Source organism: Salvelinus namaycush, chromosome 1 (assembly GCF_016432855.1).
Source record: "Salvelinus namaycush isolate Seneca chromosome 1, SaNama_1.0, whole genome shotgun sequence".
Lineage (NCBI taxonomy): Eukaryota > Metazoa > Chordata > Actinopteri > Salmoniformes > Salmonidae > Salvelinus > Salvelinus namaycush.
In genome coordinates this window covers 30,958,043-31,102,221 of record NC_052307.1, presented here as the reverse complement: position 1 = coordinate 31,102,221, position 144,179 = coordinate 30,958,043, and the positions used below count along the sequence as shown (strand labels likewise).

General features: G+C 43.5%; 5 protein-coding genes across 9 annotated transcripts; 1 reads left to right on the top strand and 4 right to left on the bottom strand.

Moving 5' to 3' along the window:
• The first annotated feature begins 383 nt into the window (after nt 1-383).
• Nucleotides 384-14,900, top strand: LOC120033711 (arrestin domain-containing protein 3-like). Of its 3 annotated transcripts, XM_038980188.1 has the most exons (4): nt 954-1,237; nt 1,481-1,520; nt 1,613-1,760; nt 14,744-14,900. In XM_038980188.1, exons 1-4 carry the CDS (start codon nt 1,225-1,227, stop codon nt 14,798-14,800), a joined length of 258 nt encoding a protein of 85 aa, XP_038836116.1. In that variant the 5' UTR covers nt 954-1,224; the 3' UTR covers nt 14,801-14,900. The 3 variants fall into 3 exon arrangements, 2 of the variants coding, with proteins under 2 accessions (XP_038836116.1, XP_038836164.1); XR_005473998.1 differs by lacking the exons at nt 954-1,237; nt 1,481-1,520 and adding an exon at nt 384-490; XM_038980236.1 differs by lacking the exon at nt 1,481-1,520.
• Nucleotides 14,891-45,164, bottom strand: LOC120033535 (tricarboxylate transport protein B, mitochondrial-like). Its single transcript, XM_038979961.1, has 9 exons — nt 44,809-45,164; nt 25,886-25,993; nt 25,272-25,371; nt 20,783-20,921; nt 19,814-19,898; nt 18,292-18,396; nt 17,821-17,936; nt 17,605-17,678; nt 14,891-17,433 (listed from the first exon to the last, which is right to left on the bottom strand). Exons 1-9 carry the CDS (start codon nt 44,918-44,920, stop codon nt 17,319-17,321), a joined length of 954 nt encoding a protein of 317 aa, XP_038835889.1. The 5' UTR covers nt 44,921-45,164; the 3' UTR covers nt 14,891-17,318.
• Nucleotides 45,165-53,210: 8,046 nt separating this feature from the next.
• Nucleotides 53,211-91,334, bottom strand: LOC120033443 (clathrin heavy chain 1-like). The gene is made up of 32 exons (XM_038979842.1): nt 91,120-91,334; nt 73,604-73,811; nt 70,406-70,674; nt 69,991-70,152; nt 69,635-69,748; nt 69,109-69,282; nt 68,657-68,854; nt 68,136-68,336; nt 67,331-67,483; nt 66,872-66,994; nt 66,374-66,511; nt 66,123-66,287; nt 65,458-65,638; nt 64,520-64,683; nt 64,111-64,236; nt 63,793-63,935; nt 63,375-63,609; nt 63,161-63,283; nt 62,905-63,050; nt 62,562-62,745; nt 62,209-62,401; nt 61,758-61,915; nt 61,484-61,648; nt 61,277-61,384; nt 60,976-61,143; nt 60,730-60,879; nt 60,467-60,598; nt 60,229-60,339; nt 59,760-59,930; nt 59,051-59,272; nt 56,234-56,309; nt 53,211-56,045 (listed from the first exon to the last, which is right to left on the bottom strand). Exons 1-32 carry the CDS (start codon nt 91,159-91,161, stop codon nt 55,930-55,932), a joined length of 5,019 nt encoding a protein of 1,672 aa, XP_038835770.1. The 5' UTR covers nt 91,162-91,334; the 3' UTR covers nt 53,211-55,929.
• A 1,450-nt stretch (nt 91,335-92,784) lies between these two features.
• Nucleotides 92,785-108,577, bottom strand: LOC120033372 (B-cell linker protein-like). The gene is made up of 19 exons (XM_038979728.1): nt 108,424-108,577; nt 105,615-105,640; nt 105,493-105,527; nt 105,267-105,307; nt 105,073-105,166; nt 104,791-104,885; nt 104,624-104,687; nt 102,821-102,931; nt 102,490-102,518; nt 102,241-102,277; nt 101,963-102,041; nt 101,651-101,678; nt 101,423-101,453; nt 101,131-101,236; nt 95,927-95,964; nt 95,300-95,343; nt 95,059-95,127; nt 94,175-94,333; nt 92,785-93,710 (listed from the first exon to the last, which is right to left on the bottom strand). The coding sequence occupies exons 1-19, from the start codon at nt 108,430-108,432 to the stop codon at nt 93,594-93,596; spliced, it is 1,212 nt and encodes a 403-aa protein (XP_038835656.1). The 5' UTR covers nt 108,433-108,577; the 3' UTR covers nt 92,785-93,593.
• A 3,614-nt stretch (nt 108,578-112,191) lies between these two features.
• On the bottom strand, nt 112,192-131,928 carry LOC120033161 (tissue-type plasminogen activator-like). 3 transcript variants are annotated; one of them, XM_038979477.1, is made up of 15 exons: nt 131,841-131,928; nt 121,900-121,984; nt 121,592-121,634; nt 121,041-121,175; nt 120,205-120,315; nt 118,802-118,976; nt 118,553-118,644; nt 118,180-118,357; nt 117,431-117,516; nt 117,052-117,117; nt 115,382-115,583; nt 115,132-115,268; nt 114,366-114,506; nt 113,782-113,930; nt 112,192-113,461 (listed from the first exon to the last, which is right to left on the bottom strand). In XM_038979477.1, the coding sequence occupies exons 2-15, from the start codon at nt 121,960-121,962 to the stop codon at nt 113,294-113,296; spliced, it is 1,746 nt and encodes a 581-aa protein (XP_038835405.1). In that variant the 5' UTR covers nt 121,963-121,984; nt 131,841-131,928; the 3' UTR covers nt 112,192-113,293. The 3 variants fall into 3 exon arrangements, with proteins under 3 accessions (XP_038835405.1, XP_038835468.1, XP_038835547.1); XM_038979540.1 differs by having other exon boundaries at nt 121,900-121,981; nt 131,841-131,915; XM_038979619.1 differs by lacking the exons at nt 118,180-118,357; nt 118,553-118,644.
• Nucleotides 131,929-144,179: the final 12,251 nt, after the last annotated feature.

Here is a 144,179-nt window from a genome sequence, read left to right as displayed (position 1 = left end):
AAAAAGTACAATATTTTCTTAATAAGGAATGTAGTAAAGTAAAATGCGTCAAAAATATAAATAGTAAAGTACAGATACCCCAACAAACTACTTAAGTAGTACTTTAAAGTATTTTTACTTAAGTACTTTACACCACTGATATTAATGCCCATGATTTTGAATGAGATGTTCGACGAGCAGGTGTCCACATACTTTGTTATGAAGTGTATTTTGTGTTAGACACGCCTCTGACATGTAAAGTAAATTCCATCTGCAGTACTGAAAATATTCCTTAGTCTACATGTAAAATGCATGTCTGTCGGTTATATTTCTATCTGAATGAATGTTCTCATTGTGTCCTACTGAACAAGGCCCAGGTGTTGACATAGCCTAGGCAGCCGCCATAAAGAAGAAGCCCACTAGCGGCAGCCCAGGCTAGTGTTGACACAGCGCCAGGCCGAAGTAGCTAGCTGTTCTGGCAAAGGGCACCTGTTAGCAATCGAGTTGGAAGGTGTGTATTGGCTTTCTCCGTGCACGTTTGAGTAGTTAGTAACTTAGCTGTAACTTCTCACAAACAAAGCAAATCAAACTACCGTAGCTCGACAACATACATTGACCAGCGCGTGTGAAGTGCATAAATTTCACTCAAAATACTCACTCGGCTGCTCTCGATGGAACGAATGATGCTTTGAAGGATGGAAAAACTGAGCTAACTATGGTTAACAGTTAGAGTTAGCTAGCTAACTTACGCTGTGGCTATTCGTACTCGGCTGTAATTGTCAGTGCAGTTAGTGAATTGAACTTAATACATGTGTCTGCATCTCTAAATCATGCTACACTCAACGAAATCGCCATTACTAACTAAACCGTGGTATGGCACTTGTTACACGTTTTTGGATATAAATTGATTGAGTGAACGGGTTAAAATTCCCATTCAAGAAGAACCACAAGACACGCCCTTGTCTGATCTAAACTGTCGACACCCACCACTGTAACGTTAATTGTTGCTTTTTCTTCGTAAGACAAATCAACATTTACATTTTTGTTGCAATGAACTAAAACACAGAGCCTCTAGAAATTTATATTTTTAATTGTGCAAAATATTTGGAGAACCTTAAAAAAAAGTACTATACATTTTAACGCTTTAAATCCGAGAGTGACTTTCTCGAGCGGAGACGCTGACAGGTCAGATTTATTTTCATCTTTCGAAGAAAACAAAGCTCAGTTCCATAACAATGACATTTAATGGAAAGCAAAGGTACAGTGGACAACACAAAGACGACACGAGTTCACTCGGCAAAGCTGGAATTCTTCAACGTCTTAAGTCGTATTGCAAGAAAATAACGATAGCTACAAAGTAATCTGAATTCTGATACACCTGTGTGTGTGCACTCCCGTGTAACTGTGATCATATTGGAGTTATGATCATAACTGTGGTGTTTAAATCGTTCACTGTTTTGTTTTCCACCTTCTGTGGTCCCTAACACCACATTTCAACCAGGAACCCATGTGTACCCGTTCACATTCCAAATTCCACAAGGGTTTGTATGAAGTCAAGTACTGTAGTTGTTTGCTTTATTCATTGTTGCATGCTCAAGGTCTGACCGTTATTGTTGCACTTATTTTCATTCAGGAACTTCCCCTCTTCTTTCCATGGGGCGCATGGCAGTATAATCTACTCCATGAAGGTGGAGATACACAGGCCCTGGCATCTAACCAAGGCGTTTGAGACAGAGTTCAACTTTGCCACCTACATAGACACCAACCAACCACATCTTCTGGTAAGGGCATGTCCTCCCATTGTCTATCTGAACCTACGTGGGCACTAGGCCAACCTAATGTCATTGAGCTAAATGTCATCCTCATATAATTCCCTCCTGTGGAAATAGGTAATCCACTTGACTCACTTTTGATATGTGACTACTCATATTCAGGGCTGGTCCTGGCCATTCTACTGCCCTAGGCAACACAAAAATGGCTACCCTTGCAAAAGTAAAATGGTCCCAATAAGCAAAATAATGACACAGAAAATAAATATTTTAGACATATTTTCAATTTAGATTCTGAATGAATGGTGAAAAGACGTATTTTCCAGACATTGAATTCAGGTTAATTTTCAGTTGTGTTTATATTTGGGCCAAATCAAGGCTGGTCCAGACTGGACAAAATCTGAACCAAACATAGACGTCTATGATTGGTTCAGATTTGATATGTTTTGTTTTGTAAAACACCATAAAAAGATGGCCGGTCCGGACAGGACCAAGAAAATACGTCCAAAAGATGTCGGTGTCGGTCCGTGCTTACTGGGATGTAGCCTACAATGGAAATGTATTAATGCCCATCCATGTGGTAGGCCCACCGTTTGTAAAACAGGCTGTTGCATTGGCTCCTGATTCCTGTGACTAATCAATATAAGCTACCCAACTTTTTCAGAATGAGTTCTCCTGAGCCTATTTGCAATGTGTTTAGGGATAGATCACATTTACTGGGACGGAAGGGTGGCCCAAAATAGGGGAGGGTTGTCAAACTTTTTTTGTTTGTTGCTTTGGGGAGGGTTGTGTGTTTTTTTTATTGGGCACAGGGGGGTAATGTTTTTTTTTCTTCCTGGTTAACATTAACTCTTGCAGGTTTTACTATATAATTTCTTCCATCCTAGCCAAATTTCCTCTTCTGCTTGCATGCGCCTCCCCTATGTCAAGGGTGTTTTGGTACTTCCATTATGCACTACGCTTTTCCATGTGCTAACTTTTACTATACCACAGGTCAGTACCAGTCTAAGTCTATCCACCATGCATAGTGATAATAGTGGTAGGTGGATCGTTTGTCCAGATCGGAAATAGGCTAACTAGCAATCATACCACACATAAAAGCATTCAAAGTTGCATCAATTTTCAATATGAATTGACAAGTACAAATAGGAGTAGCTGATACTGTAGACAGCGGACAGGCCAGGTGCATCATTGCGCATGAAAGAACAGACATGAAACACACAGCTCAAAAAGCTCCTCTATTGGTCTTGTTTAGGGACAGTACATGTATCATAACTAGACTAACTGACAACATCACAATGCATTGAATAATTGCATTATTGTATTCAAGTGAGTAAAAATTCTACTTTAGACTGAGGTGAAAATGTCATTTGAATAATGGCGCAAAAGCCCTGTGATTTGAATGTTTCATTCGATTTGGATCAGATGTGGGTCTTTTTACAACAGTTTATAAGGTCTAGAAAGGCACAGCAGGCCAGTCTGGCTGTATTTTTAATTCTGATACTGAATGCGCAGTCTGTTTCAGATCATCATTCTCCCAAGTTGTCCTATAATAATGTGGCAACAAATGCTCCCGGCAGGCCCAGTTATTCAGGAAAGCTTAAAACACACTCTGCCTCCTCTCCAATCCATGCAGCTGTACCTCGCGCACCTAGAACCTAAGCTTCAATATAGCCTAAATATTTATCATTTAACTTTTGAAATGTATTACATTTTTATATGTGGCATAAACACAACCAGTCACAATGTTTTAATCTGATTAGGCTACTTTAAAAGTCTCCTGTAGGCATCCTCAAAATGGCTTGACATTTAGCAGGTTTCCATCAAACCTTTTTATGCTGTAAAGTAGCCCAAATGTTGAATAAAAAATGACACGACATCATGGGAAAGCATGCAGTTTCAGGCTACAGATTAAATCAATTTTGATGAACTTCACAGGGTGGTGAAAGTGTGCACAGTGATGAGGTTGATGCTCCTTTCAATAAATAAGAGGGTTTTATTCAAATCAAATCACAGTTTATTTGTCACGTGCGCCGAATACAACAGTGAAATGCTTACTTACAGGCTCTAACCAATAGTGCAAAAAAGGTATTAGGTAAGTAAAGAAATAAAACAACAGTTAAAAGACAGTGAAAAATAACAGTATCGAGGCTTTAAAAGTAGCAAGGCTACATACAGACACCGGTTAGTCAGGCTGATTGCGGTAGTATGTACATGTAGATATGGTTAAAGTGACTATGCATATATGATGAACAGAGAGTAGCAGCAGCGTAAAAGAGGGGTTGGGGGGGGGGGGGGGGGGGGGGGGGGCACACAATGCAAATAGTCTGGGTAGCCATTTGATTACCTGTTCTGGAGTCTTATGGCTTGGCGGTAAAAACTGTTGAGAAGCCTTTTTGTCCAAGACTTGGCACTCCGGTACCGCTTGCCATGCGGTGGTAGTAGAGAGAACAGTCTATGACTGGGGTGGGTGGGGTCTTTGACAATTTTTAGGGCCTTCCTCTGACACCGCTTGGTGTAGAGGTCCTGGATGGCAGGCAGCTTAGCACCAGTGATGTACTTGGTCGTACGCACTACCCTCTGTAGTGCCTTGCGGTCGGAGGCCGAGCAATTGCCGTACCAGGCAGTGATGCAAACAGTCAGGATGCTCTCGATGTTAGTCTTGGTTATGTTGAGGGATAGGTTGTTATTCTGGCACCACCTGGCCAGGTCTCTGACCTCCTCCCTGTAGGCTGTCTCGTCATTGTCAGTGATCAGGCCTACCACTGTTGTGTCGTCTGCGAACTTAATGATGGTGTTGGAGTCGTGCCTGGCCATGCAGTCGTGGGTGAACAGGGAGTACAGGAGGGTACTGAGCACTTACCCCTGGGGAGCTCCAGTGTTGAGGATCAGCATGGCAGATGTATTGCTACCTACACTCACCACCTGGGGGCGGCCTGTCAGGAAGTCCAGGATCCAGTTGCAGAGGGAGGTGTTTAGTCCCAGGATCCTTAACTTAGTGATGAGCTTTGATGGAACTATGATGTTGATTGCTGAGCTGTAGTCAATGAATAGCATTCTCACATAAGTGTTCCTTTTGTCCAGGTGGGAAAGGGCAGTGTGGAGTGCAATAGAGATTGCATCATCTATGGATCTGTTTGGGCGGTATGCAAATTGGAGTGGGTCTAGGGTTTCTGGGATAATGGTGTTGTGAGCCATTACTAGCCTTTCAAAGCACTTCATGGCTACGGACGTGAGTGCTGCGGGTCTGTAGTCATTTAGGCAGGTTGCCTTTGTGTTCTTGGGCACAGGAACTATGTTGGTCTGCTTGAAACATGTTGGTATTACAGACTCAATCAGGGACATGTCGAAAATGTCAGTGGAGACACCTGCCAGTTGGTCAGCACACGTCTTGGTAATCCGTCTGGCCCCGCAGCCTTGTGTATGTTGACCTGTTTAAATGTCTTACTCACGTCGGCTATGGAGAGAGTGATCACAGTCGTCCGGAACAGCTGATGCTCTCATGCATGCCTCAGTGTTTCTTGCCTCGAAGCGAGCATAGAAGTGATTTAACTCGTCTGGTAGGCTCGTGTCACTTGGCAGCTCGCGGCTATGCTCCCCTTTGTAGTCTGTAATAGTTTGCAAGCCCTGCCACATAAGACGAGCGTCGGAGCCGGTGTAGTATGATTCATTCTTAGCCCTGTATTGACGCTTTGCCTGTTTGATGGTTCGTCGCAGTGCATAGCAGGATTTCTTGTCAGCTTCCGGGTTAGAGTCCCGCATTTTGAAAGCGGCAGCTCTACCCTTTAGCTCAGTGCAAATGTTGCCTGTAATCCATGGCTTCTGGTTGGGGTATGTACTAGAGGTCGACCGATTAATCGGAATGGCCGATTTAATTAGGGCCGATTTCAAGTTTTCAGAACAATCGGAAATCAGTATTTTTGGACACCGATTTTGGTCGATTTTTTTTTCATTTTATTTAATTTATTTTAAAAAAATCATGTACACCTTTATTTAACTAGGCAAGTCAGTTAACAAAGACCGGGAAGTACATGTTTCGTCTCTCTCTCTCTCTCTCTCTGTATTGCCAACACATCATATTGAATATCACAATAAGGGCAGAATTTAAGTCAGAGAAACCATGATAGTAGTTGTTTATTTATGGAATTGTCTCTGTATACATGTTTTAACCACAATTCCTTTGAAAAATGTACTGTATATTTGGTCATGTTTTATAAACTGAGTATCAAGGGAGCATTTTAGGACACTGCTAGTTTTTTTCAGGCTGGAAATAGTGTCAGTGGCCACCTGTACAGATATTGCATCTTAATTTGATCACTATTTTGTCACCAAAAAATTCCCTGCGCATCAGGAAATTTAAACAAGCCTTAACCTGCAGTTCAATTTTTCTCCATGAGTGGGCACCAAACAATATTTTAAAATTCTAGTTCAACTGTTGCCTGGGGTGGCCTAGAGATTAGGGCTTCTGCCCACACGCTTCTGGCCCAAATAACTAAATTCCCCCAATTTACATTTAGTTACACATTTCAAATATTGACATTCCAGGGATAATAAATGACCATACCAGACACTTTTATTTTAGACGGTTGTATTTGATTGGTAACATAAATATGACACAAATAAAGTAATATCAGTAGGCTATACCAAGATTAGTTTCCATTCATAAAGTGTCGGGTAAATTGCCACAGTAGATTTGCCTTGGTAAAGAAGGAATTACTTTATAGTGTGCAAAGCTGTCATCAAGGCAAAGGGTGGCTACTTTGAAGAATCTCAAATATAAAATATTTTGATTTAACACTTTTTAGTTACTACATGATTCCATATGTGTTGTTTTATAGTTTTGATGTCTTCACTATTATTCTACAGTCCTGGCCAAAAGTTTTGAGAATGACACAAATATTAATTTCCATAAAGTCTGCTGCTTCAGTGTCTTTAGATATTTTTGGCAGATGTTACTATGGAATACTGAAGTATAATTACAAGCATACAAGTAAGGCTTTTATTGACAATTACATGAAGTTGATGCAGAGTCAATATTTGCAGTGTTGACCCTTCTTTTTCAAGACCTCTGCAATCCGCCCTGGCATGCTGTCAATTAACTTCTGGGCCACATCCTGACTGATGGCAGCCCATTCTTGCATTAACAATGCTTGGAGTTTGTCAGAATTTGTGGGTTTTTGTTTGTCCACCCGCCTCTTGAGGATTGACCACAAGTTCTCAATGGGATTAAGGTCTGGGGAGTTTCCTGGCCATGGACCCAAAATATCGATGTTTTGTTCCCCGAGCCACTTATTTATCACTTTTGCCTTATGGCAAGGTGCTCCATCTCACTGGAAAAGGCATTGTTCATCACCAAACTGTTCCTGGATGGTTGGGAGAAGTTGCTCTCGGAGGATGTTGGTACCATTCTTTATTCATGGCTGTGTTCTTAGGCAAAATTGTGAGTGAGCCCACTCCCTTGGCTGAGAAGCAAGCCCACACATGAATGGTCTCAGGATGCTTTACTGTTGGCATGACACAGGACTGATGGTAGTGCTCACCTTGTCTTCTCCGGACAAGCTTTTTTCCGGATGCTCAAAACAATCGGAAAAGGGATTCATCAGAGAAAATGACTTTACCCTCAGCAGTCCAAACCCTGTACCTTTTGCAGAATATCAGTCTGTCCCTGATGTTTTTCCTGGAGAGAAGTGGCTTTTTTGCTGCCCTTCTTGACACCAGGCCATCCTCCAAAAGTCTTTGCCTCACTGTGCGTGCAGATGCACTCACACCTGCCATTCCTGAGCAAGCTCTGTACTGGTGGTGCCCCGATCCCGCAGCTGAATCAACTTTAGGAGACGGTCCTGGCGCTTGCTGGACTTTCTTGGGCGCCCTGAAGCCTTCTTCACAACAATTGAACCGCTCTCCTTGAAGTTCTTGATGATCCGATAAATGGTTGATTTAGGTGCAATCTTAATATCCTTGCCTGTGAAGCCCTTTTTGTGCAAAGCAATGATGACTGCATGTGTTTCCTTGCAGGTAACCATGTTTGTCAGAGGAAGAACAATGATTCTAAGCACCACCCTCCTTTTGAAGCTTCCAGTCTGTTATTCAAACTCAATCAGCATGACAGAATGATCTCCAGCCTTGTCCTAGTCAACACTCACACCTGTGTTAACGAGAGAATCACTGACATGTCAGCTGGTCCTTTTGTGGCAGGGCTGAAATGCAGTGGAAATGTTTTTTGGGATTCAGTTAATTTGCATGGCAAAGAGAGACTTTGCAATAAATTGCAATTCATCTGATCACTCTTCATAACATTCTGGAGTATATGCAAATTACCATCATACAAACTGAGGCAGCAGACTTTGTGAAAATGTATATTTGTGTCATTCTCAAAACTTTTGGCCACGACTGTACAATGTATGAAATAGTACAAATAAAGAAAAACCCTTGAATTAGTAGGTGTGTCCAAACTTTTGACTGGTACTGTAAGAATTCATACCCCTGAGTAAATACTTTGTCAAAGCATCTTTGGCAGTGATTACAGTCTTTTTGGGTAAGTCTCAAAGAGCTTTCCACATCTGGATTTTGCAACATTTGTCCATTTATTCTTTCCAAATTGTCAAACTGGTTGTTCATGATTGCTAGACAACCATTTTCAGGTCTTGCCATAACTCGGCCACTCACTGTCTTCTTGATAAGCAACTGCAGTGTAGATTTGGTCTTGTGTTTTAGGTTATTGTCCTGCTGAAAGGGGAATTCATCTCCCAGTGTCTGGTGGAAAGCAGAATGATCCAGGTTTTTGTCTAGGATTTGCCTGATCACAACAAAATGTGGATTAAGTCAAGGGGTGTGAATACTTTCTGAAGGGATTGTATGTAGTGTAGGATCAGTTGTGTTATTCCTTCTCTCAAAGAGCAAGCATTACATCAAGTAGCCTATACAGTTGCATTCAGTATAAGAGAATCAGGTATACAGAAGCCTACAATTACTCATTGGCAGGACAGTCTCATTGTGCATCAATGTTATCCAGAGTGAAAGTGGGGCAGACTGGCCGTCTGGTATTTCAAGCAAATCCCTGATGGGCTTGTCCATTTTTAGTTCAGTGGACCTGTCTGACTTGTCTTTTTTGCAAACAGTATCTGGCTAATCATGGGGGGGTCTCAAGAAAACAAATTGTCAGGTGTGGGAGTCTTGTATAAAAATTGGGCTGGTGTGGGGGTCTTGAGGAAAAACATGGGCTGGTGTGGGGGCCTCAAGGAATAAAATGGGTCAGTGTGTTAGAAATGCCAGGGCTGATTTCTGGTCCCAGTCGGCAACTGGTTCTCAATGTCATATGAGTCTAATGCTTTTTTATGGAGATGTCATATCGGGAAAGGCCTGTGGAGATGTCGAAATACATTTTTTTTTATTGATTTAAATCTGAGGGTAAAGGATTTTCTTTGGAAGGAAGTAATGGTCAAACACCTATACCTTATTGCGGAAATGAAGCCATTTTTGTTATAGAGGACTTTATTTTTTGTCCTTAAAGGATGAAGAAAGTGAAACCTGTACGTTTGTTTATTTTGTAGGCTATATCATTAAGTTAAATGGCTTATGATAGTTGTATACATGTTACAGTGATTGCAGAAGAATTTGTCACTGCATAAAATGTCTTCTGAGCAGTGATGTGTGTTTTACAGGCAGAAGCATTAGTGAACCTGAACGACAGGAGTAGGCTACCCCTTTAATTTCACATTCCTACAAAATAAATTATATTCACTCCCTAGAATTCACTTTGAATTCCTTCAAAGTTAAACTCTTCTAGTAAACAAAAGTCAACATTTTCCCCATGTAGCCTACATAATATCCTAAGATGTACTATTCACCTCCATCATCAGAGACCATCATCCTATAAATGTCTTCATGGAGAGGTTGTCTAATCAGTGAAGACTGAACTGAGCAGATCTATGCTGATTACAAGCAACAGCCCAAGCTACTTTCAACTTTGTCTCAAACCAGGATGGCACCATGGAGAAGAAATTGAGTTTCCCTACATCCGGAGACGTCACTGTGTCAAACATGTTCCGTTTATTTATTAGGTTGAGTAAATTTGATAAGGGTTCATTTTAACTGGACAGACTAGAGTTGACTGGACAAGATTAGACTAGAATGCAATAGAATACAATGGAATAGATCTTCGGAAAATGTATTTTGCTTTCCCAGTTGCTAAACCAGCTGACACCATACATGGAGAGACTCAACCCCGGACCAGTGGTCCTGGAGCAGTGTAGAGATTTAGTTCTCCAAGGCACAACAAACCTGGGATTCCTCCGATCAGTTCAACAGATCGCCGCTAACCAGCTCCTCAGATGGAGCGAGAGGGCTTGAGGGGGGAAATGGAGAGAGAATTAAGGAGCTTATGGACAAGGAGATAAAGGAAGACACTGTAAAGGCCCTCTATGAACTAGTGGATAAGATCCAGAAGGTGGGAGAGAAGAGGAAGGAGGAGGGAAAGAGAAAGAGGTGGCATGGCAGAGAAATGTGGTGGAGAAGGGGAAGAAGAAGAAGCAGAGGGAGGCGGTACAGTTGAAAGACAAGTGTCTGGATTGGCAGAAAGAAAAACTGGAGAAGAAGAGCAATAAGCTGGGAAATATTGGAGAAAGTTGGTGAGTTGGAAAAGGAGAAAGAGAAGTTGGAGAGGAAGAACAACATAGTGGAAAGGTTAAAAGTGGATGAGAGATGGAAGAAAATGACAAGAACAGGAGAGACAATTTAATAGAAAAATTATCAAATTCAAATACTCAGCAAAAAAAGAAACGTCCCTTTTTCAGGCCCCTGTCTTTAAAAGATCATTTGTAAAAATCTAAACTTCACAGATCTTCATTGTAAAGGGTTTAAACACTGTTTCCCATGCTTATTCAATGAACCATAAACAATTAATGAACATACACCTATGGAACGGTCGTTAAGACGCTAACAGCTTACAGACGGTAGGAAATTAAGGTCACAGTTATGAAAACTTAGGGCACTAAAGAGGCCGTTCTACTGACTCTGAAAAACACCAAAAGAAAGATGCCCAGGGTCCCTGCTCATCTGCGTGAACGTGCCTTAGGCATGATGCAAGGAGGCATGAGGACTGCAGATGTGGCCAGGGCAATAAATTGCAATGTCTAATGTGAGACGCCTAAGACAGCGCTACATGGAGACAGGAAGGAACAGCTGATTGTACTCGCAGTGGCAGACCACGTGTAACAACGCCTGCACAGGATCAGTACATCCGACCATCACACCTACGGGACAGGTACAGGATGGCAACAACAACTGCCAGAGTTACACCAGGAACGCACAATCCCTCCATCAGTGCTCAGACTGTCCGCAATAGGCTGAGAGAGGCTGGACTGAGGGCTTGTAGGCTTGTTGTAAGGCAGGTCCTCACCAGACATGACCGGCAACAGTGTCACGTATGGGCACAAACCCACCATCGCTGGACCAGACAGGACTGGCAAAAAGTGCTCTTCACTGACGAGTCGTGGTTTTGTCTCACCAGGGGTGATGGTCGGATTCGCGTTTATCGTCGAAAGAATGAGCGTTACACCGGGGCCTGTACTCTGGAGCGGGATCGATTTGGAGGTGGAGGGTCCGTCATGGACTGGGGGCGGTGTGTCACAGCATGATCGGACTGAGCTTTTTATCATTGCAGGCAATCTCAGCGCTGTGCGTTATAGGGAAGACATCCTCCTCCCTCATGTGGTACCCTTCCTGCAGGCTCATCCTGACATGACCCTCCAGCATAACAATGCCACCAGCCATACTGCTTGTTCTGTTTGTGATTTCCTGCAGACAGGAATGTCAGTGTTCTGCCATGGCCAGCGAAGAGCCCGGATCTCAATCCCATTGAGCACGTCTGGGACCTGTTGGATCGAAGGGTGAGGGCTTGGGCCATTCCCCCCAGAAATGTCTGGGAACGTGCTGGTGGAAGAGTGGGGCAACATCTCACAGCAAGAACTGGCAAATCTGGTGCAGTCCATGAAGAGGAGATGCACTGCAGTACTTAATGCAGCTGGTGGCCACACCAGATAGTGACTGTTACTTTTGATTTTGACCCCCCCCCCCCTTTGTTCAGGGACACATTATTCCATTTATTTTAGTCACATGTCTGTGGAACTTGTTCAGTTTATGTCTCAGTTGTTGAATCTTTTCATGTTTATACAAATATTTACACGTTAAGTTTGCTGAAAATAAACGCAGTTGACAGTGAGAGGATGTTTTTTTTGTTGTTACTGAGTTTAGATGTGGAAGAGAAGGCAAAGGAAGAGACTAAGAAAGTGAAAGAAATTGGCGGGATTGAAGGAGAAGATTGAAAGGGGAAAAGAGTTGGGGAGAAAAATGGAGGGAGAGAGAGGAGTTTGGGCAGAGGAAGGAGGAGGTGAAGCGTGTGAACTGGATATGAAAGAGAAGCTGCAGGTGGAGGTAGAGAGGGTGACGCAGCAATAGAGGAGAAGGAAGAGAGGGAGGTGGAGCAGGCGAAGTTGGATATGGAGAAGAAGCTGAAGATGTAGGTAGAGAGGGTAACAGCAGAAATGGAGAAGGAGGTTGAGCAGGTGAAGGTGGGGACAGAGGAAAAGTGGAAGGTCAAAATGGAGAGATTTAGAGAATTGATTGTAAAAGATAAAATAAACGAGAGACAGGAGATCGACAGAAAGAGAGAAGCGGATGTGGATAGAAACAGACAGGAGTTGGAAGGAGTGACGGAGAAGATGAAAGAGAGAGGAAATGTTAAATAAGGTGATGCTGGAGAATAAGGAGGCGAAAGGGAGGAGGTTGAGTGAGTGAGGTGGGAAATGGGGGAGTTGAAGACGATACAGGCAGATGTGGAAGACAGAGATGGAGAAGAGGACAGAGAAAGATGGGTTTGAGAGGAAGAGGTGGAGAGATCGAGGAAGGATTTGGAAGGATTAAAGGAGAAGTTGAAGACTGAAAAATGTGGTATGAAGAGATTGATAAAGAGATGGAATTGGTGAAGAAGGAAAAGAAAGAGAATGAAAGGGAGAGAGCGTGAGTACATAGAGAAGAGGGTGAAGGAGGTGGATGATGAAAAGGAGAGAATGAAGGAGGAGTAAAAGCTTTGGAGCTGGGGAAAGATCAAAAAAAGACTGGAAAATGTCATACAGAATCTGAGGAATGTGACAGACACTGTAGTGATGGCAAACGATTCCCTCAGAAAGACTAAAGAGAGAGAGAGCGAGCAGCAGAAATATGCGAGGAAGATAAAATGCAAGATGAGAGGGAATTGATGAGAAGACTTTTCAGGAAAAAGTCCAAAAAAACAATAGAAAATACAGGTACAGACACTTCATATAACAATCTGGTGAACTCAAATTACATTCTCTAATTATCCCAACTGTATTCTAAAGGACTGATATCCACACCCTGATTTGTGTACTGCACATAGCCAGAGCCATAGGAATAGAATAAGAGTAATATACAGTTACCTTCAGTGCCTTCAGAAATTATTCACACTCCTTGTCTTGTTACTCATTTTGTTGTTACAGCCTGAATTTAAAATTGATAAAATTTCGATTTTTTTTTTGTCACTGGCCAACACACAATGTCATATGTCAAAGTGGAATTATGTTTTTCGAAATTTTTACAAATTAATAAAAAATGAAAAGCTGAAATGTTTTGAGTGAAGTATTCAACACCTTTGTTATGGCAAGCCTAAATAAGGTCAGGAGTAAAAATGTGCTTAACAAGTCACATGAACTATAATAGTGTTTAACATTAATTTTTAATGACTACCTCATCTCTGTACCCCACACATCTGTTAGGTCCTTCAGTCGAGCAGGGAATTTCAAACACAGATTCAACCACAAACACCAATGCCTCACAAAGAAGGTAAAAAAGAAGCAGACATTGAATATCCCTTTGAGCATGGTGAAGTTAACACTATAAAGATACAGGCGTACTTCCTCACTCAGCTGCCAGAGAGGAGGGAAACCGCTCAGGGATTTCACCATGAGGCCAATGATGACTTTAAAACAATTACAGAGTTTAATGGTTGTGATAGGAGAAAACTGAGGATGGATCAATAACATTGTAGTTACTCCACAATACTAACCCAATAGACAGAGTGAAAAAAGGAAGCCTGTACAGAATAAAAAATATTCCAAAACAAGCATCCTGTTTGCAACAAGGCACTAAAGTATCATGTTATGGGTATGGCATGGCTGCATCATGTTATGGGTATGCTTGTAATTGTTATGGACTGGGGAGTTTTTCAGGATAAAAAAGAAATATAATTTAGCTAGGCACCGGCAAAATTCAGTCTGCTTTCTATCAGACACTGGGAGATGAATTCAGCTTACAGAAGGACAATAACCTAAAACAAGGCCAAATCTACACTGGAGTTACTACCAAGAAGACAGTGAATGTTCCTGAGTGGCCGAGTTACAGTTTTGACTTAAATTTGCATGAAAATCTGTGGCAAGACCTGAAAATGGTTGTCTAGCAATGATCAACAACCAATTTAACCGAGCTTGAAGAATTTTGAAAATAATACTGGGCAAATGTTGCACAATCCAGGTGTGGAAAGCTCTTAGAGACTTACCCAGAAAGGCTCACAGCTGTAATTGCTGCCAAAGGTGATTCTAACATGTATTGACTCTGAGGGTTGAATACTTACACTGTATCTAATCAAGAGATATTAGTGTGTTTTTTTTTTACAAACGTTAGAATTTTTCTTCCACTTTGACATGAGTATTTTATGTAAATCGTTGACAAAAATGACATTTAACTCCATTTTAAGCCACTTTGTAACAAAATGTGGAAAAAGTCAATGGGTGTGAATACTTTGAAGGCACTGTATATGGCCACCACAGCTACTATTCACTAACATTATCTTGTAAATATAGTCAGAGCCATTATTCAGTTGAGATTGAATGGACCCCAGGTAACATTCTCTTGTTTGAATGCATAAACCACCTCAAAATAATGGCGCTGTAACTATAAAAATGAATTGTTTCTTTCACTTTCAGATTTCCAGATGGGACAGCTACAGTGATTATATCCCTGACCTCATGAAAGGGGAGTAGGAGGGAGGGAAATACGCACACACACACAGACACACACAAACAACACATTCTTCTACAATTGGAAAAACTTTCAAATTGAAAATAAAGGAATGCAAAGACAGTGGTTATTTATTGGTTCTTGGTGTAATACCACCTTAGATTTAGAGGTTATAATAACGTAAGAAACACAGTGCATTCCTCTAGGAATTTGGAATGACATCCATTTAATTCTGATGGTGAGATGATGATATTTTAGACAGTATATGGTGAGGAGACTGAGGCCTCCCATACCTTACAGTACATGTTGTATATACAACACTATGTAAAAGCAGAGTCAAAACAGTCCGTATACTGTTACCGACAACACAAAGGCTCTAAAAGCAAAGTAATGCGTTTCATTTTCTATTCCACCGATGCTAAATAAAGCCATATTTTCTTGTTATAGATTTGACCACAATCGTCAGGGCAGATATTTGTGCAGATTCAGAATGCTCTTACATAATAATATATGTTACCATGACTACAACACATAGCAATTGATGATTGTGGCAAAATACACTTTATGATCAAGACCCTGAAAACCCAGATGAGATTGATAAAGAAAAATACATTGTAATGGTTTCAAAATGGTTTTCCTCATGAAGTTAGAACTAAAACAACCCCCAAAATGGCACCAATTGTAACATAATGTCAAGGATTATGTTACATGTGGTGCCATTTTGACAACAAAGGCCTCTAGAATGATATGAATGTGGGAAAATGGAATGGGAAGGTTCCCTCAAGTTTCCATCTCAGAACAATGCTGAACTGTCTGGAATGCAACCATCTGTGGCAGGAGGCAATCTGAGCTGGGAAACTGAGTTACTGTATGGTTGAGCCCGAATGGCGACCAGTAGTGATATACCAAAGATTTTTTATAACTTAACCAAGATGGACCACAGCCTGTTGTTTCCGATGGGAACATATGAGTCATAGTGGGCAGAACAAGCAAGGAGGTGGGCAGAGCCAAGCACGAGCTAGCGAGATCCTATTGGCCCGTTCTAGCAAATATCTGCATATTTCCGTTAGGGAACACCTACTCTGTGAAATTCGCTTGTGCGATGGCTAAAGTCTACAAAACTTAGTCAACTCTATTCATAACAGATTATAGTTTTGGGAACAGAAAACTGTATTGAGATCAAATGTTTAATCGATGAGAGCATTTGCAGAATGTAGGCCAAAATCCATCTCGTTCCATTTTCTACCACTGCGCACCAGTGGGGTTTCTCTCACTACCATATTTGGTAGTGAATGGAAACACCAAGTGGATGCTTAATATTTATACATCCAGTGAAATATCTGTCTCATTGTTCTATCTGTGGATATACCATACAGGAACAGAAAAAGCTGCGACCTCTTGCACCCACCCAATCCATACAGTACTGTAATGTTAACACCATGAAGCATTCGCTTCCAAGTTAGAACTGTACATAACACTGCACAGTATAACAGCGTGTCTCAAACAGACTCATTACTACACATTCAACATTCAATAAATACATTGAAAAGACTCTGATCAATATATTATGAATCAATATATATTATTTACCCATTTTCTCTTCTCTTGGTAAGAATATATTACTCTATGTATACGTTTCACTTGAGGAAAAAGACGTTAGCCATGGCTAGCCCAAAAGGGTGAGTGGTATTACAGTAGAACTGTGACAATAATTAGTATAATTTGTCACAACTTGGCAGCTTGCTACTGGATGTACTTGGCATCTGGAACTGAGTAAAACAATATACTCAGCAATTAAACATTAATAGTCAACCATAATATGCATTATAAAAATAAAAATCATATCACACAAGTAAAATGATTGCATAAAAGGGTTGGTAATACATTCTCAAAAGGAGGGTTGGGTAGAAGTTACAATTCATGTAGTTGCTACTGTAACTGTTACTGTAGCTAGACCCTCAGGTCAAGGCAGAACCACTATGCTTTAACTCAGGATGATATGGTACCCACTACCATACAGTTAACTCATTATGATACTGTAATTAATTTACGTAGACATAAAAAAAACACATGATATATTTCAGTGTTCTTCAATCCAGGTCCTGGAGAGTGACATTACGTGCAGGATTTTGTCCCAGTTTAGCGCTACACCTCATTCAACTCATGGAGGCCTTGTTTAGAAGAATCAGGTGTGTTAGTGCAGGGATGGAACAGAAGCCTGTACACTTTGTAGCTCTCCGGGACCAGGGTTTGTGACCACTGCATCCAAATAGATATTATTCATATGATAGTTTTCACTCCGCTTACAGCTCAGCTGGTGAGTACAGTTATGGGTAGGCTGCGTCTGAAATGGCACTCCATTCCCTACACAATGCCCTACTTTTGACCAGACCCTGATAGGAGCCTGATTGGTCAAAAGTAGCGCACTACTTTATATAGGAAATAAGGTGGTGTTTGAGACGCAGACTGGTAGAAGGCTCAGTTGTCCAGTCACATCGTGTTTGGCCCAGTGAGGTCAGAAGAGGCTCCAGCCCCGCCCCCTCACTCCGTCTTCCAGACCGTGTTGAGAACCTTGACCACCTCCTCATAGATGATGAAGACGATGGCCACATCCAGACACACACGACCCAGCCGAGGAACCGTCCCCTTATAGAACCTAGAGAACACAGAACAAGGAGAGTAGAACATCATATAAGTAGAACTCAGGATCTCTATGGAGTAGAACCTCAGGAATGAGACGGAATGAGCAGTAAACAATACCATTAGGTTCCTTAAGGGAGTTATACATAACGTTTGATCGTATAGAAGTGTATAGTGGTGCACTTACGCTCGTACACCCTCGTGTCTCATGATCTTCAAGGCACAGTCCAGCGTACTCTTATACTTATGAGCCTCCAAACCCTTCGAGAGAAAGACACAGGGTTATTCACTTAGACAGGGGTGGAGTTACGCCTTACATGTATTTCAAACACATTCAATCCTTTCAGATGTACACAAGTGCCTGTAGCGGTACCCTATCCTGTAGCGGTACCCTATCCTGTACCTGCATCCTGGTCTTGATGACATCTAGGGGGGTGTTCCCAAACACGCTGGCTGCTCCTGCGACGGCTCCAAACGTTCCCGTCACCACAGGGTTAATAGCCTTATTGGGGTTATCCCCTGGGGAGAGGAGATACGGACAGAATGCTCTTTAACACTCACCCAAGTGGGATATACACAGTACGCTTATCAAAGAGAGTACCTTTTTACAGGTATAGAGATCCACTAGAGATCAGCATTGACCTCTTGAGGTCAGCATTGTCTGTGTGGTGTAGACAGCCATCAAGGGCCGGTATTCATAAACGTGTCAGAGTAGGAGTGGATCAGCTCCCTTCTGTCGATGCAATCATACTCATTGCAATCATACTCATTGTGATCTAAAGGCTAAGCTGATCCCCAATCAGCACTCCTACTATGAGACACTTGATACATATGGCCCCTGGAATCCTGATAATGATGGCTGACACTCCCGTACCTTTGTACCAGTTCCTGAGGGAGGTCATGACATAGAAGCGGATGGCCTGGTTGGAGCCCTGCTTCAGGACGGTAGCCGTCAGGCCCTGGTACGTCCCCTTAATACCTGGGGGACAGTAGCAGAGAGCAGCAGTTAGCATCACTGGATGTAGTAGCAGCATTATGCACTGCCCTCTTTAAAGAGTGACTGAACGCACCAATTCTGCAAGGGTTTTTCTGTTGCTCATTAAGAAAAATAAGATTTCAATCTTGGGGGTGTTGGTTCAATGTGGCAGTTACTGATCTTTGTCCCCCATGAGACACCATAGGTACAAAGCCAGTATCACTTACTTAAATTAAAGAAGCCAGTTTTATTGCTTCTTTTATCAGCACAACAGTTTTCAGCTGTGCTAACATAATTGCAAAAGGGTTTTCTAATGATCAATTAGCCTTTTAAAATGGTAAACTTGGATTAGCTAACACAACGTGCCATTGGAACACAGGAGTGATGGTTGCTGATAATGGACCTCTGTATGCCTATGTAGATATTCCATAAAAAATCTGCCGTTTCCAGCTACATTAGTAATTTACAACATTAACAATGTCTACACTGTAATTCTGATCAATTTGATGTTATTTTAATGGACCAAAAATTGTATTTTCTTTCAAAAACAAGGACATTTCTAAGTGACCCCAAACTTTTGAACGGTAGTGTATGTCAGTTCATACACACAATAAGTAGGTCACATGAGGAGAGGCCTTGTGCTGTGAGGTGTTGTTTGTTTTTATTTATTTGTTTTTTGAAACCAGGTTTGCTGTTCACTTGCGCTAATATAAGATGGAAGAGAGTTCCATGCACTCATGGCTAGGTATAATACTGTACGTTTCCTTGAATTTGTTCTGGGCCTGGGGACTGTGAAAAGACCCCTGGTGGCATGTCTGTTGGGGTAAGTGTGTGTGTCAGTGCTGTGTATACGTTGACTAGGTAAACAATTATGAATTTCCAACACGTTTCCAACACGTGAATGTTTCTTATAAAAACAAGAAGTCAGTCTTTCCTCAACTCTTAGCCAACAGAGACTGGCATGCATAGTAATAATATTAGCTCTCTGATTACAATGAAGCGCAAGATGTGCCGCTCTGTTCTGGGCCAGTTGCAGCTTAACTAGGTATTTCTTTGCAGCACTTGACCATATGAACAAAACGAACCTACTTGCACTTTTTAGTCAATTTTGGTACTGGAAATGTTTCTGACTAAAATCGATGTCACATAAGCCGTTTTCAATGAGAGAAGTTGATTCTCAAGTTTCGTTCATCTTTAAACAATAAATGTCAGTGTGAATCTCAAATGACACCCTATTCCCTAGTGCACTACTTTTGGCCAGAGCCCTATGGGCGCTATATAGGCAAACAGGTGTCATTTGGGACATATTCATGGCCTTTGTTGATCATTCAAGGTTAGGGTGGTAGGATCAGATTACCCTCCCTAAACCCTAGCCTTAAATCAGTGTCTAGTCTAGGGCAACTTCCCCCTCCTTCCTTACCTTGGGTTCTGATGATCTCCCTGACTCCATGGTAGAAGCCTCTGTATTTGGGGTTGGCTGAAGACTGGTCGTGGATGAATTTAACCTTGAGAGAGAACACAGGAACAGCTTGACCACCAAACATACACAGATACACGCACGTACGCGCAGACACAGACAGAGACAGACAGAGACAGACAGACAGACAGAGACAGACAGACAGACAGAGACAGACAGACAGACAGAGACAGACAGACAGACAGAGACAGACAGACAGACAGAGACAGACAGACAGACAGAGACACACAGACAGACAGAGACACACAGACAGACAGAGACACACAGACAGACAGAGACACACAGACAGACAGAGACACACAGACAGACAGAGACACACAGACAGACAGAGACAGACAGACAGAGACAGACACAGACAGACACAGACAGAGACAGACAGAGACAGACAGAGACAGACAGAGACAGACAGAGACAGACAGAGACAGACAGAGACAGACAGACCGTATTATTAAGAAACCCAACTGTGCTCCAGGAAAAAGAGCATTATCATGTTTTTTTCTTTATTGTATTATCAGTTTGACAGAGCACTGAGAGCAGACAGACAGCCTTGAGAGATGTTCTTGTCTGTCTGACCTTTAATTCAGAGAATATTAAAGAGTATGATTGAAGAGAATACATTCCTGGAAGGCTCGGGTCAACCCTCATTCAGCTGTTGGATTAGATTTGTAACAAATAGAGACTGATTTGGGATGAGGTCTTCCTATTCAGATCTAAAAAAGTATCAGCTAGACAGCTGACTCCTTACCAGTGGGTAGGGGGTATCAGTGACACCAAATCTGAGAGGAGGGGAGTGGGGGGATAAAGACAAGAGAGAGGGAGAGACAGAGAGAGGATACGAGGCTATAGAGAAGAGACTGGAAGAGGAGACGGAGCTATAAAGAAGGCTATAGAGATGCTCTGTCTCAGACATACCTTGACAGTCTCCATGGGACAGACTATGACTACAGCCTCCATGACTCCAGCACCAAGCCCACACAGCAGACCCCTGGTGCTGTTCAACTTCCCTGCCTCGTCACGGGCATGGTTACTGAGATACTCAAACACACCAAACCTGAGGAGGGGAGGAGAGAGCGAGAGAGAGGAAGATGGAGAGAGATAACATGTTAGTATACAGCCCAGTCGATTAGTTCAATCAATGTTGTTCTCATGAGTGATAGTCATTGATAACAAGCAGAGTTGTTGTTGCTCAGGTTTGAGAGTGATACAGTGATATCAGGAAGAGGAGTTAGGCTTGATTCTAGACTTGAGTTTGAATATTGTCTAAAACAGTGGTCTGATCGACCCGTTAATCTGCAAGGCATTTCTAGTTGATCGCCAAACATTTCTGTAAAAAACCCAGCGATAAAGCCTTGTGTTTCTATTTTTTTATTAGTCTCGCGCGCTGTTGTTGGTAGGTGCGGCCAATTCAACTACCGTGCGCGCCGGGTAGGCAAACTGTTGCCATTTCATGTGTCTGAAGGTACAAACTCTGCCTTCCCTGTGGGCCTGGAGAGGAAATCAAGTGCACTATGCAACCGCTGGCCAATCAAATTGCTCAGATGACCGAGTCTGCAGTAACGTAGCATGTGTAAAAGAAAGCTACGGCAAAATTGATACTGTGAGATTTAAAAACGTTTAAAACCATGACTAGAGAGACTGTCAACGAATACAGCAAAGAGCTGCTGTTTTTATGAGTGAGTTCATGTTTAAGTTCTTACTCAGCACTGTCAACACTTTGTATTCAACACTTTTATATCCCATAAAATGCGCGTTCTTCCTATTTCCACTCAGCGCTACAACAAGCAGTGCGGCAGTAATGAATGAGTAGGAAAGTGTATCTATAGGCTTGAGTTGTTGTTATTATTAGCGGCTTGGGTCTTTTTTAATATCATGGGGTATTTTACTTTCTCTGTTCACAGGAGTAACAACATGAATTTGTGGTGCGACTCGAGTTCGCCATCAGCTGGAAGACAGTGTCCCTTTTTGGTCAGTGTCAGTGGAGGAAAGGGAGAGCGGAGGGATGTTGAGAGACGGACCCGCAGTCTGCTGCTTTCTCCCTCTGCTGAGACTGACCATCAGATACAGGCACCATCAGCCCAGTAAAATAAAAATCACATTATTTAAATGTATGATCACTCAGCTGTGCCTCACAAGTAATACAACCATGGATCGATTACCTGTGTGATCAGATAGCCTACCTCCAACTTTTTTATATAATTTAAAAAAATGTCCCGAACAACAATTAATTGGCAGGTAAATTCAAGCAAAGCCAGTATGTGGTGATAATGTATTGGGCCTATAGCTTACTACACAAACATCATTGCTACAGTACTGTTTTTAATGTGGTATTGTTGCATAGGCTTACGTTTTTTAAGTCATGTTAATAAAAAATAAGAGCCGTAGATCTTGGCATGCATTTTGACTCAGAACGTGATCTTGACTCAGAAAATGTTGGTGACCACTGGTCTAAAATCTAATCCTAGAATTTCATAGAATATCAGACTAGAACCTTCAATCTAGACAGTTTTAGAATCATAATTAGAATCTCGTTAGACTCAATAGAATATCCCTCTATCCTGGCTCCTTGTTACCTAGGTGACAGTAAAACAAATAGACTGATACTGTATAACTGTGAAGATGAGAAGGGTCAGAGTTGCTGATATCTCTGGATGAGATATGGAAACAACAAAGAGTCTTCAAAGAGTTCTAACTCCACTGGACACCTTAGAGGAAGCCAGGTTGGGTTTAATCAGCTGATGAGCAGAATTTCACACCAGCTTCCTCTCTGAGCATCATACAACTGCTTAGTAATCTTAGTAGAAGTCTTTGCCCAGTCCTATCACTAGTCACTTTAAACAATGCCACTTTATATAATGTTTACATACCCTACATTACTCATCTCATATGTGTATATACTGTACTCTATACCATCTACTGCATCTTGCCTATGCCGTTCGGCCATCGCTCATCCATATATTTATATGTACATATTCTTGTTCATTCCTTTACACTTGTGTGTAAAAGGAAGTTGTTGTGAAATTGTTAGATTACTTGTTAGATTTTACTGCATGGTCGGAACTAGAAGCACAAGCATTTCGCTACACTCGCATTAACATCTGCTAACCATGTGTATGTGACCAATAAAATTTGATTTGATTTGAGGCAAGAGGCAAACGACTTTGTTCGATGCCCAGGTGAAGTGAAACAAACTGCTATTGATACAGAATGTTTTACTACCCAGCAGGTAAGGCACATCCTTGTTTAAAAATGTAGCCATAAAGTCTGATGACTCAGCAAGCAACGGATGCCCGGCAACTGCTACCATGAAAGCGAGCTGACCGTTCTGTCTCACCCCAGGAGTGTGTGTATGTGTGTGTTAAGCTTCACTGTAATCAGTTAGGAGATGCTGTGCCAGGGAGTCCTTCACTGGGAAAGTTATTTATAGCAGGAATTGGATTGTGGTGATTTCAGGACCAAACACAACATGGAGGAAGAGAGGAGGAGAGGGGAAGGAGGGGAGAGGGGGAGGAAAGACACTTTGCCACTTAGTGTTGATTAAAGGTTTGTTTTCTTGTAACCTGGTAAAAATAAATACAGATATTTTATTGTGTTAATTTATTGAGTTACTATTTTCTTGTTATCTATTTTTGAATTTTCATACTTTTTAACTGCATTTTTGGGAAAGAGCTCGTAAGTAAGCATTTCAAGGTAAAGTCTACACTTGTTGTATTCGCCGCATGTGACAAATAAACATTGCAAGATCAGGTGGGTTTCACGAGGCTAGGTTTCTTGTGCCTCTACCTTCTCACCCGAGAGTTTCTGGTCTGACCGATGTCTTCTTGTCTGTCTCGGACATTGACGATCTGTCTCCATCTCTGGGTGTGTCTCGCTGTTCTATTTCGTCATCTCTTACATTTAACATTTAAGTCATTTAGCAGACGCTCTTATCCAGAGTGACTTACAAATTGGTGCATTCACCTTATGATATCCAGTGGAACAGCCACTTTACAATAGTGCATCTAAATCTCTTCTCCCTCCACCCCTCTCTTTTTTTTTGCCTCATATTTTTTTGTTAATTAAAATGCAGCATCTGTTTCTCTGTCTCTACTCAAGAATCATGTTTGTTTGTTTGAGTGATAGTCGCTTCACAACTCGCATACGCTGTAGTGCAGGAACACACAGACACGGACTGGCAAACAAAAGGCAATGATGCCTTTATAGATTGAAAGTAGTTTCAAAACAGGTCTCTCTCTCTCATCCACCTTAATTGGACTGCAAGGAAGTGGCAGTATAGTTTTTTTCACTATTTTATACCTTACATCACCCCATTAAAATTACTTCAATGTGCTAAGGCTTAACTACCTCCTCTCTTTAGCCAATTCAAAGTGACAGAATTTTTTTAATCGTCCCAACATGATGAATAACAGTTGGTCCGGCAGCCAAAGTCCAGAATGAGTCAGAGGCACCTTGGTCGTCACAGAGACCATGGAACATCTCCTAAACCCCATTAGGGCTCTATCTGCAAAGTCAGTTGCCCCTCGCCAAGAGATGAGGGGAGGAGGGAGGTATTTGGGAAAGTAAAGGATGAGGGGAAAAGGAAAGGGGTGGATGAGAAGGCAGGTGGAGTTAAATGGGAGGATGAAAAAGGTCAGTCTCTCCACTAAAGCCCAGTGTCTCTCTGGCCTCACCCTCACCACTCTCTTATCTCCTTCACTCCCCGTCCTTCCCCCCACTGCTCCACACTGTACATAACAGGCAATCAGCTAATGGGATGGGGGGGATGGTGGGAAAGGGGGGAAAATGATGGATTGGTAGGGGGAGGGGGACAGAGGGAATGGGAGAAGAAGTGGGGAGAAGAAAAGCACTCCCTTCTTTTTTCATAACCCAATTATGTAAAGCATACGCACACACATACACACACACACACACACACACAGCTGTCAGACTAGACAGATGATGTGGCCTACTCTTGTTGCCATGTCCATCTCTATGCACTGTTTCCCTACTGAGCCCTTCCCCTAGGCTGACTGACTGGCTGACACAGACACACACGCACACAAACACACATACACACACCAACAGGTTTTCATCTCTGTATCTCTACTGATACAAGAATTGGCAGCTCTGCTCCGCATGGCTGGGTCTGTCCACTCTAAAGACAGGCTCTGCTCTGTAACACACATACACACAAACAAACACATTCAGAGAAAGAGAGATGCTAAATACCCCTGTCTGAGACTGAGGTCTCCATAGAACGGTCGTGTGTGGAATAAAGCAGGTAGGTCGAATAAATATCATCTCTGGGAAAGAATAACATAATTACACACAAGACCAGTGGGACATTTCAGCTATGTATTGTGAGTAATAGACCAAAATAATTGGTGTGTGTGTGTGTGTTTAGGGCTAGATGCCATCCACATACCTGACAGCTGATTTGGGTATGGATCCGTAGAGCAGTGAGCTGAGTCCTCTGTACAGTCCTCTCACCCCATGACCCTGTACCGTCTGCTTTACACAGTCACCTACACACACATCAATACATGAACACACAACCAGCTACGGACACACGGAGAGTATTCAAATAACTTCATATTCACACATGGAGAGAGAACTCCTTGACGAACATAGCTATTTAGTATGAGGCAGAGACAGCTGTGTGCAGGGCTCATTAAGATGGTCTCAGATCCTCAGAGCTCCAGCCAAGAGAAGCCAGACTGACTGTGTGTGTGTGTGTGTGTCATACAAACAAGTAGCGTGACAGCCTGCCAGAATCACTAATGCACCTGAGGATGATGGGTAATTTGATAATTAGATCCTAAGAGGGACAGAGAAAGAGAGAGAGGGAGCGAGATAGTGAGAATAAGAAATGGAGCGTGAGCAAGAGATAGAGATAGATGAATTGATTTGGTCGACACACTGACGACCCTGTATCTCAGAAAGGTTAGATGCATCGGGGAAGAAGAGGTAGAGAGGTATGAAGGGAGATGGATAGAGAAAGTCTTGTGTTGCCGGGTGAGAGGACAGTCAGACACTCACCAATGCCCCTGTATTTGGGAGGGTTGGCCTTCTCGTCCAGCTGTAGCTGAGTCTTCACATACTCAGTAGGGAAGGTGATACAGATCTCTATACCCCCTGCTATACCACCTGTAGAAAACACAGAGCGGAGGTCAGATAAAGCTTTACAATCTGTAGAATGAGATGGATAGAAAGGAAAGCGACATTTAGTTACTGTAAACCGCCCACATTCAGGCCAGGGTCGATCTCAAAAATGGCATCAGACTTGAACCAAACGCAAACGTTGTCGAACCGTCTGTGCTTGCTGGGGTTCTGTATGTCATCGTCATTTTGTAGCGAATGAGTCTGAACTATGCAGAAAACAGAGAGCATTGGTCAGCTAAGCTTATCAACCAGAAGATTCCTTTTGTGAATCTTTGGGTAGCTAGCCTTTGGTACCAGACTGTTGGTACCAACAAATTGCCTTCTACAATGACAGGCTGGCTAAAGCAGGCATTCACTTTGGGCAGAGCCAGTACATCATGGATCATAACAATAACCCTAAATATGGCTGCCATCTGTAAACCTTAAAAGCCCAGAGAGTGTGAGAGGAATGTAATGTACTGGATAAAGATGGATGGAGCCATTTTCTCTATGCATGAACGTGTAGCTATTAGGTCCAATGAACGAAGAACAAAAGAATGAATGAATGAATGATGTAGGATGTTGGACAGCTCTATATTGTGGATTAGTTCAGAGGATGGGGATGATAGTGTTAAGAGCAGCACTGTGTGCAGATGAGTCACTTAGAAAAGAGGGAAGGGAGGGCGAGAAGGAGAGGAGAGAGGGAGGAGTGAAGGCTGACGTTAATTAAATTATCTGCTCTGTCCAGAGGGAGGGGCTCCATTACACAGGCCAAGACCTCCATTAGCTCAATGACACACAGAATTACCCCATTTTCATTTCTTCTCTCTCGCTCTCTCTCTCTCTCGCTCTCTCTCTCACACACACTCACATTCAAATCCCAGAGGCCCATCTTTATAAAGAAATAATGGGAAGGGTTCAGATATGTCATCCAACTGTGTGACAGCTTGGCATCCATCCAACTTCTGCTGTTATTGTAGGCCAAATCTCTCTATCTCTCCCCTGCAGCACTTAGAATTACATTATTCTGGAGGTGACAGGAGATATATTTAACCCATTACATATACAGAAGATATAGAAGGATTTTAAGTGGTTGCTGGTTATATTTCAGTTAAATTACACATTGATGTATGGTTGAGTGAGAGTATTCAGAAGGGCTTAATGCATTTGCACAGTGTTTTTCTCAGCCAAGATAAGGTTGTACAACAGTCTAGAAAGCTAAGTCATGATCCCTGTACACACACATACACACACACACACACACACACACACACACACACACACACACTGCTCTAATTCCTCTAATCCCAGTGTTAAGTAAGGTTCAGCAGATCACATGAGGTCCACTACATTTCACACTAGCAAACTCACCCAGGATGTACAGGTCAGTATGTCTACAATAGGCTTCATTCATCCCAGACAGAACTACAGTTTTACATGTGAAGGCTATTGGTGAAGCAGTGTCATGTTACAAATTTGCAAAACATATGATATGTTACGAATTCCAATTTGTTGTGGTTAACGTTAGTTAGGTGGATAACGCTAACATTAGCAAGCTGGCCAATGTTAGCTAGGCTAGGGGTTAAGGGTTAGGCTTAAGGTTAGGAGTTAGGTTAAAGGGTTAAGGCTAGGGTTATGGGAAGGGTTAGCTAAAATGGTTAGGGGAAGGGGAGGGGATAGCTAACACCCTCAGTAGTTACAAAGTAGTAAGTAGTTGAAAAGTTGCTAATTAGCTGAAATTATAAAGTTGTCTGTGATGAGACTCGAACAGGCAACCTACTATCCTTATGTTTTTACCTTAAGTAACCTTCTGTCTTATGTAACCATATCAACCGTAACATATCATACTAATTTGTCTCCTGGATTTACAACGTTACGTCTAGTCTATGAGACCAGTCTGATCTGCGAGCTGTTGGCTAGAGTGCACATGCCAAGACCAGAGTAGGCACATTTGCTATTTAAGGAAAATGCTATGGAAACACATTGACATTGACATTTTTATTAGGTACATGAAAACTTAAGCGAAAAAAGACATTTTGTGTGCACTACTTGATTTTTATCTGCAACAAATTATTTTGGTAAACAACCTGGTCTCAGAGCATTTTGTATTATTCTGTAAGTAAATCCGAGACACTCATATCATACTAAATTGAGTGTCTCGTTTGCAAAATGTACAATATGTTATGAATTTCCAAAACGTATGATAGGTTAAGAATTCTAGCTAGCTTGCTAATGTTAGGTGGGCTAGGGGTTAGGGGTTAGAGGTTAGGGATAAGTTAGGTTAAAGGGTTAGGGTTGTGGTTAGGGGAAGAGTTAGCTAACATGCTAAGTAGTTGCAAAGTAGCTAAAAAGTAGTAAGTAGTTGAAAAGTTGCTCATAATGCTAAAATTGTCTGTGATATGATTCGAACTCTCAACCTAAATAGAGCCCAATCCAACCCTGTCCACCCTTACTCTATATAACCCCATCGACAAATCATTCTCATTTACAACCATCCCTCACGCACACACACATACACACATACTCCACCCTTGCAAAGCAGATTTACAGTGCTTTCAGAAAGTATTCATACCCCTTGACTTATTCCACATTTTGTTGTGTTACAGCTTGAATTCAAAATTATTTAAATACTGTATACATTTTTTTCTATTTTTTTGAAAATCTATTGAAAATTAAATACAGAAATATAGAACTTAGGGGTGTGATTACAGAACTATGAGTCAATACTTTGTAGAAACAGCGATTTCAGCAGTGAGTCTTTTGGGGTAAGTCTCAAAAGCATTCCACACCTGGATTGTGCAACATTTGCCCATTATTCTTTTCAAAATTCAAAAGGCACTCGCACATCTGAGTTATTTTTTTGCAGGTGCATAGTAACAGTTGAATAAAATGAATTATGAATTAAAGCCACCATTTCAGATTACTCTGACATTTTTCTCACGCTGTACCCAATGATTTATGAAAATTAGCTTGATGTGTCGATGTCCTCATTGTGGTTTTACAGACGTGTTTAATATGTTTTATATACACACTTTATTCGAATACTTATGAAATACACATTGTTATATTTGGTGAAACGTACTTATTTTCCCTCAACTCCAACCCCATTTGATGCATTGAATGGATGTGGGTGGAACTATGTCTACATAAGGATGCTAATTGAAAAAAACTCACAAAAGCTCTGACGAAGGCCTTGAGGTCGATACGTAAAGCTTATTAAAGAGCAGTGTTGCTATCAAGGGCAGTGTGCAGGTTTCTTCTTTTTTCCCATTATTCTTTTCAAAATTCTTCAAGCTCTGTCAAATTGATTGTTGATCATTGCTAGACAACCATTTTCAGGTCTTGCCATAGATTTTCAAGTAGATTTAAGTCAAAACTGTAACTTGGCCACTCAGGAACATTCACTGTCTTCTTGGTAAGCAATTCAGGTGTAGATTTAGCCGTGTTTTAGGTTATTGTCATGCTGAAAGGTGAATTAATCTCCCAATGTCTGGTGGAAAGCAGACTGAACCAGGTTTTCCTCTAGGATTTTGCCTGTACTTAGCTCCATTCCATGTATTTTTTTCCCTTCTGAAAACGTCCCAGTCCTTAACGATTACAAGCATACCCATAACATGATGCAGCCACCACTATGCTTGAAAATATGGAGAGTGGTACTCAGTAATGTGTTTTATTGAATTTGCCTGAAACATAACACTTTGTATTCAGGACAAAAAGTTTATTGCTTTGCCACATTTTTTTGCAGTATTACTTTAGTGCCTTGTTGCAAAGAGAATGCAAGGTTTGGAATGTTTTTATTCTGTACAGGCTTCCTTCTTTTCACTCTGTCAATTAGTTTAGCATTATGGAGTAACTACAACTTTGTTGATCCATACTCAGTTTTCTCCTATCAAGGCCATTAAACTCTGTAACTGTTTTAAAGTCACCATTGGCCTCATGGTGAAATCCCTGAGATGTTTCCTTCCTCTCCAGCGACTGAGTTATGAGGGACGCCTCTATCTTTGTAGTGACTGGGTGTATTGATACACCATCCAAAGTGTAATTAATAACATCACCATGCTCAAAGGGATATTCAATGTCTGCTTTTTGATTTTTACCGATCTACCAATAGGTGCCCTTCTTTGCGAGGCATTGGAAATCCTCCCTGGTCTTTGTGGTTGAATCTGTGTTTGAATTTCACTGCTCGACTGAGGGCCCTTACAGATAATTGTATGTGTGGGGTACAGAGATGAGGTAGTCATTCAAAAATCATGTTAAACACTATTATTGCACACCAAGTGAGTCCATGCATCTTATTATGTGACTTGTTAAAAAAAAAAATCTCCTGACCTTATTTAGGCTTGTCATTACAAAGTGGTCGTATACTTAACTCAAAACATTTCAGCTTTTCGGTTTTCATTAATTTGTCAAATGTTTGTAAAAACAAAAAACATTATTCAATTTTGAAATTATAGGCTATTATGTGTGTAGACCAGTGACAAACAAATCTGAATTGAATACATTTTTAATTCAGGCTGTAACACAACAAAATGTGGAAAAAGTCAAGGGGTTTGAATACTTTCTGTAGGCTCTGTATAGTTTAATCAACACCCTTCTGACTTCACAGCTGGGTTCCTGCTTGTATCACAGCCACTCAGCGCGCACACACGTACACACACACACACACACACACACACACACACCACTGGGGCTGATCGTCAGAGTACAGAACATGTATTGTCTTGGGCCTGGTTGAGTGGACAGGCTGCAGCCCAGCAGTAGAGACACACATCCCAGCCAAACAACCCATAGGAACCCTCCACACCATTACACACTATTAGATCAACCATGGAGGAGAGAGATAGAGAGACAGAGGGACAGACTGAGAGAGGGAGGGAGACAGAGAGAGACAGAGAGACAGACAGAGACAGAGGGACAGACAGAGAGGGAGGGAGACAGAGGGAGACAGAGAGAGAGAGAGAGAGAGAGGGAAAGAGAGATAGGGAGAGGAAAATAGAGATTAAGAGGGTTGAGAAAGAGAGAGTTAGACGGAGAATTGTAAAGAAAGTGGATAGCAACAAATGGAGAGCGAGCAAGGGAGAAAATATGTGCAAGAGCAGAGAGGGCGATAGAGAAGACCTCTGAAGTGCTATCTATTGGCCTGCTGTTGAGGTAACTCTAATGAGTGTTGGCCACATCATCTGCTCCTGATGAGAACTTCACTGAGAAAAACTAACGTTCAAAATCACCAGACCTGGCAAACAATAAACATAACCCAATCTTGCAACACCACAGTTTCTGGACCAGGACACCATAATGTGTAAGAACACAAAAAATACTAAACACGGGAAAATGATGTATTCTTTAAATATATTCTTACTTATCCAAGCTAGTCATATTAAAATGAAATATGTTCTTTAACAACAGAGACTAGAGAGAGAGAGAGAGAGAGCGAGTGGGAGAAAGAGAGAAGTGGAAGAGAAAATGAAAGACAGAGAGAGAGTGTGTGTCTGACAGGAAGGGCAACAGGGGTTTCGGGATTTGACGTTTTGCCCCCGAGGGCGCTGGTGGGTCGTGAGTCAGATTCAGGGAGAGTGTGTAGAGTCTATTACCTAGTGTATTGGGTGCAGTGGAGTGTGAATGAGCAGGGAGTGAGTACACACTTTGACAAGCCCTCTGAGTCTGAGAGGAGACAGCCACTCAAAGAACTTAACTGGAGCACGAGAGAAAGTAAAAAAGAGGGCGAGAGAGAAATGGAGAGAGAGAGGGAGAAAAGTTGCTCCAGACAACCATGCAAGCACAGAGCAATACAAAAGTACTCTCTCAAACCTCACACACACTTACACAAACGCACGCACGCACGAAGCATGAACACACGCACGCGCACACACACACACACACACACACACACAAACACACAAACACACAAACACACAGAAAACCCATCAGAACCAGAAACCCATTTAAAGCTCTCATCCCCCAGGCCAATCTTGCCTCATATCAACAGCCTCCACCTCTCAACATCACCCATTGCCATTAGCTGCTAGGAGTGCAGGGGAGGGAGTAGAAGGAGCTCAAACACCCAGCATGTGCCTCAAAGCCATTGTCTGGGTTTGTAAGAGATGTAGGATTTTTCTTCCATTAAGCTACGACTTTCTCTGTTCTGTCCATGTCACGTCCCCCCTCCAGGCCTATACAAGACCTATACAACCACACATGCACACGTACACATACTAACTCACTCCACCCTTTCACCCCTTCCTGCATTACACCAGTGCCAAAAAGGGAATATTTCTCAAAGGCTAAGCTACATCAGTTATGACACCACACACGTGGAGTCAAACTACTGTAGAGTCATACTGAGTCAAACTGGCTGTAGTCTTTATCTACGGCCCTGAGTTAACCTTTTACTGCAGTGGATTAAATCAGGGTCACACGGAGTGTTTCTTGGTAGTCAAGAGTATACACCTCACACACATGGTTTTGGGCTTTAAAGAAAGACACCTGTTTCATTTCAGATATAGATTTGAAATGTATTACATTTTGAGTGTGCATCCCTATATTACACTTTATATGCATCACAGAAGACTGGAATATAACAAAGCCGTTGGACATAGAAACACAAAAGTTTATTCATTCTGAAATTAATCAAGGATATGTACTCCAGTTACTAAACAAAGACTGCCACCAAACAAGCAGTACACACTCACAATCTCTCGCATACACACATACTCCTCCAAGTGTAGAGAAGAATAACCAGATATAGCCAGTGGTGTACTACTTATGTCGTTTTTTGGGGGTATCTGTACTTTACTATTTATATTTTTTACTGTGCTACATTCCAAAACAAATAGATACTTTTTACTCCCATACATTTTCCCTGACACCCAAAAGTAGTTGTTACATTTCGAATGCTCAGGCAGGACAGCGATATGGTTCAATTCAAGCACCTATAAATATAACACGCTGTCATCCCTACTGTCTCTGATCTGGCGGACTCAATAAATAGAAATACGCCATTTGTAGTAATGTCTGAGGGTTGAAGTGTGCTCCCGATTGTCGTTCATTTTTAAAACGAGAACATTGTGCCATCTGGTTTGCTTAATATAAGGAATTTGATGTATAGCATTTACTTTTACTTTTACTCAAGCATGGCGATGTCGTACTTTTTCCACCACTGTGCTTAAGTACATTTAAAACCAGATACTTTTAGCCATTTACTCAAATAGTAGTTTACTGGGTGAATTTTACTTGAGTCACTTTCTATTAAGGTGTCCTTACTTTTACTAAATTGTGACATTTGAGTTATTTTTCCATCACTGGAAATATCTGTGGTTCAATGTCTAGGCACTGAGAGAAGTGCTAGTCCGATTTATTAACTGTCAAACTGGGTGTCAGGAGGATTGTGTATCTTCTTGGTGTAGTTAAACATTAGCTTGGCTGTTGATTGAGTAATATCTCAGGTCAGAATTAGACACGAGCACTTTACCTGATTACTTTTATCTCGCTGAGTAGATCAGGTCCTTGGGTATGACACACTCATATACTATACATTTTTATTTATTTTTATTTAACCTTTTTTTAACTAGACATACACACACAAGCTATTAATCTACATAACAAAATATCCTTGTTCTCCCCATAAATTTGCACCCAAAGATTCAGACTGTAATAAAAACAGGGACGAGAGAGAGAGAAAGATTCTACAGATAAGCAGTAATCAACTGGCTAAGATGAGTGGAGGGTACAACTAGAACAAACAGGTTAAATAAGAGTTTGGCTGACAGAGAGAGTAGCCTGTTCCTTTGGCTGTTAGCGTTCCCGGCCAGCTTGTCTGATTAGTCTGGGTGAAAGGATAGGAAGGGAGGGAGGAGGCCAGTTGGGTTTCTCAAATCTAAAATCTTGATTGATGGCCTCATTTTATATTTACCAATGGCTGAGAGGAGGAGAGTCAGGAGAGACTGTTTATGAAATGGCACCATAGACTGTTAGGGTTGTGAAAGGTATTTGGACAGAAGCATTTTATTTGCACAAACCTGCGGTACCAAAGTCATGAGTTCAAATGTAACTTAGTTCAGCCAGAGGTTACAGTGAAAAACCACTATGGGCAATTTCACGGAAACGGAATTGCGCGGAGATTATTCACTTAAAATGTGTGCCAAACAAAAAACATTCATCAAAGTTTAACAAACCATACAACTCTATGCACAAGGACCGCTTTTAACAAATTACACAGACAATTTTACAAAAACACATTTACTGGAAGAACTGTGCAGATGCCAACTTTGGTAACAGATTTGAGGTAAAATGTGACTACATTTTCCAAAAACTCTGTTAAATATCTGCTCCAAATTAAGATTCAGAGATGTCTGCAGAAAGAATGGGGTGTCAGCTAGGACATGACACCTTGAGGTTAAAAAAATCTGTTTTGGTTATTGAACTACAGTAAGTGAAGTGGATTACAATATCCTCCTTTGCATATTTGGGTATTATTCTACACACGGGCTTTTATTTTAATGAGCTCTGCCACTAAACAAGAATACATTTGAACCAATCATAGATGTCTATTCACAAGTTTGGACATCAAAGTACAGCACATTAGGACTCAGTAAAGTAGAGTACAGTCAAGTAGAGTACGTTACAGTACAGTAAAGTATAGTACAGTTCAGTACATTATAGTGTACTCAACTCTAGTGTGCTCTACTGTGTACTGTACTGAACTGTACTCCACTCTATTCTACTCTACTGTACAATACATGACTGTACTGTACTGTACTGAACTGAAGCATACTCTATGTTTATTTACTGTACTGTACTGTACTGTACTGTACTGTACTGTACTGTGCTCTACTGGATTATAATGTACTGTACAGTACTGTACTGAACTATACTCTACTTTTCTTTACTGTACTGTGCTCTACTGGACCGGACCAAATCTGAACAAATCATGGACGTCTATGTTTGGGCCAAATGAAGGCCAGACGTCTGTGGATGTTGAAATCAAGGCTGGTCCAGACCAGACCAAAAAACTGCGACCAAAAGTATGCCAGTGGAAGGGAGGACAGTAGCAGGTGATCCAACTGTGGTTTGTAACTACTATGATATCTTATTGAAGACAAATTCCGTTACCGATTAGTTTTTTTGAGTTTCGAGTTTTAATCACTTAATAATTCATAAACAAAATGTATATTAGTAAAAATACTATAACTAATTGATCGGTCTCCCTGTGTTGATATTACATGCAACATGCAACAATTTCAAAGATTTTACTGAGTTACAGTTCATATTAGGAAATCAGTCAATTGAAATAAATAAATTAGGCCCTAATCTATGGATTTCACATGACTGGGAATACAGATATGCATCTGTTGGTCACAGATACCTAAAAAAAGGTAGGAGCGTGGCTCAGAAAACCAGTCAGTATCTGATGTGACCACCATTTGCCGCATGCAGCACGACACACCGCTTTCACATAGAGTTGATCAGGTTGATGATTGTGGCCTGTGGAATGTGGCCTGTGTGGCCCGCTCTCCCACACAACGCTATACACGCTGTCTGCCATCTGCCCGGTACAGTTGTTAACAGGATTCATCCGTGAAGAGCACACTTCTCCAGCATGCCAGTGGCCATTGAAGGTAAAAATGTGTCCACTGAAGTCGGTTAAGACACCGAACTGCAGTCAGGTCAAGACCCTGGTGAGGACAACGAGCACGCAGATGAGCTTCACTTAGACGGTTTCTGTGGCTACTTTGTAATTTCATAGTTTTAATGTCTTCACTATTATTCTACAATGTAGAAAATAGTACAAATAAAGAAGAACCCTTGAATGAGTTGGGGTCCAAACTTTTGACTGGTACTGTACATGTTACCTCAATTACCTCAACTAACCTGTACCCCACACATTAACTCGGTACCGGTACCACCTGTATATAGCATTGTTTTTATTTTATTGTTCCTTTTTTATTTTTTACTTTAGTTAATTTAGTAAATATAGCTGCTAGCTAGCTGTCTATCAAGCTAGCAAGATTTTCTTGAGGGCTTGAACGCAGCCCGGAACGCGGTTAGCCATTGTGGTTGGGACCGCGGATTGTCTCAGGTCTGTGGCTGTCTAGATCCCTGCCGTTTGTTGTTTTCAATCTTCCTTGTGACCTGCCCTGTCTGGAACTGCGTGGAGTAACAGCATAACCTACGTTGCTAAGCTACCATGACAAAGACCAAAGCCAGCGGGAGTACCATTGAAGGCAGTGGTGTCTCTCTATCACACGCAAAGGATTTTTTAAATGAACAAAAATAGTTCTACAAGCAGTTGTTACAACAACAAGCAAATAGCTTCAAGTGTTGTGTCCAAATACTGGTGGATCCAACTAATAAAAGAATGGACGACCTGACCAGAGAGGTCCAGGACCTGAAGAACTATTTGCAGTTCTCCCAGGGTCAGCTCAATGAGTTGAAACAGGAGAATGGCGAGATGACAGACATCTGTAAGTCATTGAGAGAGGACATCAATTCTGTGTGTGAATCCATGATAACAATGACGGATTGTCGAGGGACAATCAAGGCGGAACAACATGGTTGTGGATGGAATTGCAGAATCTCCACGAGACTGAGGACAAAGTGAGGGAAATGATCTCTGAGAAATTGAAGATGGACCACAGGAAGATTGAGGTTAAGCACGCCCACGGGACTGGTAAACCCACCACCAGCCCAGGTGACAGGCCCAGGCCAATAGTGGTCAAGTTCCTGAGGTTCAAGGACAAGGTAGCTGTTCTGGAAAGAGCCAAGAACTTGAGAGGAATGTACACAGTGTATTCGAAAGTATTCAGACCCCTTGACTTTTCCACATTTTGTTACGTTACAGCCTTATTCTAAAATGGATTAAATAAAACCTTTTCCTCATCACCCAATCTACCTACCTCATCCCCATATTGTTTTTATTTACTTTGCTGCTCTTTTGCACACCAGTATCACTACTTACACACCATCATCTGCTCATCTATCACTCCAGTGTTAATCTGCTAAATTGTAATTACTTTGCTACTATGGCCTATTTATTGCCATACCTCCTCATGCCATTTGCACACACTGTATATAGACTTTCTTTTTTTTCTATTGTGTTATTGACTGTATGCTTGTTTATTCCATGTGTAACTCTGTGTTGTTGTTTCTGTCACACTGCTTTGCTTTATCTTGTTGTCAACTAACCTACCTGGTTAAATAAAGGTAAAATAAAATTCAATCTACACACAATACCCCATAATGACAGAGAAAACAGGTTTGTAGAAATGTTTACACATTTATTAAAATGTAAAAACAGAAATACCTTATTTACATAAGTATTCAGACCCTTTGCTATTGAGCTCAGGTGCATCCTGTTTCCATTGATCACCCTTGAGATGTTTCTACAACTTGATTGGAGTCCACCTGTGGTAAATTCTATCAATTGGAACTCATTTGGAAAGACAACTATCTCTGCAGCACTCCACCAATCAGGCCTTTATGGTAGAGTGACCAGACGCAAGCCACTCCTCAGTAAAAATCACCTGACAGCCCGCTTGGAGTTTGCCAAAAGGCACCTAAAGGACTCAGACCATGAATAACAAGATTGTCTGGTCTGATGAAACCAAGATTGAACTCTTCGGCCTGAATGCCAAGCGTCATGTTTGGAGGAAACCTGGCACCATCCCTACAGTGAAAGCATGGTGGTGGCAGAATCATGCTGTGAGGATGTTTTTTGGTGGCAGGGACTGGAAGACTAGTCAGGATCGAAAGATGAACGGAGCAAAGTACAGAGAGATCTTTGATGAAAACCTGCTCCAGAGCCCTCAGGACCTCAGACTGGGGCAAAGGTTCGCCTTCCAACAGGACAACGACCCTAAACACACAGCCAAGACAACGCAGGAGTGGCTTCGGGACAAGTCTCTGAATGTCCTTGAGTGGCCCAGTCAGAGTCCGGACTTGAACCTGATCGACAATCTTTGGAGAAACCTGAAAATAGCTGTGCAGCGACGCTCCCCATCCAACCTGACAGAACTTGAGAGGATCTGCAGAGAAGAATGGGAGAAACTCCCCAAATACAGGTGTGCCAAGCTTGTAGCGTCATACCCAAGAAGACTCGAAGCTGTAATCGCTGCCAAAGGTGCTTCAACAAAGTACAGAGTAAAGGGACTGAATACTTATGTAAATGTGATATTTCCGTTGTTGTTGTTTTTTATACAAAAATCTGTTTTTGCTTTGTCATTTTGGAGTATTGTGTATAGATTGAAGAGGGGGAAAAAACAATTTTATCAATTTTAGAATAAGGCTGTAATGTAACAAAATGTGGAAAAAGTCAAGGGGTCTGAATACTTTCCGAATGCACTGTATCTTCCTCAATGAGGACTATCCTGAAGCTGTGCGCCAGAAGAGGAAATAACTTATCCCAGATAAGAAAGCTGCGTTGGGACATACATCCGCTATGACAGGCTCATTGACCACCCTCCTTCCCAGAAGCCTGGAAGGGATGAGAGAGCCAAGCCTATGGGTTCGTAACTTCAACCCCGCATGAACACACACACACACACACACACACACACACACACACACACACACACACACACACACACCAATTGATTAATACACTGCTGGATGTATATTTTCTTCTCTTGCTTTTTTAGCTCTTTTCCATATTATGTCTGTCTCTGATAAGCTACCCAGGAAAGGGCTGACAATAGCCCATATTAATATATGTAGCCTTAGAAATAAGGTTCATGAAATCAATAACTTGCTAATCAGATAACTTTCATATATTAGCCATTTCTGAGACTCACTTGATTATGCAGCAGTAGCAATACAAGGATAAAACATCTATAGAAGAGACACAAATGCTTATGGGGGAGGTGTTGCTGTATATATTCAGAGCCATATCCATGTAATGCTTAGAGAAGATCGTATGTGTTGTGGTTGCAGTTTCACTTGGCACATCTAAAGCCTTTTTTGGGGAGGTGTTGCTATAGGCCACCAAGTGCTAACAGTCAGTATCTAAATAATATGTGTTAAATGCTTGATAGTGTATGTGATGTAAACAGAGGTCTACTTTCTTGAGGACCTGAATATTGGCTGGTTTTCATCAAGCTGTCCGCTCATAAGGAAGCTCCAAAAAACTTTGGAGTACTTTAAATGAAATTATGAGCAGAAAGACAAATTCAACTCCATCTTTCATCGAATCAGATGGCTTATTCATCACAAAACCATTTGATGTTGCCAATTATTTTAATGATTACTTCATTGGCAAAGTTGACAGACTTAGGCAGGAAATGCCAACAACGAACAGTGAGCAATCGTATTCATGCATAGAAAAGCAAATAATGAAAAAAAAGCAATGCAAGTGTGAATTTTGTAAAGTTAGTGTGGGAGAGGTGGAAAAATGATTGTTAACTATCAATATTGACAAACCTCATGGCATTGACAATTTAGATGGAAAGCTACTGAGTATGTTAGCTGACCCTATAGCCTCTCCTATTTGTCGTATGTTTAATCTGACCCTTGAGGAAAGTATTTGTACTCAGGCCTGGATGGAAGCCAAAGTAATTCCGCTACCCAAGAGTGGTAAAGCAGCCTTTACACACACATGATAACATATGCACTATACACACACGTACACATGGATTTTGTGTTGTAGATATGTGGTAGCGGAGTAGGGGCCTGAGGGCACACACTTAGTGCGTTGTGAAATCTGTTATGAATGTATTGTAATGTTTTTAAAATTGTATAACTGAATGAATTTTGCCGGACCCCAGGAAGAGTAGATGCTGCTTTGGCAGCAGCTAATGGGAATCCATAATAAATACAAATACAAATACTGGTTCTAACAGCAGACCTATAAGCTTGCTGCCAGCTCTTAGCAAACTTTGGGGGAAAAAATAGTGTTTGACCAAATACAATGCTATTTCTCTGTAAACAAATGAACAACAGACTTTCAGCATGGTTATGGAGATGTTATGTACTGCACTGACACAAATGACTGATGATTGGTTGAAAGAAAGTGATAAGAAGATTGTGGGAGCTGTACTGTTAGATTTCAGTGCATCCTTTGATATTATTGACCATAACGTGTTGTTGAATAAATGTATTTGTTATGGCTTTTCAACCTCTGCCATATCATTGTTTCAGAGCTGTCTATCTAATAGGACTCAAAGGGTTTTCTTTAATGGAAGCTTCTCTAATGTCAAACATGTAAAGTGTGATGTACCGCAGGGCAGATCTGAACAAGTTGAGGGGACTAAATTACTTGGCATTACCTTAGATTGTAAACTGTCATGGTCAAAACATATAGATTCAATGGTTGACTCCAAAAAGTGTCACGATCGTCTTCTTGAGAGATATTGGACCAAGGCGCAGCGTGTGCAAAATACATCTCTTTATTGTGGAAAAGAGAAAAACACAAAAACGAACACTATACACAAACTAACAAAAAAACAACAAACGACCGTGAAGCTAAATAACGTAAGTGCACAGACAAGCAACAAACGTTCAACTTAGACAATTACCCACAAACACATGATGCCCATGGCTGCCTTAAATATGGCTCCCAATTAGAGACAATAAACCACAGCTGTCTCTAATTGAGAACCAATCTAGGCAGCCATCGACATACAAACACCTAGACAAGACATTGCCCCATTAAACCTACAAACCCCTAGACAAACCAAAACACATACTTCACCATGTCACACCCTGACCTAACTAAAATAATAATGAAAACAAAGATAACTAAGACCAGGGTGTGACAAAAAGGAAGTTCTGCAGATTTTAGTTTTGTCTTATCTTGATTATTGTCGAGTCGCGTGGTCAAGTGTTGCAAGGAAAGACCTAGTTAAACTGCAGCAGGCCCAGAACAGATCAGCACGTCTTGCTCGTCATTGTAATCAGAGGGCTGATATACACTACCGGTCTAAAGTTTTAGAACACCTACTCATTCAAGGGTTTTTCTTTATTTTTACTATTTTCTACATTGTAGAAGACACATAACGAAGACATCAAAACTATGAAATAACACATATGGAATCATGTAGTAAACAAAAAAGTGTTAAACAAATCAAAATAAATGTTATATTTGAGATTCTTCAAATAGCCACCCTTTGCCTTGATGACAGCTTTGCACACTCTTGGCATTCTCTCAACCAGCTTCATCTGGAATGCTTTTCCAACAGTCTTGAATGAGTTCCCACATATGCTAAGCATTTGTTGGCTGCTTTTCCTTCACTCTGCGGTCCGACTCATCCCAACCCATCTCAGTTTGGTTGAGGTCGGGGGATTGTGGAGGCCAGGTCATCTGATGCAGCACTCCATCACTCTCCTTCTTGGTTAAATAGCCCTTACACAGCCTGGTGGTGTGTTGGGTCATTGTCCTGTTGAAAAACAAATGATAGTGGGACAAAGCCCAAACCAGATGGGATGGTGTATCGCTGAGGAATGCTGTGGTAGCCATGCTGGTTAAGTGTGCCTTGAATTCTAAATAGACAGTGTCACCAGAAAAGCACCCCCACACCATAACATCTCCTCCTCCATGCGTTACAGTAGGAAATACACATGCGGAGATCATCCGTTCACCCACACCGCATCTCACAAAGACATGGCGGTTGGAATCAAAAATCTCCAATTTGGACTGCAGATCAAAGGACACATTTTCACCGGTCTAATGTCCATTGCTCTTGTTTCTTGGCCCAAGCAAGTCTCTTCTTATTGGTGTCCTTTAGTAGTGGATTCTTTGTAGCAATTTGACCATGAAGGCCTGATTCACACAGTCTCCTCTCAATAGTTGATGTTGAGATGTGTCTGTTACTTGAACTCCGTGAAGCATTTATTTGGGCTGCAATTTCTAAGGCTCGTTACTCTGAAGAACTTATCCTCTGCAGCAGAGGTAACTCTGGGTCTTCCATTCCTGTGGCGGTCCTCATGAGAGCCAGTTTCATCATAGCGCTTGATGGTTTTTTCGACTGCACTTGAAGAAACTTTCAAAGTTCTTGAAATGTTCCGCATTGACTGACCTTCATGTCTTAAAGTAATGATCTACTGTCGTTTCTCTTTGCTTACTTGAGCTGTTCTTGGCATAAAATGGACTTGGTCTTTTACCAAATAGGGCTATCTTCTGTATACTACCCCTAAAAGAAATTCCACAAATAAACTTTTAAGAAGGCAGACCTATTAATTGAAATGCATTCCAGGTGACTACCACATGAAGCTGGTTGAGAGAATGCCAAGAGGGTGCAAAGCTGTCATCAAGGCAAAGGGTGGCTATTTGAAGAATCTCAAATCTCAAATATATTTAGATTTGTTTAACACTTTTTTGTTTACTACATGATTCCATGTGTGTTATTTCATAGTTTTGATGTCTTCACTATTATTCTACAATGTAGAAAATAGTACAAATAAAGAAAAACCGTTGAATGAGTAAGTGTTCTAAAACTTTTGACTGGTAGTGTAAATACTATGCATGCCAGTCTCTTTTGGCTAAGAGTTGAGGAGAAACTGACTGCATCATTTCTTATTTTTATAAGTTTTTTTTTTTTCATTGTGTTAAATTGTTTGCCTAGTCAACTTACACACAGCTCTGACACACACATTTACCCCACCAGAAATGCCATCAGGGGTCTTTTCACAGTCCCCAAATCCAGAACAAATTCAAAAAAGCATACAGGAACTCCGTTCCATCTCTTATTGCTCAAATAAACAGCAAACCTGCTTTCAAAAAACAGATAAAGCCTATTTAACCTAGATAGTTTGTGTGTATGTATTGATATGTATGCTACGTGTGCCTTTAAAAAAATATTATGTCGTTCTGTCCTTGAGCTGTTCTTGTCTATTCATTTTCTGTATTATGTCATGTTTCATGTTTTGTGTGGACCCCAGGAAGAGCAGCTGCTGCTTTTGCAACAGCTAATGGGGATCCTAATAATATACCAAATACCAAATTGCATGCTTCCTCATAACTTGAGACATCTGTGGCATTGTGTTGTGTGTGAGAACTGCACATTTTAAAGTGTATTTTTATTGTCCCCAGCACAAGGTGCACCTGTGTAATGATCATGCTGTTTAATCAGCTTCTTGATATGCCACAACTGTCAGGTGAATGGATTATCTTGGCAAAGAAGAAATGCCCACTAACGGGGATGTAAACTAATTTGTGCACAACATTTGAGAAAAATAAGCTTTTTGTGCATATGGAAAATTTCTGGACCAACACTTTACATGTTGTGTTTATATTTTTGTTCGGTATACTTCACCAGTATCCATCACAGGAATGGAGGTTTCCGTGATGAAGGCTACTAGGCTACTACCAGTGATGTATGCAGTATATACACTAGATTACTTTTAGGGGGTGATTTGTTGAAGCCCCTGTGCCTCCATCTTAGCACTACTCCTCCAATGTAAAAAAACAACAACATTTTGGAAGCTATATAAATGCATTTATTAATGTCTACATTAGTTATTACATATACCTTAATGCCCACTTTTAAATTATATTATGTGAGTTAAACAAAAAAAAATAACAATTTACAACAACAAAACATGTCATTTTGTAAATACTTAAATACATGTCATTTTGTCCTTGAAACACTTAATTGAAACACTGTAGAATTCCATCCATTACTATGAAGGACTGCTCCTTCTAGGGAGTGCCAATATGGCCGACCGGTGGCTTCAAAGCCTCTCAATAGCCAATAGATAGCATCAGCAGTACAGGTTTATATACACCATTGGCTACTACTACTAATAGGTAGATGTCTGAGCTATTCAAACCTCATTTTAGAGACATTCTGCTGTTCAGTCCACAGTGTTTGGGTTTCTATATTTGATCCTCATTCAATGCTTGTTTTTGTCTTCCTTCAGAGAGCGACGTGGTGGTTTTTGGGTGGTTTACTTCAAATGCATTCCAGTTCAATTGTAGGGTTATTGGTTTGAATTGCACAGTGTGGAGTCATTTTCAGAAGACACACCCCATAATAATGACTGTGTCTGCTGCCTAAAAAGAACAGGGCTGCTAGTGGGAACTAAATGCTGTGGTTTGCTAACCGGACAGATGGAGCTGCAACAGATGCTTTTTTGTCATCTCAGTTAAACTGCACAATAACATGAATGATCTGTCTATCATAGCATAATGCAAGAGGAGGTGAACATTTTAGCATTCACCAGTCCTTATAACTAACTGAGTTGTTACTGTCTGGCACTAAAGGGGAGAACTGAGGAGTGATTGTTCTGTGGTGTTCTCTCATAACCAGGCAGTTCTGCTCTACACTATTAGAAGGCTAGAGCATGTTACCACTGTCAGTTACAGATTAGATCATTTCATAATCATCCATTTGAAATCATATTGATTAGATTCTAAATCATATTAAGTAGAACATTTAAAATAAATAAATGATAAAGCCAGTAGGCTACTAGTTTAAACAGTCTCACTATTTTGTTATGCGCTCTACAGGCAGCCCAAGCCAATCCCATCTTTAGTGAAATGCACACACTGCATGTGAAACTGATATTAATAACCAGGACTAGCATTTTTTATATTTTATTGTTAATGAACTGTTGAACACAATACAACATGACAGTTCTACTCAATGACATGGAAGCACTCGCTTCTTGCACGGCTACTAACCAATGAAAAACCATCCGCACATTATTTACAACCCCTGGCTGTCAAGTGAAAGTGACATGATCGGGAAAAACAATGTTACTTCATTCTACAGGCTGATACTCCATCCACGCCGATTCTCTATCAAGTAAAAGCATTAAACCGTGTATCACAAAAATGTAAAACCATATATATTGGCATATGTGGTGTCTGAACAAAGGATTACAAAACTTACCTGCTAGAATCGCCTTCCCTGGGTGAGTTAATTTGGCTTTTCCTCCAGGTGCCGCCGCCGCCAGGCACCGTGGTCGGTGAAAGGGACTGATTAGTTGCCTGTTTCCTTCCATTGTAAAGAAATAATTTAACAAATATCTATCTAGCTATAAAACTAAGTCTACCAAACTGTTATTTTGTCCTAAAAAACGAGTTTATGGTTAATATAACGTTCAGTGCATGCACACCAAGACTAAGGACTGATCAATTTCGCTGTGATGCTGTCTGACCAGTGAGGCTGAGTGTAGCCTTCAGACCCCCGCTGTATGTGGACAGTAGGCTACTACACAGCTGGCAGTCGTGCTGGGAGAGAAAGCGTATATATCCTGTAGCTGAGGGAGGAGAGACGGGGCAGTTCGGTTCCACACCAGAAGGGCGGGTCTGTCTCACATCTTTGCACGCGCAAACCTCGCTATGAGGTGGAGCGCTACATTAGCATAACATACTGTACATTCCCCAGTTCAGCAAACAAACACAGATATGTCAATTAAAGTATCAACCCCATTAGACAGCATAATATTATTAACCTCTTAAACTCTGCTGCCAAGCTGTTGAGAGAGAGAAGTGGTCAAGGCTGTACAAAGGTGATTCAGACCCAAAACACCATCAATCAAGTGCTGTGCCCCAGTGACATCCATCTATCCCTATATGCTACATCCACGAGAAGGATGCAACCAAAACAATACTGAGACAGATTTATTTGCCTTGCTATGAATAGAAAAATCATATAAAAATAAAGTTAACCACAACTGAAACATTGTATTTTGTTCCTAACCTCATTTACAAATTAGACCTATGCTTACATGAACAAATCATTGACCATAATCACATTTTCTTCCCTTTTTTCTATTCTGATAATGGAGATGAACAGATGCTACTTTGAATTGAAGTGATGTAGCCTGTACACAAGGCCACATGTGTACAAAACCCCCTACTATGACAGGTGGACATACAGAACGTTTGATCCGTTTCTCCATCGGATGTTGTTCCCAAGATGAGGTCAAAGTGCAGCAGTACATTTCTACCTCCACTGATCCAGGGACAGTTTTGCTCCAACTGGTGTCCCTCAGGACTGTGGCATCAGAAGTTGGAGCACAACACTCTCTCCATTATAGAAATGTATGACTTATTGCAAATTCAAAGTTAAAAACATTGCCTGATGTTTTGGTCAGAGACCGTCATCAGCCAGACCATCAGGAGAGTCATGACTGTGGCAGAGGACTGGTCCTGGAACAGTGCTAGTAGAGAGTGAACGCTTTCCTTTGAGTAGTCTGGCCTGGTCACAGACATACAGTGGGGTCTGAAATTATTGACACCATTAATAAAAATGAGCACTAATGACTGTATAAAATAAATCATTCTAATACTGAGCTATATTGTACGCACCAAAAATTGGGAAATTATATTATTTTATACTAATACAATTACTTAGGGAAAGAGATTTTGTTGAACAAGTAATATTTCTATTTGACAAAAAGGTAGGGATCAAAATGATTGACCCCCCTAAAGATTCTTATAAATAAAGTAGTCAAAAGTAAAGTATTTGGCCCCATATTCATAGCACACAATGACTACATCAATCTTGTGACTCTACAAACTTGTTGGATGCATTTGCAGTTTGTTTTGATTGGGTTTCAGATAATTTTGTGCCCAATAGAAATGAATGGTAAATAATGTATTGTCATTTTTATTGTAAACAAAAATAAAATATGTTTCTAAACACTTGTACATTAATGTGGATGCTACCATGATTACGGATAATCCAGAATGAGTCGTGAATAATGAGTGAGAAAGTTACAGAGGGTAAAATATCATATCCCCAAGACATGCTAACCTCCCGTTATTGGTAATGGTGAGAGGTTAGCATGTCTTGGGGGTATGATCTTTAACCATCTGTAACTTTCTCACTCATCATTATTCACGATTCATTCAGGATTATCTGTAATCATGGTACAGTAGCATCCACATTAATGTACAAATGTTTAGAAACATATTCGATTCGATATTCATATTCGACTTCTTGGCACTGACGGAAACATGGATTACCACTGATAACACTGCTACTCCTACTGCTCTCTCCTCGTCTGCCCACGTGTTCTCGCACACCCCGAGAGCTTCTGGTCAGCGGGGTGGTGGCACTGGGATCCTCATCTCTCCCAAGTGGACATTCTCTCTTTCTCCCCTGACCCATCTGTCTATCGCCTCCTTTGAATTCCATGCTGTCACAGTTACCAGCCCTTTCAAGCTTAACATCCTTATCATTTATCGCCCTCCAGGTTCCCTTGGAGAGTTCATCAATGAGCTTGACGCCCTGATAAGTTCCTTTCCTGAGGATGGCTCACCTCTCACAGTTCTGGGTGACTTTAACCTCCCCACGTCTACCTTTGACTCATTCCTCTCTGCCTCCTTCTTTCCACTCCTCTCCTCTTTTGACCTCACCCTCTCACCTTCCCCCCCTACTCACAAGGCAGGCAATACGCTTGACCTCATCTTTACTAGATGCTGTTCTTCCACTAATCTCATTGCAACTCCCCTCCAAGTCTCCGACCACTACCTTGTATCCTTTTCCCTCTCGCTCTCATCCAACACTTCCCACACTGCCCCTACTCGGATGGTATCGCGCCGTCCCAACCTTCGCTCTCTCTCCCCCGCTACTCTCTCCTCTTCCATCCTATCATCTCTTCCCTCTGCTCAAACCTTCTCCAACCTATCTCCTGATTCTGCCTCCTCAACCCTCCTCTCCTCCCTTTCTGCATCCTTTGACTCTCTATGTCCCCTATCCTCCAGGCCGGCTCGGTCCTCCCCTCCTGCTCCGTGGCTCGACGACTCATTGCGAGCTCACAGAACAGGGCTCCGGGCAGCCGAGCGGAAATGGAGGAAAACTCGCCTCCCTGCGGACCTGGCATCCTTTCACTCCCTCCTCTCTACATTCTCCTCTTCTGTCTCTGCTGCTAAAGCCAATTTCTACCACTCTAAATTCCAAGCATCTGCCTCTAACCCTAGGAAGCTCTTTGCCACCTTCTCCTCCCTCCTGAATCCTCCTCCCCCTCCTCCCCCCTCCTCCCTCTCTGCTGATGACTTCGTCAACCATTTTGAAAAGAAGGTCGACGACATCCGATCCTCGTTTGCTAAGTCAAACGACACCGCTGGTTCTGCTCACACTGCCCTACCCTGTGCTTTGACCTCTTTCTCCCCTCTCTCTCCAGATGAAATCTCGCGTCTTGTGACGGCCGGCCGCCCAACAACCTGCCCGCTTGACCCTATCCCCTCCTCTCTTCTCCAGACCATTTCCGGAGACCTTCTCCCTTACCTCACCTCGCTCATCAACTCATCCTTGACCGCTGGCTACGTCCCTTCCGTCTTCAAGAGAGCGAGAGTTGCACCCCTTCTGAAAAAACCTACACTCGATCCCTCCGATGTCAACAACTACAGACCAGTATCCCTTCTTTCTTTTCTCTCCAAAACTCTTGAACGTGCCGTCCTTGGCCAGCTCTCCTGCTATCTCTCTCAGAATGACCTTCTTGATCCAAATCAGTCAGGTTTCAAGACTAGTCATTCAACTGAGACTGCTCTTCTCTGTGTCACGGAGGCGCTCCGCACTGCTAAAGCTAACTCTCTCTCCTCTGCTCTCATCCTTCTAGACCTATCGGCTGCCTTTGATACTGTGAACCATCAGATCCTCCTCTCCACCCTCTCCGAGCTGGGCATCTCCGGCGCGGCCCACGCTTGGATTGCGTCCTACCTGACAGGTCGCTCCTACCAGGTGGCGTGGCGAGAATCTGTCTCCGCACCACGTGCTCTCACCACTGGTGTCCCCCAGGGCTCTGTTCTAGGCCCTCTCCTATTCTCGCTATACACCAAGTCACTTGGCTCTGTCATATCCTCACATGGTCTCTCCTATCATTGCTATGCAGACGACACACAATTAATCTTCTCCTTTCCCCCCTCTGATAACCAGGTGGTGAATCGCATCTCTGCATGTCTGGCAGACATATCAGTGTGGATGACGGATCACCACCTCAAGCTGAACCTCGGCAAGACGGAGCTGCTCTTCCTCCCGGGGAAGGACTGCCCGTTCCATGATCTCGCCATCACGGTTGACAACTCCATTGTGTCCTCCTCCCAGAGTGCTAAGAACCTTGGCGTGATCCTGGACAACACCCTGTCGTTCTCAACTAACATCAAGGCGGTGACCCGTTCCTGTAGGTTCATGCTCTACAACATTCGCAGAGTACGACCCTGCCTCACGCAGGAAGCGGCGCAGGTCCTAATCCAGGCACTTGTCATCTCCCGTCTGGATTACTGCAACTCGCTGTTGGCTGGGCTCCCTGCCTGTGCCATTAAACCCCTACAACTCATCCAGAACGCCGCAGCCCGTCTGGTGTTCAACTTTCCCAAGTTCTCTCACGTCACCCCGCTCCTCCGCTCTCTCCACTGGCTTCCAGTTGAAGCTCGCATCCGCTACAAGACCATGGTGCTTGCCTACGGAGCTGTGAGGGGAACGGCACCTCCGTACCTTCAGGCTCTGATCAGGCCCTACACCCAAACAAGGGCACTGCGTTCATCCACCTCTGGCCTGCTCGCCTCCCTACCTCTGAGGAAGTACAGTTCCCGCTCAGCCCAGTCAAAACTGTTCGCTGCTCTGGCACCCCAATGGTGGAACAAACTCCCTCACGACGCCAAGTCAGCGGAGTCAATCACCACCTTCCGGAGACACCTGAAACCCCACCTCTTTAAGGAATACCTAGGATAGGATAAAGTAATCCTTCTAACCCCCCCCCCCTTAAAAGAGTTAGATGCACTATTGTAAAGTGGTTGTTCCACTGGATATCATAAGGTGAATGCACCAATTTGTAAGTCGCTCTGGATAAGAGCGTCTGCTAAATGACTTAAATGTAAATGTAAATATTCTATTCTTATTTATAATAAAAGTGACTCCAAAATGACTCAATACATTATTTACTATTCATTTCTATTGGGCACAAAATAATCTGAAACACAGCCAAAACGAACAAATGCATCCAACAAGTTTGTAGTCAAAAGATTGATGTAGTCATTGTGTGCTAGGAATATAGGACCAAATACTAAACTTTTGACTACTTTATTTATAAGAATCTTTAGGGGGGTCAATAATTCTGACCCCTCCCTTTTTGAGAAAAATGTATTACTTGTTAAACTAAATATTTCTCTGAGCTATTGTATTAGTATAAAATAATATCATTCACATTTTGTTGAGCATACAATATAGCTCAGTATTTTAACTATTTATTTTATACAGTCATTATTGCTCATCTTAATCAAGGGTGCAAATCATTTCAGACCCCACTGTGTGTGCTTTCACCAACTCCCCTGACTATGGTTGTCATGTCATAGGAGTAGCTAGACTGACAGAGAATTTCGCCAGTGTCAGGCAAGGCAAGGACCAGTTGGACTGCAGAAAGTCTAGCACCTGCCCCACTGGTCAAATCAATGTTGTTTCCACTTCATTTCAACCCCCCCAAAACAATGTGATGACGTTGAATCAACGTGGATTTGCAGAAAGTCATCAACATAAGGGCATTTCATATTTTTTTACCCAACTTTTAACCTAAATCGAATGAAATGGTGACATGTTTTGTTGAATTCACATTAGTTGACAACTCAAATGTAAATCAAAACTATACTGAACAAAAGTAAAAACACAACATGCAAAAATGTCAACAATTTTACAGAGTTACAGTTCATATAAGGAAATCAGTCAATTGAAAGAAATTCATTAGGCCCTAATCTAGGCCTATCCACTTGGCCGCCAGGCCCACCCACTGGGGAGCCCCCGTGCTTCTAAATTTGCATTGTTTGCTGTTCAGGATTTTAGGCTGGGTTTCTGTATAGCACTTTGTGACATATGCTGATGTAAAAAGGGCTTTATAAATACATTTGATTGATTGATTGATTGATGTGGAGGTCCTGGGCTGGAGTGGTTACATTTAGTTTGCGGTTGTGAGGCCGGTTGGACGTACTGCCAAATTCTCTAAAACAACGGAGGCAGCTTATGGTAGAGAAATTCTCTGGCAACAGCTCTGGTGGACATTCCTGCAGTCAGCATGCCAATTGCACGCTCCTTCAAAACTTGAGATATTTGGGGCGTTGTTTTGTGTGACAAAACTGTACATTTTAAAGTGGCCTTTTATTGTCCCCAGCACAAGGTGCACCTGTGTAATAATCATGCTGTTTAATTAGCTTCTTGATATGCCACACATGTCAGGTGGATGGATTTATCCTGGCAAAGGAGAAATGCTCACTAATAGGGATGTAAACAAATTTGTGCACAACATTTTAGAGAAATAAGCTTTTGTGAGTATGGAACATTTCTGGGATTTTTTTTTATTTAGCTCATGAAACCAACACTTCACATGTTGCATTTAGATTTTTGTTCAGTGTAGATGTGGAACTGACGTCTGTGCCTAGTGGTGGTGGGGGGGGGGTACGTTCTGGTGATATACAGTTGAAGTCGGAAGTTTACATACACTTAGGTTGGAGTCATTAAAACTTGTTTTTCAACCACTCCACAAATTTCTTGTTAACAAACTATAGTTTTAGCAAGTCGGTTCGGACTTCTACTTTGTGCATGACAAGTAATTTTTCCAACAATTGTTTAGACAGATTATTTAATTTATAATTCACTGTATCACAATTCCAGTGGGTCAGAAGTTTACATACACTAAATTGACTGTGCCTTTAAACAGCTTGGAAAATTCCAGAAAATGTATGTCATGGCTTTAGAAGCTACTGATAGGCTAATTGACATCATTTGAGTCAATTGGAGGTGTATCTGTGGATGTTTTTCAAGGCCTACCTTCAAACTCAGTGCCTCTTTGCTTGACATCATGGGAAAATCAAAAGAAATCAGCCAAGACCTAAGACATTTTTTTGTAGACCTCCACAAGTCTGGTTCATCCTTGGGAGCAATTTCCAAACGCCTGAAGGTACCACGTTCATCTGTACAAACAATAATACGCAAGTATAAACACCATGGGACCACGCAGCCGTCATACCGCTCAGGAAGGAGATGCGTTCTGTCTCCTAGAGATGAATGTCCTTTGATGCGAAAAGTGCAAATCAATCCCAGAACAACAGCAAAGGACCTTGTGAAGATGCTGGAGGAAACAGGTACAAACGTATCTATATCCACAGTAAAACGAGTCCTATATCTACATAACCTGAAAGGCCGCTCAGCAAGGAAGAAGCCACTGCTCCAAAACTGCCATAAAAAAGCCAGACTACGGGTTGGATCATGTTGTGGGAGTGCTTTTCTGCAGGAGGGACTGGTGCGCTTCACAAAATAGATGGCATCATAAGTCACCAAATTATGTGGATATATTGAAGCAACATCTCAAGACATCAGTCAGGAAGTTAAAGCTTGGTCGCAAATGGGTCTTCCAAATGGACAATGCCCCCAAGCATACTTCCAAAGTTGTGGCAAAATGGCTTAAGGACAACAAAGTCAAGGTATTGGAGTGGCCATCACAATGCCCTGACCTCAATCCCATAAAATTGTGGGCAGAACTGAAAAAGCATGTGCGAGCAAGGAGGCCTACAAACCTGACACAGTTACACCAGCTCTGTCAGGAGGAATGGGCCAAAATTCACCCAACTTATTGTGGGAAGTTGTGGAAGGCTACCCGAAACGTTTGACCCAAGTTAAACAATTTAAAGGCAATGTTACCAAATACTAATTGAGTGTATGTAAACTTCTAACCCACTGAGAATGTGATGAAAGAAATAAAAGCTGAAATAAATCATTCTCTGCTATTATTCTGACATTTCACAATCTTAAAATAAAGTGGTGATCCTAACTGGCCTAAAACAGGGATTTTTTACTGGGATTAAAATGTCAGGAATTGTGAAAAACTGAGTTTAAATGTATTTGGCTAAGGTGTATGTAAACCTCCGACTTAAACTGTAGATTGTATAGTGTTGATTGCATTGTAAAAACTATAAGAAGCAAGAACATCATAGAAGGAAGTGGAGGGAAAAAAACACCAAACCTGATCAAGGAAGTTTGTGAATGACCTGTAAACTGACCAAGTCAGTGAGTCAGATTGAATGGAATAAGGTGAAAATGCAAACACTTGACTTAAAACCTTCATCATAAGGACGCATAACAATTAAACAAAATTTAATGAACAGCCTGGGCAGTGTCATTAGCTGAGATTAACCATTGTGACTGTCTGACAGTGTTGTCGGCTTTATGACCAAAGGTTCTTAGTAAAACCCAGGGTTGATAGTACAACAATGCAAACACCTATTACCAAATAGACATCCAAGTTCCCTCTAGTTACTACTATGAGCATCGTGAAATGATCACAGACAGATAATGTGTGTGTAAACTTTATTATCCTTCAGAGACCATGACTTGTGCAGATACGGTAGTGCTTGTACACAGTTTAGATTTAGTTTTCCTACAAAACCCCAATCCAACGTTTTTACAATGTCGCGGCACAGCTCAGGGTCCAATGGACAACAGTGGACATGGCCGTCTGTCCGGATGCACGAGGCCAGATTTACCCATAAACCCTAGCGATAGTTTTCCAGAACATTTATCAGACAGGTTCTACTTGAACAGGAAGAAAACGAACCCCAGGATGATGGCTGCTGCAAGCAATCATGCTGAATAGTTTATGTTTGTATTCTGCTCTTTTTGTATTTTGTCATTTTCTTTGAAAAAAAGTATCATAATAATGCTTAAGACTACAACAATGCACTATAGACAATACACTATTTTATTCCATAATGGACTTATTTGATTATTTAAGTATCGCAACATATCTTAAATTATACACTGTTTTTTTCAGTACATGAATTGTTAACTCTGAACCACTGGTACAGGGATTACATACGAGTTCTATTCCTCTAGTATGTTTTTCTCTGTGTAACATTTGAGTTTCTTCACCATTCTGTTAGTTGTCAATGGTGAGACAGTAAAAGGCTTCAAAATACATTTGTTTAGTTTTGAACACAACATAGGTAATACTTGGTATATGTGTAACATGGAAATTGTGCTCCTGGTTGCATTGTTACAGCATTATATGTTTGGCAGCACATGCACAGACATCAGCATATCGCAGTTATGTTTCACATCATCAACAACCAGAGCTGTGGGATCCTGTACCGTACATCACAGTGTAGTGGAGAGACCCAACGTCCATCTTGACTTGGTTATTATCAGATAATACGACTCTAGAGAAGAGAAGGAACAGCGCAAACCTTCCCAGTCTTGGTGTTGTCAACAGATCCCTACATGCTTGACAAACTACACACAGACAGTACACCATAACCCAAGTAACTAGTATTCCTAGTCCATATAGTACTGTATCTCCAACACATGGTACCTGTTAAGATCTATATTGCACAGAAACAGTCTTGAAACAAACATGAACAATGACTCAAATTTGAAACCTCCTCCTGTATAAGGCCTAGCAGTGCTTAGGAGAGGGTGGGGGCACTCGGTGCTGCTCCCCCTTCACCCGCTCCCTCTCTGGCTCCTCAGTAACAAAGTCTCTGTACCATCAGTGCTGTATTATAATCTCTAGAAAAACATTAGGATAAAAAAAAAAGAAGCTGTTCTATGGTTGACACAGTTGATACAGTCTATAGAACAGTAATATAATACCTGGACAGAGAGGTGTACTGTACATTAGCGACGTCTTATTAGTTATTTTCTCTAGGAGCTAAGCGCTGTTGTCATGCGGTGCGTGGTGAATGGCGGGTGGGCTGGTCGGTTCAGCCTAAGTAGAGGGGTCACTTAGTCTTGCTGTATTCCATTGGAGGGAGAGGGGGAGCAAGAGGAAGTGGGAGTAAGAGGTGAGGAGCGAGAGGAGGTGGGAGCAAAGTGGAGGTCTTTTCAGTTGAGAGATTTGGGTGTGGGGGATAGTAGTGTCCATAGGTGGGCTAGGTGTGTCTCAGAGTAGTGAGATTAGGAGTATCAGGGGTGTCAAGGCAGGGAATACATATAGAATCCATAAGCAAGCTGTATCTGTATCCCAGTGCAGGGTAAGTGTGGTTCAGGTCGGGGCCTGAGGTTGGCCGAGGGGGGCGTGTTAGAAGCTCCAGGTAGAATTATTGGGACCTTAAGGTCTACATGATCTGCATCCCAATCGACACCATATAGCCTATATATACTGCACTACTTTAGACCAGAGTCATATGGACCCTGGTCAAAAGTAGTTCACTATACTGGGAATAGGGTGTCATTTGGGACGCAGCCTTACTGTAGCCCAGGGGGGCTGGATGGGGTAGAGGTGGTCTACATGTTGTAGGGGGGCTGGGTGGGGTAGCGGTGGGCTGGGTGGGGTAGAGGTGGTCTACATGTTGTAGCTGTAGGGAGGCTGGGTGGGGTAGAGGTGGTCTACATGTTGTAGCTGTAGGGAGGCTGGGTGGGGTAGAGGTGGTCTACATGTTGTAGGGAGGCTGGGTGGGGTAGAGGTGGTCTACATGTTGTAGGGGGGCTGGGTGGGGTAGAGGTGGTCTACATGTTGTAGGGGGGCTGGGTGGGGTAGAGGTGGTCTACATGTTGTAGGGGGGCTGGGTGGGGTAGAGGTGGTCTACATGTTGTAGGGGGGCTGGGTGGGGTAGAGGTGGTCTACATGTTGTAGGGGGGCTGGGTGGGGTAGAGGTGGTCTACATGTTGTAGGGGGGCTGGGTGGGGTAGAGGTGGTCTACATGTTGTAGGGGGGCTGGGTGGGGTAGAGGTGGTCTACATGTTGTAGGGGGGCTGGGTGGGGTAGAGGTGGTCTACATGTTGTAGGGGGGCTGGGTGGGGTAGAGGTGGTCTACATGTTGTAGGGGGGCTGGGTGGGGTAGAGGTGGTCTACATGTTGTAGGGGGGCTGGGTGGGGTAGAGGTGGTCTACATGTTGTAGGGGGGCTGGGTGGGGTAGAGGTGGTCTACATGTTGTAGGGAGGCTGGGTGGGGTAGAGGTGGTCTACATGTTGTAGGGGGGCTGGGTGGGGTAGAGGTGGTCTACATGTTGTAGCTGTAGGGAGGCTGGGTGGGGTAGAGGTGGTCTACATGTTGTAGGGGGGCTGGGTGGGGTAGAGGTGGTCTACATGTTGTAGGGAGGCTGGGGGGAGTAGCCTGGGGCAGCGTATCCGTAGCCTCCTGGGTATCCGGGCTGGGGAGCCACTGGAGCCGAGCCTGCCGTCAACATCAGCTGCTGACCTACACACACACACACACACACACACACACACACACACAGAGTTAAACATACAGATAATAAACAGCTGTCTTTCTAGCGTTGCATTCAGATTCCCTTACTCATTTAACCAAGCCTTTTAATGGGCTAGAAGGACAAGAGGGAGTTTGGGATTTGGACTATATCATATAAATTGCATTACGGAACCTACCGAAAACTATGGGGGTGGGTTCTGTGACTTCTTCCTCAGTCTTCCTTTGGCTTTCTGACTCCTCCAGTTTGTCCACCTGAGAACAAAGGGTCAGACAGAGGTCAGAGAGAAAAGCCAGTCAGTCGCCTAATGGGTGGGCTCACTATAATAAAACTGTGGCGTTGTAAATTATTTGTCAATTAACGTTCTACAGAGATACATTCTGATAATATTTTATTGGTGATGTTAACTTGTCATGAAGACAACAATATGCATAATATTATACTTCACCTTTCAATATCAGACTTTATAGACTAGTATCTATTTCTACAGTGAGGATGCCTTAGAGAAGATGCCATGCGGGATTGGTGAGAAACTACAGTTTTCCTTATAAGTGAGGGAGCATCTTTAAACTACTCTAGAAGCACTGTATAAAGCAAGGCTTGTGGAAGTGAATTTTGTATTCTCTGTGTTGTGGAGAAGCCTGGCCCAGGCCAAGATGCTGACACTCCACTTTCATTCAAGCCTAGAAAACGCAAAACACATCCCAGTCCAGGAGAAAAACAGACAAACCTCAATCACAACATAACATGCTTCAGCTACAGGGCACTCCTCCTTGCCTAACAAAATGCAATATTTCACCAACTTATCTAGAGCAGTTTATCAAAAGTATTTTGCTTGGTTAAGAGCATGCATCTTTTTTTCAACTGTGAACTGCTATCTTATCCAAAGCTAGTTGAGGTAATTTTGCTCAAGTAAATGTTTAGCGATCTTCGTAGGCAGTGCTTCAGAAGTGTGAGCAGTAGTGTCAAATATAGGCTAAAGAAAACAAATCAAGCAAGGTTTCTGATGTATTCAAGAGTCAAACAGAAATGTGTGTATTATTGTATTAAAGTTACGTAATTAAATCATTTCGAAGTTATTCCAAAAAGTTATTATATTTAGAGTAATAATAGCTGTGAAGATGTGACTTGTCTGTATGGACAATTAACTAAAACGAACTAAAGAATTAGAATGTCATAACTACAAAATAAACTGGCAGTGTGAATGGTAAGAATTTCAGCAGCAAAAAAAACAACTACAAGGGAGTATGTGCCTCCTCTGATAAATAAGCTAATTAATGGTGTGCAACCCAAATGGTACCCTATTCCCTATACAGTGCACTACTTGTACAGCTCTGGTCAACAGTAGTGCACTATGTAGGGAATAGGGTGCCATTTGGGATGCAACCCAGCGTGTGGGAGAGGTGGTTTTGGTTCTCTGTGGCTGTATAGCTAGCTAGTGGCTGTAAAGCTAGCAAGTGGCTGTATAGCTAGCTAGTGGCTGTATAGCTAGGGGATGCTTCTCACAATGTGGTATTGTGCACTACGGTGGTACTGTACATAGCTGTTAAAGCTACATGAGAATACTCCGACAGAACTGTGTTTGCAGCAGGGGGCTTCGACTCCAGTCCTCCAGGGAGGGCCAAGTGTCTGCTGCTCTTCATCTCCATGCTGCTCTTCACTGATCAGTTTAATGGCAGACATAGGAATCCAGCAGACACTGCACTCCTGGAGCTGCTAACTACTAGCCTGGTCCCAGATCTGTTTGTGCTCATTGCGGTCATTAGTCAGGCCAAATAAGTGACAAGGCATTGACATGGTAGAACAAACAGATTGTCACTCAGGCTAGCTGACTACTGATGCGGAGGACTATAGTGCAGCACTTTCTATCATGTGTTACTGTTCTATCATACTGTTCCATCTTCTATCATGTGTTACTGTTCTATCATACTGTTCCATCTTCTATCATGTGTTACTGTTCTATCATACTGTTCCATCTTCTATCATGTGTTACTGTTCTATCATACTGTTCCATCTTCTATCATATGTTCCTGTTAACCAGGACCTCTATCATGTGTTCCTGTTAACCAGGAGTAAACAGTCTGGGATTATCAGTGAGAGGAGAGACCCGGGGGGAGGAGGGTGGAGGGTGGGGTCCCAGTAGGTCAAGGGTGGCCAGTCCTGGTTCTAGGGGGTTGAGTGTGAGCATAGCTTTTGTTGCCCCGCTCTTACATATCTGATTCAGTCTTCAATCTAGAAAGGTTGGTGCTGGACTGAAACAGAACCCTGCACACCCTGTGACGCTCTAAAGGACCAGGACTGGCCAGACCTATGTTAAGGATTCTCAGTCTACATCAGAAACCTAGGGTCTATGTTAGAACAGGAAACAGACAGAACAGACAGAACAAAAATGAGATAAATAAAGAGAGCCAGAGACCATCACCTTCTCCTCAACCTCATCAACCTGGAAGAGAACCCACAGAGATGAGCTCACATATCTTGGGGTCAAAGGTTACAGGAAGTGGTGTCATTACTAGACATTGTTCTAGAGGAATGGTTGTCTTCCCCACTCATGTTTTAACTTAATTACAAACACAAAGTGAAGAAAAACAAAATAATAAAGTTGTGTGAATGCTTTCTCCAGCAGCGTTACCGCTATATTTAAGTAAACTTTCTACTATTTTAATTTGTATTACCAAAAGTATTTCTCTAAACCCTGTCTGCTTTTACAATACCTACAGAGAAAAGGTCAAGGACAACTGTCCGTCTCTGGTTTCCAGATAATTTTATCTTCTTGTAAGTCAAATTAGCAGGAAGAAATCCATTATTTAGCTTACTACATTTTCACCGACCGAAATTAAGATTTGGTGTACGTCCCAAATGGCACCATATTCTCTATATAGTGCACTACTTTTGACCTGGGCCAATAGGGCTCTGGTCAGAAGATGTGCACTGTCGGGAATAGGGTGCCATTTGGGACACAACATGTGCTTGCCGTTTTTGGAGCAGGACTGACCTTGGTGAGGTACTCCCTCATGACTTGGATGAAGTATGGCATGGCAAAGTCCATGATGTTGTGTCTCCAGGCCAGCTCCAGCACCACGTCAGGGTGCAACAGGTCGTAGGAGGCAAACAGACAGGCAGCGAAACACTCCTTCCTGCCCTCCTCCAGGAACCACTGCAACAGGGTCTCAGCCAGCTCAGCATCCTTTGACTCAGCAGCGTACAGCATTGCATCCTGCCAAACACACGCAGTAAGAGGGGGGTTGATTGATTTGATTAAAAGATTGATTTGAGACCGAAGTCATGTCTCTGCAGCATACAGCATCCCATCTTGAGACAGACTGACAGGGGAAGAGATGTGTGGATGGATGGATGGGTGGATGATGAAACACGGGAACATTTTGATTCTCACAGATGTTGCACCAGTGGTTACATCATTCCAAAGCTGAAAAACTACAGAGGAGAAAACTGAAGGAAGACACGTATTTCAACAGGTTGCATTTGACTAAAGATTCACTATTTCCGTCCTCCAACGTGAAACAGTGCCCCCATCAGGCTCTAGTCAAAGTAGAGTGAAGTGTGAAAACGTCCCAGAAAATATTTACAGTGCAAGACAAGTTTAAAAAAATATATATAAAAATAATAAAAACTTTGCACAGCAGTGCGTCTGGATCCAGGTGCTGGTTTGGCAGGAACAACTAGTATCCCCCAAAAATGTTAACCTTGTATAATTTGTCCTTCTTGCAGAGTTCCACGCTCTGTCTCCAGCGGTTGTTGCCTTTGTAGAGGTATGCTGCGATGCGTCTGAACTCAATCAGCTCATGCTTCTCCAGTCTCTGGGCCAAACCAATGGTGTCAAAGTTATCATATGCATCGATAGACGCCCTCAGACCCTATGGACAAAACAGACATACAAGTCATGCTTCCTGGAGACCACAACACATAGTGCCATAGAACAACATAAGAGCATGTGTATGTATGTGTATGTATATATGTGTATATGTATGCATACGTGTATGGATATATATATTTACCCAAAAAAATATGGGGGATTGGAAATGATGCAGACAATTACATTGGAAGCAACATTCTTTCCGCAATATTAAGCTGATCCACCCCTAAGAAAAAAAAACAACAAAAAAAAAAAAGAAAACATAAGAGCATAACTAGAACACACACACACTCCCTCACCTGGTAGTCCTCCTCTTCTGTCAGCAGGTTATTGAGGGCCTCGTTGACTCCCTTGTTGTTATGACTCTGAACTGACCTCAGGTAAGGCTTTACCAACTTCGACTGGTTAACCTGGAGACCCACGCAAGCGTCATATTATTTGGTCTTGCGTTGCTGCTAAATTTGCAGGGTTGTAGTATTGTGGGAACATGTTTCTCAGTCTATTCCGGGTTTAATGACAGGTGTTTTGACTGATTACCTTGGTGAAGTAGCTGACCGTGCGGCTGTGGTCTAACCGTGGTGACAGTATGGTCAGAAGGTCATTCATCAGCAGAGGTTTGTTGTCCAGGTAAAAGGAAAGGGATTTGTAGTACAGCTCCACATTGGCCACCTAGAAAGAGTCATACAACACAATGAAGTTCCTTGTGGAGAGAGGTGGCTACAGTTGTGGTTAGAATCCCTTCAGCCCTTCAGTGAGGTTTTCAACTGTTTCGTGAGTGAGGACCGATGAGGTCGTGCTACCTTGGCAATGATGTCCTTGAACTGCACCTCCTTCCAAGCGTCCGTAGGGTGTGACATCATCGTGAGGACAGCGTTGTCATATTCCTCATATTTATCATACAGAAACACTAACTCCGCCCACAGATGGGACTGCTCCGCCGCTCGCAGCACCTGATTGGACAACCACAGGAAGTGAGTTCACATAGACAGATATGGGGGAAAAGATAAATATTTACAATCGTTTTATTTATTTAGAGAGAGACACACCTTAGGGATGTTGACGCGGGACCAGAAGAGTTCCAGGTGTTCTCTCATCTTCTGGGGTTTAAATTTGGAGTAGAGGATGGCCAGCTCTGTGAACATGCCCATATGAGCGCGCTCCAAACCCAACGCGGCCTCCAACAGGCCTATCAGCTCCTCGTAGTAACCCCGGTCCTGATACACACAGACACCAACATGAGTTAACCACAGACACTGTATAGACACCTAAACTATCTGAAAACATTCCCTTTACCTGGTACTAAACTATAGAGGACACCAGTAGGTTAAAGTGATTCAGGGGATTTACCTGGTAGTAGCTGATGAGCTCCTCCAGTTCATCAGCGTGGATAACAATGTGTAGACCACAGATCTGAGCCAATCGAAACTCTTCCCCATCCACACACGCACAACACACCTTGAGAGAGAGAGATCGAGCGAAGTCATGATACACAACCCGACAAATTACTTACACGTACGTACAGCATAACGTGTGTGTAAGAATGTTTAGATGTACCTCCTTCCAGGTGCGTGTGCTGTTGGCTTTCCTGGCGCTGTCCACAGCAGCTTGGTACTCTCCTAGGTGTACCAGCGTGGATGCCAGGCGGGCAAAGTTGGACACGTTATTGTACAGCAGCTTGGCAGCATCGTACATCCCTTCTTCATAACACCTATCTCCCACCTGCAGGAGGAGAAAGAGAGGGTGAGTTTAAAGTTGAAACCAAAGATCTCTGCGAACAGAACGTTCCATGTTGATAAATTTGCATTTTGTACATATTTGACACATTTACCTGTTGTATATGGGCATTGTTAGGGCCGCTGACAAATTCCTCTAGTTCGGCCAGTCTGCCAGTTTTAGCCAGAGCAAAGATGAGCTCTGTCTCTACATACGACTCTCTGGCCTTCTTCCGAGCCATCTGAAGGAACTTCACCAGGTCCTCCCAGTTATCTAAAATACACACAACCACACACACACCATAAATTCTATACATTATACACACATACAGTGCATAGGAGGCTTCAAGTGAACTCTTTTTGGACTTATCCCCGCTACTGCCTTGTTGGACTTATCCCCGCTACTGCCTTGTTGGACTTATCCCCGCTACTGCCTTGTTGGACTTATCCCCGCTACTGCCTTGTTGGACTTATCCCCGCTACTGCCTTGTTGGACTTATCCCCGCTACTGCCTCAGTTTCCTTGCTTTTCCGTGTTCCTCTGTCCCTCACACATGTGTTGTCTTACTGTTCTTGCTGGCAGCGCTGACCACCTCCATGTAGGCTGACGGGTCGTCAGCTTTGATGTAGGAATCGATGGCCTCTTTAACCAGGTCTCTCTGGAGCTGGGCTCTGGCCAGTTGACTCCATACCGCGGCCTCATTACAACGCTCTGCAAACTCATAGGCTCTGTCCAGGTTACTGATATGCTCGATCAGGACCTAGAGAGACAGTTGGTCAGTAATAAATAAAGATGTCCAATGATAAAATATTTGTAAGGTGCAGAAAGAAAAGTCAAGAAAAGTATTGCTGGTGCATTGAAACAAAACAGGGTACAATGATTAGCTAAATATTTTGCATTATCTTCAGACTCTAGTTAACCTGAATGGCGGAGGTGTTGACGTCAAACTTCTTGAATATGGCGAAAGCCTCCTCGAAGAGCTCGTTGCTGATGGCGATGTTAGCGATGTCGGGGGCGTCGTAGTTGTCCAGGCGGTTGACGTACTCCATCACACGCGTCCGGTCTGCCTTGATGGCCGTCAGGATCAACAGGTTCTGGAGGTTTCTGGGGGAGAAACAGAGAAGACACACAGAGGCTAGATAAGACTTCTAACTACAGGTATTCGTAGAACATTTGAAATATTTGAGTCTTTTCAACCTCCATATTTAAATGCGAGGCCAAGTAAAGTGTTTGAAAAGTGTTTGTGTGTGTGTGGTGACTGACCGGTGCTCGCTGAAGACTGAGTTGTCCAGTACAATCTTCTCCAGTAGTTCGATGAGCTCATTGGGCAGGTCAGCTGTCATGAAGGCCTTGACAGTCACAGACACCTCCTCTGGGTCCTGGGTCTCTGACAGCGCGGTCTGCACCACCTGGGAAACACAAGTCAGAACACAGGGAGATACAGGTCAGAACACAGGGAGATACAGGTCAGAACACAGGGAGATACCAACATAGTGTTATCAGAGGGTATTGTACTTACCTGGTCTATGAGTTGGCGTCTATAAGGGTTGTTCTCCTCAAGAACGTTGGCCCATAGTTCTGGGTCTTTCCGTCGGACCAGGTAGCGAGCCTCACTCTTGAACAGGGAGTTCTCATTGCACACCTACAGCAGAGCACAATGAAACCAAACCAATCAATGCATCATAGTCATCTCCCGTGGGTGTGTGCGGTGTGGTGTGTGTGTGTGTTCAGACCTTGATAAGGTCCAGGTCACACTGGCCCCTCTCATAGGCGACACAGGCGAGGTGGGGGTCTCTCTTCTCACAATACTTCCCCACTACAGCACTGTCGTAGAAGGTGTTCTCCTTCAAGAAGCGCTCCGGGGTGTTGTTACTGTCAATGTAGATCTTAGCCAAGGCATTGTGGGTAGCCGGCTCTTCACAGCCCTCATGGATACGAGACTCAAGCCACGGCAACAACAGCTTCAGTCTGGAACACACACAAAATCTCCTTTTGAGAAACCCTCGTGAAACATTTTGTCTGGGATCTTTGAGGCATTGCCTCACCAGGGGGAAAGGACAAGCCTGAAAGTTCTGACAAAGTGTTCTCCCTATTTGAAGAATAGGAGCCGACAATGTTGGGAGACCACATGCGTAAGTGATGTGTCTGTACCTGTTCCTCTTCTCCACCTCTGCCACCAGCTCATCAGTGGAGAACTGTCCTCTCACCACCATGATCAGGTTCTTAATGACGTCTTCAGCACAGTCTACATCCAACAGACCTCCTATCACCACAGGCAGACGGCTGGGGTTCACCTACAGTACACACACGTCAAGGCGAGGCAATAGCAGGCAATGGCAAATACAGCAACAACAACAAAAAAGTGCTATTTATTGGTAAAACCAACAATAAAGGTATCTTGACATCTCTCATCCTGCCCTGCAGTGCTGTGTTCCTCACTGGGCCTACTGCCAGGCGGATGGCTCTTACCTTCTGAACGTAGATCTCTATGTACTTCTGCAGAGTGTTGCGGTAGAGATAGAGCACCAGGTCATGGACAAAGTCAAAGCGGTCACACACTATGATCAACGGCAGCTGGTCTGTCAATTTAGCCTCCTGATGGGGGAGAGAGAGGCAACACAGAACATCAATAGTTACATTTCATTACATTTGCAAAAGGAAGCTGATATCCCATGAAACAACTGTGAAAGGTGAGAATTCAGTCTGGTTCGTGTCACTTCCGATCTTACATGTAACTGAAAGCTAGTGAACCTGGTTTGTAGTCTTCCAGGCTAAACATTTGTTTTTAAACATTTTAATTATTTAGCAGGCACTCTTATCCAGAGCGACTTACAAATAAACATTAACCTAACCAACACTCCTGGGGTAGCCCCCGTACCTTGAGGAAGTTCTTGACCCTGTCCGGGTCGTAACAGTTGCTCTCTCTACAGATGCGCTCCACTTCCTTGATCTGCCCTGTCTTGCAGGCCGCCTGGATGTATTTAAAATGGACGTCAGGGTCCTGACTGAAGTTCACTATGGAGCCCAGGAAGTAGAACAGACCTGGGAGAGGAAGAACACCGTTTCACAATTGAATAGGTTTCCTAGTTTCCCTGTGAAAACATATGGTAGCCTAGGCTCTAGCGTCCTAGGCTCTAGCGTCCTAGGCTCTAGCGTCCTAGGCTCTAGCGTCCTAGGCTCTAGCGTCCTAGGCTCTAGCGTCCTAGGCTCTAGCTGTTCTGCCTGCGGCTATGGAACCCTGACCTGTTAACCGGACGTGCTACCTGTCCCAGACCTGCTGTTTTCAACTCTCTAGAGACAGCAGGAGCGGTAGAGATACTCTTAATGATCGGCTATGAAAAGCCAACTGACATTTACTCCTGAGGTGCTGACTTGCTGCACCCTCGACAACTACTGTGATTATTATTATTTGACCATGCTGGTCATTTATGAACATTTGGGCCATGTTCTGTTATAATCTCCACCCGGCACAGCCAGAAGAGGACTGGCCACCCCTCATAACCTGGTTCCTCTCTAGGTTTCTTCCTAGGTTTTGGCCTTTCTAGGGAGTTTTTCCTAGCCACCGTACTTCTACACCTGCATTGCTTGCTGTTTGGGGTTTTAGGCTGGGTTTCTGTACAGCACTTTGAGATATCAGCTGATGTAAGGGCTATATAAATACATTTGATTTGATCTAGCAGCCTAGGCTCTAGCAATCCTAGGCTCTAGCATCCTAAGCTGTGCATGTGTGCCAGGTTCTGTGGCTCTAATAGCTGGACCACATAGACCACAAGCCGACACGTTTTTAAACATAAGAGAAGCAAGACCCAGACGTACCCTCGTAGCTCTTGAAGGACTCAAAGAGCTCCACCAGGGTGTTTGTTCCCAGCTGCTCGTGGTATTTAGATGCCACCTGGACACACAGCTGAAGGTTCTGTCTGATGTTGGCTGATAACATGGCCCGAAGACACTCTACTGAGTCCTCTACTGACAGGGCGCCAAAGAAGTTCACCAGCCACTACAAGGAGAGAGGAGAGGGTTAACACAAATCAAATTTTATTTGTCACATGTGCCAAATACAACAGGTGTAAACCTTACAGTGAAATGCTTACTTATAAGCCCTTAACTTCTTAAAGCATTGTTGGTTTAGAAAAAAATAGATAAGTAGAAAATAGAAAATAAAAGTAACAAATAATTAAATAGCAGCAGTAAAATAACAAGCGAGACTATATACAGGGGGTACCAGTACAGAGTCAATGTGCGGGGGCACCGGTTTGTTGAGGTAATATGTACATGTAGGTAGAGTTAGTGACTATGCATATATTATAAACAGAGAGTAGCAGCAGCGTAAAAGAGGCGTCTGGGTAGCCCTTTGATTAGCTGTTCAGGAGTCTTATGGCTTGGGGGTAGAAGCTGGTGGAAGCTGGGTATAACACACGAGAGAGAGAGAGAAGAGAACAAGAGAGGTTACATTTGAACCCAGCCCACATACACCTACGTACCTCAGGGTTGAGCAGGTGTGTGTGTACGACAGCCCGTTTGATGTCGAACAGGTCAGTGTAGTGCTCTAGAGCCCTCTGTTGCAGTCCAGCCTTCTCACACAGCTGGGCGATGTGGGCACGGTCATAGTGACTAAACATCTGGTTGCCAAGGATCGCGTCGGCGACCTGGATACACACAGAACCACCAATTACAACACATACTGCACCAACAGAAACACAACAAACATTATGAAAGGTGTGTGTGTTTGTACCTGGGGGGCGTGGATGAGGTTCATCTCCAGTAGGCGTGTCTGTAGGTGTCCCTCGGCTGGCTGATTGTTCTTCAGAGCGTCCAATAGGAAGGAGGTACACTGCTGGATCAGACTTCCCTCCATGAACACATCCACTATCTACACCAATCACGAGAGAGAGAGGGGGGACATTAGCAGCCAATAATAGTAGAGAAAGAGGTAATCAAGAGTCACAAGGACATAATCCTGCTGAATAAGGAAGTGCATTGCTGGATTAGATAGGATGAAGTTACCTCTAAACTGCTGATTCTAGGGGTATGTCCCAAATTCGCACCATATTCCCTATACAGTGCACTACTTTTGGCCAGGGCCCATAGGTCTATGCTTGTGGGCAACTTTTAGCCAGAGCCAGTTAAGACAAGAGGAGGGGAACGTTGATATGCCCTTAAAAAGGAAAAATAACAGACCGGGGAGGCCCCTCACTGGCCTGTGTGTCTGTGTTTCTGTGCTGTGTGTTACCTGGTTGATGTTGGCCAGGGGCTCCTCATCTGCCACCAGCATCTGAGAGAACTGTAGACCCTGGTCTGGGCTGACCCGCATCACATTCCTCAACAGAAACACCCAGTCTGGAGAGTAGCCCACCTAGGAGAGGAAAGAGGGGGAGAGAGAGAAAGAGAGAGGGAGAAAAGAGGGGGGAGAGAAAGAGGGGGAGAGAGAGAGAACAGAGGGGGGAGAGAAAAAAAAGAGGGAGGAAAGAGGGGGAGAGAAAGAGAAAAAAGGGGGAGAGTAAGGGGGGGGAAAGAGTGGAGAGAGAGAAAGAGGGGAGGGAGAGAGGGAGAGAGAGAGCGAGAGAGGAGAGTCCACATAATGCTGTCATCTGACAAGACAAATGGGCAAGCTGACATTTTAAAACTAGGTACTTCAGATCAATCAAATGTACTACTAAAACAGTCCATCCATTCTCAGAGTGAAGTGTACCTTTTTGGCGTAGAGCACTATCTTCTGGAACTGTCCGGTCTCAGCAAAGCACTGGATCACTTTGCTGGGTACGTTGGCCCTGAGGTAGACACTGAGGGCTAGCGTAGGATCTACTGCCTTAACCAGGTCACCAAGCTCCTCACAACACTCCAGCTACACACACGCAACACATCAACTTTAGCTATACTGCAATTTCAGGGTAAATATACAAGCACAAAGGGAATCGATTGACAGACTATGGAGGGGGGAACTGTTTTTATTTTTACCCCTTTTTCCTCCCCAATTTCGTGGTATCCAATTGCTAGTTACAGTCTTGTCTCATCGCTGCAACTCCCGTACGGACTTGGGAGAGGCGAAGGTTGAGAGCCGTGCGTCCTCAGAAACACAACCCAACCAAGCCGCACTGCTTCTTGACACAATGCCCTCTTAACCCGGAAGCCAGCCGCACCAATGTGTCGGAGGAAACACCATACGCATTGCGCCTGGCCCGCCACAGGAGTCGCTAGTGCGCGATGGGACAAGGACATCCCTGTCGGCCAGACTCTCCCCTAACCCGGACGACGCTGGGCAAATTGTACGCCGCCCCATGGGTCTCCCGGTCGCGGCCGGCTGCGACAGAGCCTGGACTTGAACCAGAATCTCTAGCGGCACAGCTAGCACTGTGATTCAGTGCCTCAGACCACTGATCCACTCGGGAGGCCCGTGGGGGACTTCTGTTTACATACACACAGTCTTAGTCTTGATGTGTGTGTGAGCATAGTAACAAGGCTGCCCAATCCACTGCTCCATCTCCAGTCAGTCCTACCTTGTCCTCTTTCAGCCACTTCTCCAGCAGCTGCTTGCGTCCTTGCTGTAGCACGGGCCTGCACAGCTCCAGAGACTCAAACTTGTTGAGCTGGCCCTGGTCCAGCAGGATGCCAAAGTACTGCAGCAGGGGAGAGGCCTGGCCCGGCTGGGCTGGCACGCTCTGGAACTTACGGATGGTCTCCGCTGTGCGCAGGATACCCTGGAGGAGAGGAAGAGGATAAGATGCAGTAATTAAATGTTATTGTTGCTAAGTGTATAGCAAGGCTAAGGAGGATCCAGAAAGAGACTGTATTTTCCCCTCCTAGTGTTACAAAATTCCAGTAACCTTCCCCAAATTCTCAGGTTTTCCAGAAATTCTGTTTGGGGGTTTCCGTATTTACTGCTTATTCCCTCCTGATTCTAAGAATCTTCCAACCAGGATTTGGGGAAATATTGAGAAAGTTACTGTAATTTTGCAACCCTCCTTCAGCCCAAACCAACCCAACAGATCACCTCCCCTAGTCCTGGCGTCTGACCTACCTTGGGTGTGGATGCGGCCACCTTGGCAGCCTCGGAGTAGGAGCCCTGGGCGAACAGTGTGTTGAACTTCCTGGCAAACAGCTCCTCAGCCCCGGCCAGGTTAGAACGCACGGCCATCCTCAGGCCCAGGTCTGGGTTCTGCAGCACGTTGGTGGCATAGTTCACTATGTTCTCCTCCTCCACACACACTGACAACACCTGAGGGGGATGCAGAACATTTATGAATCAAATAAATCAATGGATTAATAACTCATTTTCTGTGATGATTTTCAATAAACATAAGAAAGAACATGACACAAAAACTAATTTAAAAAAATATATAAATAAGTTTTATTTAGCTGGATAATGTATATGTGTACATGCTTTCCCTGGTATCCACCCATAACAAAATGACCATAGAGATCCTGTTGTATACATCCGTATTGTAATTCTAATGGGTCTGACATTCTTACCTGTCCCTTCTTGTTAACCCCGATGATGCCGGAGGTGAGTTCGTGGGGGGCGGTGACGAAGATGGTCTCGGCGCTGATGCGGTTCATGTAGATACACACTCCTGACTCCAGGTCGTACAGGTGGATATAGCCATACTTAGTGATCAGGTAGATCACACCGTGCTTGGTGCCAATCTGAGGACAGAGAAACCGGGGATACAGAGATTATACCCTCTGTATGGGCCTTATCATAGCATTGTACAACACCAATGTCTTATCAGCATTGTTGAATGGCAGTTAAGTGTTTTAATAGTTAAAGAATCCTGAACATATGTGTGTGCGGGTTACTGGTAAGTAAGTAAGTGTTGCCAAGTGAAGGGTGAACTCAAACAGAAAACAAACCGCTTCAGTTGTACTGGTTAAATATGCATTAAGAAAACCTCCCAGCAGATTCAGTCTGGCTCGACTGATATGCATTCATTCATTCAGTCATTGAGAGAGGCACCCTGAGTGGGTCCTTCCCTGGTGGGTCTTTAGGGGTCCTTACCTGCATGGCGACGGGGAAGTCTGTCTGAGCCTCAGGAGGGAAGAATACGTCAACCGCCTTCTTAGTAAACGGCTGGTTCCCTGTAGCCGGCTGACCCACCTCTATGATGTGCAGCTGGAACACAACATGACCACACAGGTCAACATAGTGACTGCATACTAACCACACATACTGACCGTATGCACTGACCGTATGCATTAAGTAATCATCATCATCATTCGACTGCAGAAGAGTCAGCCACAAGCTTCCTCCAGTTTCTCCAGTCACAAGTAATGCTTACAGAGGGTGTCCTGGTTTGTTATGGAGTCATTACTAGGTTCACCATGCCTGTATACCCCCCAGTGTCCGGTTCTCACCTTGCCCCCAGCCTGGCTGCGCACAGCGAAGCAGAACAGAGTGGAGGCTTTGGTGTTGCCCTCCACCTTAAACTCTCCGAAGGCTGCAGCGTGGCCTTCGATGGGCTGAGACACCTTCCTGTCCACAGAGTACAGCTGCATGGCCCCCACCACACGGTTTTGCTGCAGGATAGAAACGAGGGGATGTCATCACTATCTGAACATGCTAGAAAAGAACCGAAGTACGGTGCTTTTAGAATACAAAGCTTACACCGTATGTCTGATGTGTGCACACGCTGTGAAGTATGGGTTTGTATGTGAGACAATAGAAGACTGATCATAAGGAGTGTGTGTGTGTGTGTGTGTGTGTGTGTGTGTGTGTGTGTGTGTGTGTGTGTGTGTGTGTGTGTGTGTGTGTGTGTGTGTGTGTGTGTACCTGTGCTGAGATCCCTATAAGGAGGAGCCACTTCTGCTGTTCGTCTGTTCTGTAGTTTATGATCTGGCATCCGGCCAGACTAGCGTGCCGATCAAACACTTTGATGGGCTGCGAGTCCCCCTCCATGCTCCAATGGTAGACGGCCGCTTCAGTCACCAAGGCGACGGTGTTGACAGAGATCCACTTCCAGAACATGACTTCCTCGGTCATGGTGTGAGCCTTCATCTTACTCTTCATCTCAATGTTGAAGATCTGCAGGCATTTAGCAGCTGAGAGCCGAGGGAGGGGAGAGAGACGAAACAGTGAGACAACACATTGTTTTGCCCTGAACCTGAATGAAGCTAATGCTAAACTGTAGCTAGTGAACTCACATAATTTGAGTTGCTAGCTGACTATCCAGGATCATGGGACTTCTTTCTAGGTATTGATGAGATTTGTACTTTGCACAAATCTGTAGCGTGTGTAAACTATCCCTTTAAGTTCCCAGCAAACTGGCCAAACTGGATTTCTATAAGTCAAAAGTGCTCAATTTCCCTGTCCAGTGAGAGCGTAGAGGCAGTGGGGATAAAGAGGAGGGAGGTAGATAGATAACACGCTCAATAGACCTAATAGATAGTATCTAGAAGACAGATCCTCGAGGACAACTTTGCAACTCTTCCCTGCCCAGGTTGTTGCTGTAAAAGAGAATGTGTTCTCAATCTCGTAGGTCGTGAAAAAAAGGTTTAAAAAAATATATTTAAAAAAAGACATTTGTCACACATTCCAGGCCCAAGTATTCTTAACAGAGGCATAGCCATTTAGACTATTTCGAAGAAAAAGTGAAAAAGAGCTTCTAGAATCAGTGTCGCTGCCTACTACTGAACTGTTCTAGTCTCTGGCATGCGGAGAGTAATGAGTGTGGATATCAATCTCCATACTTTACTAACGTCCCATATCACAACCAGTTTAAAATGGAACTAAGCCTAAGGGACAGCATTTGAAGATGAAACTAGACTAGTACTGACAGCATGTCCTGTAGTTTTAGGTTTGCACAGTGAAGTGAGCGAGGAACGGAACTGGTTTCACAGAGACCATAACATGTAGGTGAAAAGGTACAACATACCTGGTACACTGTAGAGAGAGATCTAGGGCTGGAGACCAAAACCTCTTACACACACTAGGGCTGGGCGATATGGTTTTGATGGGCTTTTCCCATTCTAATTGTTTCAGCCAAAAATAATGGATAAAACTGACAGTAAGGTAGTCCTATTTGTAGAATATTGCATAAGAATCAAAATCCTCTTTATAGCCTCTAACTTTGGTACTCGACCCATTGTTTCCATTTGCATAGTTATTTGTTCAATTCCAGCATTCTCTTCCAGCATTGTAATCAATTTCTTCATTTCCTGCACTCATTTGCTATCACTTACACACCATGTCACGTTGCCATTGTCTTAGTATATCGCTATTCCCAACAACAACAAAACATCCTTGACAGAACAATCCTTCTCCTCTGACTGCATTTTCGGCTTCAATTGCAGTTCTTACTTTCGCCACTAGGGGTAGTCAGACGATTGTTGTTGACATGTTGTGCTTGCAAGTTAGCTAGCAGTTCTCTTCTCAGCTGTTTGCATGTTTCTCACTGGCAATAAAAACAGATGATTGCCATAATTTTTTTTGTCATTACTGAATTATTTAATGTAACAAATCAAATCCAAACCAGTCTGTGAATGAATACCGTTATATTGTGTTTTATGGTTTACCGCCCAGCCCTAACACACACACACACACCTTCCAGTGTGTATGATATCTGATGATGCATACCACACACAGTCTACCAGCATACAACAGGTCATGCTAACATGTGTATGGTTCTCATAAAAGTATGTGAGGGTGTGTGTGGGGGGAGGGGGGGCAGTTTTGGGGAAACTCTGACTGAAACTGAAAAGTTCTAAATCTTGAGAGGTCACCGTCAGGGGGTGTGGGGGGGTTACCATGTGGGACAGTTACAATGTGTGGATTCAAATGTACAGAATCAAATGCTCCTCTGTCCACAAAACAGTCTCATTGATCCGGTTACTTGTCAGAAGTAACCAGAATACATGAGTTCAGTGGGTTAAGAAGGTGGTGAAGCTTTTATGAGAAGGGACATGATGACCAAAGACACCACGGACAGACGGACGGACGGACAGGCAGACAGACAGACAGGAACTCACCGTCTGAGAGGTGACAAGACAGAAAGCAAGGGAAAGAAAGCCATGAGTCAGTCCGAGAAAAAGAGGAAGAGAGAGATGAAGAAGGAGAGATAGGCAGACTTCGCGGCGAGAGAGGGAGAGGGAGGAGAGGGAGAGAGAGAAACACTCACCCTCTGATAGATGACAGAAAGCAAGGGGAAGAAAGCAAAGAGTCAGTCAAGGAAAAAACGAGGGGGAGAGAGAGGTAGAGAGAGTTGTGCAAAGCCTGAAGAGAAAGCATCAGAAGTAAGGCAAACCGATACAGACATCAAGGCTAAAGCGCTTGGGGCTCTAAGGGCTAGAAGCAGTGGCGGAAAATCAACTTACATGACCAATTTAGTACACTTCAGGCAATATGTCTGAGTGCACTGACTCCTGGTATTTATAGCACGGGAGGAAATAGTGCATTATAACAGATAGACCCAACACTTCTTTTGACAACTATGTTAACGCTGGAGTTACATAAACAGCAGTCCTGTGTGAATACTACGCACGTTAAAGCCGACACGCATCTACTGTTCTTAGGGAACTTTTCAGGAACAAATGAAGAAATAGGCTGCTCATATTGCGGTGTACTGTAGTAATGCTGCAATTACCATAGCAGCAGCATTGGATTAACAAGAAACGACTTAGTGAGTGCATTGTAACAGAGCGACTTAGTGAGTGCATTGTAACAGAGCGACTTAGTGAGTGCATTGTAACAGAGCGACTTAGTGAGTGCATTGTAACAGAGCGACTTAGTGAGTGCATTGTAACAGAGCGACTTAGTGAGTGCATTGTAACAGAGCGTTTTGGTTGTTGTTATTACACTGGTCGAATAAGGAGCCCAGGGAGGGTCGGTCAGGGAGCGGGGTCATAATGTGACTCCCAAATGGCACCCTATTCCCTACATAGTGCCCTATGGGCCCTGGTCATAAGTTGTGGGCTACATGGGCGAATTGGGTGCCACTTGGGAGGCAAGCGTAAGGTCGTGGTGGTACCCTACCTTTGAGGGCGATGACCTTGCTGGCAGGGTTCATGATGGCACTGTCAGCAGAGATGGGACGTCTGCTGGGGTTATTGGGGTCGGCCATGTCTATGATCACCACCTGGTTCTGCTCGCCCACCTTCTCCCGGATGCAGATGAACTTGTCAGACTCCATGGTCAGGTAGCTGAAACCAATGTTAGCCGGGTTCACCCCCAGGTTCTGCAGCTGAAACACACCGCAACACACACAGCCGTTTCAATGGATTGGGTATATTTTGACCTCTTTTGGGATAGTTGAAATGTGTGCCATTATTGCGCACATCAAATCAAATCTCCTAGAATTAGGGCCGACACTTCAAAACCTTATTCCTTATGATGTCATTTCTGACTTTCTTTTTTGCCTTTCATCAATGCGTTACTATGGGCTATAGTAGTAAAGCACACATTCAATATTTTATCAAATACTTTAAAAATATTTTTGGGGATACCTAAAGTGGTCCTAAAATTCTAAAACAAATAGCCTAGCTAAATGATCCTTGGTAGACTTTTAGAGGTTAATGATGGCCCCCAGTAAAAACATGTGTTGGGCCAGTGGATCTTGTCAGGTCAGTAACTTTTCAGTGCATTTTTTGCATTCCAGTTCAACATTTACCTGCTCTGTCGCAGTTTACCATTGCAAACCATTGATGACTACACCCGTACATGTCATATCATTTGTATTTGAGCAAAATTCTTGGCCGTTCATTCAAGCACCTACACACTTCCCGCAAGTCACTTCTCCAGCAGTAGCCGTCATGCGTTGATGCCTTCACACAGCACATGCAAGCTGTCCCGAGCAAAAAAGAAGCGCCCAGCAATCTACTCGCTGATCTTATTTATTTTAGGGAAAGGGATTTACAAAAGTTAACCTTCAATAGTAAAATAATAGCAATGTGCCGGACACTGTTGATAGTCTGCAAAAAGAAAGCTAAAAACAAAATACACCTATCATTCCTCTTGGCTAGCCTACTGTAGCCATGTCCATACCTCTTTTGCAACATTTATTAAAGGGGCAGCGTCCATTTTCAAATCTCAAAATGACATACTTTAAGAACAAAAATGAATGCAATTAATACAATTCTAAAGAATTGAGTAATGACTTACATTGCTAAATTATACTGCACAGCTTTTTAATACGTGTAATAACTACATTTTATTATTATGTTATATTAATAGCTGAATATAGAGAAAAAGCATTCCACCCTTTAAGAAATACACCATGTCAGGGCCAGTAGAAATGCTGCTGGTATTTACTGTGCTTTGATTGACGAACAGCAAGCTTGACTAGTTCATAAAAGGTGTCGAACTGACTGAATAAAGTCGATCTCATATATCCTGGCCATTCATAAAATCATACAACGTAGTTATATGTCCATGGTATCGATCCGGACAAGAAGTTTAGGGTGCCTATCAATCTTTGTTTTTGAAACCAGTGGACAGCCAGTGAAAAGTGTGCTCTTGCAACAGCTGCACAGTGCGGATCCCAGCCTGTGGAATAAAAGTGGGGCTTTTATTTCTCAATCTAAATAAAAAATCCAAAGGCCTAATGGACACATGCTCAAAACTCACACACTTGATATACTTAAAAAGGGGCAATCTGTAGTTGCTACATCCATTTTTGGACTTATATGATTCTTGAAGAATATAACTTATAAATGCCTCATGAGTTTAGTTCAATTGTCACACTCCATGAGAACCCAAAATATAAGCTTGTTTTTCTCCAATGTTTGTAAAAATTGTCAATGTAAACAAACACTGTATAGCCTCATAACATGGTTAAAACAATAATGTTGATATCATGGATGGTTAGTCCATCCATAGCTCGGTCTATTAACCTGAGAGTGGTTACATTTCTCCAGGCCCATTCCTTTAGCTTTTTACCAAAACAGTTTTTTTACCAAAACAGAGGTCCGTTTTGTTATTGTTTCATCTGTGGATTTGCCCTTTAAACAGCTGCATATTAGCAAGATATCAAAGTGTCACCAACAAAAAGTGAAATAATAGGCCTTTAGAAAATGCAGAACATGGCATTCATTTTTTCATTTTCACTTGTGCTCAAAGCATGCCATTCCATGAGCACAGCATATATTTTTCAACTCGAATCAATGAGCCCAATCAGTCCTCCATGACAACAAAATCATAAACAACAGAGTAGGGCTGGCTAATAAATCCTTAGTTTTGGTGTTATGCTCAGGTAAACAATTTGGCTAATCTATACTTCCATATTTTCAAGTCCTATTCTTGAAGATCAAGGGGTATAACATTTATTAGAATGACTGGAATTCTGATAAACTTTGTTTTTAAATGGAAATATATAATTTAAATTGTGTTATTATATGTAGTAGAAAGCGATGGTTTAGTTAGAAGAAGCCTACATAACCAACCCATAAAGTTAAATTTAACATCTATATATGGCCAGCTATGTAAACTTTAACATTGATTTATCCTTCTTCTAATTGACTATTAAGGGAAAAGTAATCAAAAAGTAACTGAATGTAATCAGATTACATTAGTTTGGGTAATCCAAAAGTAACATCGTTACAAATTTGGACAGGTAATTAGTAACTGTAACGGATTACATTTAGAAAGTAATCTACCCAACCCTGTCAGGAGACTACCGAATTGCAACCTACCCAACCCTGTCAGTAGCCTACCGAATTGCATCAGTACGAGAGCTGTTCATTTGGCCCCCAAATTTTCATACTGGAAGGCTTTTTGGCGATTATCTGCAGATAAATTATGAAAACAGTCTATGAAGATGGTGAACCCTCTTCACTGCAGGAACAATAGTTAGACTAGTGATGAGATAGCGTCACTCTGGTAAAAAATATGATAAAAGAAAACAGATTTAATTGTTTTAAAAGCTAATGATACTTACAGTACATGGTATTTTCAAAGATATTGATATCGGTCTACTGATTTAATTCAAAGTGCTGACAATGAAGTAGTCAACTGCTGCATTCTGAGTAGCAAAGCCAATGCTTAACACCTGCTTCATTCTTCAATCATAGCTGTATGTGGATAGCTGAGAAGGAAGCTTGAAGCCTGTGGAAGTCAGCAGACTTTTTTTTTAATTTAAACTTTATTTAACCAGGTAGGCTAGTTGAGAACAAGTTCTCATTTACAACTGCGACCTGGCCAAGATAAAGCAAAGCAGTGCGACACAAACAACAACACAGAGTTACACATAAACAAACATAAAGTCAATAATACAATAGAAAAAGTCTACATACAGTGTGTGCAAATGAGGTAGGATAAGGGAGGTAAGGCAATAAATAGGCCAGTGGCCAAATAATTACAATATAGCAATTAAAACACTGGAGTGATAGATGTGCAGAAGATGGGTGTGCAAGTAAAGATACTGGGGTGCAAAGGAGAAAAATAAATAAAATAAATAACAGTATGGGGATGAGGTAGTTGGATGGGCTATTTACAGATGGGCTATGTACAGGTGCAGTGATCATTGAGCTTCTCTGACAGCTGGTGCTTAAAGTTATTGAGGGCGATATGAGTCTCCAGCTTCAGTGATTTTTGCAGTTTGTTCCAGTCATTGGCAGCAGAGAACTGGAAGGAAAGGCGGCCAAAGGAGAAATTGGCTTTGGGTGTGACCAGTGAAATATACCTGCTGGAGCGCGTGCTACGGGTGGGTGCTGCTATGGTGACCAGTGAGCTGAGATAAGGCGGGGCTTTACCCAGCAAAGACTTATAGATGACCTGGAGCCAGTGGGTTTGGCGACGAATATGAAGCGAGGGCCAGCCAACGAGAGCATACAGGTCGCAGTGGTGGGTAGTATATGGGGCTTTGGTGACAAAACGGATGGCACTGTGATAGACTGCATCCAATTTGCTGAGTAGAGGGTTGGAGGCTATTTTGTAAAAGACATCGCCGAAGTCAAGGATCGGTAGGATAGTCAGTTTTACGAGGGTATGTTTGGCAGCATGAGTGAAGGATGCTTTGTTGTGAAATAGGAAGCCGATTCTAGGTTTCATTTTGGATTGGAGATGCTTAATGTGAGTCTGGAAGGAGAGTTTACAGTCTAACCAGACACCTAGGTATTTGTAAATGTCCACATATTCTAAGTCAGAACCGTCCTGAGTAGTGATGCTGGTCAGGCGGGCAGGTGTGGGCGGCAATCGGTTGAAGAGCATGCATTTAATTTTACTTGCATTTAAGAGCAGTTGGAGGCCACGGAAGGAGAGTTGTATGGCATTGAAGCTCGTCTGGAGGTTAGTTAACACAGTGTCCAAAGAAGGGCCAGAAGTATACAGAATGGTGTAGAGTTGGATCAGAGAATCACCAGCAGCAAGAACGACATCATTGATGTATACAGAGAAAAGAGTCAGCCCGAGAATTGAACTCTGTGGCACCCTCATAGAGACTGCCAGAGGTCCGGACAACAGGCCCTCCGATTTGGCACACTGAACTCTATCAGAGAAGTAGTTGGTGAACCAGGCGAGGCAATCATTTGAGAAACCAAGGCTGTTGAGTCTGTCAATAAGAATGTGGTGATTGACAGAGTCGAAAGCCTTGGCCAGGTCGATGAATACAGCTGCACAGTATTGTCTCTTATCGATGGCGGTTATGATATCGTTTAGGACCTTGAGCGTGGCTGAGGTGCACCCATGACCAGCTTGGAAATCAGATTGCATAGCGGAGAATGTACGGTGTGATTCGAAATGGTCGGTGATTTATTAACTTGGCTTTCGAAGACCTTAGGATAGATATAGGTCTGTAGCAGTTTGGGTCTAGAGTGTCTCCCCCTTTGAAAAGGGGGATGACCGCGGCAGCTTTCCAATCTTTGGGGATCTCAGACGCCACGAAAGAGAGGTTGAACAGGCTAGTAATAGGGGTTGCAACAATTTCGGTGGATAATTTTAGAAAGAGAGGGTCCAGATTGTCTAGCCTGGCTGATTTTTAGGGGTCCAGATTTTGCAAATCCTATCTGGATTTTGGTGAAGGAGAAATGGGGAGGCTTGGGCAAGTTGCTGTGGGGAGTGCAGGGCTGTTGACCGGGGTTGGGGTAGCCAGGTGGAAAGCATGGCCAGAAGTAGAAAAATGCTTATGGAAATTCTCAATTATAGTGAATTTATCAGTGGTGACAGTGTTTCCTAGCCTCAGTGCAGTGGGCAGCTGGGAGGAGGTGCTCTTTTTGGAGTTTGTGCTACAGGATGCAAATTTCTGTTTGAAAAAGTTAGCCTTTGCTTTCCTAACTGCCTGTATATATTGGTTCCTAACTTCCCTGAAAAGTTGCATATCTCGGGGGCTATTCGATGCTAATGCAGTACGCCACAGGATGTTTTTGTGCTGGTCAAGGGCAGTCAGGTCTGGAGTGAACCAGGGGATATATCTGTTCCTGGTTCAATTTTTTTTGAATGAGGCATGCTTATTTAAGATGGTGAGGAAAGCACTTTTAAAGAATAACCAGGCATCCTCTACTGATGGAATGAGGTCAATATCCTTCCAGGATACCCGGGCCAGGTCAATTAGAAAGGCCCGCTCGCTGAAGTGTTTTAGGGAGCGTTTGACAGTGATGAGGGGTGGTCGTTTGACCGCAGACTCATTACGGACGCAGGCAATGAGGCAGTGATCGCTGAGATCCTGGTTGAAGACAGCAGAGGTGTATTTGGAGGGCAGGTTGGTTAGGATGATATCTATGAGGGTGCCCATGTTTACGGATTTGGGGTTGTACCTGGTAGGTTCATTGAGAATTTGTGTGAGATTGAGGGCATCAAGCTTAGATTGTAGGATGGCCGGGGTGTTAAGCATGTCCCAGTTTAGGTCACCTAGCAGCACGAGCTCTGAAGATAGATGGGGGGCAATCAATTCACATATGGTGTCCAGGGCACAGCTGGGGGCAGAAGGTGGTCTATAGCAAGCGGCAACGGTGAGAGACTTGTATCTGGAAAGGTGGATCTTTAAAAGTAGAAGCTCAAATTGTTACATGATTCTTTAAAGGCCCAGTGAAGTCAAAATTGTTTTTTCCTATTTTATATCATATTGTACAATAACTGATGAAACTAACACTGTAAAAGTGTGAACGTTTGATCAGTGTAATTTCCTGATAGTTGCTGGATGAAAATATAATCTAGCATTAGAATGTACCACAGGTCACCAAAATAGAGCTTTTTAGGCAAACAAAAATCCATAACACCACCACCCCCCCCCCACCCCCCAGGGGAGTCTGGCTGGCTACTACATGTGCTTGTAGAAAACACTGAAACACCCAAAGAAGCAGTGAGATTTGCTGGAGTCGTTCCTCCATGAAAATAATTATAGGAAAAAACAAAGGCACCAGTTGCTGACATTTGCCTAAAGGTGGGGAAAACAGTTGGTACCAAAATCACTCCCTCTATTAAAAGAACTCCCGTTCTTGTCCAATTTTCTGAGGAGGATATTCTTAAATGTCATTTCCAAGAAGGTTAGGCGGTGGTGGCACCCATCACAGTCAGCCCATGGAAACAGTGTGGGCATACAGTAGCATACGGCAGGCAGACAGACAACAACAGGATATTAGGCTGACTCTGGAAAGCTATATTTTCAATGACAGCTGCTATTCATTTAGCTTTTACTGAGGCATTATACCATAACATGCAACAGTAGTTTCTGCTGCTTATTTAATTCAAATAACCCAACACTACGAAATACAAAACTGTACATAGTTTGTTTCATGAATCTCAGATGCCGAACACTAATACGGTACCTATGTAATTACCATGTTACGTTATTTCTAAGTAAATACCATGTAAACAGCAGCCTGTTTACATGGTTGATTCAGCACAGACCTCTGCTAGTGGGTTCACAGGGGCTTCCCGGAGTAGGCTGAGAATGTGCCCTGATCTCTAGTGTGCCTCCCAAATGGCACCCTATTCATTAGTGTGTGTAGGGCCCAGGGCCCTGGTCAAAAGTAGTGCACTATATAGGGAATGTGGTGCCAACTGGGACACAGCCCTGATCTAGAGTGTGATGTGATCTTCTCTCCCAGCAGGTCATCATTTTCAGAGAGACAGATCTCCACTGATTCTCAGTAGTAGATTATCTCTATCATTGAGCGCATCATTGTCCTAATGAGAAGAAGCCTCTTGCTCTGAAGATAACCAACCATGTTCAGTTTACAACCACAACATACTACCTGAAGGTTTTCAAACATTTTCAGTACTAGTATTCAGTGATACTGGCTAAATTCCAGGTGAAGTTGTTCTTGACCTTAGGCACAGATCTAGGATCACCTTGCCCTCCCCATACCCTAACCATGATGGGGGAAAAACACAAACTGACTCGTGTCTCTAGGTCTCCACTGGGCCTCACCCAGCTCTGTGAGGGGGTCAGGGGTTAGGATGGAGCACCAAATCAGACGATAACATCAGGGAGGAGAGGCCAAAAGAGGAGATATCTCCACTGGCTGCCAGAAATCTCTCAGGAGGAGGGATGATAGAGGGGGATAGAGAAGTAAAGGAAGAGTAACCAGTAAGCTGGGGGAATTGGGGAGGGGGGGGAGGGGCACTGTATTCAAGAATTCCTGGAATACAGTGCTTGTTTGAAGCCTGGGTTAGGGTGGGGTGGCTGAGTCACCGGAAGCACCCCCGTTCCTATACAGAACATTCCAGACTAAATCACTCGCAACCACAACCCAGGGTGTTTCTCAATATGCACACTACAGTGCTCCACACTCTTATGCCCTGAGTGTATTCTCCGAGGACGTTCTTATTAGTACGTTCTTGTGAGGACGAGAGTGTGGAGAACGCATAAAACATTACATTTGAGAAGCACTCGCACTCCATCTACTGTATTACCTCACGCTGTATCTCCCCATTCACTGAACCTTCTTTCAGCCAGGATAATGGCAAAAGAGACTAAACTAGACGTACACAAAGCAAACCTTTTTACTTAATAATTATCAGCTAGCTATAAGTCAATAGTAATCATCTAGCTAGCCAGCTGGTTTAACGGGCAAAAACAACCTAAAGCTAATGTTATGTGAGGTAGATGACTAGCTGTCAATTCTTTGTGGGTAGCTAGATAGTAAATCCAATAGGGCTAACTGGCTATGGTCATGCGATCTACCCACACGACAGCGGGTATTGTAGGCAGGTAAACATGTCAGAATTAGCACAGTATGTATTTATTAACGTATCAAGATAAATGGATTGTAGTCAGGCAACATATGAGATATGAACGGGCAACATTTCATTCGGAAGTCGGAGTTTATTTTCTCGCTTCAGCTGCAAAACAGCCACCATTGATTTCAATAACATTTTCCATCGTTTTTACACGGTTGCGTCTAGGCGTCACATTACGTCAACAATCCTGTAAATATTTGAAGTTGAAGCTTGCGTCGATGCATGCTTCGATAGGTGAACAAAAACAAAGTATGCACCCAAGAAGTGCCCTCCGTGCTCCGTTTCAAAAACTCTGACCATTGAATGCTCCAGTTTGCGTGCTCAGAGCACGGTAGTATGCAAATTGAGAAACACCCCCGGTGTCTTGACACACACTCAGTTTCCACAGCCCAGTGAGTGCACCTGCGCGCACACACACACACACACACGTTTTGTTCTTCTATCCTTGTGGGGACCTAAAATGTATTTCCATTCAAAATCCTATTTCACTCCTAACCTTATCCCAAAACCCTTACCCTAATTGTAACCCTAACGCTAAACCCTCAACTTAAAATAGCATTTGTCCACACGGGGACGTGGGAAATGTCCTAAAGAGGGAGCATTTCCTTGTTTTACTATCCTTGTGGGAACTTTTGGGGATTTTAGGTCCATACAGGGATTGAAGAACCAACCAACATACAGTCACACACACCACTCCTCCATGGACATTTGTGTTACAATTTCACATTCGATGCAGACCATGGTTATGAGTGTAATCCATCGCTGTTTGTTTAGCCTAAATCTAATTTATTAGTCACATGCGCCAAATACAACAAGTGTAGACTTTACCTTGAAATGCTTACTTACAAGCCCTTTCACAACAATGCAGTTAAAAATAAAATTAACAAATAGATAAAAAATAAAATATCCTCTGAGGCAGCAGGCCTACCTGCATGTGTATGTACAGTAGTGGCCAAAAGTTTTGAGAATGACACAAATATTAATTTTCACAAAGTCTGCTGCCTCAGTTTGTATGATGGCAACTTGCATATACTCCAGAATGTTATGAAGAGTGATCAGAATGAATTGTAATTTATTGCAAAGTCCCTCTTTGCCCCGGAAATGAACTGAATCCCCCCCCAAAAAAATTCCACTGCATTTCAGCCCTGCCACAAAATGACCAGCTGACATCATGTCAGTGATTCTCTCGTTAACACAGGTGTGAGTGTTGACGAGGACAAGGTTGGAGATCACTCTGTCACGCTGATTGAGTTCGAATAACAGACTGGAAGCTTCAAAAGGAGGGTGGTGCTTGGAATCAATGTTCTTCCTCTGTCAACCATGGTTACCTGCAAGGAAACACGTGCCGTCATCATTGCTTTGGACAAAAAGGGCTTCACAGGCAAGGATATTGCTGCCAGTAACATTGCACCTAAATCAACCATTTATCGGATCATCAAGAACTTCAAGGAGAGTGGTTCAATTGTTGTGAAGAACGCTTCAGGGCACCCAAGAAAGTCCAGCAAACGCCAGGACCGTTTCCGAAAGTTGATTCAGCTGCGGGATCGGGGCACCACCAGTACAGTGCTTGCTCAGGAATGGCAGCAGGCAGGTGTGAGTGCATCTGCACACACAGTGAGGTGAAGACGTTGGAGGATGGCCTGGTGTCAAGAAGGGCAGCAAAAAAAACACTTCTCTCCAGGAAAAACATCAGGGACAGACTGATATTCTGCAAAAGGTACAGGGATTGGACTGCTGAGGACTGGGGTAAAGTCATTTTCTGATGAATCCCCTTTCCGATTGTTTGGGGCATCCGGAAAAAAGCTTGTCCGGAGAAGACAAGGTGAGCGCTACCATCAGTCCTGTGTCATGCCAACAGTAAAGCATCCTGAGACCATTCATGTGTGGGGTTGCTTCTCAGCCAAGGGAGTGGGCTCACTCACAATTTTGCCTAAGAACACAGCCATGAATAAAGAATGGTACCAACACATCCTCCGAGAGCAACTTCTCCCAACCATCCAGGAACAGTTTGGTGACGAACAATGCCTTTTCCAGCATGATGGAGCACCCTGCCATAAGGCAAAAGTGATAACTAAGTGGCTCGGGGAACAAAACATCAATATTTTGGGTCCATGGCCAGGAAACTCCCCAGACCTTAATCCCATTGAGAACTTGTGGTCAATCCTCAAGAGGCGGGTGGACAAACAAAAACCCACAAATTCTGACAAACTCCAAGCATTGATTATGCAAGAATGGGCTGCCATCAGTCAGGATGTGGCCCAGAAGTTAATTGACAGCATGCCAGGGCGGATTGCAGAGGTCTTGAAAAAGAAGGGTCAACACTGCAAATATTGACTCTTTGCATCAACTTCATGTAATTGTCAATAAAAGCCTGTGACACTTATGAAATGCTTGTAATTATACTTCAGTATTCCATAGTAACATCTGACAAAAATATCTAAAGACACTGAGGCAGCAGACTTTGTGAAAATTAATATTTGTGTCATTCTCAAAACTTTTGGCCACGACTGTACTCTACTATTGTGTGTATTGTGTTAACTAGGAACACAGATCAGATGTGTTCGCTATATTCCTCTAGCTTTAATTATGTTTATGTAACCCCCCCACCAGTAGCTCCTTAGGGACTCCAACCCCTTTGCTGTAAAACGGTAAGGAGCTGTACCACGAGTTAAAGAGTGACTACTGTATGACAGTAAAACCATAGCTGTCAGTTTAATGTTAGCCATCTTCACCAACACCACTGTTGCTATAGTCATAACAATATAGGCTGACAATAACAGACTACAGTTTTAGGACGGCTCATTCCAGTTAGGTGCATTGTTTCAGCTGAGACTGTGGTGTGTGTGTGGGGGGGGGGGGTAGTATGCATCAATATGCCTGACTGACGGTACTCCAGCCATTAGACAGAGCAGTTCCAGGCAACAGTTCTCCTGCCAGAGGTGCTCTGCTGGGCCTGATGATCATGATCACCTCACTTCCCCTTCCTGCCTTGATGTGGTTTGCTGGGTTAAATGGGCCTGCTTACCGCATCTGTCTATTAATGGAGACAACAGCAACTGCCAAGAGCAGGAAGCTGGTCATCTGTTAGTAGTTTCAAGTTTTATTTGTCACATGCACAAGTACAGTGAAATGTTTAACTTGCAAGCCCTTCCCAACAACGCAGTATTCAATATAGTATAACAAACAAAAACACAAAATAAAATAAAAAAGAGAATTTGCAGGCTATATACAGGGTCAGTGCCAGTACCAAATGTACAATGTGCAGGGATACTGGAGTAGTTGAGATAGATACAGTATGTACACAGAGTGAGAAATTAACACCAGCCACCAGCCAAATGCTGGTAGATTTTGCCATTGGCTGGTAGAATGTCTATTTTTACCAGCCACATTAGCAGGTTGTCATAGAACATTTGGAAGCATTATTGTTTTCCAATCCAGAGCCCACATGTAAAAAAACAAACGTGTGTGTGTGTGTGTGTGTGTGTGTGTGTGTGTGTGTGTGTGTGTGTGTGTGTGTGTGTGTGTGTGTGTGTGTGTGTGTGTGTGGCAGTCTGGAAGAGAGAATCTCAACGCTACAGTGTTTTCTGTGATGCATCTTAATTCTTTATTTTATCCTGAAAAAAATGAGTCTGGTAATAAAATGGAGTGGCTGGTAAAACTTGGCCATCCGCCAGCCACTGCGGCTGTTAATTTCCCACTCTGTATGTACATATCTAGGCAGAGATTGGGAGAAAGTGACTGGTAGCAGGATTAATAATAATAATAAACAATATGGCAGCAGCATAAGTGGTAGTCTGCGTGGTAATGAGTGTGTGTGTGTATGTGTGTGTGTGGGTGTTAAGTGTGAGTGTGCACAAGAGTGTCAATGTAGGCGTGTGTGGGTAGAGAGCAGTAAGAGTGCATAGTCAGTGCATATAGTCCTTGGTGGGGGTGGGCAGCTATTGTCTATCTGTTTAAAAAGTATCATTGCTTGGGGTAGAAGTTGTCTCGGAGCCTGCTGGTCCGAGACCTGATACTCTGGTACCGCCTGCCGGACGGAAGCAGAGAGAATCTATGGCAGTGGTGGCTGGAGTCTTTGGCAATTTCTCGGGCCTTCCACAGACATCGCTTGGTGTGTATATCCTGAATGGCTGGGACCGTGATATGCTGGGCTGTCCTCACCACCCTCTGTGTAGAGTAATATCACAAAGCAGGGTGGACAGGCAACATGGACGGACTGGGACAAGAAATCGGCCCAGGCATTTCTAATACACTGGACAATTTTTTTCTCTCAAGTCCCTCATTAGCCAAATAATGATCCATACTTCTGCAGAAAAAAAGTATAAATAGACAAGCACACTGGGCTAAAGATGGACCAGCCCATCTGGCACTTGCCCGAATTGCCCCATATCCAATCCTTTTATGATTGGCTAAACCCCTTACAGGTATCTCCCTCTTACTAGGGCAGAGTCAGGCTGAGGCTAAATGACAGGGTATTAAACGTAGGTCTTCTGTGAGACTTATGACTGCATTAGCCCGCTGAGCTAAAGCAGAGGGTGGGTGCTTTTAGCAATATCTGCCCTACATAATGGAGAGCATAATTTGTCACAGACAGAGCCCCAGAATAATCATGAATCTGCTAGTAGACTAATGCACACACTGTACTGCACTGTAAATGAACTACCAAAGGGCATAGGTCAAGAATCCATTTACTCAGACACTCTTTCTCCCTCACACTAGAGGTCTTCACGGGTCCACCCAAACACCCGAGAGTGTCTGGGTCCAAAATGCAAACTTTTCCCTCGGTACAGGTCGGATCCTGTTTGATTGTCATCGGGTCTCGGGTCTATGTAACTACAGCTGATAGACCCGAATGGACCCGACCACAGCTCTGCACAGCCTATAGCATATTTATTTTACACTAACAAGGTGAATTTATTGACTTACAGAAGGCCGAGCCATAAACCCCTACAGTGCCTTCAGGAAGTATTCAAACCCCTTGACCTTTTCCACATTTTGCTGTGTTACAAATTGGGATTAAAATAGATGTCTTTCTTCTTTTTTTTTCTTTTTTTTAATACAATCTACACAAAATACTCTAATGTCAATGTGGAAGAATTTTAAAAATAAATGTAAGTGTAATGAAAAATAAAATACTAACATATCTTGATTAGATACCTATTCAACCCCAGAGTCAATACCTTTGGCAGCGAATACACCTGTGAGTCGTTTTGGGTAAGTCTCTAAGAGCTGTGCACACCTGGATTGTACAATATTTTCCCATAATAATTTTAAAAAACTCTTTACTAGACAGCCGCTTTCAAGTCTTGCCATCGATTTTCAAGTAGATTTAAGTCAAAACTAACTAGGCCACTCAGGAACATTCAATGTTGTCTTGGTAAGAATCTCCAGTGTATATTTGGCCTTGTGTTTTAGGTTATTGTCCTGCTGAAAAGTGAATTCATCTCCCAGTGTCTGTTGGAATGCAGACTGAACCAGGTTTTCCTCTAGGATTTTCTTTTTATAAAAACTACCTAGTCCTGGCCGATGACGAGCATATCCAAAATATGATACAGCCACCACCCATGCTTGAAAATATGAAGAGTGGTACTCAGTGATGTATATTCAGGACAAAAAGTTAATTTCTTTGCCACATTTTTTGCAGTATTACTTTAGTACCTTATTTGCAAACAGGATGCATGTTTGGAATATTTTCATTCTGTACAGACTTCCTTCTTTTCACTTTGTCATTTAGGTTATTATTGTGGAGTAACTACAATGTTGATCCATCCTCAGTTCTCTCCTATCACAGCCATTAAACTGTAACTGTTTTAAGGTCACCATTGGCCTCATGATGAAATCCCTGAGCGGTTTCCTTCCTCTCCGGCAACTGAGTTAGGAAGGACGCCTGTATCTTTGTAGTGACTGGATGTATTGATACACCATCCAAAGCTAAATTAATAAGTTTACCATGCACAAAGGGATAATCAGTGTCTGCTTTTTATTTATTTATTACCCATCTACTGTACCAATAGGTGCCGTTCTTTGTCAGGCATTGGAAAATCTCCCTGATCTTTGTGGTTGAATCTGTGTTTGAAATTCACTGCTCGAATGAGGGACCTGTGTGGGGTGGAGATGGGGTAATCATTCAAAAATCATATTAACCCCTATTATTGAACACAGTGTGTGTCCATGCAACGCATTATGCGACTTGTTAAGCACATTTTTAGGATTGCCATAGGAAAGGGGTTGAATACTTGACTCAAGACATTTCAGTTTAGAATTTTTTTCTAAACAAAATTCCACTTTAATATTGTGAGGTATTGTGTATAGATCAGTGGCACAAAATCTAGATTTTATACATTTTAAATTCAGGCTGTAACACAGCAAAATGTTGAAGAAGTCAAGGGGTGTGAATACTTCCTGAAGGCACTGTATTCATTAACGAGAAGAGCAACTTGGCTGATATTATTATTTTTTTTTTAATTTAACCTTTATTTACTAGGCAAGTCAGTTAAGAACAAATTCTTATTTACAATGACGCCCTACACCGGCCAAACCCGGACGACGCTGGGCCAATTGTGTGCCGCCCTATGGGACTCCAAAACACGGCCGGTTGTGATACAACCCGGACCAGTTAGGGTATGGGTCAGGTCTAGGTCTGATTGTTGTTGGGTCCATTTGGGTTCGGGTCTGATTGTCCTCGGGTCCATCCATGTCTGATTGTCCTTTTGGACCCGAGAAGACCTCTACCTCACACACGGCCTAGATTAGGGTCAGTCAGTCAAGCCTGGGAAAAAGGAGAATTACGCTAAACACAGTTTAGTGTTTAACTACATGTACAAGCCCACACAATGAGACACTGGCAATGCTTAATTAACAGTGTGTGTGTGTGAGGTGTGTGTAGGCCAATGTTTATTGAGGGTGCTCTGTTTATTCCTAGCCTTATACAATTGTGAAAAGACCAGCAGTGTAATAGTTCTATAGTCTTTTGTAGCTCAGTTGGTAGAGCATGGCGCTTGTAACGCCAGGGTAGTGGGTTCGATTCCCAGAATCACCCATGAGTAAAATGTATGAATGTATGAACGCATGACTAAGTTGTTTTGGATAAAAGCATCTGCTGAATGGCATATACACTACATGACCAAAAATATGTGGACATCTGCTTGTCAAACATCTCATTCCAAAATAATGAGCATTAATATGGAGTTGGTTCCCCCTATGCTGCTATAACAGCCTACATTCTTCTGGGAAGGCGTTCCACTAAAAGTTGGAACACTGCTGCGGGGACTTGCTTCCATTAAGCCACAAGAGCATTAGTGAGGTCGGGCACTGATGTTGGGCGATTAGGCCTGGCTCGCAGTCAGCGTTCCAATTCATCCCAAAGGTGAACGATGGGGTTGAGGTCAGGGCTCTGTCCAAGCCAGTCAAGTTCTTCCACACCGATCTCGACAAACCATTTCTGTATGCACCTCGCTTTGTACACAGGGGCATTGTCATGCTGAAACAGGAACAGGAAAGGGCATTCCCCAAAGATGAAAGCACAGAATCGTCTAGAATGTCATTCTATGCTGTCACATTAAGATTTCCCTTCACTGGAACTAAAGGGCCAAGCCCGAACCATGAAAAATAGCCCCAGACCATTATTCCTCCTCCAACAAATTTTTACAGTTGGCACTACGCAGTCAGGTAGGCAGCGTCCTCCAAACCCAGATTTGTCCATCGGACTGCCAGATGTTGAAGCATCACTTCCACTGGAAGCGCAGCATCACTCCAGAGAACGCGCTGCCATTGGACTCCAGAGTCCAATGGCAGTGAGCTTTACACTACTCTTGACGACGCTTGGCATTGCGCATGGTGATCTTAGGCTTGTGTGGGTCTGCTCGGCCATGGAAACCCATTTTCATGAAGCTCCCGACGGTTCTAACTAGCAGGGCAGAAATTTTACGAAATGACATGTTGGAAAGGTAGCATCCTACGACAGCCCCGTTGAAAGTCACTGAGCTCTTCAGTAAGGATATTCTACTGCCAATGTTGGTCTATAGAGATTGCATGGCTGTGTGTTCGATTTTATACACCTGTCAGCAATGGGTGTGGCAGAAATAGCCGAATCCACTAATTTGAAGGTGTCTCCACATACATAGTGCATTATAGTAGTTCTACATAGAGTTAAAACAACAAAGCCGGTCTCATCTGTGTCTACATGGCAGTGCATGTAAATCCATACCTAAACCCACCCATACTCTACTGTTCAATGCATAGAGGCTATAAATACCAATTCAGGAGAAAAAAAACAAAGCAACTTGAGGCCCAAAATCCTCAGTTTATTCCGGGCATTTTTCTCTCAGCTGGAGCCACCTAGAATCACAGAGGCCTACCATGCACAGCATACATGGGATAGGACTAAATGGATACACTATCAATTAATAGACATGCCTGATCAAATCTCAAATAATGGTGTGTTGCCTTTCAATGGATGCATTTGTAGGATTGGAGGGGGAACGAGCAGAGTAGGGCATGAACCAGCGCATCACAAGATACTTGCACTTTGGTCCCAAGAAACTGGGCCTAGGCAGTTACCAAAATTGACAACATTACCGCATTGAGGTGATCCATTACGCATATGGAGAGGTTTACTGGTGGGTTCTCCAACAAGGCCTACTAATTAAAAAATATGAAGCCATATAATCTAGCCACATCCTAAACACAGATAGTTTATATAACTGCATGCATTTATCTCAATTCTAACAATAGTTAATTGTGTAGGCCTATAGCTCATTAACTAACAGCCAATACCTTAATTATGCATATAAATCTTGCAACATAGCCTAAATAACCAATCGATTCAGATTGAGAACCATGACCAAAACCGTTATCACGAGATCTTGATTCTAGTTGAGTGGACAGCGCTATGATTTACGATCCGATTAACTTTCCTCTAACTCATTCTATCGAGGTAAAACTGTATACATTTGACACGTATTCGTTAAATCGGATGTGTCATGTAGGGTTAATTAACAATCTTGGCACTTCAGTGCCGCGATCACGGCATCAAAGTGTCAAAACACTGCGGTTTCGAGCTTTGAGTTGTGACAGCGACGTTTTTCCACTTGAACAGACTGCGGCGTGAATCACTGCCTGTGTTTTCGGGTCTGCAGTAAGCAGGCTATAGCCTCCCAGTACGATTTGACTGTTCAATTTCATCAAGTCATCATCTGCCCTGCACAAGCTAGCTAGGCCTGTGGCTATATTGAGCATTCTCCCTGCAGGCTACAGCCCCATGTACGATTCCATTTAAATGCGTAGTTGTGTTTCTACGTGCGGGCCTGGAAAGCTAAAGAACTGCGCGAAAATGCATCTGTACTGCGTTTTTTTTCGGGCTGTTAGAGTCTTCTTACCTGCAGATGTTCCTGAAATCGTATCGGCAGTATCTGGGCCATTCTTGAGGCTTTCTATGTTTCAAATGTCCGGAGAAAAGGAAAGGGGAAGGGGACACGAAGAGGAATGAATGTTGTATTGTATTAAAAGTCCCCAAAACGCCCCCAAAAGTAAAATACGATGTGCAATGACAGGGGTCTCGCCGGCTTGCGTTGATATCACCTGAATTCACTGCCTGCTCTCGTTCAGTAGCACCCAAACAACACTCCAGAACCAAAACTCTACGCTTCCGCTAAGTAAAATAGTCCAAAACATAATTACACTAGCTCTGGGAGATAACTCGTTTTATGAAGCTCTAATGTTGGTTACAGTATTATACAAAATAATACACTTGCTACTTATAAGCCCTACAGCTAACCAAGAGGATTTCCTCACAAATACCCTACCAATGCAGAACATTTTTTCGGATGTCCTCAATGTACCCCTCCGCTGCCCCTTCCCCTTCATTTTCCCTATGTCGAAATAAAGGCACGTGACAGGCGCCCACTCCCCTTCCGATTTCTGCAAACTCAAGTGCTGAGACGTTGGGAATATGCCTTTACCCCACCCTATGAAAAGTGTCTACTAGTGAGAAAATATGTTGGGATTGTAAAAGAGGAACTTAAATGATGTATTAGTCAAGGTAGGAGTAGGCATTTCGATGCACCTTCAATAACATATGCGCATATGTGTATGCGACCAATACAATTTGATTTGATTTATGCTATGTATGTGCACATACAGGTAACTTCTAAAATAATAGAAACACTTGAGTAAATGAGGTATAGAAAGTATATTGAAGCAGGTGCTTCCACACAGGTGTGGTTCTTGAGTTAATTAAGCAATTAACATCCCATGCCTAGGGTCATGTATAAAACTGCTGGGCATGCCATTATTTTGGCTGCCGTGGCTATTTCCTCATAGGATGACAATGCTCCCATGTGCAGGACACGAATGGTTTGATGAGCATGAAAACAATGTAAACTATATGCCATGGCCGTCTCAGTCACCAGTTCTCAACCCAATTGAACACTTATGGAAGATTCTGAAGAAACCCCTGAGAGCGTTTTCCACCAACATCAACAATTTCTCGTGGAAGAATGGTGTCACATCCCTCCAATAGAGTTCCAGACACTTGTACAATTCATGCCAAGGTGCATTGAAGCTGTTCTGGCTTGTGGTGACCCAACGCCTTATTGACACTTTATGTTGGTGTTTCCTTTATTTTGGCAGTTACCTGTAGTTTAGAACATCTACTCATTCAAGGGTTTTTCTTAATTTTACTATTTTCAACATCGTATAATAATAGTGAAGACATCAAAAATATTAAATAACACATATGGAATCATGTATTAACCAAAAAAGTGTTAAACTAATCAAAATATATTTTATATTTGAGATTCTTCAAATAGCCACCCTTTGCCTTGATGGCAGCTTTGCACACTCTTGGCATTCTCTCAACCAGCTTTATGAGGTAGTCACCTGGAATGCATTTCAATTAACAGGTGTGCCTTCTTGAAAGTTAATTTGTGGAATTAGTGAATCCTTGCATTTATGGAGATCTAAACTAACAACTTAAACTTTGAGGGAAATAAATGCCATTCACGCTGTGGTGTTGCAAATACAACAAAATGATAAAACACAAACAGGATTTCAAAACATTTCAGACTATATTATTATATAAATAGAAACTTACAGATGGCCCATTTACACAGTATTCAGTCACAACACAGGTGTAGACACAACATTGAATTGCCCATCACTCACTGAAACAAGCACTGCATAAAGAGTCAGAGCAAGAATCAGGTATTGAATATACCTTTTCATAGACTACTCACTACTCTATTCAGGTGCAAGCATTTAAAAATTAATCTAATTTAAATCAAAAATAGGTTAATAAAGTCATACAGACGTAATTACAGCATACTTAAAACACACAAACACATACAGTACACAGATATACGGTAATATGTACACTTCTAGCCATTTTCATCACAAAACAAAAACGAGGGTTTGTAATGGATATGTTGTGGTGAGGAACATGACTATTGAAGGTAGTATTTCCAAGTTATCAAATGTATTTAGTTATTAATGGTAGCATTTAATGTACTTTATGAATGGGCTGGTGTAGGTGAGATACACATTTCTGTGGGTTATGAAAAGATTTAGTTTTATTGTCACATACAGCGAAGTGAAATGTACAGGTGCAGTGAAATGTGTTTTTTTACAGGGTCAGCAATAGTAGCACGGCGGCCCTGGAGCAAATGAGGTGCCTTGCTTAAGGGCACATTGACCGAATTTTCACCTTATCGACTCAGGTATTCAAATCAGCGACCTTTCAGTTACTGGCCCAACGCTCTAACCGCTAGGCTACCTGCCACCCTATAGTAGTGTAGTGTAGTTTGTCAGTCTGGGTGGGTGATATATATTGTGTGGGGGTTATGGATAATGTAGTTTATGGATGGGCTGGATGGGTGAGATACGTGGTGTGCTTGGCCTGACTCTTGCTATCGATCAGCAGCAGTTGGTTATTCTTGTGGTGAGAGATGATCTCCTGGAGACTACTGAAAAACTATGAGAGAGAGATGGAGGGAGGGACGTGGGAGGGAGTAGCGAGGGAAAGAGAGAGAGAGAGGAAGGGAGAGAGAGAGAGTTACTACAGTATAGTTATTGCAGAGGTTACAGTACAGTACTAAGTTGCATTCCTTCGTCTCTTTTCCACACATCCTCCTTTCCTCCCACATCCTCCCTCTATCCCACCTGACCTCTTCATTCTTTTCCCCCCACATTCTCCCTTTGCAAATAATTTTTGCAAATCCTCCTTTCCTCCTGTGGCCTCTGTCTTTTCCCCTCTCCTATCCCTCTCTTATCCTCCTCCCTACCCTCTCACATTTTCATTTCCCCCCCCCCTCTCTCTCTCTCTCTCTCTGTGTCCCCCATCTCACACTCTCGTCCTCATCCTCCCATTCTCTTTCACCGATTCATTATTTTACCCCTTGTTTAGCACTTTCCCTCTCTTCCCCCCCGCCTCTTCACCTCCTCGTTCTTCTTGCCCTCCTTTCCGAGGGCGTAGCCGCGCGTCTCCTCCAGAAAGCGGATGGGGATGTTATAGACCTTCTGTCTGTATAGGACAGCCAGTGTGTAGGGCTGACGGGCGTTCTGGGCTGAACTGTGACGTATAAGGAATGCCCCGTCCTACAAGAGGGAGAGGGAGAGAGGGGGGAGGAATAGGCAGCGGGAGGGGAGGCGAGCGGAGCGAATGAGGGAGGGAGGAGAGAATGGATATCAGTATCAAAACCCACAGGGTCTTTGAATGAGCACAGATTAATCAGACTCAGTGATGGTGTGTGTATGTGTCAGCTGTAACCCGAGGCTACACACACACGCACACACACACACACACAGTCAAATAAAGGGGAGTTACGACCGAGATTACTCTCACATCGTTACTTGTCTATTTCAGCGTGAAATGAAACAGGTCGGCTGTAAAGTAAAGACAAAGGGCCAGAGACAGATACACTCATATAATCAGCAGCATTATAACACATAATCACAAAACATCAGCAGCTACTGAGCAACATATAGAGAGGAGGGGAGAGAACCACAGAGGACCAAGTGGACAGGCTAATAGATCAATGAAGTATTGATTCACTGTTGAGGAATACTGGCTAACTAACTATAACTAATCATATTGATTCAGGAATCACATTGGCCAGGTCCTTCAGAGCTGGGGATTTTTTCAGTTTTTAGTCATTTTCAGTTTTTATATGGTACTTCAAGAACTGTGTGTGTGTGTGTGTGTGTGTGTGTGTGTGTGTGTGTGTGTGTGTGTGTGTGTGTGTGTGTGTGTGTGTGTGTGTGTGTGCATTTGCGTGCATTTGTGTGTGTGTGCTCATCTCCAGTGTGTGTGTGTATCCCACCTTGTTGATCTGCAGTAAGAGGTCCTCAGCAGTCTTTCTATTGCAGTTTCCAGCGAACCACTCTTTCTCCTGTAACACACCACAGTTCTCTATGATGCCCTCCCCTGCCTGCCACCACAGTTATATCCAAGGATACCCCATACTTCAGGTATATCACCATTTAACTAAGGTTTGCAGCAACATTTGTAGCACTTTAACATGGTTACATGAGAGGTACGGTATGAGAGGGAAAGACACATACCTCCTTACCTGCCTGCATGGTTGTCTTCATAACAGAGGGAGAAACTTTGGCATAGAGAGAAATAATGAGTTGTTGACCAACGTGTAGAGTGCTCTACAGCAGGGTTTCTCAAATTTGGTCTCAGGTCTCAAATTTGGTCGCCCCCCCCCCCCCCCCCCCCCCCCCCCCCCCTGGGTGCATGGTTTGGGTTTTGCCCGAGCACTCCACAGCGGGGGGCGGGGGAGCAGGACCGAGTTTAGGAAACCCTGCTCTACAGTCTATTCAAAATAAAGCATGTAGTTGCAATCAAGGCCACAAGTATGCTGGACAGCACTACTGATAGTAGCCACAGTGACCCTAGATGACGGGGTTAAACAAGTTATAATTATGTTATAATTCACGTTATAATGGAAATGGCTTCCAATTCACATAGGTAATGAAAAATGAACAATATGCACCTACAACATGTTCATATTATGTGGACAGAAAAACAACACAAATGTAAAGAAATGAAGGATGTCCTTCCCTCTGATTAGCAAACCACAGTTGGAACATTTCAGAGTTCCACACATCCTTTATTTCCATTTCTATGGCTGTCTATCCTTCAGCTGTGACCCAAAACTGGTCCTGTTCCCAGCATGCTCTTACCTGCTGCGGTAGTGTCTATAATGGGCGGGGGAGGGGGGCTGCAACACAGACAACAGGTCCAATGTTAGCCAACATGCTTACTATAATAGATGAGCAATATAGGCCTGTGGCTACAACAATATTGAATACGCAAGAACAGTAGGCCTTCATACTTCAAAGACTTAGCTATGTTATCACAGATCAAATCAAACTTTATTTGTCACATGCACCGAATACAACAAGTGTAGAACTTAAGGTGAAATGGTTACTTACAAGCCCTTAACCAACAGTGCAGTTCAAGAAGAGTTAAGAAAATATTTACCAAATAAACTGAAACTGAAAAATAATAAAAAGTAACACAATAACATAACAATAACGAGGCTATATACAGGGGGTACCGGTACCGAGTCAGTGTGTGGGTGTACAGGTTAGTTGAGGTAATTTTATACATGTAGGAAGGGGTGAAGTGACTATGCATAGATAATGAACAGCGAGTAGCAGCAGTGTACAAAACAAATGGGGGGGGGGGTTCAATGTAAATAGTCCGGTGGCCATTTTATTAATTGTTCAGCAGTCTTACGGCTTGGGGGTAGAAGCTGTTACGGAGCCTTTTGGTCCAAGACTTGGTGCTCCGGTACCGCTTCCCATGCGGTAGCAGAGAAAACAGTCTATGACTTGGGTGACCTGAGTCTCTGATAATTTTATATGCTTTCCTCTGACACCGCCTATTATATAGGTCCTGGATGGCAGCAAACTTGGCCCCTGTGATGTACTGGGCCGTACGCACTACCCTCTGTAGCGCCTTACCGTCAGATGCCGAGCAGTTGCCATACCAGGCGGTGATGCAACCGGTCAGGATGCTCTCGATGGTTCAGCTAAATAACTTTTTGAGGATCTGGGGATCCATGCCAAATCTTTTCAGTCTCCTGAGGGGGAAAAGGTTTTGTCGTGCCCTCTTTACGACTGTCTTGGTGTGTTTGGACCATGATAGTTCGTTGGTGATGTGAACACCAAGGAACTTGAAACTCTCGACCCGCTCCACTACAGCCCCGTTGATGTTAATGGGGGCCTGTTCGGCCCGCCTTTTCCTGTAGTCCAAAATCAGCTCCTTTGTCTTGCTCACATTGAGGGAGAGGTTGTTGGCCTGGCACCACACTGCCAGTTCTCTGACCTCCTCCCTATAGGCTGACTCATCGTTGTCTGTGATCAGGCCTACCACTGTTGTGTCGTCAGCAAACTTAATGATGGTGTTGGAGTCGTGTTTGGCAAACAGTCGTGGGTGAACAGGGAGTACAGGAGGGGACTACGTACACACCCCTGAGGGGCCCCAGTGTTGAGGATCACCGTGGCAGACGTGTTGTTGCCTACCCTTACCACCTGGGGGCGGCCCGTCAGGAAGTCCAGAATCCAGTTGCAGCGGGAGGTGTTTAGTCCCAGGGTCCTTAGCTTAGTGATGAGCTTCGTGGGCACTATGGTGTTGAATGCTGAGTTGTAGTCAATGAACAGCATTCTCACATAGGTGTTCTTTTTGTCCAGGTGAGAAAGGGCAGTGTGGAGTGCGATTAAGATTGCATCATCTGTGGATCTGTTGAGGCGGTATGCAAATTGGAGTGGGTCTAGGGTATCCGGGAGGATGTTGTTGATGTGAGCCATTACCCGCCTTTCAAAGCACTTCATGGCTACCGACGTGAGTGCTACGGGGTGGTAATCATTTAGGCAGGTTACCTTCGCTACCTTTGGCACATGGACTATGGTGGTCTGCTTGAAACATGTAAACTCAGCAAAAAAAGAAACGTCCTCTCACTGTCAACTGCGTTTCTTTTCAGCAAACTTAACATGTGTAAATATTTGTATGAACATAAGATTCAACAACTGAGACATAAACTGAACAAGTTCCACAGACATGTGACTAACATAAATTGAATAATGTGTCTCTGAACAAAGGGGGGGGGGTCAAAATCAAAAGTAACAGTCAGTATCTGGTGTGGCCACCAGCTGCATTAAGTACTGCAGTGCATCTCCTCCTCATGGACTGCACCAGCTTTGCCAGTTCTTGCTGTGAGATGTTACCCCACTCTTCCACCAAGGCACCTGCAAGTTCCCATACATTTCTGGGGGGGAATGGCCCTAGCCCTCACCCTCCGATCCAACAGGTCCCAGACATGCTCAATGGGATTGAGATCTGGGCTCTTCGCTGGCCATGGCAGAACACTGACATTCCTGTCTTGCAGGAAATCACGCACAGAATGAGCAGTATGGCTAGTGGCATTGTCATGCTGGAGGGTCATGTCAGGATGAGCCTGCAGGAAGGGTACCACATGAGGGAGGAGGATGTCTTCCCTGTAACACACAGCGTTGAGATTGCCTGCAATGACAACAAGCTCAGTCCGATGATGCTGTGACACACCGCCCCAGACCATGACGGACCCTCCACCTCCAAATCGATCCCGCTCCAGAGTACAGGCCTCGATGTAACGCTCATTCCTTCAATGATAAACGCAAATCCGACCATCACCCCTGGTGAAACAAAACCGCGACTCGTAAGTCTCTTTGCCAGTCCACTCTTTGCCAGTCCTGTCTGGTCCAGAGACGGTGGGTGTGTGCCCATAGGCAACGTTGTTGCCGGTGATGTCTGGTGAGGACCTGCTTTACAACAGGCCTACAAGCCCTCAGTCCAGCCTCTCTCAGCCTATTGCGGACAGTCTGAGCACTGATGGAGGGCTTGTGCATTCCTGGTGTAACTCGGGCAGTTGTTGTTGCCATCATGTACCTGTCCCACAGGTGTGATGTTCAGATGTACCGATCCTGTGCGTTGTTACACGTGGTCTGCCACTGCGAGGACGATCAGCTATCCATCCTGTATCCCTGTAGCGCTGTCTTAGGCGTCTCACAGTACGGACATTGCAATTAATTGCCCTGGCCACATCTGCAGTCCTCATGCCTCCTTGCAGCATGCCTAAGGCACGTTCACACAGATGAGCAGGGACCCTGGGCATCTTTCTTTTGGTGTTTTTCAGAGTCAGTAGAAAGGCTTCTTTAGTGTCCTAAATTATCATAACTGTGACCTTAATTGCTGTTAGTGTCTTAACAACCGTTCCACAGGTGCATGTTCATTAATGGTTTATGGTTCATTGAACAAGCATGGGCAACAGTGTTTAAACCCTTTACAATGAAGATCTGTGAAGTTATTTGGATTTTTACGAGTTATCTATGAAAGACAGGGTCCTGAAAAAGGGATGTTTCTTTTTTTGCTGAGTTTAGGTATTATAGACTCGGTCAGGGAGAGATTGAAAATGTCAGTGAAGACACTTGCCAGTTGGTTCGTGCAAGCTTTGAGTACACGTCCTGGTAATCCGTCTGGCCCCGCGGCTTTGTGAATGTTGACCTGTTTAAAGGTCTTGCTCACATCGGCTACCGAGAGCGTTATCACACAGTCATCCAGAACAGCTGGTGCTCTCGTGCATGCTTCAGTGTTGCTTGCATTTAGCTCGTCTGGTATGCTCGTGTCACTGGGCAGCTCGCGTCTGGGTCTCCCTTTGTAGTCCGTAATAGTTTTCAAGCCCTGCCACATCCGACGAGCGTCAGAGCCGGTGTAGTAGGATTCAATCTTAATCCTGTATTGCCTGTTTAATTGTTTGATGGTTCATCTGAGGGCATAGCGGGACTTCTTATAAGCATCCGGATTAGTGTCCCGCTCATTGAAAGCGGCAGCTCTAGCCTTTAGCTCGCTGCGGATGTTGCCTGCAATCCATGGCTTCTGGTTGGGATATGTACGTACGGTCAGAGTGGGGACGAAGTCGTCGATGCACTTATTGATGAAGCTGATGACTGAGGTGGTATACTCCTCAATGTCATTGGATGAATCCCGGAACATATTCCAGTCTGTGCTAGCAAAACAGTTCTGTACCGTATCATCTACATCATCTGACCACTTCCATACTGAGCAGGTCACTGGTACTTCCTGCTTTAGTTTTTGCTTGTAAGCAGGAATCAGGAGGATAGAATTATGGTCAGATTTGCCAAATGGAGGGCGGGGGAGAGCTTTGTATGCATCTCTGTGTGTGGAGTAAAGGTGGTCTAGAGTTTTTTTCCCCTCTGGTTGCAGATATGACATGCTGGTAAAAAAATTGTAAAATTGATTTAAGTTTGCCTGTATTAAAGTCCCCAGCTAATAGGAGTGCTGCTTTTGGATGAGCATTTTCTTGTTTGATTATGGCCTTATAGAGTTGGTTGAGTTGCTGTCTTCGTGCCAGCATCGGTCTGTGGTGGCAAATAGACGGCTTCGAATAATAAAGATGAGAACTCTCTTGGTAGATAGTCTGGTCTACAGCTTATCATAAGGTACTCGAGTACTCGAGCAATACCTCGAGACTTTTTTAATATTAATAATGAGTTAATATTAATATCCATCACGCACCAACTGTTATTGACAAAAAGACACACACCCTCACCCCTCGTCTTACATGACAAAGCTTCTTCTCTGTTCTGCCGGTGCATGGAAAATCCCGCCAGCTCTATATTATCCGTGTCGTCGTTCAGCCACGACTCACTGAAACATAAGATATTCCCGTTTTTCATGTCCCGTTGGTAGGATAGTCGTAATCGTAGGTCATCAATTTGATTTTCCAATGATTGCATGTTAGCCAGTAGAACGGATGGCAGTGGGAGTTTTACTTGCTTGCCTACGGATTCTCAGAAGGCAGCCTGACCTGCGCCCCCTTTTTCCTTCGTCTTTACTTCACGCAAATGACGGGGATTTGGGCCTGTTCCCAGGAAAGCAGTATATCCTTCTCGTCGGACTCGTTAAAGGAAAAAGCTTCTTCCAGTTCGAGGTGAATAATCGCTGTTCTGATGTCCATAAGAGACGGTAGCAGCAACATTATGTACAAAATAAGTTACAGACAATTAAAAAAAATTAACAAAATAGCACAGTTGGTTAGGAGCATGTAACATGTCAGTCATCTTCTTCAGCGCCATCTTAACACTTCAAACATAAGATCCTCTTCATAGACCTCAACAGAATGGAAATCGTTATCAGGCAATACTAAGTGGTATCCATGTGTTTGACTGTTGCTGCTTGTACAGGACTGAAAGTTCATAAAGCATGAATCTGCTTAACATGTTTAACACATATAAAACATGTATGTTCTTGCAGCGTATAGCGTGGTCTCATCCAGTGTGTACATGCATAGTGCTGTGAGAGTGGCTGTGTTCCCAAGCCTCACCTGGGTTTGGGTTCCTTTAGGGATGCGGGCAGGGGGGGTTTGATGCCTAGGGTGGGTGGGGGCAGCTTGCCAGGGAACGTGGAGCGTTTCACATCAGGCGGAGGAGCTGGGGAGGGTCACAGAAACACAGCAATGGACCAGGTTCTGCATTTTCACTTCATGGTTTTGTTCCAAATGGCACTCAGTTCCCTCTGGACAAAAGTAGTGCATGTAGGGAATAGGCCATTTGGGATGCAGACATTATCCTCATGATCCATCTATTTTTAGTCAGACAGAATGTAGTTTCACTTACCTGTCTTTGCCTCACTGACCAGTAGAGAACTCTGGAATGCAGGAAAGTGTGAAACTCATTCAAATGTGGACACAGATAAGGCCTACACTCCTGCACTAAAAAACATGTTCAGTGGAGAATCTCTGAAATAGGCAAATTTTGTGTTAGAAACCGGCCAGTGGTGCAATGTGTTAAATCATGTGCCCGTGGTGTGTTAAATAATGTGCGAGAATGGATGGAGAAACTCACCGACTTGGCTCTGGGCACTGGAGGTTTTCTACAGAGACAGACAGACAGACAGACACAATGGGATTGAGCTGATATCGCATGTCAAACAATAAAACTCAAAAACAATAACATGGCTTCTCTCATGACATAGAATGGCACTGGTTTCAGGGATGGTGTCAAGGCCAGTTTAACGTAGTCAATTCAGGAGGTGAATTGAAATTCAGTTATTGCATTTGCATAACTATGAAAAGAATGGAAGTGGTGATATACACCTAAATTACACCAAGATGAGTTTGTGCATTTTTCATCTCATGTCTTGACAGGTGTACTCACATGGGCATGGGGGGAGGGGCAATTGCTGTCTTGGGTAGGAGGGGAATCCTTATGGGCCCGCGAGGAGCAGGGGGGCAAGCTGGAGAAACAGGAGTACTTATTTTTGACAGTGCCAAGGATTTTTTTCTCTCAAAATAAGCTAAATACGTTTTTTCTTTAATCATTTGGAATTCATGTCCTGTCTCTTTATCTCATGTAAAATATATTCTCTAGTCAAAACCTCAGTATAAATGCATTGACACTGAGGCTGTATTAGTGGGTCTACAGGAGTAACTGACCTGCTGTGGGCTCCAGATACAGGTCATCACTGTCTGCCTGAAACAGAGACACAACACGCATATTAATCACCTCTCTCTGGCCGAATTAGAAATTGTCCAGAAACCAGACATCTCATGGCCCTATGAAACTATGAATATACTGATTGTCCATCAAGAATGTGTTAAAAGGGTACAGCGGATAAAAAGGCTAAGGTTTGGGGGTTGGAGGTAGGGGTGAGGCTCTGTCTGTTAACGATGTGTTGGGCTCACCTGTCCTTCATTAGGATCCAGGTAGACATCTGCAATGCACAACAGAGAAAACAGAGGCTGATGCTGTTGCAGTATCACACATCCCTCTAGTGGTGACTTGATGTAATAGCACACCAATGTCCTATCAGGGTTCCAGGGTATGATTATTGGTCGAGATCCTGCACGACTACATTGCAGATGCATGCCAGATCTTACAACAACTGGATATGTATTTAACATATCAGCTATGCACAGTCGATGACTTGGAATGCAACCATTGGTTGATGTAATGCACTGCTTGCACCTAAATTACTAGTCGGGCAGGAACTAGACCTGTAACTGTAGCATTTACCTTCCTCTGCAGGGGGAGGGGTGGGAGCAGGGGCAGGGCGGGAAGGAGGAGGGGCAGACTTCTTAGGAGTAGACCTTTTCCCTGGCTTCTCCTTCCTGTCTACCTCAGGAGCTAGAGAGAGAGAGAGGGAAGCTTGACCATTCAAACTTAACTTACTGGTTTGTTAATTCTCCTGTACAATACATGCCTCAAGAATTACATGACCTTTTACACCTTTTCATCAATCAACATTCACATCTATGTATAGGGCACAATTCATATCCAGATTTAAAATACAGAATCATCATTTAGGAGAAACTCCCGCCCATCCAGGATATTTATTCGAAACGGTGCCTGAGGAAGGCCCGCAGCATCATCAAGGACCCCACACACCCCAGCCACGGGCTGTTCACTCCCTTACCGTCGAGCAGACGTTATCGGACCATGAGGTCGGATACCAACAGGCTCAGAGACAGTTTCTATCTGCAAGCCATCAGCCTGCTGAACACTTGAACTGGACTGACCACCTGCTCTGATTCTCCGCACATTAGCACACATGCACTCACTCACACACCCACACAGACATCCACACATCCACACACATATTCATGCTACACACACATCACAACTGCTGCTACCAGACTCACGTCTGTTCAACGCTGGTCCGAACAATCGGTCTGGACAATCGGATTCCACGCTTCAAGATTGCTTTGATCACGTGGACTGGGATATGTTCTGCATAGCGTCGGACAATAACATTGATGAATACGCTGATTCAGTGAGCGAGTTTATTAGCAAGTGCATACATTGCTTTTAATCAGGACAAGGTGACCGGAAACATGACTGAATACAAACAGTGTAGCTATTCCCTCCTCAAGGCAATCAAACAAGCTAAGCGTCAGTATAGAGACAAAGTAGAGTTGCAATTCAACGGCTCAGACACGAGAGGTATGTGGCAGGGTCTACAGTCAATCATGGACTACAAAAGTAAAACCAGCCCCGCCGCGGACCACGATGTCTTGCTCCCAGACAAACTAAACAACGCTCGCTTTGAGGACAACACAGTGCCACTGACACGGCCCGCTACCAAAACCTGCGGGCTCTCCTTCACTGCAGCCAACGTGAGTAAAACATTTAAACGTGTTAACCCTCGCAAGGCTGCCGGCACAGACGGCATCCCCAGCCGCGTCCTCAGAGCAAGAAGAGTACAGAGAGGAGGATAGAGCGAGGAGGATAGAGATAGAGAGAGGGGAGGATAGAGAGAAAAGGACAGAGAGGAGGATAGAGAGAGGAGGATAGAGATAGAGAGGGATGTTAGACAGGGGAGGATAGAGAGAGGGGAGGATAGAGAGGGGAGGATAGAGAGAAGAGGATAGAGAGAGGAGGACAGAGAGAGGAGGGTAGAGAGAAGAGGACAGAGAAAGGAGGATAGAGAGAAGATGATAGAGAAAGAAGGATAGAGAGAAGATGATAGAGAGAGGAGGATAGAGAAATGAGGATAGATAGAAGAGGACAGAGAGAGGAGGGTAGAGAGAGGAGAACAGAGGACAGAGAGAGGAGAACAGAGAGGGGAGGATAGAGAGGAGGATAGAGAGAAGAAGATAGAGAGGAGGATAGAGAGAGGAGAATAGAGAGAGGAGGATAGAGAGAAGAAGATAGAGAGGAGGATAGAGAGAAGGATAGAGAGAAGATGATAGAGAGAAGAAGATAGAGAGAAGAGGATAGAGAGAAGAGGATAGAGAGAAGAAGATAGAGAGAAGATGATAGAGAGAGGAGGATAGAGAGGGGAGGATGGAGAGACGGGGATAGAGAGAGGTGTCTCACGTTTCTTGGTGTTGGGGTCAATGTAGAACTCCTCAGGGTCAGGCTGATGGTGAGGCTGCTGTTTCTATAGAGGGAAAAGACAACATTAAATAACACTAAAGGTATGCAGACACACAGAGACAGGCTAGTCAGAGGTAGGCATGGGCATTGATACTCTGATAGTTTACCGATGCTTTGCCCATGGGCGCCATCTTGGCTGGCCTTGGGGGCGGAGCTGCCTGCCTTTTGGGAAGAACACGATTGGACCTCTCTGAAGAGCTATCTGTAGAACACAAAAACAGCAACAAAAAAATGTGTGTTTTCATGAAAACATACCTCAAAACAATACATACAAATTATAACTTGAGATCCACGCACCAAACTCCCATTGGCATCAATGCATACTTTCCATGAAAGTCAGATTTGAGCAAATCTCAAATGAGAATGATAGTCTACAGTGGTGGTGTTACCCAAATAAACGTTCTCCTCCACATGTCTGGGAGGAACCTTCATGGCCGGTCGCTCACAGGGGGGAGCCTCATATGTGTTCCCATCCTCATCGTCCTGTGATACACACAAGAAGACCACACAGGACCTCTCACAACAAAGTATCCATTGGCGTGTCAGTCTGGGTCCGTGTGTATGTGTGTGTCTTTCTACTTACAAACTCGTCTTCTGGCCAGCCACCATACCCTGCACTGTTCTCTGAAATAAATAAATAGAGACAGAGAGAAAGTAGAGAAGGGGGATGGAGAAAGAGAGAGAGAAGTTGGGGAGAAGAGAGGTAGAGCGATGAGGGAGAGAGCAGAAGAAGCACATTACATTACAACTTCCACAAAGAGGAACCCTATTACAACGAGCATAATAAGGGGGATTTCCTGAAGGCTCACCTATTCTTTTGGGTGGAGCTGGAGGCCCACTGTGTCTGTAATGAAAAAGAGAAATGTTACTTGCGTGCGGTGTCATATAAGACTGACGAACAAAACGTTTATCTACACTGTAGGCTACTTACAGGTTCTTGAATTTTCCAAAGAAACTCTGAAAAAGAAAACAGAATTGACTGTGAAGTCTGTAGCACACACACGAACGCAGTCACGATGCAATCTCAACACTATCGTTTTCATACCGGTTGTGTGACATCATACGATAAACGGTGCCGTTATACTGTATGTCTGGCCCATCCCAGATATTTACATGTAATTAACTCTCCCATCAGACTCGCTATCAGAGCTATTACACAGGCTGTGTCAATGACTGCTTTATCTACCGAAGGTCACTAAGCTAGACAAAAGAGCTTTAATCCAAAGCCAAGACCTCAGGTCAGAATAAATTAGAATGAAACAACTTTGAAGATGACAAACTATCACAAACTACCACAGGGGAATATTGGGAATTTAAATGTCCAACAATCTGAAAGACGTCTTTTATACTAGGTGAAAGAAACTATTTACACAAATGATTACACAAATGACAAATGATCTCGTGAAGCCACATCAATGTGTGTATCTGGGAGAGGAGGATAATTGAGGCTGTAATGTGTGGCACACTGTCCCCGTGATGAAACAGATGACTTAAACCAGGAAGTGTACTTGGCTGTGTTTTCACAGCATGGCAGGTCAGAGAGGAGAGGAAGGACTGATGTAAATTATCCCAGAAGTAGAGAGGGGGAGGGAAAGGGGAAAGTGAGACGGGGAGAGTGGATATGGGAGAGGGGGGGGGGGGGGGAATGAGACGGGGAGAGTGGATATGGGAGAGAGGAGGGGGGTGGGGGGGAATGAGACAGGGAGAGTGAATATGGGAGAGAGGAGGGGGGGGGAGAAGGCAAGAGAAGAACAGTTTGAGTTGATTCATCTGGTTAATGTTTAAATATCCTGTGCGTCAACATTGGTAAAGAACAAAGCCAGCCCACATGGTCTTTGCTAAAGTCTCTCTTTAGCAAACAAATCAATTTTCTGTTCTACTGCATCCCATTACTTAAACAGTGTCATTATCAATCAATGAATCTATCAGTCAATCTATCAACTAATCATTCAATGAACATTTTATAGACTGCAGGGATCCTCTGGCATTATGGTTAGCAAGCTGTAGGTCTGTTTAATTAGTGGAAAGGAAGATGTCATGAGTCATAACTGATATCTATGCCTCAGGTCGACACTACTTTGAATATAATTTCCCCCATTGTTACAGTCCTAGGCGCCGTCTTTAACATATTCATGTCCTGACACGTCTTAAATCATTGGCATGTCCTGTTTAGTGTTGTTAATTGAATAACTCATGTCTTTCCTACCTTTGAAGTAGTTTGTATATAGACCAAGAAAGACCGCAACATGTTGATTACGAAATATATAAAAGTACAGCAAATACAGCAAGTAAGCTGAGGATTCCTTACTTTGTTATTGTTTGTGTCCCAGGCAGCAGAGTTTAAATCTGTCACGCATGTTCATTATCCAATTAACAGTATCTGCGTAAACTATTTCAAATAGCAATCTCTTGTTTTTCACCCAGTCTGAAAATCCCAGTCTAATTTTAGAGAAGGGAGCAGGCAATGTGTTCAATAATGAGCTCGGCTTGACAACATCTATGATATGAAAACGATACATTTATGATTGTGTTCTGAGCTAGCCCTTTAAGCAAGGGAGAGTGATAGTGACCACAGAAAATGACATTGTTATGGACCGTGGGAGACCATAAACCACCAGTAGAAAAGGGAAATGGCCGTGTGACTATGAATCGTATCTGATGCAAACAGGGACAGAGCACAGTGCAGTTGCACTGTCTAATGCTAAGCTGCTCACAGGTGTGCTGGCTTCTGGTTCTGCCTAGTAAAGTGCAATGGTACAGCCATACATGTATTGGGTAACTATTTTCTAGAGGTTTATCTTACAGTGTATTTCACATCATGGCACCTTACTATTGTACAAGCAAAACTCTTAGCTACCATGGACTTCAATACTACTAGGCCAGATAGCCTCCCAGTATGTGATCGTCGCTACTACGACCTCTTCCAAGAGGTCAGCACCTTTCTGGCACAGATCAGGTGGTTGTGGCTCCCTCTGGCCACATTCCAATATCTCATCATCTTCCCGAAGTGTGCACTTCTTCACTTACCTTCACTGATTTAAAAGATAATGACTGATATAAGAAATATGGTGGAAACTCTCTCTCTAGCCCAATCCTATACTTTTACATTTGTGTGAAGTAGTGAACGAGTGTACACTTCAGGAGAAAGGAGATATTATTGGCGCATACCCCTGAAAACACCAATGGATCTCAAGCCCTGCATCAGCTGTTCCCTTTCAATCACTACAGGTATCATTATTTAATAACAAATAAATAATTGATGCGCACTATTGATGCGCATGGACATGTTGCAGTGAAAACCTTTCATTTAGGGAATGATTTTAATGACTGGTAAACATTCTAATCTTCGGCATTACACAGCTGTGAGTGTTGATGTTGGGAGTTTGTGTAGCAGAGCAATTGAACGCAATAACTGGGAGCAGGTGACACCGTTTACTTGATCAACAACAAAGCCACTGTACGAAAAGTGAAAGTCCACACTGTATAACACTGTAAAAGTGTATGACTCATCATTATAACAATCCTCACAGTTCTCCATTCCGTAATGAAGGTAGCCTACTACTGTATTTCTACGTTTCTGAACAATTTGTTGCAATGTTATATGCAAATTGGGCTATGTGTAATTTCCTTTTATCGCCGCAAAGTGAGAGGTCTGTACAAAGTTTAAATGTTCTAAAGTTTATATGTTCTATTCTTGTCTGATTATATTCAGAAGGTAACAAATTGAAACTGTACGTTACCATTGTCATAATTTTGGAGTCTCTCTTCTCAACTCATGAGGAAATTCCTTTGTTGCTGGCCTCAGATGCAAATACACATTAGAGTAAGAGCGAGACAAGGAACACTGAACTATGAACAGTTAGGCTAGCAGCTACAACAGTCCTGATGCGCCTCTCTCTCTCTCTCTCTCTCTCTGATCATTTGCATTCCACTCCGTCACTCTGACTGCTAAGTGCCACCTGGTTTACAGCCTAGCCTACTTGTTGCCTGGCTGTCGCTAAAAAAACTAAATAAATGTTAAAGTTACATTTTTCCCCAGCATAATGTTGAATCAGTAAAGTTTTATGGTCCTATATGCAGTATAAGGAAGAGCGCACTTTAACTTCTGAGACCAGGCTAAGTCCAGTGGAGACCCGTCATTCAGGGCAGGTGGGGTAGAGCACCACCTGTTTTGAACCCCGCATTTTTAGCCATTTTTATTTTTAATAGATGTTATTTTGGCATTAATACGTGTCACATATTAGTTTGCAAACAATGTATAAAAAAATATATATAATTTAGTTAATAAAGCCGTATACAAACATGGTCTCTTTTTTGTTTTCTTTAGTAAGATAACTCCAAAATGCAGGTGATTCAGTGGTGGTGGGGCAAGCCAGCAGAAAATATGGAGCATTGCGCCATAATTTGCTCAGCGTTCTGTCACTCATGTGGACACTACGTCAAGGCCAAGTCTAAGGGTAGAGCTACAAAATTCTAGCCACTTGGGTACTGCCATAGAGATACATTAGAAGTGCCCATCCAAGAAGACTCAAGGTCATTGGCCACAGATAAAATTATGTCAAATCATGTTATATGTACAGTAGCTTTGATTGGACTGATCATGTCAACATCTTACTTTCAAAATCTTAGCTAGCAGTCATCATCATGAATTAAGTCAACAATCTACTGGCAAATCCCTTTTAATCCTTGTGATATGAAATCAAATCAAATCAAATGTTATTTGTCACATGCGCCGAATACAACAGGTGTAGACCTTACAGTGAAATGCTTACTTACAAGCCCTTAATAACCAACAATGCAGTTTTAAGACAATACACCCCAAAAAACGAAGAGATAAGAATAACAAATAATTAAAGAGCAGCAGTAAACAACAATAGCGGGGCTATATACAGGGTGTACCGGTACAGAGTCAATGTGCGGGGGCAGCGGTGTCGAGGTAATTGAAGTAATATGTACATGTAGGTAGAGTTATTAAAAATAATAACAGAGAGTAGCAGCAGCGTGGAAGAGCGTGGGGCGGGGGGGGGGGCGGGGGGCAATGCAAATAGTCTGGGTAGACATCTGATTAGCTGTTCAGTAGTCTTATGGCTTGGGGTAGAAGCTGTTTAGAAGCCTCTTGGACCTAGACTATGCGCTCCGGTACCGCTTGCCATGCGGTAGCAGAGAGAACAGTCTATGACTAGGGTGGCTGGAGTCTTTGACAATTTTTAGGGCCTTCCTCTGACACCTCCTGGTATAGAGGTCCTGGTGATGTGCTGGGCCGTACGCACTACCCTCTGTAGTGCCTTGCGATCGGGGGCCAAGCAGTTGCCATACCAGGTAGTGATGCAACCCATCAGGATGCTCTCGATGGTGCAGCTGTGAAGCCTTTTGAGGATCTGAGGACCCATGCCAAATCTTTTCAGTCTCCTTAGGGGAATAGGTTTTGTCATGACTTTCTTGGTGTGCTTGGACCTTGTTAGTTTGTTGGTGATGTGGATTTCATGGCAACAGACGTGAGTGCTACAGGTCGGTAGTCATTTAGGCAGGTTACCTTAGTGTTCTTGGGCACAGGGACTATGGTGGTCTGCTTGTAACATGTTGGTATTACAGACTCAGACAGGGAGAGGTTGAAAATGTCAGTGAAGACACTTGCCAGTTGGTCAGAGCATGCTCTGTGTTCACGTCCTGGTAATCCATCTGGCACTGCGGCCTTATGAAAGTCTTACTCACATCGGCTCCGGAGAGAGTGATCACACAGTCATCCAGAACAGCTGATACTCTCATGCATGTTTCAGTGTTACTTGCCTCGAAGCGAGCATAAAAGTTATTTAGCTCGTCTGGTAGGCTTGTGTCACTGGGCAGCTCTCGGCTGTGCTTCCCTTTGTAGTCTGTAATAGTTTGCAAGCCCTGCCACATTTGACAAGCATCGGAGCCGGTGTAGTACGATTTGATCTTAGTCCTGTATTGACGCTTTGCCTGTTTGATGGTTCATCGGAGGGCATAGCGGGATTTCTTTTAAGCTTCCAGGTTAGAGTCCCGCCCCTTGAAAGCGGCAGCTCTACCCTTTAGCTCAGTGCGAATGTTGCCTGTAATCCATGGCTTCTGGTTGGGGTATGTACGTACAGTCACCGTGGGGACGTCATCCTCAATGCACTTATTGAGAAAGCCAGTGACTGATGTGGTGTATTCCTCAATGCCATCGGAAGAATCCCGGAACATGCTCCAGTCTGTGATAGCAAAACAGTCCTGTAGTTTAGCATCTGCTTCATCTGACCACTTTTTTATAGACCAAGTCACAAGCAAAAATAAAAGCAGGAAGCACCAGTAAGCAGGAATCAGGAGGATAGAATTATGGTCAGATTTGCCAAATGGAGGGCGAGGGAGACGGAGAGCTTTGTACGCATCTCTGTGTGTGGAGTAAAGGTGGTCTTGAATTTTTTTCCCCCTCTGGTTGCACATTTAACATGCTGATAGAAATGAGGTAAAACTGATTTAAGTTTCCCTGCATTAAAGTCCCCGGCCTCTAGGAGTGCCGTCCCTGGATGAGCGTTTTCCTGTTTGCTTTTGCGGTATACAGCTATTTGAGTGCGGTTTTAGTGCCAGCATCGGTCTGTGGTGGTATGTAGACAGCTATGAAGAATTCAGATGAAAACTCTCTAGGTAGATAGTGTGGTCTACAGTTTATCATGAGATACTCTATATCAGGTGGGTAAAACCTTGAGACTTCCTTAGATATTGTGCACCAGCTGTTGTTTACATATATGCATAGGCCCCCGCCCCGTGTCTTACCAGAGGCTGCTGTTCTATCCTGCCGATAGAGTGTACCATCCCCAGCTGTATGTTCTTAATGTTGTCGTTCAGCCACAACTCGGTGAAACATAAGACATTACAGTTTTTAATGTCCCGTTGGTAGGATATACGTGCTTTCAGTTCAGGCAAAGGCAGATTAGCCACTCGACGCCTGATTCTCACAAGGCACCCTAATCTTTTTCCGCAAAATCTCAGTTTCCTTCTCCAGCGAATGACGGGGATGAGGGTCTGTTCGGGTGATTGAAGTATATCCTTCCCGTCCGACTCATTAAAGAAAAAGTATTTGTCCAATTCGAGGTGAGTAATCGCTGTTCTGATATCCAGAAGCTCTTTTCGGTCATAAGAGACGGTAGCAGCAACATTATGCACAAAACAAGTTAGGAACAACGTGAAAAAACTAACAAAATAGCATGGTTGGTTAAGAGCTGATAAGACGGTAGCCATCCCCCCCCGGCGCCATCATGAAGAGAAATAATGAAGAGAAATTATAGATAAAACGTATCGGTGCTCATCGGGCATTGGACATAAACATTACACAACAAGTTGGAAATCGTAAATTCAACGAGTGGTTTGGAAGGAATCAGTGTGTGCTGGCACGATGATACATTCACTAAAATGACTTCTGTGTGTATGTGCTGTAATGTGCCTAGGCCTCTAGGCTTCCTCTAGTCTATGGCACAGCTCACCCCTGTAACAACAAGAGATCAACCATCAACTTCACTTAAATGTTTTTTTATTTAAAGAGATGGGTGTATGTCTTTCTTATGATACCCCCAGAAATAAATGATAAACATAAACAGCAATTCCAAAACACTACACATTGAACTACTAAAAAAACATAAACTATTACAGTTGAAAAAAAGTGTAATATTAATAGACATAAATATTAACTTAATACACACAAGTAAAATCAAATAAAACATGACTGTCCTTGAGAGGGTGTATGTTTATGAGATACTACATAATATGAACACCCACTCAAACATAACCAAATACTATGGGAGGGAAGTGGAGTCCAAGTGCTTTGCAAGCAAAGAGCTTTTGTTAGATACAGTACAAACACCCAGTCATTGCAAACACCTCCCAGTCCTTTTCAACATAAAACCAACATTAAAATACTGTACACGCTGACCGCTGGGCTCAACCCAACGCTTATGGAATGGAGACAGATAATGGTGGCTGTGTTCAGGCTCTGGCGTTGTTCCAATTTGACAACTCAACCCCTTTGTTCATGCAGTTCAATGATCCGTTTGGAATGCAGCCGCTGTCTTACATTGACTCTGATCCAGCAGATTGTCTCGTGGTTAATGTTATAGTGGGGTAGGGTCACATACGCACTGATGTAACATGGCAACATTCAGACAGCAAGCCACCAATGTAAAATCCCCTCTAAATGAACTGAAAAATGTTAATTGGAGTGGCTATATACATTCCTATGGAACCTTGTGTGCAAAGTAAATGTCCAACATTCTGTGAGCTGCATGTGGAGATATATAACTCTGGGTAGAACAGGAATCAGCTGGAAGGCACTGAGCTGGACTGATTATCAGTCTATTCACTTTGGAGACATTGTGTTCTTAGTTTTTTCTGACCTTACTGCATCCTACCTCTAAGCACAAGAGTTAAACAATGCTTACACAGAATGTACTGGAGTACTGGCGGATCCTTTTGTGCGTTAAGTGCTTGTCCGTTCCTTGGTTAAGGCATTCATTGCGATTGATGGACAGGAGTCTGATGAATTCTCTGATGATGGAGTCAGATGAATTCTCTCACAAGTTCTCTCCAGGTGTGTGTATGTGCATGTGTTTGTGTGTTTGTTTACTGGCTAGTTTCCTGTTTCTTGCTGCTGATCCAGTCAGTGTATTGTGTAACACGTGTGTACACCCCGGGTGTGTCTTTCTTCCCACAGCCATCTCCCCAGCTGATCAGCCCCATCAGAGTCATCCTCCCATCATTGGGACAGACAAGAGGACCACCAGAGTCCCCCTGCAGAGGAGAGGAGGCGACGAGGGACATGGGTCAGTTGTGGTTCAGTCATGGTCCAGCAGTAGGCATACAGTTCCATTTGATAAAGATTAGCAGTAGTACTAACATCCAACATGACACATACTTGTTTCAACCATACCAGCTAACTAGCTATTTAAGTGCTGAGTGTTGCAGAGAGTGCATACTACATGCCAAATGGCACCCTATTCCCTACATATATAGTGCACTACTATGGACAAATGCACTATATAGGGAATAGAGTGCCATTTGGGATGCAGACAGAGAGTGTTAGGAGAGGGAAGAAAAAGAGCCCTCCTCACCTTGCAGGCATCGTCCAGACCCCGGGTGTCCCCGGCACATAGCATGTTGGAGGTGACCACACGTCCAGATAAGACATTAGGGACACAGCGGTCCTGAGGCCACAACCTCACGTGACCCCTCTTCACCCGCTCAGAGTACATCGCATCAACTATGGGGAGAGGGGAGGGTATTAGATTCATTCCTCAATGCACCTATAGCCTATAGAACATTGTTACATCTCTAGACACCATAAAAAAAAATAGCAAGGGTTATCGTCAGAAGATACTGTATTAAATGTATGCATGTATTCCCTTAGGTCAGTGTTTCTTCATCCTGTAAAGGTTTAGTTTTTGCCCTAGCTAGCACTAGACACCTGATTCATCTTATCAACTCATCATCAACCCTTTGATTAGTGGAATCAGGAGTGTAATGCTCGGGCAAAAATAAAAATGTCCCCCCTTTTGGGTCCCTAGGACCAGGATTAAGAAACACTGCCTTAGGTATTTTAAAATGATTTTGTGTGATTTAGGCTACAGAAAATAAACCATAGAACCAGTTTAAAAAAGAGATGAAGAATTCCAAGAAAGGATGATGTTTGTCTTACACTCCTTCTCCCTGCCGTAGCCGGAGATCTCACACTCGGTCCAGTCGGGCAGTACCAGCCCTGGGTCAGGCAGACAGGCGGGTAGGACCTCCGGCGAGTTCACAGCACACAGGCCAATATCACTCTTCAACTTCATCAAGACTGAGGGAGGAAGAGGATGAGGAGAGGGCACCGAGGAGGAGGAGGGCCGGGAGAGAATGAGTGATTGTGCTATACTATGGTTTTAATGGCTCTTCATATATGCTACATAGTCATGTCATAGCCATGTCATAACCATTAGTCATGGTTATTATTAAGGATTGACGTGTCAGTGCTTAAAGGCCCAAATGCAGACGTTTTCATATCAAATCATTTCTGGGTGACAATTAATTACCTTATCGTAATAGTTTTCTATTAAAATTGACAAAAATTGCTTTTTAGTAAAAAAACTATTTCTCATGCGAGAATTTAGCTAGGACTGTCTGGGAGTGGTCTGAGTGGGGAGGGGAAATCTTAAAACTAGCTGTTATTGGCAGAGAGGTTTGGAACTCTCTTTGTTATCGGTCTATTAACCAATTTACCGCCTGGTGTTGTCACCAGGCAAGCCAAAACTCCCGCCCATGCAAACAGGCTGATTAAAAGGTCCTATATAAATTGTATTTTCAACCAGCAACTAACAGGAAATGACACTGATACATTCTTTTCATCAGCTTTTGTACAATATGATACAAAACACAGGGAAACTGAATTTTGACTGCACTGGGCCTTTAACATTGCATTGGCTCACCAATGTCGTTGTCAAAGGTTGTCTTGTTGTATTTCTCGTGGCTCCAGTACTTCTCCACCTCAAAGATCTGCTCACTGCTGGAGGAGTTCTTACGAAACGTCCTGCCTAGAACCACCTGCAGCCGCTGTGGTTTAAACCTGACGGAGACAGCAGATCACTGAGTTACACCCATGTGTGTGGGTGTGCACTGTGTGCGTGGATGCGTGTGTATGTGTGTGAATGCGTACATGAGTGTGTGTACTAGACATACCCGTCGTCGAAGCAGTGTGCAGCAGAGAGGACCCAGCAGGAGTCTATAAGGACCCCTCCACACAGGAACAAGTGTGCTTTGTTTCTGGGCCGGTACACGTTTATGGCTGCCTGCCACGGCTGCTCTGTGATGTCACTCTTCTGGGCTCCTCCCAGGATACGGAAGGAGGGGAGATTGTTGTCAGCACGCTGGCCACAGGTACCTACCCGCGGGGGACGGCCTTTATATTAGATTTTGTTTTCTGTTTGTAGATAGAAAAACCTCAACATTCATGGGAAGGAGAGGTGAGGAGCCCAGGAGAGTGGGAGGTGTGGAGGAGGAATAGAAGGAGAGTGGGAGGTGTGGAGGAGGAATAGAAGGAGAGTGGGAGGTGTGGAGGAGGAATAGAAGGAGAGTGGGAGGTGTGGAGGAGGAATAGAAGGAGAGTGGGAGGTGTGGAGGAGGAATAGAAGGAGAGTGGGAGGTGTGGAGGAGGAATAGAAGGAGAGTGGGGGGTGTGGATGAGGAATAGAAGGAGAGTGGGGGGTGTGGATGAGGAATAGAAGGAGAGTGGGGGGTGTGGATGAGGAATAGAAGGAGAGTGGGGGGTGTGGATGAGGAATAGAAGGAGAGTGGGAGGTGTGGATGAGGAATAGAAGGCGAGTGGGAGGTGTGGAGGAGGAATAGAAGGAGAGTGGGAGGTGTGGAGGAGGAATAGAAGGAGAGTGGGGGGTGTGGAGGAGGAATAGAAGGAGAGTGGGAGGTGTGGATGAGGAATAGAAGGAGAGTGGGAGGTGTGGATGAGGAATAGAAGGAGAGTGGGGGGTGTGGAGGAGGAATAGAAGGAGAGTGGGGGTGTGGAGGAGGAATAGAAGGAGAGTGGGAGGTGTGGAGGAGGAATAGAAGGAGAGTGGGGGGTGTGGAGGAGGAATAGAAGGAGAGTGGGAGGTGTGGAGGAGGAATAGAAGGAGAGTGGGGGGTGTGGAGGAGGAATAGAAGGAGAGTGGGGGGTGTGGAGGAGGAATAGAAGGAGAGTGGGAGGTGTGGAGGAGGAATAGAAGGAGAGTGGGAGGTGTGGAGGGGAATAGAAGGGGAGTGGGGGGTGTGGAGGAGGAATAGAAGGAGAGTGGGAGGTGTGGAGGAGGAATAGAAGGAGAGTGGGAGGTGTGGAGGAGGAATAGAAGGAGAGTGGGAGGTGTGGAGGAGGAATAGAAGGAGAGTGGGAGGTGTGGAGGAGGAATAGAAGGAGAGTGGGAGGTGTGGAGGAGGAATAGAAGGAGAGTGGGAGGTGTGGAGGAGGAATAGAAGGAGAGTGGGAGGTGTGGAGGGGAATAGAAGGAGAGTGGGAGGTGTGGAGGAGGAATAGAAGGAGAGTGGGAGGTGTGGAGGAGGAATAGAAGGAGAGTGGGAGGTGTGGAGGAGGAATAGAAGGAGAGTGGGAGGTGTGGAGGAGGAATAGAAGGAGAGTGGGAGGTGTGGAGGAGGAATAGAAGGAGAGTGGGAGGTGTGGAGGAGGAATAGAAGGAGAGTGGGAGGTGTGGAGGAGGAATAGAAGGAGAGTGGGAGGTGTGGAGGAGGAATAGAAGGAGAGTGGGAGGTGTGGATGAGGAATAGAAGGAGAGTGGGAGGTGTGGAGGAGGAGAAACACTGTGTAGAGGTGAATTGGATGTGTTATTTTGTGGCTGTCCTACCTCTGTTGTTGTTGTTGCTGGTGGGAGCCCTGGGGCCTAGAGTAGTAATGGTGGTTGGTCTCCTCGCTAAAAAACAAACAACAGATACTGTTCAGTATGACATTAGATATCAAGTACTCATATAGTGTGACTACAGTTGCAAGTGTACTTAATTTAACCTCCTACACATTTCACTCACTACAATCCTGACAGACATTGACTCATTGTCTTCTTAGTTATCGTGTACATTACAGTAAGCTACTGTAGGTAATGATGATGATGGAAATACTTGGCAGAAGAGACAGTGGCCATTTGACCGGCACATGAGAGGACGATGATGCGTATTGTGGCCGATATTATTGGAATGTAGTCATGGTAACAGGGTAACGGGGATACTCACGGCATTTGGTAATATCGCAGAGTTCCCAGGTCAGCTTCATGTTCTTGTAGACGTGACACCAGGGGCCGAGATCACCGTCTGGGTTCCTGTAAGAGAGCCAGAGGAGAGTGTATAAGTGAGTGTTTGTGTATATCAGTGGAGGCTGCTGAGGGGAGGACGGCTCATAATACGGAGCAAATGGAATGGCATCAAACACATTTTTATTGTATTTTCTATTTCACCTTTATTTAACCAGGTCGGCTAGTTGAGAACAAGTTCTCATTTACAACTGCGACCTGGCCAAGATAAAGCACAGCAGTTCGACACATACAACAACACAGAGTTACACATGGAATAAACAAACATACAGTCAATAATACAGTACAAAAAAGAAAACAAAAAGTATATATACAGTGAGTGCAAATGAGGTAAGATAAGGGAGGTAAGGCAATAAATAGGCCATGGTGGCGAAGTAATTACAATATAGCAATTAGACACTGGAATGTTAGATGTGCAGAAGATCAATGTGCAAGTAGAGATACTGGAGTGCAAAGGAGCAAGATAAATAAATAAATACAGTATGGGGATGAGGTAGTTGGATGGGCTGTGTACAGATGGGCTATGTACAAGTGCAGTGACCTTGAGGATGGAAACCATCCACTCATTCCGCTTCATTACTATGAGCCCGTCCTCCCCAATTAAGGTGCCACCAACCTCCTGTGGTGTATATGTGCGTAAGAAAGAGAGTTTGTGTACGTTTATGATCCTACCTGCAGAAGTTGTGACTCCCCAGCCCCAGCTGTCTGGCGTCAGACCTCCATGCGTTGTAGAACTTGCGGGTGATGAGGGGTGAGTCCCAGGGAAGACAGCTGGAGCCCCTCTTAGTGACGGCCTCCGTCCCCCTGTACGTCTGCCCTGAGCCCTGCACACACTCCACTGGCCTCTGGTCTGGAAAAACACACAGGGTGAGGCGCAGATAAACCTCAGATTTTATTTAATCTGTGGACCAAATAACGTTAGTCAGTAAAGCAACCTGGGTGCCAATCTGTTTTTGATTTAACCTACTTGTCATAGTTTGGCAAGGCAACAATGTAACCAAATACCAGTACACTATAATGGTATCATAGTTAATCATGTTATTACCTGCTGAGCAGCTGGAGAGAGTACAGAACTCCCAGACTATTTGGTTTCCCTTGTAGACATAACACCATGGCTTAGTATCATTGTCTGGATTCCTGAGAGAGAGAGAACAGGGGAGGGGAAAATTGATCTAGAGAGCTTGATTGTTGTGTGTGTGTGTGTGTGTGTGTGTGTGTGTGTGTGTGTGTGTGTGTGTGTGTGTGTGTGTGTGTGTGTGTGTGTGTGTGTGTGTGCGTGCGTGCGTGCGTGTACCTGCAGAAGTTGTGGTTGCCCAGCCCCAGGCTGTTAGCCTCTGGTTTCTTGGCGGTGAACTTCTTCCCTCTGAGGGTGGTAGAGTTCCAGTTGATGCACTCTGAGCCGATCCGACTGATACTCCACGTACCACGGTACCCTTTACCCTGGCCCACCACGCACTTCTCATTGGTGTCTGTGGAGAGAGAGAGAAATTAGTCTATACAATCCAGCCATCCAAACACATAGGTTATGTCCCAAATGGCACCCCATTTCCTTTATAGTGCACTACTTTTGACCAGGGCACTAAGGATTCTGGTCCAAAGTAGAGCACTATGTCGGGAATAGGGTGCCATTTTGGACACCGTCATTGGTATCTATGAGGAACCACATCATAACAACCATGTTGATCTGATAGTCTCTCTGTGTGTCTGTCTAGCTGTCGTCCTTTATGGCATCCTCCTGTCGTCCTGCATCATGGTTACATGACTAAGGACTCACTCACACATCTCTTCTGTGTTTTGGCTCCCTGATCTTATGGTATCCATGAAATGACACACGCATGAGTATTGATTACACTCATTTAGAGAGCATATTGGTCTGGTTAGGCTCACTCAGAGTCATATGTGGAGAGTTTGGCCGCTGTGGTTTCAACAAATGACCATTAGTGAATGATGACGCTGATAGATTGCGTCACATGACTCTGGGCTCACTCATTTGGCTGTGAACGCACTCATTAAACAGTCAGCATGTTATTTGGAACTGACATGTTGAATGTTGAGTGGGTAGGGTGTCTACAACGGCCTCCAAACGGAATAAAACAAACTGATTTATGTCAGCAAACCGCTGGGTTCCATGGAGTTTCAGATTTTCTCCCGGCTGGCCCACAGACCACAACTCCATAACCGCTATGAGTCATTGTAGCAGGATTGCATTCTACCATGTCCTGCGTGTCTACTGGTCAAATGATGATGGTAACCAGGATTACTACTAGATAGTACTAGATAAGACTAGTGGGGCCCGTGGGGCGACGCACAATTGGCATAGCGTCGTCCGGGTTAGGGAGGGTTTGGCCGGTAGGGATATCCTTGTCTCAGTATGTAAAAAATGTAATAAAAATGTATGCACTCTACTGTAAGTCGCTCTGGATAAGAGCGTCTGCTAAATGACTAAAATGTAAAAATGTAAATGTAAGACTCAATAGCAGTGCAGCAGGGCACAGCCAAATTAGCCCGGGGCTAAGGTTGTGTTATTCCACTTATAGTGGCGCTATATCGTGCTAAATGAACCTATGTAAAAACTAGGGGATAGAATGGATACTGCTCATATCCCCTTGTCCTTGTTTTTCAGTAGTATATGGGCCCAGAGGAGGAGTATTTATTGACAGTGTAGTGTAGTGTGATCTCTGAATGTATTCCACTTACTGATCTCACACTGGGCTCCTGTGAAGCCTGGTGGACACTGGCACAGATAGTCAGAGGAGTAGACCGCCTCCTTACAGGTTCCCCCGTTGTAGCACCTTGACTGATAGCAGGCTACAGGGACGCGGGGGGGGATAGGGATGTAGAGAGCGATGGTTAGATATGTTGGATGTATTTATTTTATACACCTCTTCTCTTTCTCTAACAACAATCATTTGCTGCAGCGCAGACGAAGTGCCCACCTCTTATAGCAAATGTCCTAGCCTCTTTTACGTCACAAATTCTCATAATTTCCCTTTGTCAGAACAGCTTCAACCTCCAATTTCTCTGTTGACAGCGTACAACCTCACACAGGCGGAGAATATGGCAGTGATTTGTCTGTCATCGGAGAGGGTGGTCATGCCTCACAGCGTTGTTCAGTGGGGGTGAAGGGACGTGTTTATTGGAGGGTTTGTGCCAAGAGTGTTAAAACATGGTGAAAGTCACAATGGGTGAGTGTTCTAATGACTCTCCATCCTAGACTGCACCCTCTCTCTCCATGACACCAACCACTCTCCATTGTGGAGGAAGTAAGGAAACAGAAGAGAGAGGTACTGTAAATAGAGTGGCGAGATGGGGGCAGACAGACAGAGGGAGGGGGATGGGGGTTCTGTTGATTCAACAAAGACAAACAGTGGAAAAGGAAGACTGGGAAAGAGAACAAGACACATACACTGACAGAAATTACAGGCTAAACAGTGTAGTAACTCTGCCGCCCTAGACGGTGTGGGGGTTTGTGAGCGTGTGTGTGTTGGTCTGTATCTATATCTATGTGTAAGTGTGTCTGTGTTTCCACTCACTGATGACGGGCACGTAGTGACAGCGCTCTCGTCCTTGTGATGCACAGCGGCAGTACTCCACACGCTGGCCCCTCCATCTCATCCATGTGTCCCCATAACCACGCACCGCAGCTGACTGGCCATCCACACAACGCGCTGAGACACACACACACATAGGCACAGGCACAGGCACAGGCACAGGCACAGGCACAGGCACAGGCACAGGCACAGGCACAGGCAGACAGACACACACATACACACCCACACAGGGAAAGGGACAGACACACACACACACACACACACACACACACACACACACACACACACACACACAGGGACAGAGACAGACACAAAAACAGAGAGACAGACATACACACAGAGAGACAGACACATGAGTAATTTACTACAAGAGAGACAGTAAGATTCAAAGACAAGGTGTAAGTGACACACAAACAAATGATTGATTGTAGCTAACACATGATAAGTGTGGAGAGAGGGACAGACGTGGGGTGTCAGAGGGTGAGGGTAGATTGACCCAGTTGTAGATGGCAGAGCGGGCGATCCAAGCTCACCTCTATAGTAGCGTGTCCCTCTCTTCGCGCGACGAAGCTCAATCTGCCACGGGAGAGGTAAGAGAAATGGTCTCAAAGCTCCACAGTACCAACAAACACACATGTCTGCATGGCAACAGTAGTGATGAAGTTAACTGTCTGCATGGCAACAGTAGTGATGAAGTTAACTCTAGACGCAGATCTATGGTCAGTTTAGCATTTTCCACCTGACGCATTTTGAGAGGTTAAGCTGATCTTAGACCTGCACCCAAAGGGCAACTTCTATATCTAACTGTAGCTGTGGTTAGTGCAGTGGGTGTGGTACCTACTTTGTCCGCTAGGGAGCAGCAGAGAGCTGACAGGAAGAGCAGCAGTCCCAATATTCTGGCCATGGTTGTGTCTGGATCTTTTCTGCTGGAAAATAAATTAAAACATACATAAGTAAAGGTTTATGTGAAAGAGACTATTGGTTGTTTCAGGACAAGTCAAGTCATTGGGTTCAAAACATATCCTAGTGAACAATAGGTCCAACTAGCCGGCTTCCACCCGGTTACGTAACCCTGCACCTTAGAGGCTTCTGCCCTATGTACATAGACTTGGAATCACTGGCCACTTTAATATAGAAACACTAGTCACTTTAATAATGTTTAAATAATGTTTACATTCTGCTTTACTCATCTCATATGTATATACTGTATTCTATTCTACTGTATTTTAGTCAATGCCACTCCCACATTGCTCGATCTAATATTTATATATTTATTCATTCCATTCTTTACTTTTAGATTAGTGTGTATTGTTGTGAATTGTTAGATACTACTGCACTGTTGGAGCTCGGAACACAAGCATTTCACTACACCCACAATAACATCTGCTAAATATATGAATGCGACCAATAAAATGTGATTTGATGTCACCATTATAATACTCTGATGTTTGTAGAGGATGGATGGACTCTTCAATACTAACCCTTCCTCAAACCCTAACCCTGACCCTTCCTTTGAGTAAGAGACAGAGAAAGGTGGAATGTTTTGGGGAATTGGAGGGCATTGCTGATGGCTCTTCTGCTGCTCTGTCGTTCGCTACATACTGAAGTCTGAGACTGACCTAAATTGAAGTCGGTTGTGGTGATGAGGTGCACAAGGGGCGTTTACAAAACAAAGTAATCAACGATTGGATCGTCTCTAACCAATCAGAATATCAAAGCCAATGACATATTGTCCAACTCTGGCCCAACCCATCGGTTTCTGGACCAATCAGGCGACCCCGAATGTTTTCACATTTGGTGGGGGAGTTACTCAGATCCAAACTCATTACGGAGAAGAAACGAAGGTCCGTGGGCGTGGCATAGTGTGTGTGTGTGTGTGTGTGTGTGTGTGTGTGTGTGTGTGTGTGTGTGTGTGTGTGTGTGTGTGTGTGTGTGTGTGTGTGTGTGTGTGTGTGTGTGTGTGTGTGTGTGTGTGTGTGTGTGTGGAAGTCATACTGATGCCAACTGCATGTACAGTTTCAGAATCAACAGAGTGAGTCTGTGTTTACGTTGGAAAGAACTTCGATGATGACAGAAATAGTATCCTGTAGTTTGATACATAACATGGGGTGGCAGGTAGCCTAGTGTTTAGAGTGTTAGTCCAGTAACCGAAAGGTTGCTGGTTTGAATCCCCGAGCTGACAAGGTAAAAATATGTTGTTTTGCCCCTGAACAAGGCAGTTAACCCACTGTTCCCTGGTAGGCCGTCATTGTAAATAAGAATTTGTTCTTAACTAACTTGCCTAGTTAAATAAAGGTTAAATAAAGAAAATGTTTCCTTTGTCCCTCTGCAGAACTTCTGCCACTACCTCCTGCCCCCTGTCCTCTGCCCCCTGTCCTCTGCCCCTACCTCCTGCCCCCTGTCCTCGTCTCACCTCCCTACTCATAACCATTGTCCGCTGTGTTTACAAGATTGTGCTCCCTCTGGGATAAACAGGATAGAGACCCTCTTCACTCTTTCTCTCTCCCTCCAGTGAATGAGTGTCTAACAGAGACCATAGCCCTTAATCCTAAGTAACAAAGAACAGTGTCAAACAATCTAAACACAGCCGGACACGCAAGGGAAAGTCTAAAGAGCTGCCTATGAGTGTATCTGAGTGTGTGAGCTCACAAAACATTGCTGAAGCCCTTTCCCAACATTCCAAGCCAGAGCAGTATGGAAGCGGTTCCTAAAGAGACGAGCAGATGTAGGGCGGGTAGAATGACTCACGACAACACAGAGAGAGATGAGAGGAGAAGAGGGGGGAAATGACTGGCAACTTTACAGAGTCTGACTCCAAAAAGCCTTTTTGCACTAGCGACTAACCACACAACACACTTAGTTTAAACTGACATTTGTAACTTAGGTATTTTTTAAATGTGTGGTGATGGTGGAGGTGTGATGATCGTGCTATTTGGCAATGCTGTTGGTTGCTCTGGATAAGGGTGTCTGCTAATGGAATTTTACATTTAGGTGATTTCGTAGACGCTCTTATCCAGAGCGCCATACAGTAAGTGCATTCAACTAGGGAAGGTAAGGCAACCACATATCACAGTCGTTAAAATAAAATAAACATTGGAATAAAATGTGAATGAATCTACTTCTCTCTGTAAACATACATGTCAGATTGGAGATGCATTGCAAAACCCTGTTAGGAACCATTGCCTATCTGTCAACTGTGACTAACCATGACTCAACCTTAGAGAGAAGGGGGAAGACAGAGGAGAAAGACAAAAGGTGAAAAACCTAGAAAGTTCAAAGAAGATGGAAAGAGTGAAAAGAGACTGAAGAAGACTCCAGCACTGTGGTCATCGGATGGTACCAAGACCAACATATAAACTTCAGACACACACACACACACCGCAGCCGGCTGGCGGCTGTCTGACTCATCATGTGTGTCTGACTGGGCTAATAGCGCTGTTGTTTTGATATAAATGAGGTCAAACTGCTACGCTGGCAAACACACACACTGCTCAGGAACGTGAACCTAATCAACTCACAAGACACAAAGACAAGACGTTCCTGGGAAAAAGACTCCCTGAGTCTTTCACTGGGATGACTGCAGGACTGTACTTGTGGAACTCTCTCTCTCTCACACACACACACACACACACACACACACACACACACACACACACACACACACACACACACACACACACACACACAAACAGAGAAGGGTACATATCCCTTTCAAGCCAGGTGTTTCTCAGCTGGAGGAAACCCCCAGGTGTATTCAGGCTGTGTTTTCTATACCCTAGCTGAGCCTCTCTGGCAGAGCATGAGTTTTTCTCGCTGGGTTTAGTTTCCATCCCGGTTTCCTTGGTGCAGCTGTTCCGCTGTGTTCTGTTCTCTGTTTCCTACCGTCCCTCCCTTTAGTCTGTCAGACCAGGCCATATGTTTCCTGCTAACACTGAGCCTGTGTATCCCATGTCACTCACTTTTATGCTTTATCTGTCACACACACATACACTCTTAGCAAAAAGGGTTCCAAAAGGGTTCTTTGGCTGTCCCCATAGGATAACCCTTTTTGGTTCCAGGTATAACCCTTTTTGGTTCCAGGTAGACCTCTTTTGGGTTCCATGTAGGACCCTCGGTAGAAAGGGTTTTACATGGAACCAAAAGGGTTCTACCTGTAGCCAAAAATAGTTATTCAAAGGGTTCTCTCATGGGGACAGCCGAGTAACCATTTTATGTTTTAGTTAGCACCTTTTTTCTAAGAGTGTAGTCCCCATGTCCAGACCCACACACACACATACACACACACACACGCTTAGTGCCCGTCTTCTATCATTAACATGTGTCTATTACACACACACACATACACACACACACACGCTTAGTGCCCGTCTTCTATCATTAACATGTGTCTATTACACACACACACACACACACACACACACACACACACACACGCGCGCACACGCTTAGTGCCCGTCTTCTATCATTAACATGTGTCTATTACACACACACACACACACACACACACACACACACACACACACACACACACACACACACACACACACACACACACACACGCACGCACACACTTAGTGCCCGTCTTCTATCATTAACATGTGTCTATTACACACACGCACACGCGCGCACACACGTGGGGGGGGCTTCCTCAGACACCACAGGATTATCAATTGCTGTTTGATAATCCCACAATGCGGTGTGTCTGTGTAGGTTTGTGGCCTGGCAACGATTCTACTAAACCAGCTCTTTCAAGATCCAACACACACACACATGCACCCACACTAAAACACAAACACACATATACAGTTGCACAGCCCTATTTTGTTGGTAGCATTTTACAAGATAAAAAAGGAAACAATTGGCATTTGTTTTTTCTCTCGCTTTTAGTTGATGAGAGTTTAACTCATTTCCTAGCACGGATTAGGAGGCAATTGTCTGTCCCACCTAGTTAGTCAGTGGTTTCTTCAGAAAAATGTATGACCGTATATTCCCTTCAGACCCATGAGGGCCAGAGGAAACCTCTGCTCTCTTAGTAGATCAAGTCTGAGTGTTGATGTGAATGAGAGACTGTTGAAGCCTGCTGTTGGAGTTTAGTCAGTTATAGACTATCAACAGCATCAGCCTCACACCAGAACACTAGGCTAATATTCAGACACACAAACTAATCAAACTCCCCCACAACAACCACATCAGTATGCGGGTAACTCCCTAGCTTAATTTCCTATCCGTGTTTAGTCATGCAGCAGACTTGGCGAATAATGCTGATTCTGATTACGCTAACAGAATTGTCTCGAAGTGCTGAGCACAACTCCTACTCCCCCTGTCAGTCTGAGTGACGAGTCTACCTGGCCGACCTGTACAGTAAGGATGGGTGACGTGCAGACCAGTGACCACAGGAATGCTTCAGCAGATAGAGACTCAGACAGCGGCCATTTCACCTCTCAAGGGATATAAGGAAGTAAGGCTTAGGTGTTAGGGTCGGAGGTTAGTGTTTTACTTAACTCAGTACAGCAGTACACAGTACTCTAGTCAAAAATCAGGACGATCATCAAACTGAATAAGGATGTTTTGAAATACCGATCTAAAGCTGCTAGAGCGAGGATAAGAACTAACTAGAGGAAACAACTTTTAAGTGTGCAGTTAAACAATAGTACAGATGTTGCTGTTGGTAAAATATTATTTTCCCATACCAATAAATCTTAATGAATTGATTTGAAAAGAAGAAAACAGTTGTAGACAGAGGGAGCTGTGTGTGTATGTTATGGTGTATGGGACTATGCATATATATGTGCCATGATGGCATGCCCTTAACACAGTTATAACAGAGTTTACTCTGCACTGAGGGAAACCAGGCAGCCATAGGAGTGATCTGATTAGCATCACATTGAACCAGAGTGAACTAGAATGATACGCACCTGTGGTTTGGTTCTAGCTAATTATCTTCCTTTCCTTCTCTTCCTCGGTTTGGTTCCAATACTCTAAAATAGTCTTATTTTCCATGTCTGTAACGTGTGCGCTGAGAGTCGGGAAGCAAGTTCAAGGAGTGAGTGTTTTAATAAATAAACACAACTAAATACAAAACAAGAAACACGAACAACGCCCAGACATGACACAGGAACAGAAACTCTAACGCCTGGGGAAGGAACCAAAGGGAGTGACATATATAGGGAAGGTAATCAGGGAAGTGATGGAGTCCAGGTGAGTCTGATGGTGACAGGTGTGCGCCATAAGGAGCAGCCTGGTGACCTAGAGGCCAGAAAGGCTGCACACGCGACAATGTCTCGTCGTTACTTTTTGGGGACGAGACACTGGATATGTTATGCCCACACTATCATAAGGACTATACTAAGTTATTAACTGTGTCATAATAATGATATAACACATGTCATGAAAGCTGATGTCTGCCTATGACAACTGACCTAACACTGTGATGACACTATGTGTTACTTAGGTATGGTAAGCTACTTGGCTGGAGCCATGCCTGCTATACCGGGGTCTTTATCTAAACCCCTCTAAAGGGGGTCTGTTGTGGGGGTCTACTACAGAGGTGCCATTGTGGTCTTTCATGCCCACTCTACACATGGTCTGTATGCCAAATGGCACCCTATTCCCTATTTAGTGCACTACTAGGGCTCTGGACAAAAGTAGTGCACTAAATAGGAAATAGGGTACAATTTGGGATGCAGCCACGGTATAACACCTGCTCTGTTCATCAGAGAGACGGTGAACGTAGCCACAGAAAGACATTCCGGTTTAGAGAGAGGGAAGGGGGAGAAGAGGGAGAGAACAAAGATGAGAAGAAAAATTAGAGATTCAGGCGAAAGAGGAGCGACATAAGAGAAAAAGGGGTAGAGAGAAAGAGGGAAAAGTGACAAAGTAACAGAATACAAAGACGAAAAAGAGGGGAAAGAGGGGAAAGCAAACCCCTGAAGTCAGCAGGGTAGTGAATGAGTCCACCGCAGCTAGCTGTATGGAGAGAATAGTTGAATCATCAACCGTAGGCTGCAGAGAGAAAGGGTAGAGGAAATAGGGAGGAAGGATGGACCAATGGATTGGATAGATAGAGAGATTATACATAAAGAGCAATCAGATCACATTTTAAAATTAGACATCGAATAGAGCACCCACTGTCTAACAAATGAAACCCACTAAACGTATCACTCTATGACCAGACAGACTGGCCGACCAGTGACCACAGAAGGCCAGTCACTCATGACCTGTGAATCAGACAGAGCACTGAGTGGCCCCCTGGCCTGAACCACCAGCCAGCCCAGCCGCCACACAAAGCCTGGTGACACACCACACTACAACACTCACTAACAGACTACAATACTCATTCAGAGCAAAGAATGCACTAAATGCACTGATCCGTAAGCAATGATCTGGGATCAACTTGTTACTAAGCAACATAGCTGAGTTTGGACTACTATGCAGCCCCTTAATCGTCAGTCGGTTCCTGGAAGGGACCCTGTCCTGATGGTGGTGCATGTGAGCCACCTCATGTTTGTCTCGTTCATTCACAGTGTATCCGAGGACACTAAGAGTGTGCTGTAGTACTGAGAGATGCTGTCCAGAGGAATTCCCAAGTTAAGAGAGCTGCTTAAAGCCTCCAATTATATACGGGGCTAGTCAGGCACAAGGTGGAACCAACACACGCACACTTACAGTTGAAGTCGGAAGTTTACATACACTTAGGTTGGAGTCATTAAAACTTGTTTTTCAATCACTCCACACATTTCTTGCTAACAAACTATAGTTTTGGCAAGTTGGTTAGAACATCTACTTTGTGCATGACACAAGTAATTTTTCCAACAATTGTTTACAGACAGATTATTTCACTTATACTGTATCACAATTCCAGTGGGTCAGAAGTTTACATACACTAAATTGACTGTGCCTTTAAACAGCTTGGAAAATTCCAGAAAATTATGTCATGGCTTTAGAAACTTCTAATTGACATCATTTGTGTCAATTGGAGGTGTACCTGTGGATGTATTTCAAGGCCTACCTTCAAACTCAGTGCCTCTTTGCTTGACATCATGGCAAAATCAGCCAAGACCTCAGAAAAAAATTTGTGGACCTCCACAAGTCTGGTTCATCCTTGGGAGCAATTTCCAAATGCCTGAAAGTACCATGTTCATCCGGACAAACAATAGTATGCAAGTATAAACACCATGGAACCATGCAGCCATCATACCTCTCAGGAAGGAGACGCATTCTGTCTCCTAGAGATGAACGTTACCAAAAGTGCAAATTAATCCCAGAACAACAGCAAAAGGTACTTTTGGAGAAATATCCTCTGGTCTGATGAAACACAAATAGAACTGTTTGGCCATAATGACCATCGTTATGTTTGGAGGAAAAAGGGGGATGCTTGCAAGCCGAAGAACAACATCCCAATCGTGAAGCACGGGGGGTGCTTTGCTGCAGGAGGGACTGGTGCACTTCACAAAATAGATGGCATCATGAGGTAGGAAAATGATGTGGATATATTGAAGCAACATCTCAAGACATCAGTCAGGAAGTTAAAGCTTGGTTGCAAATGGGTCTTCCAAATGGACAATGACCCCAAGCATACTTCCAAAGTTGTGGCAAAATAGCTTAAGGACAACAAAGTCAAGGTATTGGAGTGGCCATCACAAAGCCCTAACCCCAATCCTATAGAAAATTTGTGGGCAGAACTGAAAAAGCGTGTGTGAGCAAGGAGGCCTACAAACCTGACTCAATTACACCAGCTCTGTCAGGAGGAATGGGCCAAAATTCACCCAACTTATTGTGGGAAGCTTGTGGAAGGCTACCCGAAATGTTTGACCCAAGTTAAACAATTTAAAGGCAATGCTACCAAATACTAATTGAGTGTATGTAAACTTCTGACCTACTGGGAATGTGATGAAAGAAATAAAAGCTGAAATAAATCATTCTCTCTACTATTATTCTGACATTTCACATTCTTAAAATAAAGTGGTGATCCTAACTGACCCAAGACAGGGAATTTTTACTGGGATTAAATGTCAGGAATTGTGAAAAACTGAGTTTAAATGTATTTGGCTAAGGTGTATGTAAACTTCCGACTTCAACTGTACACACACACACACACACACAGCTACCTCCAGGGAACCACATTCCAAGAAACATATTCTCAGTGTAATCTCTGTCCTGTTATCTGAAATAACACTGCTTCACTTGTTACAAGTATTTGCAACAAGAAGTTTTAGAATGACCTCATTCTAGAGCTGTTGATTACTGAGAGAACTGATGGATGATGAAATGAGAGCGGGATAGTGAGATGAACACTGGAGAGAGAGGTGGGGGAGAGATGACGGTATGAAACAGAATGTGAGGGGAGTATTAGGTTGAGAGAGTAAGGGATAGAGAGCGAAGAATGGAGAGAGAGGTGGAGGGATGGCGAGAGAGGTGGAGGGATGGAGCGAGAACGATGACATTAGTGAAAGAATAGAAGAGTATCAAGTGGAGAAAGGGATAAAGAGAGATGAATGGAGAGAGAGAGAGGTGGAGGGAAGGAGAAAGAGAGATGAGTTTGGGTGTGAAAGATTTGTGATAGAAGGGGAGAGGAATGTGGGAGAGAGAGATGTGGCAGGGAATGGTCAGCAGTAGTTGTTTTGAGCAGTGAGAAAGCACTAATAGGTGAATTCCTTTTGACTGACTAACTCTGTCACTCCCAACATAGCCTACATGTGCCAAGGTGCGGAGACATCCGCCATCAGGTGACAAGAATGCTATAGACCTGAAATACATGAGAGCTATATACTGTGTAAGTAATGGAGCATAACTAGACTACACAATAGGAACCAAGAGTGTAAATATCCGCTTGCCATTTACACCCTTAACTGATCCAAATCCCCATAGGAGCAGACCTGGGTTCAAATACTATTTGAAATATCTCAATTACTTTTACATACATTTCAAATGAAGTATTCAGATATGTTTTCCTTGAAAAGACAAGTAGTTGAATATCGGAATGTATTTGGAAATACACCTGTAAAGTATTTGAAAATACTCAAATACACTGACTAAATTACATTCCCATGCATTTAACCCAGGTATTTGAAAATGTTATTTGAAAATACTTTCTTTACAAATAACCATTCAAATACTCAAATGAAAGTATTTGTTTTGGACTGTTTATTTTAAAATACTCAAATACACAGATTTTATTTTATTTTAAATACCTCAAATACATACGTATTGGAACCCAGGTCTCCATAGGACATACAGTAGTTTATAAACCAAATCTAGATGTAATTGAATTGGTCCATATTCCTGATAAATAAATTAAGGGAAACACTAAAGTATAGATTCAACTAATCTCATCTATAATCTCATCTGTAATCTCATCTATAGATAAGATAAATAAAAACATTTCTAAGCATCCAAAACTACAACCTATGAGAAACTGCTATAATGACTTAATTATAATTAGCCTAACTATGCATTCAGATTAAAAATATGCACAAAGGCAAAGCATGGAAAAACTCGATTAATAAAAACGTGGGGAAAAAACGTGAAAAGTTCATTGAAATTTGATTTGACATTCCATTTGAGTACAGTAACGTTATTACTGAAATCCTTTGGCATTCCATTAGAAATCAACTGTTATTTAGCGGACTAAATCCACTCCATGGTGAAGGAAGTATGCTTGCTATACATAAATAATCCGCAAAATGTTGTAGTCTAATGCAATCACTTCTACAAAAGCCTAAACACCAACTGAAATCTGGAAAACAGAAGGCAATGTGGTTGTATTGACATCCATATCCTTACCTTGTCCTTGTGTATGGTATGTTTCTAGTCCTCAATATCCCTCGTGACAATTGGGTTCGGGGGTCCAGGGCGGGTTGACGATGAAGTGTGATCGCTGCTCTGCTTCTCTCGGTTTTTATCCGAGCCTCTTGTTTTTTTTGCGGAAGAGGGAGGGTTGTTTGGAAATGATCGAGCCCAGAGAGGCAGGCTTGCCCGATGATGATGCGGTTTGGGCGGGTATCTGGGTTGGCTCCGGATTAGAGCATATAAACAACTGATAACGGATAGCGTATAATAGCTAGAGTATGAGGTCAGCGTCAATGAGGTATTCAGTATTCACAACGTGAGTTATTGCCACTCGATATGTTGAGTCACTTCTGTTGAAAACGTAGATTTTTCTATTGTTACTATACATGATTTGACTATTTCCAGAGGCATTGGTCTGACTGTCTGTCTGTGTGTGTGTGTGTGTGTGTGTGTGTGTGTGTGTAGCTGGTTGGCATTGGCCTCCCAATGGCTCCTGGCCAGGCCAGAGTTAAGGCAGTCGTGACAGGGTGGGTTCAATTCCAATGAAAATCCAGTTAGTGGTAAATCTGGCACCAGGGCTGTGACCCCATTGTGGTTCTCTGACATCCCACAATCCCCTGTCTTGACCCATCCCATCCTCAGGAAGTCTGTCAATCACTCAGTCACCAGGGCCCACTTTTCTTATTTTTTTTCAAATACATTGAAATAGAATGAATTGAACGAACAACTCATTGACTTGAATGGGGAACCCTGTTCTATTCATTCTATTTCCATGCCATTTAACCCTATCTGATACCCGAAATCCAGATAGATAACTTTTGAAAAACTTGGTCCTGAATAGCAACTCATTCAATAGAAATTGAACAACAGAAATTCTAATTCTACAGCTTCTTCATTGCAACTCCACTTTAGGGGCTGCTACAAAGACTTCAAAACATTGTCCTTGTGTGCTGTTACGGAGAATATAGCTGAAGTTGTTTAACTTTTATTCTACTGGGAGAGCAAACTTTTTTTATGGACTAATTTAGTGGTTGGGGAAGTTAATTGAACATGTCGTTGTCAACTCAATTTCTGTTAGATTAGTGTGGAGTCACCAGGGTTTGATGAGGAAACACACGCATACATTTACAGTACACACACACACACACACACTTACAGTACACACACGTTTGTCACTGATTGTGTCACGATACGGTTGTGCTCGTACTACTTTATGAATAAGGATGCAAATATAACCAGGTCATGTCAACTAAATAATGATCTGTAATTGATGCAGTTGCGATGACCACAATGCCATGAAACAGTTTTGACCCTCTTTTGGAGGCATGTAGCGCACGCAACACAACATGAATCTAGGGTTTGGTGCACAATTTGGTACTACGCATAGTGAAGGTATTAGGCCTACAACTCAGGTTTTTGTTAGTTTAAGGCATGCACATTTGGAACTATATCAAGTTACAGCTATACACTTTTACCTCTACTACGATGTATAGTTTTGTGTATAGCAGAGTTAACTTAGGCCAAAGGCAGTGTACTGTAATTGTGACATTACTAGGCCTTTTTACAAGACCCCATATTAAGCCAACAGGACCAGGAAACAACACCATTTTTAGTAAATGTAAACAGGAAATAAGTTCCTCTAAACATAGGCCACTCAGTTAGAGGCTCTATGCACATACAAAGCACACGTCACAAGTGTAAAAACTTTGTCTACGTCATATGCTCGGAGTTTTTGTACATAAATAAAAGCATGTATACAGGATAGGTATGAACCACAGTGAGGGTGCAAATCAGCCGGATGTGGGAAGGATGTTTCATGTTGTTGTTGATCTGGAAATGTGATGACATTTTCATTACAAACAAGTAGACTTCTTTTTGATGACACTATTCTGGAAAAAGTGAGCTTTTGAGTGCCAAGAATCTGTTGCAACCGTCATTGCATTATTGTCTTACATCAGGTGGCGTCACTTCTATGGGACACTCGCCCCCCTCAACTGACAAATCATTGTGCTATCTGACTTAAGGCAATGTCATTGCATAGCATTGTGAACATGATAGCACTATGTTTTTACCAGGATTACTTACACTCTTAGAAAAAAAGGTGCTATCTAGAACCTAAAAGGGTTTTTCGGCTGTCTCATAGGATAATCCTTTGAAGAACCCTTTCTGGTTCCAGGTAGAATGCTTTTTGTCAACCTGGACTCAGGGGTAGACGTAGCATAGTAAATGTAAATCCGGGGGACTCCAATTAGTATGATATGTTACGTTTCGTATGGTATGTATTAATTATTTTTTTATTTCACCTTTATTTAACCAGGTAGGCTAGTTAAGAACAAGTTCTCATTTACAACTGCGACCTGGCCAAGATAAAGCAAAGCAGTTCGACACATACAACAACACAGAGTTACACATGGAGTAAAACAAACATACAGTCAATAATACAGTAGAAAAATAAGTATATACAGTGTGAGCAAATGAGGTGAGGTAAGGGAGGTAAAGGCAAAAAAAGGCCACGGTGGCAAGGTAAATACAATACAATATAGCAAGTAAAACACTGGAATGGTAGATTTGCAGTGGAAGAATGTGCAAAGTAGAAATACAAATAATGGGCTGCTAAATAAATAAATACAGTAGGGGAAGAGGTAGTTGTTTGGGCTAAATTATAGATGGGCTATGTACAGGTGCAGTAATCTGTGAGCTGCTCTGACAGCTGGTGCTTAAAGCTAGTGAGGGAGATAAGTGTTTCCAGTTTCAGAGAATTTTGTAGTTCGTTCCAGTCATTGGCAGCAGAGAACTGGAAGGAGAGGCGGCCAAAGGAGGAATTGGCTTTGGGGATGACCAGAGAGATATACCTGCTGGAGCATGTGCTACAGGTGGGTGCTGCTATGGTGACCAGCGAGCTGAGATAAGGGGGGACTTTACCTAGCAGGGTCTTGTAGATGACCTGGAGCCAGTGGGTTTGGCGACGAGTATGAAGCGAGGGCCAGCCAACGAGAGCGTACAGGTTGCAGTGGTGGGTAGTATTTGAGGCTTTGGTGACAAAACGGATGGCACTGTGATAGACTGCATCCAATTTGCTGAGTAGAGTATTGGAGGCTATTTTGTAAATGACATCGCCGAAGTCGAGGATCGGTAGGATAGTCAGTTTTACAAGGGTATGTTTGGCAGCATGAGTGAAGGATGCTTTGTTGCGAAATAGGAAGCCAATTCTAGATTTAACTTTGGATTGGAGATGTTTGATGTGAGTCTGGAAGGAGAGTTTACAGTCTAACCAGACACCTAGGTATTTGTAGTTGTCCACATATTCTAAGTCAGAACCGTCCAGAGTAGTGATGCTGGACGGGCAGGCAGGTGCAGGCAGCGATCGGTTGAAGAGCATGCATTTAGTTTTACTTGTATTTAAGAGCAGTTGGAGGCCACGGAAGGAGAGTTGTATGGCATTGAAGCTCGTCTGGAGGGTTGTTAACACAGTGTCCAAAGAAGTGCCAGAAGTATACAGAATGGTGTCATCTGCGTAGAGGTGGATCAGAGACTCACCAGCAGCAAGAGCGACATCATTGATGTATACAGAGAAGAGAGTCGGCCCAAGAATTGAACCATGTGGCACCCCCATAGAGACTGCCAGAGGCCGGACAACAGGCCCTCCGATTTGACACACTGAACTCTATCAGAGAAGTAGTTGGTGAACCAGGCGAGGCAATCATTTGAGAAACCAAGGCTATCGAGTCTGCCGATGAGGATGTGGTGATTGACAGAGTCGAAAGCCTTGGCCAGGTCAATGAATACGGCTGCACAGTATTGTTTCTTATCGATGGCGGTTAAGATATAGTTTAGGACCTTGAGCGTGGCTGAGGTGCACCCATGACCAGCTCTCAAACCAGATTGCATAGCGGAGAAGGTGCGGTGGGATTCGAAATGGTCGGTAATCTGTTTGTTGACTTGGCTTTCGAAGACCTTAGAAAGGCAGGGTAGGATAGATATAGGTCTGTAGCAGTTTGGGTCAAGAGTGTCCCCCCATTTGAAGAGGGGGATGACCGCAGCTGCTTTCCAATCTTTGGGAATCTCAGACGACACGAAAGAGAGGTTGAACAGGCTAGTAATAGGGGTTGCAACAATTTCGGCGGATAGTTTTAGAAAGAAAGGGTCCAGATTGTCTAGCCTGGCTGATTTGTAGGGGTCCAGATTTTGCAGCTCTTTCAGAACATCAGCTGACTGGATTTGGGAGAAGAATAAATGGGGAAGGCTTGGGCGAGTTGCTGTGGGGGGTGTAGTGCTGTTGACAGGGGTAGGGGTAGCCAAGTGGAAAGCATGGCCAGCCGTAGAAAAATGCTTATTGAAATTCTCAATTATAGTGAATTTATCAGGGGTTACAGAGTTTCCTATCCTCAGTGCAGTGGGCAGCTGGGAGGAGGTGTTCTTATTCTCCATGGACTTTACAGTGTCCCAGAACTTTTTTGAGTTTGTGTTGCAGGAAGCAAATTTCTGCTTGAAAAAGCTAGCCTTGGCTTTTCTAACTGCCTGTGTATATTGGTTTCTAACTTCCCTGAAAAGTTGCATATCACGGGGGCTGTTCGATGCTAATGCAGAACGCCATATGATGTTTTTGTGTTGGTTAAGGGCAGTCAGGTCTGGAGAGAACCAAGGGCTATATCTGTTCCTGGTTCTAAATTTCTTGAATGGGGCATGCTTATTTAAGATGGTGAGGAAGGCATTTAAAAAAAAAAAACAGGCATCCTCTACTGACGGGATGAGGTCAATATCCTTCCAGGATACCCGGGCCAGGTCGATTAGAAAGGCCTGCTCGCTGAAGTGTTTCTGGGAGCGTTTGACAGTGATGAGTGGAGGTCGTTTGACCGCTGACCCATTACGGATGCAGGCAATGAGGCAGTGATCGCTGAGATCTTGGTTGAAAACAGCAGAGGTGTATTTAGAGGGCAAGTTGGTTAGGATGATATCTATGAGGGTGCCCGTGTTTACTGCTTTGGGGTGGTACCTGGTAGGTTCATTGATAATTTGTGTGAGATTGAGGTCATCAAGCTTAGATTGTAGGATGGCTGGGGTGTTAAGCATGTCCCAGTTTAGGTCACCTAGCAGCACGAGCTCTGAAGATAGATGGGGGGCAATCAGTTCACATATGGTGTCCAGAGCACAGCTGGGGGCAGAGGGTGGTCTATAGCAAGCGGCAAATGTGAGAGACTTGTTTTTAGGGGGATGCGTTTTTAAAAGTAGAAGTTCAAATTGTTTTGGATATTAGGACAGAACTCTGCAGGCTATCTCTGCAGTAGTTTGCAACACCGCCCCCTTTGGCCGTTCTATCTTGTCTGAAAATTATGTAGTTAGGGATGGAGATTTCAGAGTTTTTGGTGGTCTTCCTAAGCCAGGATTCAGACACGGCTAGGACATCCGGGTTGGCAGAGTGTGCTAAAGCAGTGAATAAAACAAACTTAGGGAGGAGGCTTCTAATGTTAACATGCATGAAACCAAAGCTATTACGGTTACAGAAGTCATCAAAAGAGAGCGCCTGGGGAATAGGAGTGGAGCTAGGCACTGCAGGGCCTGGATTCACCTCTACATCACCAGAGGAACAGAGGAGGAGTAGGATAAGGGTACGGCTAAAAGCTATGAGAATTGGTCATCTAGGACGTTCGGAACAGAGAGTAAAAGGAGCAGGTTTCTGGGGGCGATAAAATAGCTTCAAGGTATAATGTACAGACAAAGGTATGGTAGGATGTGAATACAGTGGAGGTAAACCTAGGCATTGAGTGATGATGAGAGAGATATTGTCTCTAGAAACATCATTGAAAGATAAGGGAGGTATGGCAATAAATAGGTCATAGTGGCGAAATAATTACAATTTAGCAATTAAACACTGGAGTGATAGATATGTAGAAGATGAATGTGCAAGTAGAGATACTGGGGAGCAAAGGAGCAAGAAAATAAAAATAACAGTATGGGGATGAGGTAGTTGGATTGGCTATTTACAGATGGGCTATGTACAGGTGCAGTAATCTGTGAGCTGCTCAGACAGCTGGTGCTTAAAGTTAGTGAGGGAGATATGAGTCTCCAGTTTCAGTGACTTTTGCAATTCTTTCCAGTCATTGGCAGCAGAGAACTGGAAGGCAAGGTGGCCAAATGAGGAATTGGCTTTAGGGGTGACCAATGAAATATACCTGCTGGAGCGCGTGCTACGGGTGGGTGCTGCTATGGTGACCAGTGAATATGAAGCGAGGGCCAGCCAACGAGAGCATACAGGTCGCAGTGGTGGGTAGTATATGGGGCTTTGGTGACAAAACGGATGGCACTGTGATAGACTGCATCCAATTTGCTGAGTAGAGTGGATCCAATATGTGGATGTCCATCAATGGTATGATATGTTACAAATGACAATTTGTATGATATTTTACGAATTCCAATTTATTTTGGCTAATGTTAGATAGGCGACTAACATTTCAATTAGCTAGGTGGATAATGTTAGCTAGGCCAGGGGTTAGGCTTAGGGGTTAAAGGGATACTTTGGGATTTGATGATTTTGGGTAATTTCCTCCTTACCCAGAGTCAGACAAACTCATGGATACCATTTTTATGTCTCTGCAGTTTGAAGGAATTTGAAAGTAGCACATCATTAGCTTAGGGCAATTGCTGAAAGTCAATTTGTACTGTATGTACTAGCCAGCTCCTCTCAAAAGCAGAGAAATAGACATTCTAACAAATCCAAAGCTGTGTGGCTCGCACTTTGTACGCTCAGTATTCTTAACAAGTATATATTAGATTACACAATTTTTAAATCATTTTTTTCATTATTTTTTTAAATTCTCCAAACTGTGTATTTCTGTCACACCCTGATCTTTTTCACCTGCCTTTGTGCTTGTCTCCACCCCCTCCAGATGTCGCCTATCTTCCACATCTTTTTTGTATTTTTTTTGTTTCTTAAAAAAAAAAAGTGTAATATAATTTTTAACCTTTATTTAACTAGGCATGTCAGTTATGAACAAATTGTTTTTTACAATGACAGCCTACCCCAGCCAAACCAGACGACGCTGGGCCAATTGTGCACCACAATTGGGACTCCCAATCAGGGCCAGATGTGATGCAGCCTGGATTCAAACCAGGTACTGCAGTGACAGCTCTTACACTGAGATTCAGTGTCTAAGACCACTGCGCCACTCAGGAGCCCAATTATCCCCAGTGTATTTATACCTGTGTTCTCTGTTTGTCTGTTGACAGTTGGTTTTGTTTGTCAAGCCTACCAGCGTTTTCCCACTTGCTCCTGTCCTTTTCCAGTTCCTGTTTTCTAGTTTTTCCGGTTTTGACCATTCTGCCTGCCCTGACCCTGAGCCTGCCTGTCGTTCTGTATCTTGTCACACCACCCTGGATTATTGACCTCTGGCTGCCCTGACCCCGAGACTGCCTGCCGTTCTGTACCTTATGGACTCTGATCTGGATTACTGACCTCTGCCTGCCCTTGACCTGTCGTTTTGTCTGCCCCCTGTTCTAGTAATAAACTTTTGTTACTTCGACACTGTCTGCAACTGGGTCTTCTCCTGAAACGTGATAATTTCATTAATCCGCTGTGATGATGGGCGCAAGGATAAGTTGTGTTCGAGTGTAAACACAGTTGGTCAACTGACACAGCAGGACAGTGGCAGTTTTGAACGAGTTCACTAGATATCAACCGTTACAAAAAAAGATTGCGGTTTTGAAACTTCAGTAACTGCAGTCAACTGTGGTATTTTGGACACAGTAATTGCAGAATAACTGCAGTGTACTGCTTTTTTAAATACTTTTATTTTTATACTCGTCTACCAATAGGTGCAAAACTACTGCAGTAAAAAAACGGTGTTATTTTTTGCAGCATACTGCAGTTATACTGCACTCTAACTGCAGTTATACTTCAGTGTACTGCAATCTTTATTTGTAAGGAAGTAAGCAAAGTGTGGAAGAGTACATCGGCAGACACGTCCAAAGCAATATTTTTACCTAGTAACCGTGAATGAAGATTGTTGACACTGCTGGACGTATTTTCAAGCAATTCAATAGCTTACGTTAGCTCACGTAGCTAGCTACAGTGCCTTCAGAAAGTATTCACACCAATTTACTTTTTCCACATTTTGTTGTGTTACAGCTTGCATTTCAAATTGATTAAATTCTGATTTCTGGGGGGACTGGCCTACACAAAATACCCCATAATGTAAAAGTGGAATAATGTTTTTAGAAACATTTACAAATTAATTAAAGATGAAAAGCTGAAATGTCTTGAGTCTATAAGTATTCAACCCCATTGTTATGGCATGCCTAAATAAGTTCAGAAGTAAAAAATGTGCTTAACAAGTCACATAATGTCGCATGGACTGCAAAATAGTGTTTAACATGATTTTTGAATGACTACCTCATCTCTGTACCCCACACATACAATTATCTGTAAGGTCCTCAGTCGAGCAGTGAATTTCAAACACAGATTCAACCACAAAGACCAGGAAGATTATTAAGGGCACCTATTGGTAGACGAGTATAAAAATAAAAGTATTTTAAAAAGCAGACATTGAATATCCCTTTGAGCAAGGTGAAGATATGAATTACACTTTACATGGTGTGTCAATATGTCACGCTCTGACCTTAGATATCTATGTTTTCTTTATATTTTGGTTAGGTCAGGGTGTGACGAGGGTGGGTATGCTAGTTTTTGTATTATCTATGGTTTTTGTAGTTCTAGGGGTTTTGTAGGTCTAGGTATTTGTATGTCTATGGTGGCCTGATATGGTTCCCAATCAGAGGCAGCTGTTTATCGTTGTCTCTGATTGGGGATCATATTTAGGTAGCCATTTTCCCTTTTGTGTTCGTGGGTTCTTGTTCTATGTTTTGTTGCCTGTCTGCACTATTCATATTAGCTTCACGGTTCGTTTTGTTGTTTTGTTAGTTTGTTCAGTGTTCATTCTTTTAATAAATATAGAATGTACGTATACAGCGCTGCGCCTTGGTCTCATTCGTATGACAAACGTGACACAATGCACACAGTCACTTCAAAGATACAGGCGTCCTTCCTAACTCAGTTGCCAAAGAGGAAGGATTTAATTATATCTGAAACCGCTCAGGGATTTCACCATGATAACTGTGGTGACTTTAAAACAGTTAGAGTTTAATGGCTGTGATAGAAGAACTGATGATGGATCAACAACATTGTAGTTATTCCACAATACTAACCTAACTGACGGAGTGAAAAGGAGGAAGCCTGTAACAGAATAAAAAATATTACAAGACATGCATCCTGTTTGCAATAAGGCATTCAAGTAAAACTGCAATAAAATGTGGCAAAGAAATGTACTTTATGCCCTAAATACAAACATTATACTTGGGGCAAATCTAACAACACATTACTGTGTACCACTTCATATTTTCAAGCATAGTGGTGGCTGCATCATGTGATGGGTAGGCTTCTCTAGGACGTTTTTTAGGATAAAAAGAAACGGAATAGAGATAAGCACAGGCAAAATCCTAGAGGAAAACCGGGGTCAGTCTGCTTCCACCAGACACTGGGGGATTAATTAACTTTTCAGCAGGACAATAACCTAAAACACAAGGCCAAATCTACAACGGAGTTGCTTACCAAGAAGACAATCAAATCAAGTCACATTTATTTATATAGCCCTTCTTACATCAGCTGATATCTCAAAGTGCTGTACAGAAACCCAGCCTAAAACCCCAAACTGCAAGCAATGCAGGTGTAGAAGCACGGTGGCTAGGAAAAACTCCCTAGAAAGGCCAAAACCTAGGAAGAAACCTAGAGAGGAACCAGGCTATGAGGGGTGGCCAGTCCTCTTCTGGCTGTGCCAGGTGGAGATTATAACAGAACATGGCCAAGATGTTCAAATGTTCATAAATGACCAGCATGGTCAAATAATTGTAATCACAGTGGTTGTCGAGGGTGCAACAAGTCAGCACGGCCAGGTGGACTGGGGACAGCAAGGAGTCATCATGGGAGGTAGTCCTGAAGCATGGTCCTAGGGCTCAGGTCCTCCGAGAGAGAGAAAGAAAGAAAGAAAGAGAGGAAGAGAGAATTAGAGAGAGCATACTTAAATTCACACAGGACACCGGATAAGACAGGAGAAATACTCCAGATATAACAGACTAACCCTAGCCCCCCGACACAAACTACTGCAGCATAAATACTGGAGGCTGAGACAGGAGGGGTCAGGAGACACTGTGGCCCCATCCGATGATACCCCCGGACAGGGCCAAACAGGCAGGATATAACCCCACCCATTTTGCCAAAGAACAGCCCCCACACCACTAGAGGGATATCTTTAACCACCAACTTACCATCCTGAGACAAGGCCGAGTATAGCCCACAAAGATCTCCGCCACGGCACAACCCAAGGGGGGGGCGCCAACCCAGACAGGAGGACCACGTCAGTGACTCAACCCACTCAAGTGACGCACCCCTCCTAGGGACGGCATGGACGAGCACCAGTAGGCCAGTGACTCAGCCCCTGTAATAGGGTTAGAGGCAAAGAATCCCAGTGGAGAGAGGGGAACCGGCCAGGCAGAGACAGCAAGGGTGGTTCGTTGCTCCAGTGCCTTTCCGTTCACCTTCACACTCCTGGTCCAGACTACACTCAATCATAGGACCTACTAAAGAGATGAGTCTTCAATAAAGACTTAATGGTTGAGACCGAGGCTGCGTCTCTCACATGGGTAGGCAGACCATTCCATAAAAATGGGGCTCTATAGGAGAAAGCCCTGCCTCCAGCTGTTTGCTTAGAAATTCTAGGGACAGTTAGGAGGCCTGCGTCTTGTGACCGTAGCGTACGTGTAGGTATGTACGGCAGGACCAAATCGGAAAGATAGGTAGGAGCAAGCCCATGTAATGCTTTGTAGTGTAATGCTATTGTAATGCCCATGTAATGCTTTGCACACATCAGTGAAATACTGGGAGCCAAAATCCCAGTGGAAGTGGCCGTCGTCTGGCTGTCAACATAGCCCACATCCCACATCCAGCAAGGAGGAGGTAATTTATATATAAATATTTCTTAACCTCTATTTAACTAGGCAAGTCAGTTAAGAACAAATTCTTATTTACAATGACGGCCTACCCCAGCCTCCCCTAACCAGGATGACACTGGGCCAACCGCCCTATGGGCCTCCCAATCACGGCCGGTTGTGATACAGCCCAGGATCAAACCATGGTCTGCAGTGACACCTCTAGCACTGAGATGTAGTGCCTTAGACCGCTGCGCCACTCGGGAGCCCAGACATCAAGAGCACAGACATCAAGATTCAAGGACACTTGAGGGCTATTCGGACCCCCCCCCACTCAACCACGGTTCATCGATTGTCGTGTCACTACATAGGTACACACTATGATTTGTTGGGTTTTACCATTTACCTTAAGTATTCAAATGTTATTGACACATTGATCTGACTGCTTTATTTCATACACAACACTATCATGTGGCATACTGTAATACATTACTTACGGTAGATAGTAACAAAACAGGTGGTACTGGTTCAAATAAATAATGCCATTTATTACTGTGATTCGACAGAATTGTAACAAAATAGGATGTACTGGTTTATTAGAGGAATTTGACCAAGTTGGTTGGTTAGGCAATGTCTGGCTGTGAAGCTGGGTCATCGTAGTGTAATTACAATAGGCCCATCACATCGTCTACCTCATTGAGTCAATCCCACGTACACTTCTGTCGGCGAGGGATATTTGCGTCGCATGACACAAACACATGAAGGCAAGACTCTTCTGTTCCCTTGTCCCAGTCTCTCTCCCTTCAGTGCCCATTCAATCACCAGTCGAAAAAATAAACCTGGGACCTAAGGGCACATAAATAGTTTTTTTTGTAGCTAGATACAAATAATCTAATCAAAAAAAAGTTTAATTTGATCAGAGTGCAATTGTAAAACTGCAAACGTTAAAATATTATCTTCTTTACACTTTGTTACTGTGGGCTGGGACAAGAAGAATAATGTCACTTACTCAATGGACAGCAGATCTGGGCTGCTTCTTCCAGTTAATTTTTGGGACATGGAAGAATGTCTATATAACACCACGATTGATGAGCGCAGAGAAGTCCTTGTGATTTGTTAAAGGCACTCCATGGTCAATCCGACATCTGCATTGGCCGTGCAGCATTTACGGTGATATGGCCTCTGCAGAAGTCAGGGCATTCATACTTCTTGAACTTCGCAGAGCAGTGAAGAGCTGTCGTAAAGGAAGTTGTCAAGGAAGTGAATTTTATACAGGACCTCCCGCCTTTACCTACCGTCAACCAATCATGTCAATGCGGAGCTATATGGAGCACTCTGTATGTTACAAAATTTGAGAGG

Excerpts from the sequence above, each read along its gene's own strand:
- LOC120033711 (XM_038980188.1), top strand. Across the intron at positions 1,521-1,612 it reads ACATTCCAAATTCCACAAGG|GAACTTCCCCTCTTCTTTCC; the intron begins GTTTGTATGAAG and ends ATTTTCATTCAG. Across the intron at positions 1,761-14,743 it reads CCAACCAACCACATCTTCTG|ATTTCCAGATGGGACAGCTA; the intron begins GTAAGGGCATGT and ends TTTCACTTTCAG.
- LOC120033535 (XM_038979961.1), bottom strand. The coding sequence starts at position 44,920 with ATGGAAGGAAACAGGCAACTAATCAGTCCCTTTCACCGACCACGGTGC. Across the intron at positions 25,372-25,885 it reads TCCCAAATACAGGGGCATTG|GTGACTGTGTAAAGCAGACG; the intron begins GTGAGTGTCTGA and ends ATGTGTGTGTAG. Across the intron at positions 17,679-17,820 it reads TCATCAAGACCAGGATGCAG|GGTTTGGAGGCTCATAAGTA; the intron begins GTACAGGATAGG and ends TTTCTCTCGAAG.
- LOC120033443 (XM_038979842.1), bottom strand. The coding sequence starts at position 91,161 with ATGGCCCAGATACTGCCGATACGATTTCAGGAACATCTGCAG. Across the intron at positions 63,936-64,110 it reads TAGAGATCTACGTTCAGAAG|GTGAACCCCAGCCGTCTGCC; the intron begins GTAAGAGCCATC and ends TGTGTACTGTAG. Across the intron at positions 62,402-62,561 it reads TCAACACCTCCGCCATTCAG|GTCCTGATCGAGCATATCAG; the intron begins GTTAACTAGAGT and ends CTGTCTCTCTAG.
- LOC120033372 (XM_038979728.1), bottom strand. Across the intron at positions 101,454-101,650 it reads CAGTGCCCAGAGCCAAGTCG|AGTTCTCTACTGGTCAGTGA; the intron begins GTGAGTTTCTCC and ends CCTGCATTCCAG. Across the intron at positions 94,334-95,058 it reads TCTTACTGCAGATCAACAAG|GACGGGGCATTCCTTATACG; the intron begins GTGGGATACACA and ends TCCCTCTTGTAG.
- LOC120033161 (XM_038979477.1), bottom strand. The coding sequence starts at position 121,962 with ATGGCCAGAATATTGGGACTGCTGCTCTTCCTGTCAGCTCTCTGCTGC. Across the intron at positions 118,645-118,801 it reads GGCAACCACAACTTCTGCAG|GAATCCAGACAATGATACTA; the intron begins GTACACGCACGC and ends TCTCTCTCTCAG. Across the intron at positions 115,584-117,051 it reads CAGCAACAACAACAACAGAG|GTACCTGTGGCCAGCGTGCT; the intron begins GTAGGACAGCCA and ends CCCCGCGGGTAG.